Source organism: Alosa alosa, chromosome 7 (assembly GCF_017589495.1).
Source record: "Alosa alosa isolate M-15738 ecotype Scorff River chromosome 7, AALO_Geno_1.1, whole genome shotgun sequence".
Classification (NCBI taxonomy): domain Eukaryota; kingdom Metazoa; phylum Chordata; class Actinopteri; order Clupeiformes; family Clupeidae; genus Alosa; species Alosa alosa.
The window spans coordinates 26,832,735-26,976,913 of NC_063195.1; the positions used below are offsets into that span (position 1 = coordinate 26,832,735).

At 42.8% G+C, this 144,179-nt stretch overlaps 9 protein-coding genes and 1 long non-coding RNA gene across 13 annotated transcripts; 7 read left to right on the forward strand and 3 right to left on the reverse strand.

The window, feature by feature from the left end:
* Positions 1 to 3,279: 3,279 nt before the first annotated feature.
* Positions 3,280 to 22,958, forward strand: hap1 (huntingtin associated protein 1). Of its 4 annotated transcripts, XM_048249392.1 has the most exons (15): positions 3,280 to 3,772; positions 9,107 to 9,183; positions 9,393 to 9,509; positions 10,333 to 10,430; positions 11,419 to 11,530; positions 11,820 to 11,898; positions 12,210 to 12,340; positions 12,433 to 12,507; positions 13,312 to 13,523; positions 15,813 to 16,031; positions 16,398 to 16,723; positions 17,784 to 17,987; positions 18,738 to 18,843; positions 19,371 to 19,429; positions 20,737 to 20,870. In XM_048249392.1, exons 1-14 carry the CDS (start codon positions 3,625 to 3,627, stop codon positions 19,408 to 19,410), a joined length of 1,944 nt encoding a protein of 647 aa, XP_048105349.1. In that variant the 5' UTR covers positions 3,280 to 3,624; the 3' UTR covers positions 19,411 to 19,429; positions 20,737 to 20,870. The 4 variants fall into 4 exon arrangements, with proteins under 4 accessions (XP_048105349.1, XP_048105348.1, XP_048105350.1 ...); XM_048249391.1 differs by lacking the exon at positions 19,371 to 19,429 and having other exon boundaries at positions 20,737 to 22,958; XM_048249393.1 differs by lacking the exon at positions 18,738 to 18,843 and having other exon boundaries at positions 20,737 to 20,925.
* Positions 22,959 to 22,984: 26 nt separating this feature from the next.
* On the reverse strand, positions 22,985 to 27,877 carry LOC125298600 (gastrin/cholecystokinin-like peptide). Its single transcript, XM_048249395.1, has 3 exons — positions 27,799 to 27,877; positions 23,295 to 23,552; positions 22,985 to 23,207 (listed from the first exon to the last, which is right to left on the reverse strand). The coding sequence occupies exons 2-3, from the start codon at positions 23,548 to 23,550 to the stop codon at positions 23,128 to 23,130; spliced, it is 336 nt and encodes a 111-aa protein (XP_048105352.1). The 5' UTR covers positions 23,551 to 23,552; positions 27,799 to 27,877; the 3' UTR covers positions 22,985 to 23,127.
* A 1,779-nt stretch (positions 27,878 to 29,656) lies between these two features.
* Positions 29,657 to 38,251, forward strand: krt99 (keratin 99). Its single transcript, XM_048249403.1, has 9 exons — positions 29,657 to 30,186; positions 30,486 to 30,611; positions 30,799 to 30,881; positions 31,076 to 31,232; positions 31,590 to 31,751; positions 33,797 to 33,922; positions 35,285 to 35,502; positions 37,046 to 37,080; positions 37,666 to 38,251. The coding sequence occupies exons 1-9, from the start codon at positions 29,881 to 29,883 to the stop codon at positions 37,770 to 37,772; spliced, it is 1,320 nt and encodes a 439-aa protein (XP_048105360.1). The 5' UTR covers positions 29,657 to 29,880; the 3' UTR covers positions 37,773 to 38,251.
* A 19,495-nt stretch (positions 38,252 to 57,746) lies between these two features.
* Positions 57,747 to 60,943, forward strand: krt15 (keratin 15). The gene is made up of 7 exons (XM_048249399.1): positions 57,747 to 58,374; positions 58,599 to 58,681; positions 58,922 to 59,078; positions 59,353 to 59,514; positions 59,863 to 59,988; positions 60,303 to 60,523; positions 60,719 to 60,943. The coding sequence occupies exons 1-7, from the start codon at positions 57,844 to 57,846 to the stop codon at positions 60,828 to 60,830; spliced, it is 1,392 nt and encodes a 463-aa protein (XP_048105356.1). The 5' UTR covers positions 57,747 to 57,843; the 3' UTR covers positions 60,831 to 60,943.
* A 480-nt stretch (positions 60,944 to 61,423) lies between these two features.
* On the reverse strand, positions 61,424 to 90,990 carry krt98 (keratin 98). Its single transcript, XM_048249400.1, has 9 exons — positions 90,971 to 90,990; positions 68,037 to 68,550; positions 66,836 to 66,918; positions 66,183 to 66,339; positions 63,366 to 63,527; positions 63,012 to 63,137; positions 62,166 to 62,383; positions 61,974 to 61,984; positions 61,424 to 61,726 (listed from the first exon to the last, which is right to left on the reverse strand). Exons 1-9 carry the CDS (start codon positions 90,973 to 90,975, stop codon positions 61,623 to 61,625), a joined length of 1,380 nt encoding a protein of 459 aa, XP_048105357.1. The 5' UTR covers positions 90,976 to 90,990; the 3' UTR covers positions 61,424 to 61,622.
* Positions 90,991 to 91,123: 133 nt separating this feature from the next.
* On the forward strand, positions 91,124 to 97,362 carry krt94 (keratin 94). Its single transcript, XM_048249406.1, is given in 7 exon segments — positions 91,124 to 91,319; positions 91,321 to 91,590; positions 92,343 to 92,425; positions 92,582 to 92,738; positions 93,676 to 93,837; positions 94,396 to 94,525; positions 96,921 to 97,362. Coding segments are annotated over 7 exon segments (1,152 nt in total). The 5' UTR covers positions 91,124 to 91,199; the 3' UTR covers positions 97,151 to 97,362.
* A 7,302-nt stretch (positions 97,363 to 104,664) lies between these two features.
* LOC125298603 (neuropilin-2-like) lies at positions 104,665 to 119,449 on the forward strand. Its single transcript, XM_048249398.1, is given in 10 exon segments — positions 104,665 to 104,843; positions 105,679 to 105,891; positions 106,595 to 106,638; positions 106,640 to 106,760; positions 106,950 to 107,119; positions 109,715 to 109,876; positions 112,621 to 112,762; positions 116,030 to 116,379; positions 116,917 to 117,061; positions 118,747 to 119,449. Coding segments are annotated over 10 exon segments (1,554 nt in total). The 5' UTR covers positions 104,665 to 104,755; the 3' UTR covers positions 118,866 to 119,449.
* An 85-nt stretch (positions 119,450 to 119,534) lies between these two features.
* On the reverse strand, positions 119,535 to 127,900 carry LOC125298601 (NACHT, LRR and PYD domains-containing protein 3-like). The gene is made up of 10 exons (XM_048249396.1): positions 127,526 to 127,900; positions 125,914 to 125,999; positions 125,589 to 125,705; positions 125,140 to 125,256; positions 124,806 to 124,868; positions 122,781 to 124,628; positions 122,499 to 122,672; positions 122,227 to 122,400; positions 121,915 to 122,088; positions 119,535 to 120,691 (listed from the first exon to the last, which is right to left on the reverse strand). The coding sequence occupies exons 2-10, from the start codon at positions 125,976 to 125,978 to the stop codon at positions 120,679 to 120,681; spliced, it is 2,745 nt and encodes a 914-aa protein (XP_048105353.1). The 5' UTR covers positions 125,979 to 125,999; positions 127,526 to 127,900; the 3' UTR covers positions 119,535 to 120,678.
* Positions 127,901 to 128,014: 114 nt separating this feature from the next.
* On the forward strand, positions 128,015 to 128,406 carry LOC125298612. Its single transcript, XR_007194229.1, has 3 exons — positions 128,015 to 128,102; positions 128,191 to 128,241; positions 128,384 to 128,406. It is a non-coding gene; the product is annotated as an uncharacterized LOC125298612 (long non-coding RNA).
* A 1-nt stretch (position 128,407) lies between these two features.
* Positions 128,408 to 130,244, forward strand: LOC125298610. The gene is made up of 8 exons (XM_048249405.1): positions 128,408 to 128,429; positions 128,520 to 128,584; positions 128,671 to 128,776; positions 128,870 to 128,894; positions 128,989 to 129,074; positions 129,233 to 129,298; positions 129,547 to 129,606; positions 129,959 to 130,244. The coding sequence occupies exons 2-8, from the start codon at positions 128,526 to 128,528 to the stop codon at positions 130,223 to 130,225; spliced, it is 669 nt and encodes a 222-aa protein (XP_048105362.1). The 5' UTR covers positions 128,408 to 128,429; positions 128,520 to 128,525; the 3' UTR covers positions 130,226 to 130,244.
* The last annotated feature ends 13,935 nt before the right edge of the window (positions 130,245 to 144,179 follow it).

Consider the following 144,179-nt stretch of genomic DNA (forward strand, 5'->3'; position numbering starts at 1 on the left):
TACTGTTAGTATAAGTGCAAATTATTCAGTGGTGTTTGTGAAAAGCTTGTTTTATTTACGAACCTTTGGCAAATTTGGGATTTGCTCTACAGGTCTGTCTGGCCAAGAGACCATTGAAGTCCATTTCCAATGTCCCTAAAAATCGGGCACGCAAATACAATCTCTAATCTGGCATGGGTGTGTGTTTTTTTGGAATTGAGTAAACAACTGCATTTAAAACCTTCATTTACAAGATTGCTGCATTTCTAAAACGATTTATTTCAGAGTTCAATGCACAAAGTTTAAATTCACTGCTAGTTATGCCCCTGCTGGAAGTCTTAAGTCAATTAATCTTTGCCAGACCCACTCTCAATTAAGAAGGGTCTGGTGTCAACGAGGCTATAGAAACCCTACCATTAAAGCTAATAAATAGCTGTTGTAGCAATATTTAGTTACTCCAGATATCTTGGTTTATGTGCATGCATTTTTAATGAGCAATGCACAAATAATTGTGTTGCATAGATAGAAATTCACAAGTAATCTTAAGAACAGGACGTTGCTTCAATCCCTGACCTGGTTTGGAGTCTGTGTACTGCCTGTAGATAAACCCGTAGTAAAGGAAGCCAAACAGCTGATAAAATGGGGACAGTTTTGAGCTGGGTAGGCAGGTGTTAAAACAACCATGTGTGCCAAAAGCACCAGGCTGGTGGTGCTCTTTGCATTGCCAGAGATGAGATGTTGGACAGATCGCATCTGATCACATGGACAGATCGCAGAGCCTCTTACCCCGGATGTCCTTCGCCCGTAGCCGAAACACAGCTGTCTCTTTGGCACAACTCTCTCTTTCGCACGTTTTCCTTTTACCTTCCTCTCTCTTTTTGTCCTCTTTCATCCTCTCATCCTTTGTAAATGAAATGAAATGAAGGGAGAATGCCAAAACAGTTTGCTGTTGAATGAGTAGTGCCTGTGGCCCTATGGTGTGTGGTGGGTCAAGGCCCCTGCTGTTTCTAAGCTCCAAGCTATTTGAATCCCGGCTAGTATTGTCGTGGGGATAATCATGGAACAGCACCGACCTCGTTTAATTACTGACGTAAAATGGAAAATCGTACATAGAAGGAAAATCGGAAGGAGGAACTGTGCGTATTGTTATGATCTTCTTTTTTCTGGAGTGTCAAGTTAGGATCTGTATATTTACTATATCTATATATCTATATTTTATAAATATATATATTTACCCATTTATGTGTCATGACTCATACCACATAATAGACTAACAGCAAGAAACCCAGGAAAGATGAAAAGAGGGCAGACTCAATTTGAGGCCACTGTGTCCAGATTCAGGACAGACTGCCTTCAGACAGACACACCCATTTTAAAGCACTGCTCCACGATCAGACTTTCATTAACCCCCACCGTATCCCAACCCATCTCTAGACCCTGGGACAAGGCTAACCCAGGGTGCGTGTTCAAAGGCGGTCGTCTGGCTAGAAAACCAGCCGTGTGCCGCACATGACCTGGAATTGACCATCTAAGTTTGAAAAATTGATGGTGGTCGGGTTAAATATTTGATAGGAGGGACACTGAAGATTTGGGGCTGGCTTGGAACAGTGTACCAGATCACAGTACGACAGCCAGAACCAGACCAGAACAGATGCATCTGTGGAGAGTCTCATGGGAAGCCAGTCCGTGTATCTTCAATGTATCTTCATACATCTTCACCCAATCTTCACATATCCTAGTTAATGATCTAAATCTCCACAATGCATGCATTCACACAGAACTAGCTATGTTGTATGAATTCTACATTCATTAACACTATCTTAAAAGGTTAGTGTTTCAGTGCATTTAACCTTGCCATTTTCAACCTTTCCCCGTTGTTGTGGAGGCCTCTTTCTGCACACTTCCAACTAAGGCACTCGGCGTCAGTGTTACAGGAGCTAATGGTTTTCGGTGACTCATTTGCATTGCAGAGATTTAAGCCGTGTTTGAGACGTGCAGCACAACATGCAGTACCTGAGTGTTAGACTTGGCAGGGGGCCGACGCTCTCCACCCATAAAGACCAACAATAAGAGAAGTGAACTCCATGGTTAAGCCATTAGCCCAGATAGCTGCTGTTTCTTTGGCTTTGACCTTCCTCCATGTATTCCTCTTCCTCTTCCTCAACTTACTGGTGCACGTCAAGGTCTTTGTAGTGACTATTTAAATGAATAATAGTACAATGAACAATATTAGTGCAATGTCTTTTACAAAGAGCATAATAGTACAATGTATTTTACAAAGACATTGAACTGGTACACTGTCTTTTGGACCTGTAAGATGGCAATAGTGAAAAATGAAAAAGCTAAATCTAGCACCCCCATCTTACAAATGCACCTACATCGACAATAATCTGGACTTTTGTTGGCTTTCCATTCCCCTACGTTTCTGGAGACATACGGTTGTATGTTATTCTGAGAGACCTAAGACAATGTCATGAAGATGTCTTTGTTTAGAAATGTTTCATGCACAGTGAAGCATGCAATGGAAAAACACAGGCTGCAAGCATAGCTGTAACATTGATCACCACTCCCTATAACGTGATGATACCATCCGCTCTATTATGTGAGCGTGCACTTGCATGGGTTCACACCCATTAATTGAATTGGACCTCTCCCCTATAATAGATTAATGTTGCATGTCACAATATATCTTTTCAGAGGATGCCTACACAGAATGTACACACTCTCACACACACACACACACACACACACACACACACACACAAACACACACTTGTTCACACACGCACGCATGCACGCTCGCACATACACATACACACACACACACACACACACACACACGTATGCACGCACACACACACAGTTTGAGTGCCTCAGCATGCCTAGCCGAGGGGGGCAGTCTGAGTCTCTGCTGCAGCATTACGTCTCCAGTTACAACACGGCACTTTCAGAGCGTACCATCTGCCACAGCATCACAGGGGATCCTGGCATTTAATACCCTCTCCATCCTGCCTGCAGCAATGCTTCACCCTCTTCCTGGAAATGGTAATCAAACATCTTGGATGCAGTATTACTGACTGTGACTTGCTCAGTTATTGATTTTGCTGCGTGCTGAGGGATTTTGATTTGATTTGATCCACACACAACAACCCCCCAGTCCCTGAGCACTGTGGTGCAGTCCTGCCCCTCCATCTGCCCAGGTGAATACGAGCAGTAGAGCCGTATGGCGTCAGCATGGACAAACCCCTCCCACTCTTATCGGATTGGCCACCTAGCTCTGAGAGTGGCTGACCAGCATAACACAGAGTGGGGCACCAGCACACACACACGCACACACCAACTCTCTCTCTGTCTCTCTCTCTCTCTCACACACACACACATACACACACCCAAAAGGGGTGGGAAACGACCATGTTGCCAAGGCAGGCGGGCGTCAGACAATAGCAGCGCAGCCTCAAGGGTGGACGTACGTACGCGCCTGTGGTCAAGACCCATACGGATACCCACAAGGAGCCGTCCGGCTAGAGGATATAACCGCGACGCGTGCCGGCACGAGAACGGAGGAATTAGCCAGAGAGGGGGCAAGGAGAATAAAAAGCAGGAGGACGAGAGAGTCGTGGTCCAGCAGCAGCAGCAGCGGTCAGCATGGAGGTGTGGAGCTCGTCCTCGTTGGAGGAGGACAGCGAGAAGGAGAGCAGCAGCAGCAGCAGCCAGGACGAGGAAGAGGAGGAGGGGGAAGAGGAAGGGCAGCAGGGGCCGGAGGCTGAGGCTCTGTGCAGGGAGCTGATGCAAGGTAACACGGACGGAGGGATCAGAGAGAGAGAGAGAGAGAGAGAGAGAGAGAGAGAGAGAGAGAGAGAGAGAGAGAGGGAGAGGGAGATAGCAACAGAACAAAGGTGTGTGTGCAGAGAAACAGACTGGAGAAAAAGGAGGGAAAATCCAATGGAGTGTAGAGGAATGAAGGTGATGGACAGATGATGAGAGACAGAGAGAGAGAACGATAGAGAGAATATGGGGAAGAAAGACAATATGAAAGGCAATGATTGATAGATGGGAGAAAGGGAACAGAACAGGAGGTGCAGAGTGAAGGAAAGTCTTTGTTCCCTCTCTGAGGCGAACTAGGCAGTTACTAGGACACTATCACATGGGCAAACAACCATTCAGAAATATTAGGATATTGAATGCAGTAACGGCGTGTGGGTATGTGTCTGTTGCACATCGTTCGTCCTGTTCTCGTCCTCACACTTGCTCTTGTGAAGTGTGACCCTCTTTGCAGGAGCCTGGCTGGCATGCCCAGTTGTGTTGGTTCTCTGTGTTATAACGCACACAGAATCCCTCTGCAGGGGCTGCCACGGTGATTCATTCACAAGGAGCTGCAGCACTGACATCACACTCGTCTCCATGGAGAGTCTTCACTCTCAGCAGCACGTGGTGGAATAGCAGGAATATTCAAAAATATATATACTGGTTCTGTCGTCCATTTTAATAATACACAATTATAACCAAAGAGTTCGTACAAAGGAAAAAATAATAAAATAGGGGAGTAACAAGGGAGTGCTTTCTGCTATATTAATCTTATATTACTGTAATACTACTATTAGTATCAGCTAATAATGTTTGTGCTGTTTGTGTTGCGACTAGTTGTGTAGCTATATCAAGCATCTCCTTTTTCGATTGTCGATTGAACTCAAAGTCACCTGGCTACAGCTACATCTATGGCGTCAGCAGTAGACCGATATGGCTGTAGTCGGAGGTGAAGCTCGCGCTAAGCTGCTTATCGGCGCCCACAAACCAACTGGGCCTGCATGGCCGAGCCTGTGTTTGGGCTGCCTGGCTCAGGTGCGCCATGTTTGTGCACTGCTCTTAATCTATCGGACAGGGTCAGATAACCTCAGGGACACACACTAGCCACATTTGTTTCTGGTTAAATTGGACTCTCTCCTTTGTGTTTTTAATGGAGAATAGCACTTGTCTTTGTACCTTACGTTAAGTCAACAACACTGCTGGCAGTTTTGCATTTATGTGTGTTTACTTTTCGTTGTGAGGTTTGGACTCTTCTACTTTGCTTAACCATCTTCCCAGCAATAAGTTCAAGAAATATTGTGGAGGTGAAATTATCTCACTTTATATAACATAATATATGGTAGGCTTCTCATGCTGCTGTCATTATTTCTGGTCCAGTTGTTTTCATGGTGTTGTGAACCGTGCATATTTTGGTGTTACCGTTATATAACAAACACAGCAATTCTGTGCTAACATTCCCTCTGTCCAGATACACAAGCAAACAGCACCCCTTGGAACTCTATACCATACTTATAGATCATTACATTTTGGGACGGTTTTAATGTACAGGCAGTTCAGCAATGTATGTTTTGATCCCCTTTCTGTCAACTAGTTTGTCTTCTTAAAGCTGCTATTCCACATACACGCCTTTCATAGGCCAATATTCTTTCTGATTTTCAAAATTATTTCAATCATAAGGATAAGAGAATATATCATTATGTGCACTGTCTAACTTATTTTATCTGTTGAGCAAAAACAGTAGTAGATTTATTTTTCTAGATCTTTCTACAACCTGACTGTCATCCTCACTTCATCTCCTAACCAGCTTTGAAAAATCCCTGGTATCTGAGGTGATGACATTGATGAGATCTGTCGCTTTGTGAAAAGGAGAACGCTCATAATAAGAGAGAGAGAGAGAGAGACGTGTTCATCTCATCTCAGGTGGGGTTGTGTCCGCATCCTTCCCAGATCATGCCCAGCTATCACCAGGCTGAGTTGTTAAAGAGTGGCGCCAGGGTCATGTTCGGGAAAGCATGAATGGGAGCGCTTTAGTGAAGGAACCTGGAAGAGGCTTTAAGAAGGTGGCGGGAGGGTTAAGCCCAATTAAGCCCATCAGGTGCCCCACCGTGTGTGTGTGTGTGTGTGTGTGTGTGTGTGTGTGTGTGTGTGTGTGTGTGTGTGTGTATGTGTGTGTGGTGGTGGTGGTGGATGCAGGTTAAAAATAGACGTGCAGGATAAGTGAGCTAATGATTTCATGGCTGCGTAGCTCCATGAACATATTTGTTTTGGTTGGATGTTTTAGCTCTGAGCTAAGACTGGTGGGAACTGTTTGTACAGCGCCTCTCCCATTTTTGAGACGTGGTGTGAGGAATGTCGTAGTCATCCATTCAGTTAGACGTTGCACTGATGTACAGTATATGCTCTGTTTGTTTTATCAAGTAATATTCCTTGACCTTGAGCACTGAAAGTCAGGTTGTATAGTATGCTTTGGCCATGCTTTAGGGCCAGCATTTTCATCCAGACACATATCTTTCCTTCAGCTGATGATTTAAAGTAATAATCCTACACTTATGGACTCCTCTATGAACGGAGCAAGAGGAGGGTATGCTGGACAGCTGACATGGTCTTGGGTGTAGAGCTTTTGTTTCTGTTTGGACAAATTCTCTAGGAAAGGATTGTCTGATGGTCTGCTCATTTTCGTTCGCTCTGTGGACAACGCAGAGGCCATGTTGGGTTTTCTACACTAGTATTTGGAGTCATGGATAATGACTATCTGCTCTGCTAGTTGAAGCTGCCTTGAGTAGGGGTAGTTTTAAAGCCTGCGGAGACAACAACCTGCACATGGGGTAATCTCGTTACCCGAGACAGAAGGCTGGGTAGGGTGTCACAGCCATGGCCTCAGAAGCTCATATTGACAGCTCTGCTGTGGGGAGTCTTCAAAATGTTGTCTGGGTGAATTCAGGATGGTTTTACACTAATCAGTCATCCTGTGTATGTTTGATGGCATCAAGCTTTATTTTCAAAAATATATTTCCTATTTAGTGTGCTAAAAAGTGTCCTTTCTTTTTCACTTACAGTATATCATTTGTCTGACAAGACATTGATTTGTGCATTTGTGACTTTACCCTTTTTTCATCAAGTTTGATCCACGTGAAAATAGCTATAGCACATGTATCATATTCATATCATACTTTGGTAACACTTTATAATTACTGCACACTATTAAGGATTTATTAAGCATTTGTAAACTATTACTAAATGCTTTGTTCCTCATTTGTAAAGCATTGTTCCTACATTGATTTCCATCCGTAAAGCATTTGTACACACAGTTATAAATGGTTTGTTCAGAGTAAATACGCCTAAATCTAAAATATGTTTAATATATAAATGTTTTCTCTATATTTAATAAATGAGGAACAAAACATTTAGTAATAGTTTACAAATGCTTAATTAATGCTTAACAGTGTGTAATTATTATAAAGTATTACCCATATTCTTTATAACACTTCCATGTGATTCTGAATGGTTTGTAAATGGCAAGAGTGCATTTGTTAACAGAAGGCAGTCCGTTTTTAGGGTGTGCAAGGTACTTTAGCACTGACACATACACCAGCTGTCTACTTCTCCCTGAGGGACAGAACTATCATTTTTGTGCCTTTTCTCTCTCTCTCTCTCTCTCTCCCCTCTGTCTCCCTCTCTCTCACACACACACACACATACACACACACACACATACACGTACACTCACTCACTCACTCACTCACTCACTCACTCTCCTCTCTCTCTTTTCTCTCTCTCTCTCTCTCTCTCTCTCACACACACACACACACACACACACACACACACACACACACACACTCACTCACTCACTCACTCACTCACTCACTCACTCACTCACTCTCCTCTCTCTCTCTCTCTCCCTCTCTCTCTCACACACACACACACATACACACACTCTATCTCTCTCTCTCTCTCTCTCTGACCCTTTCTCTCTGTCCTGCATTGCAGATTAAACTCACCTCTAAAGGGTACACTGTGTTTGGCACACACTCAGGCCCTGTGATACACAGCACTGGACTGCTGGGGGGGTTCGTTCCATTTAATCACCAGTGTGTTGACTAATGGGTGTTGGTGGAGACTGCAGAAGGGCAAAATCACTCTCGTGCGCTGAAGCTTTCAGGCATAATGTGTATACTCAGTAAATACAGCCATCGATGTTCTCACAGACCACACTAAACAGCCCTGGACTGATGTCCTGCTGTGTTGGCTATGACTGAGACTACTTCTGCAATTCAATCGTAATAAAGAAAACTCATTAGTCCAATAGCTTGTACTGTATATACTTGTGAATCAAGAAATAACAGTCTTGTTATTTAATATGTTGTGTGTATGTCTTGTTAATGTGTCATATGTTGTTGTGGGAGTTCAAAATGCTCATACGACACACACACACACACATGCCTGCAAAGCAGCAGACTCATGAAATAATCTCTCTGATATATAGGCTGGACATAGGACAGGTGAATTGAAGTTTCTGCTGCTTTCTGCTGCTTTGTGGACAACATTGACAGACATATACAGTATGTCAAGTCCATTCTGAAGGGTCAGGTTCAGGAGAGCAAGACAGCGTACGTCGAGATGGATGACGTTTTGTTTTTAGGCCATGGATAAACAGAGTAACGGAGACCCGTAAACAAGCGTTTAATTGCATGGCGTATGTCTATAAATGGCATTAATCCCATTGATAGACACTCTTCATGACCTGCTTTTAACGCTTGCTGGAGTGATGGAGGGAGAGAGAGAGAGAGAGAGAGAGAGAGAGAGAGAGAGAGAGAGAGAGAGAGAGAGAGAGAGAGACTCAAAGGAATTATCCTCCTAATCTGGATCATGATAAGAGAGACTCAGTTCTTGGAGCAGTTCTATGTGCATTAAGAGTTAAGAAAACAATGGCATGTTTACAGCACACCTGACTTCCTCCTCTGTTATTGCTAAGATCAGGTTTGGACCGTAATGTAGTATAATGCAGTGTTGCCGTGTTGTGTAAAGACTGTTGTCCTCCATTAGTGTGAAGCCATGTGGTCTTTTGAACTCACTATGATAAACAGAGTTAGCTTCCCAAATTAGAACAGAAAATTATCTGGGAGACTGACTGAGTGGTCTGTTGTTTTTTTTTTTTTTTTTTTTTTTTTTTTTGGACTTACTACTGGACTCCATTCAGACTGATCTGATTTCATTTTGCTGTAAGTTTAAACACAAAACATCTCTCTCTCTCTCTCTCTCTCTTTCTTTCTTTCTTTCTTTCTTTCTCTCTCTCTCTCTCTCTCTCTCTATTTTCTCCCTACAGTGATCTGCTCAGAGAGAGTGGGTCAAGTCACCAAGACCTACCATGACATTGAGGCAGTAACACACTTGCTGGAGGAGGTAAGGCATTTTCAGGGACGGATGAGTATCCATATGACGTACGTTCAACGTCCATACTATTTGTGGGTGGTGTAAACATCCCTTGGCTATTGGATAACTGGTGCCACTTTCAATCTCCTTCGGATTTAGCCCTTAATAACCAGTTCATTAAGTGGTGCACTCTCATAGTCTGACTTAGTCCTGATTCACGTCTGGCTTCCGTTCAACAGAAAGAACGGGATCTTGAGTTGGCAGCGCGGATCGGCCAATCGCTGCTCAAGCAGAACCGGGAGCTTACGGAACGCAATGAGCTATTGGACGAACAACTGGAGATTGCCAAAGAAGAGGTAAGCTGCTTGGTTAAAAGACAAGCCTTTGACCCCTCCAAATATCCAAGCCCTGGGCCAGTATTGTACGGCAGTGTGCACAGCTGACTCAGGCCTTTTGTAGGTGAACTAGTCGAGTTAAACACTCACAAAACCCATATCAACTAAACCAGAGCACGGACATAATTTTATAACAAGTTCCTTGCCATCTGTCAGCATCTTTAAGGATTTACACAGTCAAACATTGCATGTAATCATCAGAGAATGTTGGACAGGAGACAACACATAGTAGCATTGTTAGGTCAGACTCCGTAGCTCATTCCAGGGTCTGCTATGTAATGTCGATGACCAGACAGGTGTGATGACCAGACATGTGTGATGACGTGGACCTGTATTTACCCACCAGGGGGCGCATTCCCCAAAACCATAGTTGCTAACCTGTTAGCAACTATGTTGGTTGGCAATAGGGAAATTGCTTTGCAACCAACAAAGTTATTAACTTAGTTATGGGAAACAACTGTGGTCATTTATGTTGTTGGAGATGCATCACCGTGAGTCAGGCGCACACACACACACACACACACACACACACACACACACACACACACACACACACACATAAACACACACACACATAAACACACACACACACACACACACACATACATAAACACACACACACACACACACACACACACACATAAACACACACACACACACACACATGCAATGTTTTGAGACAGGTGCATTTTGGGCAAGTTTATAGTGTTAACAAGGGGTATGATGGAGGGCATGTTGAGTTCTGTCCACTCACCCGTGTTTGTTCTGTCTGTGGCCCGTGCAGATCGCCCAGCTGCGCCATGAGCTGACCATGAGGGACGACCTGCTGCACTTCTATGCCAGCACGGAAGAGCTGGAATCGGCAGCCGAGGCCCGCACACCGTGAGTCGGACGCACACGCGCACACACACACACACACACACACACACACACATGGCTCATAACATCAGGTTTAGGACTACTAAGACATACTGCAGTGATGCTTGGGAAGGTGATGTTATGGATGGGATCAATATAATCTTTACAAGGCTAGCAGGACCCTTTCAATAGAGCCTGGTTAAGCCTGGTTAAGCTACTTCGTGCCCCAGAGAGGTGAACTCTTTCCAGACCAGTATTATACCCAATCCACTGGCATGGTTTCAGAATCGAAAGAGATGAATTATTAATGCTGCACACACAGCAAAATAAATAACGTCACATGTTTCTGTCATTAATGATTGACTAAGTGGAACAGGTATCTTAACATCATATCCAAATACCTATTTTGTCTCAAGTTTTTCTCAGAAATGCCAACACCCGACTGGCAAATGTAAATGTGTGGATGAAATCCCCCGTGGATGAAATTCCACAAACTTAGCATACCCCCAGAGGGTGTCAGGTTAATCATACACATTAAAGCACTAAAATATTCCATTTAAATTTTTTACCACGGGGGGCAAATCACAAATGAGTGGTTATGGGCTTGGTTGATAAGGGCCCTTGAGACCAACATACAATAAACACATTGCCACAGTCTACATTGTGAGCAGTTTATGCTTTGACTACCCCCATGCAAGCAAACCATATTACAAGTGTGATCTGTTACTTTACTTTTAGCCTTTGTAAACCATGCACTTTTAGAACGTTTAGTTTGTGAATACATCGGTGAGTCATTATTTTGGACAGAGTTCAATAATAGGCTATTGTAGCATTTTATCTTTAAATCGTCTTTATATAGAGAGGAGTGGGGCATTTTGAGCATAGTTGAATATTGGGCAGGGCATGTCCCCCTCAAAGTTTATTATGATTACAGCTTTGCCTTAATTCTAAGAGGACGATATTGTAAAGTCATGGGTTGAAGTCACACATGTGTAATGGCGTGTCTGTTCAGGTTGAAGAGAAACGATTCGTCGTCATCCTCACTCGGTCACCTCATCCAGTATGACTTCCTGCAGCAGAAACTCAAGGGCCTGGAGGAAGAGAACCTCAAACTACGCTCGGAGGTGAGTCAACACACACACACACACACACACACACACACACACACACACACACTACGCTCGGAGGTGAATCAGCACACACACACACACACACACACACACACACACACACACTACGCTCGGAGGTGAATCAGCGCACACACACCTATTACCTATGCAAACACATACAGTGAACACACACACACACACACACACACACACACACACATATACAAACACACACTAACACATGCCCTACATTATTATGAGAGTGCCCGTTGTGATGAAATGACCCCTGCCTCTCCCACCACAGGCTCACGACCTGACCTCCGAGACCACCGACTACGAGGAGAAGGAGCAGCAGCTGATGATGGTGTGTGTGGAGGAGCTGTGTAAGTCCATCCCTGCCTGCCCGACACCCTATCAGAACACTCATGCAAATCAGCCACATCCTCGCCAGCACACCTGGGATGTTCGATCGCCTTACTTACTGCCTCTTACAATAGCCAGAAGTCAAAAACTGACCAAACATGAGATTCATACTGCTTAATACGTATGCTGTAATAATACTCACCTTAGTGTAGGCAATATATTACTATAATGACATTATAGGATCATGACTTTGATATTGCTCACTGATATTTCTCTCTCTCTCTCCCTCTCTCTCCCTCTTTCTCTTTCTCTCTCTCTATCTCTACGATAGCTTCGGTAAATAGGCAGGTGGTGGATCTGTCTGACGAGCTGGCCCGTAAGGTGGAGGACTCGCTCCGACAGCAGGAGGAGATCAGCTCTCTGCTGGGTCAGATAGTCGACCTGCAGCAGCGCTGTAAAACAGTGAGTCTCACACACACACACACACACACACACACACACACTCACTCACTCACTGACTCACTGACTTACCCATTTCCCTCAATGTCTCTTAGCTCACCAATGAGAATGAAGAACTCAACCAGCACTTGAGTGCCTCCCGAGAATGCCAAACCCAGCTCAGTTCTGAGGTGAGAGTTGCCCTTGGCTGTTTAGCTTCCAAATGATTAAATAGCCCATCAAGTTTAAAGGAGAATTCCGGTGTGATATTGACCTAAAGTGTGTTGAAACATGATACCGAGTGTGAACGTATGTCTCATAGCTCACCTCGGCTTGTCCCCTGCACTCCGAAATCTGGCGCTAGTTAGCCAATGCTACCAACACAGTGTTTCGTTGTGGTGCCTCGGGCCAAGCCATGCAAATAAATCACTGTTTTACACCATTTACAAGGCTCAAAGTAGCTCCATACTTCATTGGTAGACTTCCGAGGGCCTTGACATTTAAAACGAGACATAGAGAACTTTGAAAAAGCACTGGTAGTTTATTTACAAGACGATTTATACAGACAGTACCTTAAGGAATTTTACCGTTCAACGCCATCTTGAATTTAGTCACGATAAGTCGAGCGACGAGTACGAATGAACAGGTATGATAAGGGATCAGATTCCAAAAATAATTCAGTGGAAATGCATGGATTCAGGTGCTTCCGTAGCAGCAACTGGAATCCATGCATTTTCACAGGATTATTTTTGGAATCTGATGAGACATACATTCACACTCGGTATCATGTTTCAACACACTTTAGGTCAAAATCACACCGGAATTATCCTTTAAAAGAAAACATAAATCTGATTTGTGGTTTATTTGTTTAATCGTGAAATGCTGTATGAGTGCCAATTTTACACCTCTGCCTTATTAAAGCAATATGAAGGACAGTTAGATAAGCAGGGCAGGGCAGGAGCGATAGACTGATCTATATCGCCCCCTTGTGGCAGCTTCGGGACATTCAAGAGAAGTACTCTGAATGTGGAGACATGCTACGGGAAGCCAGGGAGGACATTAAGAACCTGCGCAACAAGACCCTCCCAAACAGCACAGTGCAACGCTACAGTGCCCTGGAGACCGTGATTCCAATGGACTCTCTGGCTGCGGAGATCGAGGGGACCTTCCGGAAAGGCATAGACAGTCCTGCACCATCCGAATACAAGTGAGTTGGGTCTCTCTCTTTTGGGTCTCTCTCTTTCTCTCTTTGGGTCTCTCTCTTTTGGGTCTCTCTCTTTCTCTCTTTGGGTCTCTCTCTTTAGGTCTCTCTTTAGGTCTCTCTCGTTGGGCCTCTCTCTGTGATTCCATGTAAATATCTTTAAAAGAAATGGTTGATCTGAGTAGTATATCATCATCTCTTGCTTTGAGTAATACAGTGCAAACATTAGAAAGTTAACTACTTAGACCAACAAAAATAGCATACATTAGGCTCTTAGGATTTGGGATAGGTAGTTTAATATGTATTTCAAATGCAAAATGATATTTTGTAATTTGTATTTTATTGGATTGAAGAAAATGGCTGCATATTTTGTATTAAAGCAACACTAAAGAGTTTTTTGTACCTTAAAATATTGTTTCCAAAATCGTTTCAGTGGTTCATCAACTCGTAACAGGGTGAACGGCACTTCTGCATTCGCTTCGCGGCCCTCTATCGGCTATAACCGCACTATGCAAGTTTGCCAGATCGGGTAGCGGATCTGTAGTTCGATGGAATGAGACATAAGAAACTACAAATTTGATTTGCTTCTGATGTCGCAATACATCATACTTTCATAAAATCATGCAACCTACTCTACCTTGTCTGTAGACCTCGTTATTTCCAAAGCCAGTGCTGGATAAACAAATAGCGTGCGTGCAACAGGAAAAGTGCTTTGGTGTTGCTTTAAAATACTTTAAAGGTGTGTATATTTGTAGTTTAAAAATACTGCCAAATATTTTTGGTAATACCCATACTTTTGGTGATGTGATGACACCATAAAAGTGCAAAGCAATGAAGATAGCCTCTGACTGGTGCTGATTTAGTAGCCTCCTCTTTCACACCAACCCACTCACTCAACCACATGGTTACTTGCCCACACACACTTATGAGTTTGCCTGTTTTTGGTAGAACTTTGGGACAACTTTGACTGTGATGTGTATGTGTCCTCCAAACCAGTTGATACACAAGGCACCTTTCTGGGCAATGTTGTTGTGCAATGTTCCGGAGTAGGGCTTTTGTTGCTCTGACATGTTCTCTTTTAGCAATAAGCCCCGAGAGGCCGCTAAGGGCTAAGGGCGTTAAAGGCTACAACGCTATCAAAACGAATCTGCGGTCAAGGTGTATGTTTATGCTGCATTTTACGAACGCGGCATTGAACGCAATTCAGCCTATCACAATCAATGACTGAAACTATCAGTTTTAGAATTGATGTTTGCCAATCCCTTGCCTTATTTTTCTTGAGAACTTTAATCATCAGTAGGAAAATTGACATGATCATCCAGTCGGAACCCATGGTGGCGGTTATGTGGTTGTGCTGCTCAAATTGCCCCATGTGTCAGTGTACCATGAGTTTGATGTCTTTATTTTAAGACAGAGCTTAAGCTTTAAGCCCACATTCTGTGGCTCTCAGTATGTTCAGTGATTAGTTTGCACCACTTTCAGTGTAACTTCAGTTCAGTTGTGACTTTTTTAATACATCTCTGATACAGTATTTAGGCTGAGATGTAACAGGAAGGTCAGCATGGTTGATCTGTTGATTGTTTGCAGATTTATGGCATATCTCGTAGGCAGAGACAAGCTGTTGCTCTCAAACATTGTCCACTTATTGTAATCAACAGAGTCAGTGTACTGATGAAGGACTAGATTAAATATATTAAAACAGATGTGCAAAGTGATTTCATGCTCCCTTTAAGTATTTTATGTTGATACATGGTGTTGCTACAGTATTACAGTACACAGTTATTTTGATACGCTTAACATTAGGGTGTCGTTCTTTGGCATTTTCTTTTGAAATACATTGTGCTGTATTTTTGGCCATCCTTTCCCTAAGATCAATGTATGATGATGATGCATCACATTGGATTGAGTCATTGTCTTCTGATGCATGCAATCAATGAGTAAATATGAAGAGCTCTTTTTCAAAACGCTATATCCACCATTTTAATGCATATTAATAAATATTTTTTTTTTACATTTTGTTTTCCAAGTAATTTCAGTGGAACTTTGTTAGTTAATTTCCTTTCTTTAAGACTCTTTACTCAACCAAAACAACAAAACTGCACTTTGACTTGACTTATTAATGTTTTCAAAAATGGATTTACAGTGTTTTGGAAGAGAGCACTTCACTACATGTATGATCATGATTGGTGAACTAAATGTGGGATGTTACAGTGGCGAATAATTGATTGTTTGTGCGCTGGTTTTGGATATAGTAAAGTGACACGACGCGTGTTTTTGTTGTCGCCGCATCCTCAGGACGCACCCGCTGCGCGTGTTCGAGACGGTGAAGGTGGTGAACCAGGTGGCGCGCCTGCGCTCGCGGTGCCAGTCCCCTCAGGTGCCCGGCTCCAGTCCGGTGTCGGCACGCTCGAGCCACACCAGCACACCACGCACCAGTTACTATGGAGGCAGCGACGGAGCCAGCCTGCAGATGGACGACAAAGCCTCCACCAGTGGACACACCGAAGACCAGAGGTGAGGGTCAACTAATATCAATGATATGTTTTGGTCATTGTTAGCACAGCAATGTGCCATTGTTATTATACTGTTATGAAAGGTTAGTTAGTCTATTACTATTATTAGAATTTTCTATGTAAGCTATCTGACTTTATTTTGAACTGTTCATTTTTAATGATAATGTTGAGTATTGTATGTCACTTTGGACAAAAGTATTTGCCAAGAACCATAAACATAAACATAAAGGGATGATTGTATCTTCTTACTACTGCTGCTAAGGATCTGGAGCCTTGTCGGATTGGTTAACATGCTCTCTCTCTCTCTCTCTCTCTCTCTCTCTCTCTCTCTCTCTCTCTCTCTCTCTCTCTTTGTCTCATTCATTAGCTCCACCCCCAGCCAGCGTCTGATTGGCCAGCCGGGCACACCCGGGGGTCACGACCTGGAGGTGGCCCTGGCAAGCCTGTCGGCGCGGCAGGAGAGCCACTCGTCGGAGCGTCCCTTCTTCGAGGTGGAGCGTGAGCGCAAGCTGCGGGCGCTGGCCTGGCAGGGCGGCGAGGGCGAGGGCGAGACGTCCAGCGGCTTCCTCACGCCCTCGTCCACCTCCACGGGCACCAACTACTCGGGCACCTCGCGCCACTCCTCGGGCCTGTCCTCGTCCACCTCGCGCTCCTGCCTGCCCGACCGCCTGCAGATCGTCAAGCCACTGGAGGGTGAGTGGACTTGACGATGACGACGATAATATAATGATGAGGAAGATGTTGATGCTGAACACGACAAAGATGTTTACTTCTGTTATTTTATTTGAATAAGGAAGCTGTTTTCGTGTGATACTTTCTTAGGCCGCATTCGCAGAAGCTCAGTATACTGTAACATTTTTGCTTTTAGTTTTCTACGTAATGGTTTGTAGTGTAGACCTAAGTGAAGTGGAGAGATTTGTTTATTGTTCCCTTTGCCCCATATTGTCTCAGCTGCGTGTTCCCACATGTATAAGCACCCCCACACGGATTAGTCCTCCCCCATGTTCACTCAGCGACATAATAAGGGGTTTGGACTCTCCACTTCAGATGGTTCAGCAGCTTGGTCTTTGTTTGCTAAATATATCCTCTAAAATTGAGGATATTCTGTTATCACCTGTGCACTCTATTTTGGATTTGAATGCACCATGTCTCCCCACCCCTGACTGTGCCATTTGTGTAGTTTAAGTGGCTGCTGTCATGAGTGCTTGAAGTGAAAGAACAGAGCCCAAGTTCAGGAGTTCAGCTGTAGGGTGGTACTAAGACCTGCCAGTAGCATCTTGTAATCTAAAAGCTGAAAGATGCCGTGTCCTCTCTCTTTCTCTCCGAGCCGACTGTGTGTGAGAAAGATAAGTGTTTATTTACGGTCGGCTTCTCAGGTTTTTTCAGTGTTTGTTTTTGTGTGTGTGTGTGTTTATTTTTTGGGTGTGTGCTTGTCAGGCAGAAATCACCTGTAGGCTAGGCCAGCTGATTCTCCCACATGGTGTATTCAAAGTTACTTTAGAAAACTCATCCTGCTCAGATATATTGACCGATTCTCATCCATTTCAAAACAAAAGTTATATATTTCTATATTAACCCACCTCACCTCCTCTTCTCAGTCACTCTGCACCCCCCATCCATGAAAACTAAATATATCTACATTGTATATGTATGATAACTTGTATTAATTAATTCATTAATGAAAACTAAATATATCTACATTGTACATGTATGATAACTTGTATTAATCCCTCCCCCTCCCTGCCCCTCTCAGGTTCGGTCACTCTGCACCACTGGCAGCAGCTGGCTAAGCCCAACCTGGGGGGCATCCTGCACCCCCGGCCGGGCGTCCTCACCAAAGACTTCCGCGAGCTGGAGGTGGACCTGCAGCACGTCTACAGCCTCAACGACCTGGAGGAGGACGAGGACGACGACGCTCCCCTGGCCCGGCTCTCTTCCGGCCAGCACAGCAGTATGGGTAAGGACACCTCGCCTGGGTCAGACAGGAAGGGAGGGGCAAGATGGTGACCTAATGTCTTAAAGACAAATCTGATCGATATAGTTGTTACATACTCATGGGAGAGATTGACTACTCTGATCTGCAATCAGAATGATGGAAAGTTTGTATGAAAGTAATATACTGTATGTATACACACACACACACACACACACACACACACACACACACACACACACACACACACACACACACACACACATTCATTATCAAAATCATGACCTTCTACCACTGAACCATTTAGTTTAGATCCACTCCATTGTCATAATTCCATTGAACTCATCCCTCATGGTCATTGTAGTCAAGCTGGTTGTGTGATGCAAAACTATCCTTCCAAAATTAGTTACTATCAAATCAGTTGTGTTATAATTATCGTAATTACCTTAATTCAATTGAGGTATTTTATGAAGATTATTTGATTTTCATGTTCTTCTCTCTGAGAATTGGGTGTGATTTATACTGTAATTTGTAATTTATATTGGGTGTGATGAGGCTTTGGTGGACAATTCTCCTTTGATACTGAATTCAGCCTCTCTCTCAGCAGGTGTTGTGGGTAATACCTGAAACATATTTCATAGTTTAATTTTAAAAAAGGGTTTTGCAAAAAAACTGCCCTCCTTCATTGTGTGCACTGGTGTGTGTGTGTGTGTGTGTAGCTGTGTTGTGTGTTGTGTTGAGTTCAGTGTTGCATCTCTCCCTCCATGACCGCAGTCCCACCGTCCGGCCCCAACCTCCCTCAGACCTCCCCCACCTTCACCGTCACCAACTGTCGGATCCTGCACCACCCCTCCCTGTTCATCCCTGCCCTCTCCAACAGGTGAGACGTCCTCATGTGCTCCTGTGTCTCCATCTCATATCACACGTCTCCATTCTTCTCACCATGCTCTTAGTCGGCTGCTCGTACTGTAATTGTTCACAAGGATGAGGAAAATGGTGGTGCTTTTGGGTTTTCTTTTTTCAAGGTCCTCAAGGTCAAGGTCTTTTGATTTTGCGTTCATTAAACACTGTGTTAGGCTACTGCGTTGTATGTTTACCCCAGTTATTAATGTTTTGGTTTCTGTTAATACACTCTTTACAAGTGTGAAAAATGTTAAGTGTTCAATGTTTGCTTCTAAAAACGTATTTGTTACTTTTTTTTTTCCTGAGAAATTCTCATGACAAACCTGAAAAACAAAAAAAAAAAAAATAACAGGAAGGAAACCCCTTTCTCTCTTTTGTTGTATTGTGTTAATATTTCCCAGGGTCCGTTCTAAGAGTATGGCAAGGCAACAGCTGTTTTGATTGTTCCTTTCCTCACCCAATCCTTTGTTCCCTTCCTGCCCCTTCACATTTCCTCCCAAACAGTAGCAGGAAGCGCTGGAATAGGCTCTTTCTACACCTCTGACATGCCCTACCTCCGCAAAGTAAGCAACAGTGAGAGACGCCCAGGATCATCAAAGACACCTCTTACCTACTCATAATACCCACACTAATACTCATTTACATTTTTCCTCTAAGCCTAGTAACACCTACTAACCCCTGGCATGAAAGGTGTGGACTAATCTTCATTCAAGGTGTCTGCCAGAGCAAAGCTAGCTATTGAGCACTGCTGACCTCACCAGACAGACATATATAACCTCTGCAGGCCTTTCATTGCTAACTAACTGGATAATTGCTAGGTTTGTTGTCTTGTTGTCCAGACAAGAATCACATTTATCATCTAATGTTTGTCTGCTCATGGCTCAGACGAAGTAATTGTGAGAGAAGCAATTAAAGTCTGACCGACTGAGTTCAGGCCAAATAGCTCGTAATGGACGATCATTTGTTTGTGTTAATAAGAAAACAACTGCTGGGTTTGCCAAAGCCATATACAAGTACAAGAATGCCTACTATTTTAACCAGACATACATCCCAAAAGAAACCCTTACAGAAAATAACTGCACTACTTCAAGTGGCAAAGGAAAGTTCCTTTTGAAGGAAATCATTTACAGTTTGTATGCAAGGAAAAGGAAAAGCAATATTTTGAACATAAAAATATTATTGTATCGCACTCTTTCTTCAAAAAAACTAGTTATGTTTTGTAAGGGAAACTTTGCACACTCATCCCCACCATCAAAATTTGGCCTTTTCTAATGATTTAAAATTAATAATTATTTGGCCTTTTCTAATTATTTAAAATTAATAATTAATCTGACCTTTTCTAACGATTTAAAATGAATGATTAAGAAGCCATCATTTGCCCTTAAAATGATGTTGTGGTGAATGTGTTTCTATTGCTTTCCGGATTAAAGGTACTGTAAGCGATTCAAAATTACTTCTAACCCGTAGCACTTTCTGTCACATTCAACGAATATCTCCTCACGATCTGCTAGCTGTCTATTCTGAGTACACTGGAAAAAAAACCTGTTTCCCAAACCATTATAAACCTGTTCCTGCCAATCACTGAAAGGGCGGGAGGGGAGTGTTTTGTGGAGGGGAAGGGTGAGGCGCCAGTGGGTGTGGCTCAATCCAGAATCGCTTATTATACCTTTAATGCATTCTCTCTAACCTGTTAAATGTCTCCATTGCCCTCTAGTCCTTCAATAAGTTGTCATCATATCAATAATTCTGCATTTCTTTCTTGTTTCTTGTTGTCAATTGTATTAAACTGTGTTTGAATGTGCTCTAGGAGTAAGCTAACTTGTGCCGCATTTCTCATGGTCTCTTCTGTGTCCCTCTCCTGTGTCCTCAGCCTTTCCGCTCGCGTCGTGTCAACTGGTGGGAGCGGTGAGCATGTGACTCACGCCGCCGCCGCCTCCAGCCCCTACCTCCGCACCTCCCTCTCCAGCCCCTCCCTCTCCCTCAGCACCAGGACTCCTCCGGCTCCTCTGGGTCTCGTCCACATCCTCCAGAAAAAAGGGATCTCGGCCCGGACGTACCGGCCGACCGGCCCCAGCCCGCTGCCGGCCCCGTCCATCCCCCTCGCTGGCAGAGTGGCGAGGAGCTCGGGGGCCTTCGCCTCCGGCGGCGGGGTGGACGCGGGAGTGGAGGCGCATGGCGGCGCGGCGGACGCTGGGGCGCGGAGTGTTTTCAGCTTCAACCTGGTGGAGAAGCTGCTCAGCCTCGGGCTCCACCGCGTGGCGGCCAGAGGGATGGCCTCGGCCTCGGGCTCCGCCGAGCAGAGAGGATGGCCCTGGGTGGCCAGTCTGGGAACTTTCGGCCCCTGAAGAGGACCCCCCCCCCCCCTTTCTTTTTTTAAAGTCCAGCTACAAGGCCCCGGGTCATCCGGTGAGCCTCTCCGGGGATATTCACAGAGCCATAAAGACTGTTGCTGTAGTGAATTCTTGGTCTTTGTCTATAAAACACTGTACAGTAGATAGCTGAGTGCCATTGTATGATCAAGGCTTTGGCATCGCGTTGACATCTGGCTTTTTGGGCCACTTTGTTGTCAGGGTTGTCTTTTGTTTAATCAAAACCTATAGATAAATAATGAATGCTTTTTTACCATTTTATTTCCGGTGTCCTCAGGCACTATGAAAGGGAATAGCACTTTTTCTGTCTGTATTTAAAGAACCACCAAGTGTGTTGTAAATTCAAATGTAAACATGGTCTTGTAAACAATCCGTTTGCTGGATCCACATACGTTCACTGTTTCTTATATGTGTCATTATGGGAAAAACAAATTGTACTTCACAACAACAATGTAAACAGGTGCTATCGATTTGTTTAGATAGCGGTGATTGTTGTCCCATCCATGATGTAAACCATGCAGTTTAATCAAAGTACTGTACCAATTTTCACTGAAACACAATCTATTGTCCTTTAGAAATTAGCAAGGTAGTGGTTTTGAGAAGTCATTAAAACTCACTATTTCCTTAGTAGCAATACAGACATGAGACACACAAAATGACTGAATTGTATTTGACCTGCTGTACATAGAACTTGAAAGGCTTGTGATTTTAGAGCTTGCACAGTAACTGACTGATTATGTACTAGCACATTTCACACACTCTTCTCCCCGTAGTTCAGATAGCTAATTATGGGATGGACCCTGACTTTGCTGTCTGGAGATCAGCTGACGTGTCATGGTCCTAGACACACCTCTGCATGGCGTCACACTGAACCGTATGTGCTTACTGATGCTAGTGCCCACTGGGATGTACAGAAGCCATCACGCCATCTCTTATTATGTGTATGACATACAATCACGTCAGCTCTCACCAAATACACTGAAATTCATGTAATAATGTGTCTCATGTGGGTATCAGCAGTGGAACGGGGACTTCATGAAGACTTCATACTGGCGGACTGGGAGCCCAAGGGGCCAGCGTAGACTTTTTGAGATTTCGACTATAAGATTGATATCTTTCAGGGGACCCATCAGTTGTGGCTACATCCTTAGACTGATGGTTGGTTCCAACACCGTCCAGTTCAGGCAAAAAGAGAGAAAAAAGAAACCCACGCCTCAGCTATTGTCAGCTGTTGACTACTGACTTCACCTGCACTTCCAAAGCTTTCTCCTGACTGGCCAAAGTCAATCTGTGTGGCTCTCAGCGTGAATGATCACAGCCAGCCCTCTTGAGTGGCCAGTCCATGCATGGTTTCAAACGGAGGACGCAAACGCAAACGCATGCCAACTAGGAACTTTTATGTCATTAGCAGTGCATGCTTGCTTAAAACTACCCTCAGGCAAGATCGTCATTGGGAAACAATCAGTAGTTTATAAAGACATAGGATTTTGCTGATCGTTAAAAAAAAAAAAGGGAAAGCAGTGACCATAAATTGCATCGTCTTCCATGTGGACAGAAACGAGTCTCCATGCAGCTGTGTGTTTATTGTGTAGAAACCTGCTGAAATGGTCTTGTGCATTCTGTACTCCGCATCTCTCCAGTGTATCTGAGTGTTTAAGGTGTGCACTATTGTATAAATTATATTCCATGTGAATAAATGCTCAACCACAGAATTTCTGCTGAAGACTGCTGTACATTGTTTTTTTTTTTTAAAATGTATAGGCCCTTGAAAAAATAAGTCAAGCAATGCTTTTGTCGCTATGCCGTGGCATTTATTTCAAGTGAACAAGCAAATGCAATACACTTCTGGTTACTGATCCTTTACATAAACCTAGTAAACCTAAATGCAAAAATCAGTCGCTGCTTCGTTTCCCAAAGTCTACCCAGCCTTTGTAGTCCCGGTCTAAGAAGCATTCGTCTCGACTGATAATTTCTGTGAATCAAATAACAGTGGCATGAGATTTCAGCGCATTAACAGTATGCATTGGTCCTGCTTTGTCTCCATCTTAGTGACACACACCTGCAAGGGCCTGCATGATCTGCCGGTTCATGAACTCGCGCTGGTCGTCGGGAAGGGTGATCATCCGTTCCATCCGCGCATCACGAGACTGGACAGAGTTCTCCCGCCGCGTCAGGGCCTTGCCGAGGACGTCTCTCCTGGCGCGGAGCGCCGGCTCTGTCTTGCCGTCCGTCCCGGGTTGAAACAGAGGGGAGGCGAAGCACGAGACTCCGAACAGTGCAATGAGAGCAATCACGTAGAGACGTTGGAGAGCCATACCTGTACCGAGAAAAGACCAAGGACAAGAAAAACTGAATTGTTTTTTTGAGTAGAAATGGATGGATAAAATGACCACAAAGAGAATCATGTGAGAGAGGCCCGAATGGTTTGAAGCAATACCAACCAACCGAGCAGTCAACCAACCAACTAACCAACAAACAGGGGTGAAAACATAACCTCCTTGGCAGAGGTAAAGAATCTCCTGTGGTTTACTAATGTATAGTAAACTGTTAGTCTCTTGGAGCAGAAATTAGTCTAGGTGTTTGTATGATCTGCATGAATCTGCAGTGGTGAGCTGTATATTTTTTTTTTAAATGTTCAAAGAAAATAGAGTATCTTACCTGTGTCAAGGTGTGGAAAATAGACCAGTTAATAAGTGAAAGATAAATTAGTCAATGCTACTCTGATTTGAAATCTGTGCTCCTTATATAGGGAGGTGACATTGATGCTCTCAAATCAATAATCCAAATGTACTGTGCTATGAAAGAGATATAGGTCTTAGATGAAGTTGGTGCGTAAAAGGAAATGGTAAAATTGACTAAAACAGGAGGAATGAGCTTTTAAGGGAGTTTCCGCAGAGATTAACCTGAAATTAACTCTCCACTTTTACGAGTCCATTACTCCTCCACCTCATTCAAACCAGAGGGGCGGAAGTTGGTGAATCCATACACCTGCCTATTGATCCGCAACACATTAAATTGCAGGAGTAACGTCACCGCCATTGTCCTTATCTAAACCGAACCACTGAGTGCAGCCAAGAGCATCGGCTTAACGGAAGATTCTGGAAATATTGATGACCCGAGTGGACTGATGAATAGAGCGTCCTCTACCAAAATCAATCAACTGACTGCACTTTTATTTTTTGTTCAAAGTGATGCCATTAAAGAGCATTAACGACATTGGAGCTTATGCAGCACAGATATCTTACTTTGATACCTTTTCACCTATTCACAAATCTACCATGTGTACATGTGGGAAATGTCCAATTTTAAAAAAAGAGAGAAAGTAACAATTAACATCCAAAACATTTGTAGCAACGATGAAGTAAGTCTGCAGACTATCTAGCTCCACAACTATGGCAAATAGATACACTTTAAAATGTGTATAGCTTGTTTCGATGACATGGAAGCTTTAGCACAAGTTCTGCTAGGAAGATTACATTAAGTGCTTACATAATTGCAAAAGAGTTCTCCAATGTTTTCTCAGTTAGCCTTTTAAAATTATATTAGATTAAACAGAATGTGCTTCTGGAACATTGGATGAATGGTTGCTGATACTGGGCAATGTAGATATTGCATTAAAGATCAGCCATTTCAAAATAGTATTGTATTTTATTGGGTTGAAGAAAATGGCTTCAAAATACTTTATAGGTGTGTATTTTTGTAGTTCAAAAATACTGCCAAATATTTTTCTTGCTTTTAGTGCTGATTTAGTAATTTGCCCAGACTTGTTGTGATCAGAATATTGAGTTTCAGAAAGATGATCCTGTGCAAAATGAGTAACGTGTTTGCTCACGTACACAATGCACTCCCTCTCACACCAACCTCAAGTTTCTTGAGAACTTAAATCATCCACATGGAACATTTAACACATGGAACCGGTTATGTGGTAGCCCTAAAACATTTCTCAAGAATTTGTGCCAAAGCAACACAAGGATAAAAAATCATATTCATGCCCCTTGGCATCAAGCCAGTACCCAGTTAAATTAACTAAAAGGCTCATGACCCTACTTGATCAACAGCGTTACACAGTGCAATATCAAGCAATCTGGCCTGGAATTGACGCTTTCAGAAACTTGTCTCCACTTTGTACCACTTGACAAGTTCAGTTGTGACTTTTTGAGTACATCTCTGATACAGTATTTAGGCTATGAGATACAACAGGCAGGTCAGCATAGTTAGTCTGTTAACTGTTTGCAGGTTTATGGCAAGTCTCATAGGCAGAGAAAAGCTGTTGCTCTCAACAGAGTCAGTGTAGTGATGAAGGAATAGATTAAATAGACAGATATGGAAGGTTTGCAAAGTGATTTCATGATCACTTTAGAGCAGTGGTTCTCAAACTTTTTCTGTCATTCCCCATTTTGGAGGTGGGGAATGTTCAAGCCCCACCAGACCCCATCAATCCGTCAAAATGGCAACTTTAAAGTATTTTTTCCGCATGTTGGTTCCACATTACATTTCCCGTATCGATCTGCTGGATCAGATTTTATTCTAATTCATATGTCAGTCTGTTTATTACTCAATGTTTGTGTGTGGCTATTTTGTTTTGAATCTATGATCTTCCTTGTGAAAAAAAGAAAGGCATTATTAAAGATAGGTACAAAGAGACAAATTTCCTCCTGTACATCGCAACCCACCTGTCATGTCTCTATTCCCCATTAGTGGGGCCCGCCCCACACTTTGAGATGACTGCTTTAGACTATTTTTAGTATTTTCAAAATCAAAACTGCAGTATGATATTTTGATACATGACGTAGCTACTTTATTTTGTAGTTTATTTTGATACACTTAAAGGAACCATATGTAAGATTGTGGCCAAAACTGGCACTTTCTAATTACTGTAGAGTGGTGTATCCCCTCCCCCTCCCCCCTGACTCGAGGTTGCCAACCCGGATACCATAACACTACTGACTTTGTGATTAGTAGATAAGTGGAGGGTGGCGCATCAGGCCAAAACACAACATGACATTCCACAGAATCCTGGGTGGTGCTGGTGTATCGAGACAGGTGAACTTCTAACCACTTCAGTCGACTGCGAGGGGGACATTAATTACCAAGCATGTCAGTAGCTCACAAACCATTAAGCTGAAGGATAAATTATAGGGTTCAGCCTCTGTGCTCTGTAACTTGCCATCTGTCAGTGAACAGAATAAAATGCCACACAATCTACATAATTGTTTTTCTTTCTTTTAATCTCTGTTCACACAGTTCTGGAGAACAGACCAAACAGGTTGTGTTTGTCACAGAGGTGTGGAGTTGAATGTTGTCTAAAAAAACAAGGTAATTCCACGCAAAACTGTCACATCCATAACATTACATTACATTACATTACATTACATTTGGCTGACGCTTTCGCATGGATGGATTATGAACTTTTGGGTCCCTGAGCCCAGATGTATTAAGGGCCCCCCACTAATTGTCGCCTATGTGGGAAGGGGGGTTTGGGGGTCCTCCCCCAGAAATGTTTTCATTTGTTTGATGTGATTTCCTGTGTTTTGGTGCATTTTGGGGATGGCCAATACTTTAATTCAATTAGATTCATAGCCTACATCCTGATTTGATATTGAGGCAGTGATTACAGGCTTGGTAGGCCCATGCAGTAATCCATCCCTGCGCATGTGGGCAGATAGTTGAAGTACTAGAAAGTGGAAAGTGGAGAAGCTGCGTTTATCCATTATGCCCCCAAACTATGGAACACCCTGCCTCTCTACATCAAGCAGGCGAGTTCAGTAAATATTCTTAAAAAAGATCTGAAAACATACCTGTACAGGAAAGCTTTTAGTTAACTCATCTTATCCTGTAGACTACTTTTTCAGATTATTCTACATCTGCTGCTATTGGAGGGCGCAGCCAGCCAGAAGCAGATGGGCTCCCCCTATTAAGTCAGGTTCTGCTCAAGGTTTCTTCCTGGAATATGGGAGTTTTTCCTTGCCACAGTTGCCATATGGCGTGCTTGTGGGGGGTAAAGGGTTAAGGCTGCCAGTCTTACGACATGTTATTTTCTATATTTTTGATATGTTGCTGAGTGGATCATAAACGGCCCCAGCAATGAAGAAAAGTGATTGATAATGACTGACTGACTATTATTGTGTTACATGCTTCAAATGTAAAGCACTTTAAGCTGCATTCTGTGTATGAAAGGTGCTATACAAATAAAGCTTATTATTATTATTATTATTATAGATAAGTCATATGTGGGCAGATGGTTGGAGTACTAGGGATAAATCATAGGTGGGCAGATAGTTGGAGTACTAGAATAGAATATAGAATATCTTCATTTGTCATTGTAACAGATACAACACAATTAAGTGCAGTCCTTGTCAAGTGCATGAAGACATTGAGGTAGTATATTCATAAATAAATACATTGAAAAAGAAATGCTACTACTGCATACATATGGTTAATGCTAAAAACACATAGGAGACACACCCATACAGACATCCACTTTTAAAAATTGCACATAGCCCTATTGCCACAAGTGAGTGGTGGGAACTATATGCTTTAGTAGCACTATTCAATGCACTTACGGCTGTTGGATGAAAACTCTTTTGTAGTCTGTTTGTTCTTGTTTTCATGGACCTGTATCTCCTGCTTGACGCCAATAGTTTGAACAGTGTGTGACCGCCCAGGGTGTGATGAGTCCTGTAGGATGGTTTTGCCTTTTTGAGGCAGCAGGAGCTGTGAAGTTCTTCCAGAGAGGGGAGAGAACAGCTCATATTCTGTGCTGCCTTTGTAACCCCCTGGAGCTTTTCCTCGGTTCCACAGTGCAGCTTGAAAATCACACACAGAGACATATGACACAGGTGGACAGATAGTTGGAGTACTAGGGATAAGTCATATGTGGGCAGATAGTTGGAGTACTAGGGATAAGTCATATGTGGGCAGATAGTTGGAGTACTAGGGATAAGTCATTTTGAGCATAAAATAAGTCAGACCCAGCATGTCAGTATATGGTTTAGGCAGATGTCCTTACTCAAGATTAAATCAGTGGATACCATAGAAAGGAGAATTCTGACAACAGCGGATACTAGTCATAGGGACGAGACCGCATATGTTGAGATGAGCATTTTAAGGGTCAAGATACACATACATATACATACAAGACATACATCATGAAAGTTGAAGGTGTTGGATTTTGACACTTTTAATAGCAATAAACCAAAAACTGATTAATATTTTGAAAGAGGTACTTCTCTGGTGAATGTCAGCTGGATGAGAACTACGTTTACAACTCCTGACTATAGCAAAAATGAATTAAGGAAAATAAAGGGATGGCGAACAGTCGGTCTCAAACTTTTTTCCGTCATTCCCCGCTTTGAAAGTTGGGAATTTTCAAGCCCCACCTGACTCCATCACCCCAGCAAAATGGTAACGTTAAAATATTATTTTTAGATTTTGGTTCCACATTTTGATTGAAAAAGAAAGACATTAATAAAGATAGGCACAAAAAAAGACAAATTCCCTCCTGTTCATGGCACCCCACCTGTCATGTCTCCATCCTCCACGCGCCCACCCCACACTTTGAGAACCACTGTTATCAAGATAAAAAAAAGATGTGTAATTGCCCCATTTGAAGGACAGATTTTTGCCTCAGTTGGACTGAGTTACTGCCCCCCCACCCAACCTGCAGTTTATTCCCATGCTGAGGTTTTGTCTGTTGCAGAATCCTTGACTGACTGTTGACTTGAGGTGAAACAAAACAATTAAGCCTATTCCCTGTCTCTCAGCTTCTTAAGACTAACGTTGAATAACGATGTTCTAATCCTGTCACAAATGTACAACACAACAATAGATAGTAGGCCTGAATGGGAGGATCCCCTCACTAGTCTGCACGCAAGCAATGTCTGCAGTCACAACACGCATCGTCTTTGTTCACAGTAAATCCTTTTCATGGATGGACTTTTTTTTTTGCCAGAGTGTCCCTTCATAGAAAAGAGATGCATGTTTCTCTTTCAAAACAACTGATGCATTTTATTTGAACATTCTTAAGGTCTATATCTAAAGCCCGTGGACCGTGAAGAGAGCCGCTAAATGTTGTCACCTGAATAGATGTCTGCCATCACTGAAGGGGAGGATCACTCAGGCAACAGTTATTGCGTGACTAATGGCTTTGGTGACAGCTCTCTTTGGTAAAATAGTTTAGATAGCCACAGACAAGATTCAACAAATAGATTCTAGAATATTTAATGGATAAGCATTTCTCTGAAAATCTTCACCTGTTGATCAATTATCCCACTGATGACAACTATGCTGCAGGGCAATGTTCCTGCATTGGGTTTCTGGCCCATCCCCATTGACCCACATTATTTAACCTTAAATCAACAGTAGGCAAATGTTCATGATCATCCAATCAGAAGATCAGAAGAAACATACACAGGAATTTCCATGGAAGTGTTTTTGTTTGTTGTTGACTTGGCATTTTTGCAGTTTAACAATGGCAAATCGATGTAAAAAAAAAAACTCAGGTAATCGCCCACACAGGGATTACCTAGAAGTAGCTGCATTAAAAAGGTCGCTAGTAGCCACTATATAAAGAAGTGACTGGAAAGTGAGAGCATACTTTCAAAAGAAGAAAAGGACACGTCTGGATTACTTCGCTCGCAAGCATCATGTCTGTGAGAGTCAGCCGAAGCAGTAGCTACAGCAACAACAGCAGCAGCGGTGGAGTCTACGGTGGAACCGGCGCCTTCAGTTCCGCCCGCGTGGTGATTCTCGGCGGGATCGGCAGAGGTGGCTCTAGCGTCTCCATGCCATATGGAAGTGTATACGGAGGCGCGGGGGGATATGGCACGCGCATCTCCAGCTCTGTTTCCTCTGTTTCTATGGCAGCGCCAGGTGGCGACATTGTTGGTGTCGCCAGCGAGAAGCATACCATGCAAAATCTCAACGACCGCCTGGCGTCTTACCTCGAAAAGGTATAGGTACTCAAGATTGAAGAGGAGATCAAGATGAAACGCACAAAGTGGAGAAATTAAACAGCAACATCTCATCTCGGAAATTATGATCATTATTAATTCTCCCATATTGTGAAAGGGAAGTGTTCCCATATTTAAAGGGAACACTGATTAAACATAGCCGATCACTTTATCAATATGCAGTTTAGACTAGCCTAGGCTACTCAGTGGTTGATGTTTGCTCTATTGTCTAGACTACAGTGGCTGGGCAATATCTGGGGAAGAATAAAAAAATAATTTATCCGCACTTACCCCCGCAGGTAAGGTCACTGGAGTCAGCAAATCGGAAACTGGAGCTACAGATCAAAGAATTTTATCAGAAGCAAGCACCTGTACACAAGGATTTCACTGGCTTTCATGCCACAATCGAAGACATCTGCAAAAAGGTAGAGTGTTCATTAAGCCTACATGGCCAATGCAAATAATGGTTTATGTTGAATGTTTAATTTTAGTCTTAAAAACGTTGATCTTGACATAGTCCTCACATAGTCTAATCATACTATTATTTTTATATGTTGGTAGATTGTGTTTTTTTATATATATATTAATTCATCCATATATTTTCTTTAAAAGATTTTGGACAGGCTAATAGAAAATGCCAGGATAACTCTGCAGATTGACAATGCAAAACTTGCTGCTGAGGACTTCCAGCTGAAGTGAGTGAATAAGCTACAGTTTCATTTGTCTTTTAAAGCTTTAGGCTACAACCCGATGTGTCTCGTAAGTAGCCTATGGGTATGGTCTTATGGCCTACAAAAATATCAACAGAACCAATAATATTAATATGTAGAATTTTATTGTAATCAATTTAATATGTTTATATGCTTCTTATACCTTTGTGGCGTCACAGGCAAAAGAATGAGATGGGAATGCGCATGTCTGTGGAAGGAGACATGGCCAGCCTAAAGGCGGTCCTGTCGGAGCTGCAGATGGGCTGTGGAGACATGAAGATTCAGATCAAGGGGCTGAGTGAGGAGCTGGTCTGGCTCAAACGCAACCACGAGGAGGTAAGGGCACGCCACGCCACACCGCCCATCACGTGCATACATCTTTCAGGTGTTTTTAGTGACTTGACAAGATATGATGAAACCACAGGGACCTTGAAGCTCCTAAAATAATAGTCACTGAATGTATTTGCTGTCAATGAAAGACAATTAAAGGGGAGGCATGTCACACTAGCAGGGCTTTAGGGTTGAAGTTTATCTCTCTTGAGCAAGATTATTATCACCATAGGTTTCAAGCTCTCTCTTCCGCTTTCTTTCTTGCTCACACACACACACACACACACACACACACAATCTCTCTCTCTCTCTCTCTCTCTCTCTCTCTCTCTCTCTCTCTCTCTCTCTCTCTCTCTCTCTCAGGAAGTACAGGGGCTGAGAGCCCAGCATGGTGGTTCTGTCAACGTGGAGGTGGACTGTGCTCCTCCTGTGGATCTGGAGAAGGTGATCCAGGAGGTCAGGCAGCAGTATGAGTCCGCAATCCAGGAGAGCCGCCGCACCGCAGAAAAATGGTTCGAGAACAAGGTGAGGCGACTGGGTTCTGATAACGTTCTGATCAGGACAATGGTGTCCAGTGAAACAACAAGAGGAGACAGGGAAAGACATTATGGTCACATTTTTATGTCTATTGTTTTGGTAACACCAGTGTGTTCCAATTGGGATTATTCCCCTATTATAGCATTGATATACTTTGTACTGGTGACTATACATTATAGTGTATATAATGTATATATTATAGTGAAGTGCCCTTGGGCAAGGCACCTAACCCCTCAATGCTCCCCGAGCGCCGCCGTTGTAGCAGGCAGCTCACTGCGCCGGGATTAGTGTGTGCTTCACCTCACTCTGTGTGCTGTTTGTGTTTCACTAATTTACCGATTGGGTTAAATGCAGAGACCAAACAGGTGCGGTTAACTTTTGCCAATGGTGCAGCAAATTTGCAGCAATGTCATGCAAATTAGGTTTGTCACCAGAAGTTCACTGGAAGTTTGCTATTATTGGCTGGTGTGGTGTGGTGGCAATTCACTGGCGGACACATTTGCCACTAGAGGCAAACTTCTCATTGTTGCCAGAACTTTGCTGGAAGTTTGCCTCTAGTGGCCAACATGGGCAAGCTTCTGGCAATATGTTCTAGTGACCTCATTTGTTTCCCACAAATCACCCACAAGTTTGCAGCAAATCTGCCGCAAACATTTCATTTTTGTAAGGGTTAGCTTATTAGGCTTGTTGCTTACATAAACAGAGAACTAAGTGAAAGATCAGAACAGAGATGAAGTGATCAGGTTTGACCCTTCTCTATTCTCTGTCAAACTCTTCACCAGTTTGGATAAAGGATGTCAATTAGTCACAAACACACCCGCTTTAGTTGAGCGGTACTTTTCTACACATGTGCCGTGATTAGAACCCACTAACCAATAATACTCCTGGCACTTCACCTCACTGAACACCAGTTGTACACTACTGGTAACGTTAGGCCTGTGTCTGAGTGTATCCACGCATTGAATGAGTGGAGTGAACGCACATCTACAAAATTTAAACAGGTGCTGGGTATATGGCTTAGCCAATAATTGAAAAATAAAAAGATACCCGCACACTGTTCTATAAGCCCCCAGAGTGGTTTATTAACAACGTTTCGGCCAGAGGTCTTCGTCAGGTATCAAAGTATCCACGTATTGCTCACACATAGACATGCCCAGGAAGTCCCAGCACTTGCCTCCTTTTGTGAATGAACCCTTTCAAGAGAGTTCCATTATCAGCATCATAGTTGGCCCCACAAGACTTCCTTTTTAACATTCCATATGTTATCTTAATGTAGAGGAAGTAGACTGGGGCCCAAATACAATGTTCAAGCATTGTTTTTGTTTTTATTGTTGAAAGGGGAACTTTGGAAAATGATGTCATAATCCCTTTCATACCGCAGCATGAGCCAAAGATCTTGTATCAACAATCAAAGAACTACAATAGTTACCGGTAATCCACCTGGATTTCGTTTAAATGTCAGCAATTAATCATGTTTTTTGCATCATTCTGGTAATGACAACAGACAGTTGACTGGCATACCTGACGTTTACAGACCCACCCCACATAATAGGTGTATGTGTTCACTCAATGGAACATATTTGTCAATTGTCATGCACCTGGCACACTCTGACACCTACGTGTGACTGATATCTTAAGCTCTTTGAAACGATGTTGGTGTAATGTGGTAAAAAGATGCGACAGTGACAGTCAATCGGGTGTCACGCCCCCAAAACATGCCCGGGGTGGGTGACGTAGTTCCAGCTTGAAGAACTGCAATCAAAGCAGGAGGAACCCGCACACCAAACACTGCTGAAGTAATTATGTAGACTTATTTGATAAACAAATCGGTGAAAAAGTGCTTTCTAGTAATAAGTGCAAAATGCTCTCAGAACGTCGGCAGTATGGAAAATAATGTGACAGGGCATCAACACCAGCACACCAAGTGACGGTGGCTAGTGGACAATGGCAGGTGGCTCATTTCAGTATGTCCACCTTTATGATAACAGAATCATATCTCAGGGTTTTCCTTGTTCCCCGTGCGTGTTGTGCAGGTTGAAGTGCTACAGACCCAAATGTCCACCAGTGTCACCGAGGTCAAGACCTATCAGACAGAGATGAGCAACTTACAGAAAACCTTCCAGACTCTGGAGATCGAGCTGCAAGGACTCCAGTCACAGGTATGGTCAATCCACGCAAATACAATCAGTGTCCACTAACTATGAGCTAAATCATTGTCACTCTGTGCCTGGTTTCTGTTTGAAATGATTTGTCTCATCTCCTCTTCCTCTTTAGTATCACCAATCATACATCCCTGATATATATATATATACATACATGGATTTCTATGCAAAACATGCGTGCGCAACTAAGAGGCAGAAAGCACCATAGAACAGCATAGAGCAGTGCTCTCCATGAAAAGAATAAAATGGGTTTTTGTGCTGAAAACTGCACCAATTCGAAATCACGATGGTTAGAGAATGTTAAATATGTTCAATATCCCTAACGGAATGCATGTCTTCACCAAAAATGACAAAATACGATGTTATATTAATAATGGAAATGAACAGCAAACTTTGAAATATAGTCTGAAATGAGATGTTATTATCATTGAGACAACAGGGGTATACTGTACACAAAAATCCGATTGTAGCTTACAGCAGCCGACTATTTAAGTTAAGTTGATAACGTTGTGGATGGCCACCAAGCGTCTTCTGCCCCACGGCTGCGCGCGCATCTACCGGTAGTTTTGTTGGTAATCGGGAAACCCGTGTATATATATATATATATATATATATATATATATATATATATATAAACCTTTTACAGCTGCAGTTTCTTACTCATGTCCCTTACTTCTGATTCGTTTTCTGACTGTCCATAACCCCACATCGACACCCCCCCACACACACACACTGTCTGTCCATCTCTCTCTCTCTCTCTCTCTCTCTCTCTCTCTCTCTCTCTCTCTTTCTCTCTCTCTCCTCTCTCAGACATCATTCAAATCGACATACCTTTAGATGCATAGTTCCTTCCTCTTCCTCTCTGTAGTCTGACCTGACTCAATTCAATTCAAGAATGCTTTATTGGCATGAACGTTTCAGGAACATTATTGCCAAAGCTCAATTACATGTACACGTAAGAGGTTTAAAATAAATGTTGAACAGAATTGTAAAATTAACATATAAGAGGACATAAAAGTAGACATAGAACAACAATTCTAATAATAAAAACAAATATACAACATTGTAGGTGGTTGTTGCCTCACTGGCTGTCCCTCAGGTAATGGCAGGCTGCTTAATTTTGCAGCCAGAATGGCCACATCCTCGTTCTCTCTCTGACTCTCTCTCTTTCTCTCCTCTCTCTCTCTCCTCTCTCTTTCTCCTCCCTCACACATCCTTCAAACATACGACATTCGACATACGACATTCGACACTAGACATTAGATGCATAGTTCCTTCCGCTTCCTCTCAGTAGTCTGACCTGACTCTCTCTCTCTCTCTCTCTTTCTCTCTCTCTCTCTCTCTCTCTCTACCCTGCAGAGAGGTAACCTGGAGCGCCAGCTGTCGGAGGTGAGTGGGCGCTACGGTCTGCAGATGAGCCAGCTTCAGATGCAGATCGACAGCCTGGAGGCCGAGCTCAAGCAGCTCACCATCAGCATCGAGCAGCAGGGCACCGAGTACAAGCTGCTGCTGGACATCAAGATGAGGCTGGAGGGGGAGATCGCCGAGTACAGGAGACTGCTGGACGGGGACTACAGGTGAGAGAAGGAAGCAGACAGGAAGGAACCGTGGGAATAAACAAGGAAGTGGAGAACAGGAAGACACCGTGGGCATCTGTTGGTGCTCTTAACTGATGTAGACTTGTAGGCCCACTGTGGTCAAGTGGCCATGTTTTAATGACAGTTAATGTCAGTTACAGTAGACTAGTATAGCCAATATCCAGTAAAATGCTTTTTTGGTCTTGAATTCATTTTTCCAAGAAGACAGTAGGTGGGTTTACAGGACAGTTTTTTTGTCATTCTGATTAAGCTATTCCGAATGAAAAATCTGTGCTATCTGTTTACATAGTATAGAGTCTTTATTGTCCTATAAGGATATTCTTTTTCACACATATCATTGTTACATTCCATGCAGGATACATATAACATATAACATATAACCCCCCCCCCCCCAATTCCCTCCCTCCTCAACACCATACAAGCAAAAGGGTGGACAGTGCAGACAACATAAAACACATAAGAATAGGGAGAATGGGTAATTGCCACAGGAGTTTGTTTAGTGCAGTGATTGCTGAGGGTATAAAACTTTTCTTAAAGTGCACTTTTTTCCAGTCCAGGGCTCTGTATCTGCGGCCAGATGGGAGTAGGGTGAAGAACCGGTTCAGGGGATGGTCAGGGCTGCTTACTATGGTGTGTGCAAGGCGTGTGGTGGCTGTGTCATTTCGTCCAGTGAGGCTGGGGTGGGAAGCTGTATTATCTTGGATGCTAAGTGTGAGATTTTAATGAGTTTGTTCTTGCTGGTGACATTTAGTATGGTGAAGAAACAGGGGGAGCAGTAGAGTAGAAGGGGTTGGATGATGCTTTTGTAGAGTAGCAGAAGGAGATGGGGGGCAACATACAGTGATCTTAGTTTGCGTATTGCATACAGTCTCTGTTGTGCACGTTTCTGCGTAAGTTTCTTGATGAGTTGATGGCGCTGGATTGTATTGAATGCGGAGCTGAAGTCAACAAACAGAACTGAGGCAAAGTTATGGGGAGTCTGGAGGTGGTGAAGGAGGGAGTGGAGAAGGCATGCCACTGCGTCCTCTGTCCCCCTTTTCGGCCGGTATGCAAATTGGTATGGGTTCAGTTGTGTGCTGACAGCAGGTAAGATGAGTTGTAGTATGATTTTCTCCATGCATTTCATGATTATTGGGGTGAGTGCGACCGGACGGAAGTGGTTGGGCTCTGAGGGGCGTGGTTTCTTGGGTACAGGTGTAATGGGGTACGTTCCATTCCGATCAGGTGCTCTCAATCGCTTTAGAATCTTTGATTGGAATAGACGTTGCAGCTTTGCTTTTGCTTGAGAAGCTACAGTATTGCCTATATGCATGGCTGCTCAATCGGAATAACAGAATACAGAAAACAGAAAACAGAATACACCATCCCAGATTGGCAGTTTTATTCCGATTGGAGTAAATGGAGTAAAAGTGTCCATGCAAACCCACCGAGTGACAAACACATATTATGTAAGTGATGTTGTAATGTATAGGAATGTACATTAGGACCTTTTACAGCTACACTGACTTTGTCTCTCCAACAGTGTCTCAACGGTGCAGGTGGAGGAGGAGGAGGATGGTAGGTCTTTTCCCCATCAGTTTGAAATTATACATAATAATATGTTTATTATTATTATTATATTATTATCGCATAGCCCTCCATCTATTGGTTTGTCCAGACATATTTGTCTGTCCTTTGTTTATGGTTTACATCTACTGGTTAAAAGTGGTGAAAATCTACTTATGGTCTGTAGAAGATTGGTCAGAGGTATATCACTGTCAAATAAAAGCGTAAAATGTCTAGACTCCAGACAGGAAACTGTGGCGAAATGTGGACTGCATGTGATGGAATGGGAACCACAGATAATAACATTGGAGTGATTACAAGATTTATGACATTTCAAAACCAACTCAAAAGTCTCTTGGCGAAGGGTTTGAAAGAGGGTTAAAATTCTGTCTAAAAGCAGGAAAATGCCAGGGTTAAAGGTGGACCTTATAAGAAAAGTCAGCAGGCCTGGCCTTGTTAGTATCTCTTTGATACACTCCTAGGCCATTGAAGAGATGCGTGGAAAAACCCATAGGAATATTACATCTGTGATGAATCAGAGCTTGCATGTCCATTTTTCATACTAAAATGGCATGTTTCCATTTTCCCTCCTCTCAGAGCACAACCCACACAGACAGCGGAGGGTGAAGGTCATCGTGGAGGAGATGGTGGATGGAGTCGTGGTGTCATCCTCCGTGGATGAGAAACTCCAGGAGGTGGCCTAGGCTAGGATTCTGGGACACTGTGGACAAGGCTGTGCGTTTTTGTCAAGAAACATTTATTATGTGTGTGCGTGTGTGAGGACCTGGGTCATTTCCTGATCCCTTCCTTTCTCTTCTCTCTGTCACTATATCTTCACTCTCCTGTTGCATTAAAGGAGAAATCCGCCGAGTTTTCACATAGATCTCCGCTTCTCGAGGTCACAAAGTACTGTCAGTACAAAAAACAAACAAAAACAATTCTCCATCTGAGTCTTTTGTGTGAAGATTTGAGATCATTGCTGAGAAACGATCAAAAAGGTAAAAAATACATAAAATCACAGCCTTCACAGCTACAGCTTTACAACATGGAATTTTTTTAATAAATTATTCTTTGGTGCTACACATGTTATGATTATTGTGAATTTCCTGCATGTGCTGAGTACATTCCTATTCTAAAATGGTATTTTTGGAGGTGGTTATGCTGCAAATTAAAGTGTTCCTGTTAATTCCCTATTGATGTGTGTGTGTGTGTTTGATATTACCAGTAATAGCCACTAGATGTCAGGCTCCCCTTTGTCATACAGTTGTATAGTGCTGCGGTCGACAGTATGGAGACGTATGCTGTGGTGGTCACGCCGAAATCAAAAGATCCACTTAAACTCTCTCTCCTGTAATCTAGAGGCTATTTCTATAATTCCTATTGGTATAGGTAATAGGTATGCTTCTATAATTCCTATTGGTATAGGTAATAAGTATGCTTAAATTGTTCTTTTCAGGATTGCAGAATTTGTGCTTTAAAATGTGAATCTAAATTCTCGCAGCTAATAATAGCTAGTTGTACAACTATTGACAATGAACTATTAACAATTTTGATACCCTTTATTACCTAGCATAAAGTCTCTAGTGCCTGATCATATATCGTTTTTTCATTTCATTCAGTGTTGTTTGTTTTTACAATCTTGTACATTTTGTAAACGTTGTACAGTTGTACATTTTTGTAAAATAAGATCATCTTCATTCATTTACAAGTTTGAAGAGGTGGGTTTTGAGGGCCTGTTTGAAGGACGGTAGGGAGTTCGATTGTGTCATGTGGTCGGTCGGAAAGGGTGTTTCAGAGGGAGGGTGCATATGCATAAACATGTCTGTTACAAAACAATGAAATTGCAAAAAGAAGGCAAATCAAGGAAGAACTTGTTCATCTGTTTCACCTCTGTGACTCATCTGGATCTGACAGAGAATCGTCCTAATTAGTAGAGCTTTAGACAGACAGAGAGAAGAGAGAGTGCATGCATATAACAGACAGATTTACAGCAGTGAGATGGGTGTAAAGTGATCTGATAGGAGGAACATGCCTCTAAACTAGTGCAGCAAGGCTGAGTAGAGATGCGTTTAGGGACTGGAGGCTCTAACAGTGAGTGAAAGTTCATGCAAAAACACCATATTAATTATCACACAAGCCATTAAAGGGAATTAACAGATAAATCTTTAGATCCATCTGTCCAACTTGCCCCAACAAGGATACTGGCTGTCTTTCGCTCCGTAAAAGGTAATACTCTTGAGTGGGGTGTTGCCTTTGATTCGAATGGTGGGCGTGAAAAAGAAGCAGAGCTTTGAGGTACGCTAAGAGCACGGCAAACAGCCCGGCCCAGCTAAGATTACCTGAACAGAACACCCGTACGATACCTCTGAAAAGGAGGCACTCTGCACTGAAAGGAAGGGGGTTAAAAGCCCTTAGCACGCACTTGGCAAACACTGAGAACACTGAATCGGCCTTTCAGAAACAAAAACAATCTGATCATAGGATTACCTCCCTGCCTATAAGCTATATATATATATATATATATATATATATATATATATATATATATATGGCTATACTACAGTCAATTTCTATCACTTTTGAATGAATAGACTGTTTTAAATAGTTTTATAGGATCACTTTGTTGGTGAAATAAAGCAATCTGTCAGTATATGTATACACCAACAAACCGCTGCCACACCCAGGCGCGTAGCAAGCGTGGGGGATGTGGGTGTAACGTACACGAACTGGTAACTGGAACACGATTCTATCCCCCACCCTTTTTGTCAGATTAAAAGGAAAGTAAAATATGGAAATAAGCGCTCCCGTAAAGAGTTGGAACCGTATCTACCATAACGTACACACAGAGAGACACAAATAGGTCTGTTGATTTGATTGAACGGTCATCCAGCCAATCACATCAAGTTAGCCAGTGAAGAACCAGAGCCGCTCTGATCAAATTCAAAGTGTGCGTCTTTCAAGGCTGTGCTGCTGCTTGGGTGCATTATAACGTCTGCAGTGAGCAGATTTCAGGTAGAATTTAAATCATAATTGTTACCGCATTATGCTAATTTAGTAAACCAAAATTCACTGTCTGACTGACAGTTTTTGTCTCAATGTGGAAATGCAGGGAGTCAAAGTGAAAGCGGGAGTGCGCGCACCAAGGCACTTGTTTCTGCAGAAAGACCTTGGCTACTGTTCTCAGAGCATTATGCTTTCTCTGTCTATGATCTGCAGCTTTTCTCAAACTATGGGCCTCCTCAACAATTAACCTACTGGTCCACGTAGCCGCGAAATTAAGTTATGCCAGGTGCTTCACACGACTGATCATTTGCAGCAAGATTGAATGGTATGGAACCTCGGACTGAAAAAAAAGGCTAAACGTTTTCCCTATCAGAAATACTTATTAATTTAGTGTCATCAACCATATAGACATATAGCCCAGTCAGTACACATAGGTCTCCAATGCGCTTGGAAAAGATCTGAACAGCTTAATTACATCGCAGCCCAATTACATAACGTTCCATTTAGAACACCTTATTTGACCTGATCTTACAAACGTCGGCGGCATTTCACGGTCAATGTGTGTCGTAGTGCTACATCTACGGGAGATCTTAATGTCTTAAAAACGATCGCGTTCCATTTAGAACATCTTATTTTGATCTTACAAACGGCGGCGTCAAGACACATTTGAGTTCAACATCTGAGAACAAAGATTTCCAGCATGTAGAACTCAAATAGAACGCTTATGAGCGCTCGTGCAATGTGTGCGTCCCTGCAACAAGTAAAAATGGAGATAACGTGGGCTAGAAGCAACAATAGTTTAAACAACAACGTGGCTTCCTGTAACTGTCAATGAAAAAAGCATAGAAACTGCTCCCAAACTGCATTAAAATGGTGTGTTTAGCAATCAGATTGTTTCATTTTCCTATCCCACAACCCCCACACTTGATACGCCTCTGGCCACACCTAACCCCTGACAGGTAGCCTGTCTGTGCACGCCTGCAGGAGAGATGCGATGAGATGAGATGAGACGAGATGTGCTAGCTCCTTCACTTTCCATCTTACAGTTCCTTCAGTTCATTTTGTTAGAGTAAAGCTTTACATCGGCCTACACATTTGACTTTGTGAAGAGTAACATGCATTACAGTAAATTAGTGAAAGGTAAAATTAGATTAAATTAAATAAGTAAATTAGCCCAGTACACTTAGGGTCTCCTGAACTCGGGACAATTACAGTGCCCCCCCAACATTCTAAATCAATTGTATGCACTATATTCCTATGTAGCATACAAGGATACAAGGATACAAGGAAGTTTATTGTCACATGCATATAGTTACTGGAAGTAAGAAATGCAGTGAAATTATGTCTGGTGTCAGCCTATTTGTGCATTAATGGGGGGGGGGGGTGCAGTAGAAGAGGGGTTTAGTAGATTAAGTGGCAAGGGCTGCATAAAAAAGGTGGGGGAGGATGGGGGCAAGGAAAAACTCCCTTACCAAGGAAGAAACCTTGGGCAGATCCAATCCATTTACTATTGCAAGCAGAGTACTGTATGTATGATGTATGTGAATGATGAAAGTGAAGATGTGTGTGTGGGCGGGAGGGGAGTGGAGCAGTGACTGTGTGTGTGTGTGTGTGTGTGTGTGTGTGTGTGTGTGTAGTGTGTGTGTGGGCAGTGTGCTGTAAGTATGTTGGGGATGTGTGTTGGAGAAGCTTCCTGATGAAATAATGTGCTGTGTATGTAGGGGGCAGGGACTTACTATTGCAAGCAGAGTACTGTATGTATGATGTATGTGAGTGATGACAGTGAAGATGTGTGTGTGGGCGGGAGGGAAGTGGAGCAGTGACTGTGTGTGTGTGTGTGTGTGTGTGTGTGTGTGTGTGTGTGTGTGTGTAGTGTGTGTGTGTAGTGTGTAGGTGGGCGCAGTGTGCTGTAAGTATGTAGAGGATGTGTGTTGGAGAAGATCCTGAAGACAATGTGCTGTGTATGTAGGGGGTGTGCAGCAAGTATGTAGCTGAGCATAGTAATATTATGCACCATTTGAAAGCTTGGACTCTTGGGAATCCGTATATGACAACCTTGTTCATGTATAATCTGTATAGGGCTTTACATTGTCAGATTATTCATATTATGTCTCAATTAAATTGAATCAACAATGCCCTCGTCCCCCTTCCCTAGCTTCTAGGTGCAGTGTATATCCCTTAGCAATAAGTAGATGCAGCATATTGGGTGTTGAAATATTCACAGGATATATTCACATCCCAAGAAATTGAATATTCATGTTGTTTTATCCAACATTAGTTGTAGTGTATAGTCCCATCTTATACATATCCATTGAACCAACAAAGACAATGCAAAAACAGAGACTTTTGAGTAATGATTCCATTTTTTGTGTAATTATTCCATATCAGAACCCAACATTCCAAATAGTCTACAAGAAACTACAGAGTGTTACCTTTCATTTGAGACCAAGATTATGCTTCTACACCAAGAGGTTGCCACACAAGCCTTTTATTGTCAGTATGCATTTTAGGTAACCAAAAGTCCTATGGGGAGTTTCCATAGGGCATTTTACAAAACGCATGAGCATACTTTGGCAAATAATGGTCTATTCATATTGATACTCTACGGATTCACAAGACCTGGTAGTGGGCCTCAGTTGTTTTTCCAAGACAAAATAAATGACCAAGAGGGCAGAATGTGGTCATTTCCAGAGATGTACATAACCGCCTAAAAGAAAACTATCATTCTACCCTTTGCCACTCTCTAACAGTTCATCACACAGTCAATCTATTGGTACCAAAAAATTCTACAAGGCCTCGGCTTTCAAAAGAAACAGGGCCATTGTTAGTAGGCGGTGTGCAATTTCGAGCAAAAACTCAAAATTGGAGGGGGTGTAATGAGCTAGTGAAAGGGACATATGTTGGAGAGGAAGCTACAATTTCTTTTTGTTTACTATCCCGTTAAAGTTTTATATAAAAAATTACTATATCAAAACCACAATATTTTATTAGCATTGGCTGTCAGCGCACATCAGCAGCTTATAAGAACATTAAACACATGCCGTTCAACGTTTTTCTCCTGTTTTAACTTTGAACTATACCTTCTATACTGTATTTAAGGGCAAAGTTGATCAAGGTAATGTCAAAGCAAAACATTCTTATTACTCGAGCTGACCACAAAGGGAATCTGCTGATAAATCACATAGACACTGAGCATGATCAAACTCGGAGATGTAATGAAGAGTTGCACTGTAGTCTCGTAAGCAAGTTGGATCCATGAGAGAGCATGTATCACTAATCTAAGGGCCCACTTTTCTGATGAATCACAGAGTGACTCATGTGGGAAGGCCGGTTTTCCTGTGGGTGGCAGAAATTAGGTGCTATATGACACATATATAAGACGCTGCATGTTTACTCTACATTGACATTGAACTGTAAAGTTTTTTTTGCAAATACTATGCCATGAAATGATTTTGTGAAGATTCATTATCATAAAGTACTTTCATGGTCTACTTCTTCAGTGTTCTATTAGTTATCTTGAGATTCACCTGAAATACTTGTCTGGGCACAGATAAGAGGCTATATAATTATAAGGATAGATGTTTGTACTCTTTTATTTTCATGCAGTTATTGCCAATTATTAAGAGACTGTAGACACATTTGAACACATTTGTCATAACAAAACCCTTAATCTGACCATAAAAAAATGACACCTGACAATCATAGTCTATCATAGAATCATAGAATTAAGCAAGTGGGTAACACAGATGCTTTCTCATGTGTTGTAATGCTTTCTACCACATGGAGGCGCTCTAGAGCTCTAGAATGACAAAAGCAGGGTTTCATTGGTGCTATGGGCGTGCAGCTACAGCACTCTGAGCAGTAATCTCTTTAATAAGTTCCGTTGCTCTATTCGCCGTCTTTAGAGATGCTTAAGTACATGAATAAGATTTCCATCCTAACATTATAAAGATGACATCATTGTCAAAAATGCATGGATAATAAGGACAGTTCACAGAATTAGTTCCTGTGTGGATGTACAAACATGACACTCCCATCTTGCAATGGCCACTTATTATTTAATGTATGTTTATGCTTCTCGAGTGCTTTGAACATAAAGTCAAGTGGTAAGTGATAATTATATATCTATTAACAGCTCCCATTTACGACTAACATGGAACTGATAGCACCACGTGCCAGAGCTTCCATCAGCCAGAGTTAAGTAAATCATTGTGTTGTTACTCTCATCCAGTGCTATGCTCTAGCATAAAACTATGCTTGAAAATGTGCTGATATGTTACCATCAGTTTGTTTGCTATCCATTTTAAATCTCAAGAGAGTGAAGAATGTTGTGGTTAGACTCACCAGACAGACCCACCAAATTGCTATATGCATTTCAAGAATTGGTAAATGCAGTGTAGAAGCCTTTGCAAAACTCAAATGAACTATGGCAGATTTCTCATTGATGTTTTGAAATAAACAAGGTTCATCAATGTTTTATTAATATAAGTTACCTCCAGGCTTACACAATGTGTACATGCATTCTAATGCATGCACAATATTGGCCATTGATTACATTACAAGCCATCTGGACCGAAGCTTGTATTGTCATAGTGCTAAAAATATAGACGTGCATTACAGAATATGTAAGGATCATGACTTTGTGCAAACACATATTAAAAGAAAATATTTATGAAATGAAAATGTTGAATATCTGCCTCCATGTCACATATGTTTAAGACTGAAACGTTTAATCATCAAAGGGCCTAAGTGAGAAGGGCTGCCAAAATACATTAATCTTCTATCATGCACTAAGCACATTAACACTGTGGACGCCTCCAAAGCACAGAACTCTTGAGCAGGAACCAGGAACCAGAAACCAGTACAATCATCACTCTGACCGTAAACAGCCTCTGAGTCACCATCTCACGTTTTCAACGATGCATTAGAGAAACAATATCACAATACCAGCAGGTGAAGAAAACAACTCCATTTAATCTCTCAGCACATAGCGATTTGGTGCTCAAATCTTGGGTGTGGTTGCTTCTGGGGGCCTTGGATATTTGATTGTGTATCTTGACAAGGCAGGCATGGCAAAATGGCATAGCAACTAAAACATTCCATTGGTGGAGCATGACTTTAAAGGCAACATCCATTTGAGCGGCAGTGTTTCTCTTCCTCTCATTTTACATCTTTTATACATATTTTTTTAAACACTGTAAGTGCACTCCAAATGCACTTTTCCATCACAAGTGTGCAACATCACAAGGTCATCACAAGCAGAAACGGGTTATGATGATGAACATTTCCAAAGATGAATGTTTCCATTCCCTGTCATCACAGGAACCACCCTAGAATGTTGCCCTGAGGCGAGTATATGGCCTACTTTTAAAAGGTCTAAAGTCATCTTTTGAACTTACTGTTCAAAGTACTGTTTGAACTACCTGTTCTCGACTAAGTACCGAGGTGTCAAATTACCACTGAAAAAAGGAAGGAAAAAAAGGAAAGTGACCTAACCACACTACTCAAAAGAATTCCCCTTAACATATAAACCCTCTCAATCTGCTCTTTTTTTATTATTATTTTTGTTTATCCCAGAGTTAGCATAAGCTCAATATTGTTTTCTGTGGCACCGGAAACGCCTTAGGAATGCACGTTTGTTTATGTAGTTGAAATGGACTATACTGAGCAACCAGAATGTTAAAGCTCCAACTTACTATTGACTCATAGGTAAGATATCCACAGCTGTTCGTGTTCCTTACCAAAGAAACAGATAGTAACAAAGGTGTGGTGCCCTGTAGAGCTTAGGGGTCTTGAACAAGGACTACTGTAATTTGGAATAATTGCAGGTAGACTTGATAGATAAATTACACTGTACTGTATTTTTTCATTTGTAACAACTTACAGAAGGTGGCTATACACTGCAAAAAAATAAAATTGTTAAAAAGTGTTATATATTAACATCAAAAGATCTATTTGGTATTTTTAGTATGAAGAGACTTACTTAGCGATTTCTCGAAAGATCATTTTGACTTAATTAAAGAGCTTTACTTATAATAACAATAATAATAATAATAATAAGCTTTATTTGTATAGCACCTTTCATACACAGAATGCAGCTCAAAGTGACTTTGCAACTGTGGCAAGGAAAAACTCCCATATTCCAGGAAGAAACCTTGAGCAGAACCTGACTTAATAGGGGGAGCCCATCTGCTTCTGGCTGGCTGCGCCCTCCAATAGCAGCAGATGTAGAATAATCTGAAAAGTAGTCTACAGGATAAGATGAGTTAACTAAAAGCTTTCCTGTACAGGTATGTTTTCAGATCTTAAAAAAAAAATATTTACTGAACTCGCCTGCTTGATGTACAGAGGCAGGGTGTTCCATAGTTTGGGGGCATAATGGATAAAAGCAGCTTCTCCACTTTGTTTGTGGAGCACTTTGGGTACGATTAAAAGATTAGAATTGGATGATCTAAGTTTCCTTTGTGGTTGATAAGATATTAAAATCTCAGAGATATATGAAGGTGCTATGCCATTCAGAGCTTTGTAAGTAATTAACATAACCTTAAAATCAATTCTATAGGAAATAGGGAGCCAGTGCAGTTCAGCCAACACAGGGGTGATGTGTTCTCTCTTCTTAGTCTTAGTTAAAAGTCTAGCCGCAGAGTTCTGTATGAGTGCCAATTTCTTTAGATGTTTTTTGGGAAGACCAGTGAAAAGTGCATTGCAGTAGTCTAACCTGCTAGTGATAAAGGTGTGAATTAGTTTTTCTGCATCTTGTTGAGTTAAAAAGGGCCACACTTTGGCAATGTTTCTCAAGTGGAAATAGGCTGTCTGAGTAACTTTACTGATATGGGGCTTAAAACTTAACTCTGCATCTAAGATGACACCGAGGCTTGTTACTTTTGGTTTGACCTGGTGCGCCAAGTTCCCCAGATTACTAAGAATAATATCTCGCTTTAGTTTTGGTCCAACCAAAAGTACCTCTGTTTTGTCATTATTTAGTTTCAAAAAATGTTTGCTCATCCACTGATTAATGGAGGTTAGGCATGCAGTGAGGGAGCAAAGGCCATCTGGGTTAGTTGGCTCCACAGAAATATACAATTGGGTATCATCTGCGTAGCTGTGGAAGTGTACATTATGCATTATTATTTAGAGCATTATCAGAGAAACCCACCCACTTCGCAAGGCGGTGAATTAGGATGCTATGATCAATGGTGTCAAATGCCGCACTCAAATCCAGAAGAATAAGGATTGAGACTTTGTTTGAGTCAGTAGCTCAGTAGTTGAGATCATTGACTATTTTTACTAGAGCCGTTTCTGTGCTGTGATTTGATCTAAAACCTGATTGGAATTTTTCAAGGATACTGTTTTCGTTGAGGAAGGTATTTAACTGATTACAAACAACCTTTTCAAGTACTTTGCTCAAGAACGGTAGATTTGATATAGGCCTGTAGTTGCTCAGATTGGTATGGTCAAGATTTGACTTTTTAAGTAAAGGTTTCACAACAGCGGTTTTAAAAGCAGTTGGAAACCTGTTTCTAATGAGGTATTTATTACCTTGAGAATAAAGGGAGCTAAGCTATCATGTACTTTTTTGAGGAATCTAGTAGGGATTGGATCTAAAACACATGTTGAGGAGCCGGTTTGTTATAATTTTACCAAGCTCAGATTGAGTAATAGTGCTAAAGGACCTTAATTTTGGGGGGCTGTTTTTGGGTGTACAATCAAACATATTACTTGTGTTACCAATAGCCTCCCTTATAGAACTTGACTTTGTTTTTGAAGAAGTCTGCAAATTCTTTGCATCTTAGAGAGGATGCCTGACTGAGTGTATCAAAAGGTGTTTGATGCAATAGCCTATCAATGGTAGAGAACAACACCCTAGAGTTTCCACTGTTTTCAGCAATTACCTTAGAGAAGTGGTTCCTCCTCTCATTCCGAATAGCTCTATTATAATTTGCTATTTTTTCTTTTAGAATGGCACGGTGAACCTGTAACCAAGAGTCGCGATTTGATTGCAATTTCGGGATGAATTTTTGGAGTATGTAGTACTATATTAAAAGATACACAATGATGATCAGACATATGTATATCATTTACTGATAAGTCTGTGACTTCTATCCCTCTAGAAATGGCTAGATTGAGGGTGTTGCCAAGGTTGTGGGTGGGTCCTGTAACATGCTGCTTTAGCTCTAAACTGTCCAACACATTAAGGAACTTACTGGCTTTAGCATCAGTTGTCTTATTGACATGAATATTAAAGTCGCCATTTACAATTATCCGATCATAGCTAGTGATGATGAGCGACATAAGTTCAGAAAACTGGTCGAGAAAGCCAGTCCATAGTTTAGGAGGGCGGTATAAGGTTAATAGAAGTACAGCTGGGTCAGCCTTTCAGAGTGAGGCCAATATACTCAAAGGAAGCGAATTCGCCAAAGTTGACTCTAGTGCAACTATATTTGTTTGAGAGAATGGAGGCAATTCCACCACCTCGTTTGCCTTGTCTAATTGAGTGGAAGAAATTATAATTTGGGGGACAAGTTTCAACAAGAACAGCTTCGCTGTCTGAAGTCAGCCATAAGTCATGCTATTGCATGAAGCAGCTTGATCTATGGTAGTAGTATTGTATGTTACCCTGCAGGAAACATTCTCAGACCCATCCACATGTATAATGCCATTCGAATCAATACCTGGGGGGCGTGAATCTGTAATAATTTCTACAGAATGTCAATGCCTCAGTGTGGACGCTACGTTGTCAGAGAGTAGCCTGGCTCCATGTTGGTTTGGGTGGAGACCATCACGCTTCAGCATACTGGGCCTCTCCCAGAACAAGCCCCAGTTGTTGACATAGGGGATGCTTAGGGAAGCCCCAGTAGCGCTTTGAGCCAGGTGTGGAGATCGAACAGTCTGGACCATCTCTCAGCACCTTTTCTGTAGGTAGGAGAGGCCCAGAGATGACAAAGCTTTTCTGTGCCCATCAGAGTGGTGATGAGAGTTTTGTAGTTTTCCTGCAGTGCTACTGACTGCTTATCTCTGATGTCGCTTGTGCCCACGCATGCACGATGATGTTGTTGACCTTGGTGTGGCAGGCCAGGATGCTTGGGAGTTTCTGCTGGATGTCAAGGACACCAGGGAAGCAGTAGACCTTGGAGGGACCACTACATGATGGGGGAATGCAGAGGTCTCTAACCATGGAACCGCCGGCGACCAGGGTGGAGGCTGATGAGGTCCGGGGAGGAGGGGGCGGGGGCCGACTTTGAGGAGGGACCAGGATGGTTGTCTCGGGCAGGAGCGGCCCTCATCCCTCGGTCAGAATGGCATAGCGATTTTCCAGTCGCATAGGTTGGGCTGGGCCTGAGTGCCGTCCGACCATCTGCCGTGCTTGTGATGCTTGCTTCACGCCATGGCTCAGGCTGGTGTGGAGTGGAGCTGGCCAGCAGAGCAGGCTTGGTTCTCAGCAGAGGCCGGGAGAGGCAACAGGGACAGAAGTTGCATTAGTGCATGGCATGGTTAAAGCATTGGAGGACAGAGGAAATCAGGGCATCTGGCATCTGGTGTGTGTAAGAGAGGTAACGCTACCACGGAGAGAATGGCGCCGAGGAACTGTTCATCCTTCTCAATCTGATGGAGGGTCGCTATTCTGGCTTCGAAGTTCCACTATCTTTTCGCTGAGAAGGACGCATGAGTCGCAGCCTGGTGCACAGCTGAGGGGAGGCATCGTGATCGCGCAGGGCTCGCCGGTGTCAACTGTCTTTAAACGCTTGTTTGTTAGTTGGCTAGCAACAGCAATATCGTGCAGTTCCTTGATAACTCGAACACAGGTAGCGGGTAAGTAATCTGAGAAAATCTCACTTTTATATTGAGTCACTAGTTTTGAGAGACGTTAGAAGGAATTTGATGCTTTCTTCTTCCAGATAGCGTTTCCTTGGCCCGGTATTATTTGCAGCCCTTGATGCTGGCTTAACGTTTCATGTTAACGTTTGACAGAAAAGTTTGGCGATCAAGGTTATAGAGTCCGATAATCCAAAGCCTCGAGCAACAACAGTTTATGCAACAGTTTGTTCACAAGATATAATCGGTAGCCAGTACTTGACAGTATTGACATAAGAGTGACATAACACTGCCATGGACACATGACACTGTCATGACACATGAACCCTAACCCTAACCTCTAACCCTAACTCTAAACCTAACCCTAAACGTAACCCTAATCCTAACCCTAACTTGTTATGACAAAAACTGAATGTCACTTAATAACAGAAGCGTTATGTCATAAACGTTTATGACTTGTTTATGACACGTTCATGACAGTGTCATGTCACTCTTATGTCGACACTGTCAAGTAAAGTGTAACCATTTAAGAGGCCCTATGCAACAATTTTAGCAAAAAGGACCTTAATTATGCAGGTTGAGAGTCGTTCTGATGGTTCTACAACACTTTTTGGGTCGTTTGGTGGGTGCTTCATCTCCCCCTAGTGCTTCTCTGCGGAAAAAAATGAATATACAACTTTCTGGTCGCGGTCCAAACACATCCGGATGTAACTTGGCGGAAATACTCAAAAATGTAGTCATATTGTAGTTTCTAAGAATACTTGGCTTTGTTGCTGTTGAAATTGTAAGTAGCCTACCCTTGGGTTAACTTCGTTTTAGTGATTTGATAGTCTCTTGAACAATGTGTTTGCTCAATCGTTTTATTGTGAGCCCTATGTGTTTAGCTTGGTTTATTGATGGCTAGCTCGTTAGCTAGTGGGGGTTTAGCGTCGCAGTCACTTGCTACCGAAGCTGCAGGGGGAGCTATGTCGTGAAAAATGCAAGCCCAAATCAGGCGAAAAACCTAGAAACAGCGAAGGAATAACCAGACCTGCATAGGGCTTCTTTAAAGGTACTCTAAGCGATGTCATGCGTTTTTTAGGCTAAAACATTTTTTTGTCACTTACAGCAAACATCACCTCACCATCCGCTAGCTGTCTGTGTCCTGAATACAACTTGATCTCTGTGGGCCAAACTGGCCCATAAAAACAAGCAAATCAGCTTAATGAGAGTAAAAATATGACCAAACCAGGTTTAAATAGTGATTTTGAAAATGTCAGATATGGACTCGGCATCTCCAGTAACCCCTAAAAACATACTAACATCGCCCATTTTGGCCAAGCAGCTCCTATAATATGATCAATATTGGCGATTAGGCTAATTTATGCTAATTAGCGCAATTACACAAATTGCCCAACATATGCAAATTAGCATCCGGCAGTTTCTGCATGCTGGGAAACCATACTATATATTTCTATCATAAAACTTTGGTGTACTCAACATTTCCGGGTTCACCTTTCTGTCAACTGGACTAGAAGGAGATATCAATTATCAACAATGACAAGCCAGCTGGAACCTGCGGCTCCCTCTCGTGAATGCAGACACGTTCCCAATTAAATGGATCGCACGTTAACATTAGATCTGCTACAAAGGAGATAACTAAGAGTTAACTTAGTTTAACATGATGTTATCTCTATTTAACATGATGTTTTGACATTTACATTATAAACGTTCTCTAAGGAGAGTGAAAAGCAGTTTGCAGTAAAGCTACCAACGTCGTCTCTATCGCAGGAAAAAAATAGCGAGCAGCCTGATAACCAAATGAAATGCTTGGCGGGCCGGATGAACGTGCTTGGTGGGCCGGATCCGGCCCGCAGTTTGCCCACCCCTGCTTTAAAGTGCACTGATCTATAATTAATTATCTATAACTATAATATTCATTTGTTGCAAGGAAATGTATATAGTTTTAATTTTTGCTTGAAGAGTATTACTTTTGGTAAGTGAGTAGCCTAGTCAGTAACCCACTTGATACAAATGCATGCATATGAGAAAGGAAAACTTTTTACTTTATTATTTTATACTAGGAGTAGTGCATGGCCATGACCAGTTGGAAGTGATGGGGAGGGGCTTAATTTAATAAGGAAGCAATGAACTGGAGAAATCACAAACTAAAGTGAACTTGTTCAATTTAATCTGTATGAACTTGCAAACTGCATACCGGTAGCTAAATGTGTCACCAAAATGTATCAATGTGTGATCTAGCTAGCTTTCTATATCAGTGTATCAGTGTGTGATCTAGCTAGCTTTCTATCAGTATATCAATGTGTGATCTAGCTAGCTTTCTATATCAGTGTATCAGTGCGTGATCTAGCTAGCTTTTAATATCAGTGTATGTGTGTGATCTAGCTAGCTTTCTATATCAGTGTATCAATGTGTGATCTGGCTAGCTTTCAATATCGGTGTATCAGTGCGTGATCTAGCTAGCTTTCAATATCAGTGTATCAGTGTGTGATCTAGCTAGCTTTCTATATCAGTGTATCAATGTGTGATCTAACTAGCTTTCTATATCAGTGTATTAATGTGTGATCTAGCTAGCTTTCTATATCAGTGTATCAATGTGTGTTATAGCTAGCTTTCTGTTTCAGAGCCACTGTTGTTGTTTGCAAAAAAAGGCAATTTTGTTTGTTATTACCTTGCTAACTCACTAAAACTACACCAGCAATCCATAATAGGCTACTTGGGTGGTCAGTTCAGCACAGCATATCACAAGAACTGAGCTACCAGCCATCCATGACCATACAGCCAGCATTGCAGGAGGAAAGCAAGCCGGCTCCCCAGACCCCAGTCTCCCCAGCCACAGTCCTTTTCTTGCCCTCTGACAGGTGACACAAGAGCATTCGGACACGCACCAGCAGACAGACAGCTATGCACAAGCCATCGGGATGCTGAACTGTCATTAACATTTCCATATCCAGATACAGTTAAGAATATCACACACATCGCAATGACAGGAACCCCCACACACACACACACACACCTCTTAATTGTTTACCAATTTAAAGTGTTCTCTGCACTCCTTTACCAGTGGCCACTATCGTTTCTATTTTCTATATCTTACTTTTTTGGATTTCTGACTTGTAACCATTTTAATATTCCTAATAGGCATACTCTGTGAAGTTGAGTTGAATGGGAGTCTAAGAATTGTATCACTGGTAATGATGTTGCATCTTTATTGAGTAGTATATGACAATAAACAGGAAATTGGACACTTGAATTTGGATAGGCTAGAAACCTAACTTCCAAAGAGGAATAAACAATAAACAAGCTGACTATTGCTTCATTCATTGGCATATGGTGTCACAAGGGTTAGGTCTTGTTTTAATTATGTGTGGGGCCATACATCTTCTTCTTAACAGTTTGTGCAAGTCAGAAAGAAACCAAACACAGATGTGTTTGCACAGTTGCAGCAACAGCAAAATTGGTTTGCCAATACATATTTCACACACAGACACACACACACACACACACACACACACAGAGAGAGGGAGAGAGAACATCTGTCACACACAAACACATATACACACAATACTTTAATAGAGAAAGTTTCTTGTTTCTTCATTTTGTAGATTTTGAAATTAACATGACCAGGCCTAGCTGAGTCAAAGCAATTGCCCAACTGTGACACCCTTGCCGGTCACTGAATTTCTGTACCCTGTTTTTTTTTAACATCCTGTACAAAAGGGCCAGACAAACCAGTTCACGCAGAAATTACTGTCATGTACACGGGTTAGGTTTCAGGAGTCCAGCCGAAAGACAAAGAGGTCCTTGAATCACAGCAGAGCTGTCAGTAAACATTGTTGGTATGGGCCACTCGAAACTCTTACATTAGAGCTACTAAACAATGCACGCTACTGACATGACCGGAAAAAAAGGTGAAACTTTTTATATACCGGTAGTTATCTAAAGTTACAAGTATTGTAGTACTTTCTCTGACATTATACGCATGACATTGACTTTTTTTTTTAACCCAATACAACGGTTACAGTGGTAAACATGCACGAGGAATATGCCATGAGGTTTCCTGACTGAGTTTCCCAGACTTTCATACTAAAAATGTCAGTAGGAGTCAGGTGATTTTGAACTATGTCAAAATGTTCCTTGCTCTGACATCTTATGAGCAAGTGACAAAGCCTGCAATTTGGCATGAGACCAATGACAGTTATCGACAATACACATTATTCACATTTCACATAACTTCAACCAGCCACCAACCACTCAAATCTACAGCATTCAAATCTATACACCTTTAAGTTGACTGGTATATAGTAGGCTTACACACATTAATCCAAAGCGGCAGTGCTACACTTTGAGGGCATCTTTTATAATCATGCCCCTAGTGTAGTGTAGCACTGTAGCTGCCAATTTTTTCCCCAACCCCTTTTTGTTATGGTCAGAGAAATAGATCTCTTGTGTAGAGATCACAAAGAAGTATGTCTGCGAGACACCCACCAAATGCTGGAGAAGTGTTTCCCTCCATCAGGCATGGTGGAGGGAATGTGATGGTCTGGGGGTGTATTGGTGGTAGTAAAATGTGACATTTTGTCGCCATATTGAAATCATATTGTAATCAAAGTCAGTGGTTTGTTCTCTGCTGCTGCTATCAGTATTTTCCACTGCACGCTCTGTGCTATCTCTAACAGAAATTTCAGGTTTCTGGCGAAGTTGCCGCAAATTTCCGGCAATGTCATATTTTCACATACAAATTAGGTTTCTGGCAAATTAACTTTTGGAAATGTTGCAGCAATGTCATTACTGTAAGCAAATTAGGTTTCCAGTTAACACCAGAAGTTCACTGGAAGTTTGCCATTATTGGCTAAGTTTGCTGGCAAATCACTGGTGAACACATTTGCTATTAGATAGATAGATAGATAGATAGATAGATAGATAGATAGATAGATACTCTCAAGCGCAGCTCAGAAAAGAAACACTGATGCCTAGAGGGAGGTGTGTCGCGCTATTCATCTATAGGGGGAAGATTGAAACAATCAATTAGATCAATGCTGACGGAGCCGAAACAGAACTTGTGTAATCAAGATGCAGTTAGATAAAGCAAAAGCATGTGATTGGCCATAAGGTATGGTTATGAATAACAGTGCACACAGCTGTGTTTAATTGTGCCACGGCTCAGCTGATATTGTTTTTTGCAAGACCGTTACATATGGCAATAAATCACTCGTGAAGACAGAACTAGTGATTTTGATTGAAGGAGGGCAATGCCAGTTAAAGGGATATTCCACCATTTGGGGAAATACACTCATTTTCCACCTCCCCTTGAGTTAAACAATTGAGTTTTACCTTTCCTCAGTTCATCCAGCCGTTCTCTGAGTCTGACAGTAACACTTTTAGCTCCCGCTCATTGAATCAGATTAGACCGTTAGCTTATAGGAGAGATGCTAACGGTCTAATCTGATTCAATGACAGCATTTCAGTCCGTTCAGGTATACTTTTTCTGGTCTTTGCACAGTGACGGTCGCACAGGTTTGTGGGACATGTGCTCATGGTATTCTAGTGATTGCAGTGGTAGCATAGTGGCTAAGGAGCTGGGCTAGCATGCCGTAGCCTTAAAATGTGTGGGCTCAGTCCCTGGCTTCCACTGTTGTGCAAGGTGCGAAATGCTCTAATGGCCCTTGTAATATGATTGGCGTAAGTTGCTTTGGATAAATATGTCTGCTAAATGAATAAATGCAAATCTAAATGGTGATCACAGTTATCCTGCTAACACTCCTCCTGTTTTTTTGTTTTTTTTTTGGGGTTGCCTTTATTCATGTAGGACAGTGAAGATGGGATCGTGGGATCGGGAAATGACTGCAGGTCGGATTCCAACCTGGGTTCCCGTGGGCACTCGGACCCATATATGGTATGAGCGCTGTAGCCAGTTGTGCCACGGCACCCATCACTCCTCCTGTTTTAATGGTTATATATGGTATACTGTATATGGTAATATGTATTTAGCAAATCAAAGTCAAACCATGATGCATAACGTTAATGTCATGAATGGCCAAACACAAGAGGAAGTTAGCTCGCAGGACCGCGTACTAGCTCTGACTGTGCCATTTACAGGTAAATGAGTGAAATGCATTGTTTTTTTATGCACTATTGATGTGTGTCTGATTGTCAGTTTTTAAAAGTTCCCAGCTAGGGAGGCACTAACAAAACAAGCAACAGCATGTTGTTACTCTGAGCAAGCCATGAGCAATGGATCACTGGTATTTTGCATCCAGAGGCGCATATGTGGAAATTCACCTCTCGGCAAGAAGCCTGGCTTGCAAAAACAGAACCTGCAGGTTTGAGGCGACTTACTATCCCTCTGCAGTCTTTGCGTCCTTTGTTCTCTTCCTTTCCGCCAAAACAAAACACTCAGGGTTCATGATTTGTCTCTTAAATGTCTTGTGTTACACTCTTGAAACAAATGTGTTGGACATGACACAAACTGTGGTGTCCCATATCTGGACACCGAGATAGACAACACAAGTTGTGTTGTTTTCAACGCAAGTTGCATTATTTTCATCACATATTCTGTAATGAATAACAAAAACAAATGTGTTGGAATGAACACAAACTGTGTTGACCCCTATCTGGACACAGAGATGTGTTTTCAACACATTCGTTTTAAAAGTGTACCCTGACATTAACATGAAAGTTACAATCTGAAGTCTCATCAATGATGCACATTCCCAAAGTATAGGCAGGAAATGCATGTATGGTTCTGTTGATGACTTACTAGTCTACTAGAATTACGATTCTAACATGGATCACAGTGTACTCTCGAGAGTAACCTAACCTTATGTAATACTTATTTAAAGCAGCAAAAAGTTTACTACTGAAAAAGTTGCGATGGAAAAAGAACATGCTGCCTCTCCTTAGCCTTGAGACAAAGCAAGGTTTGTTCTGGTGGAGCTGGCATGCTGTCAATTTACTGAGAGCTTGTGCCCGAGTGTTTGAATTCACAGTTTATGAGTGTTGATTTAGTTCAGCTGGAAGTTGTCTTGGCAACACAACATGCATGAATTGAACTGTCAGTCAAGGTGTCGTTGACAATAGAAGACGCAAAGTTCACGCACTCTGCAATGTCAATATTAAGATACTGATATGAAGATGCAGTCTTACCTTGGGCAAGCTATAGTCACATATATGGGTTGCATTCACCCACTTATGTAAACTATGTTAGGAGTGTGCATACTTTCTTTTCATGCATTTGAACACACCTGTAGTATGCGTGGATATCGGTGTACTTTTGCCAGTATGTGCACATGTGTGTACATGCATGAAGAAAAGAGTTGAATGCAAATGTGCATTGAGTGTGCATTATTCGCTTTCGTGGTGCTGGGTGTAATTGCAAACATGTGTTTATCCCTTCAGTCATTTGGGAAAAAGCAACGAGCTGAGGGAAGAAAAAAAGCAGAGTTTGCACACACATGCACAGTGATTCATGCATGTACGCACACACACATAAACAAACACACACACACACACACACAGACACACACACACACACACACACACACACAGACACACACACACACCTCTGCACCTCTTTCCATCTTCACAGCACTTTCACCTCCTTGCATCGCTTCACCTGCCAGATATCTTTCCCCGCTGGGCACCAATGAGGGGCGGAGAAATGAATGATGTAATGCCCCCTTATTCTTTCTTCCACCCATCCGTACACTTCCCCTCATCACACCCTTTCTGCCCCCCCACACACACACACATACACACACACACACACCCACACACACATCCACCCATCCTCTATCTCCCCCCTCCCCCTCCTCTCCCCCTCCCCCTCCTCTCGAAGCATATAAGCCACCTGGTGCCCAGAACTCCGCTACTCCAGAGCTCCTCTGTCGCTCTCTCCGCTGCACACTCTTCTCTCTCCTCTCCTCTCCTCTCCTCTCCTCTGGTTTGACAGCAGCAGCCATGAGCTACAGCAGTCGCAGTTACGTCTCGTCCTCGGGCGGCTCCATGAGGGGTGGACCCCTCACCTCCTCCCGCGTCTCCATAGTGTCCAGCGGCATGGGTGGCATGGGCATGGGTGGTGGCATGGGCATGGGCATGGGTGGTGGCATGGGCATGGGTGGCGGCGGCGGGCGCCTCAGCTCCATGCGGGCCGGCAGCGTGTACGGGGGCGCGGGGGGCTCGGGCGTTCGCATCTCCACCGCCTCCTCCTTCGGCTCTGGCGGCGGCGGAGGCGGCGGCTTCGGTGGTGGCTACGGCTTCGGCGCCGGAGGCTGCATCGACCTCAGCCAGCAGCAGGTAGGCACCAACGAGAAGGCCACCATGCAGAACCTGAACGACCGCCTGGCCTCTTACCTGGACAAGGTGAAGACTCTGGAGAAGGCCAACGCCGAGCTGGAGGTGAAGATCCGTAAGTTCCTTGAGAGCAAGACCTCGCCCACAGCCCGAGACTACTCCGCCTTCCACGCCACCATCAGCGACCTGCAGGACAAGGTACCATTCTCGTTGCGTCTCATAGCTGCATGATACCGTCTGCTGTCTGACTGCTTTTTTTGTTGATACTTTGTTTCTTCTCTCTTAGTTCATTGTTTCTCTCAGTCCATTGTTTATTGTATAACTGTTGCGCAATATACTTAAGTCGCACAGTGTGCAGCAACACTGACCCCTGCTGAAAGCAAAAGGAAATAACAAGTGGTTCAATTCCTCAACACCTCTAGATTCAGGATGCCACCCGAGTCAATGGAGGGATTTACCTGAGCATCGACAACGCAAAGCTGGCAGCCGACGACTTCAGAACCAAGTAAGTCCTCAATGCATATCCTATTGCGTAGATTGTGGATATTTGTTAATGAATGAGACATAATTCATTCTGAGACAGAAGTCATTATTAAATGAAGACACATTTACAGTCTGAAATAGCACAACTAAGACAGGCGACAGTTTTGCCAAGAATAGTGAATCTAAGACCTGTCATTTCCAAAAAGCCAATAGTGAAGCAGTGGTGCTGGTACAGTTCTGAAAATGCTGTGAATGTGCTTAGGTATGAGAATGAACTGGCAATGCGTCAGTCCGTGGAATCAGACATCATGGGACTGAAGAAGCTCCTGGACGAGCTGACCATGACCCGGTCGGACCTGGAGATGCAGATCGAGGGCCTGAGGGAGGAGCTCATTTACCTCAAGAAGAACCATGAGGAGGTGAGAGACCAGTGCTGATCAGGGAGACTAAAATAGACCAATCTGCCTAGAGCATGCGCTGATTACAGCTAAATATTATATTCATCTTTCAATAGATAATCACTAGTTTTAATCAAGGCGTGGGAATAATATATTTATATGACACATTAACCTATACATTGATATACAGTACAGTATATTACCATTACAGTATATAACAATAAAACAAATTGAGTGGTAGTAGTGGATTGGTTGGGGTGACCTATTCTGCACGCTGTGTCTCTCTCCCCCACAGGAGCTTCTGGCCATGCGTGCTCAGATGACCGGCCAGGTGCACGTGGAGGTGGACGCCGCGCCGCAGGAGGACCTGTCCCGCGTCATGGCCGAGATCCGCGAGCAGTACGAGGCCGTCTCCGCCAAGAACCAACGCGAACTGGAGAACTGGTTCCAGACCAAGGTACAGCGGAACCACCATCATTTACAATGAAGTGTGATACACTGGCTGAAGTCAATTCACATGGCCTAATATAGACTTCCCTTTGACTTGGCCGAACAAGCACGCTCGATCGTGTTTTATGCCCCCAACGTCCTAATCCCACCTAATCCTAAACATAACCCTAACCCTAACCTTAACCCATGCCTATCCCTAGTGCCTTCCAGGCAGTGCTGCCTTGAAGACAACATTGGGGTCATAAAATACCAAGAAACTATAAGGACCCTTGTTATTAATATTGAGATATGCCATGTGCAGAATCATTTGCAAAGGTTTTCCTAATGCTGGTGATGTTTCTGTCCGTTTCCACAGTCAGAGTCACTGAACAAGGAAGTGGCGGTCAGCACAGAGACCCTGCAGTCGTCCAAATCCGAAATCAATGAGATCAGACGCACGCTCCAGGGTCTGGAGATCGAACTGCAGTCACAACTCAGCATGGTAAGAGACAGCCACTCCTGGTACTTTCACTCCTCAACTCTAAATCCTATTACACCAGTTAAGATCAATAGGTCAATAGGATGTAAATTAGCCCAAGGATAACTCAATGCATCAAATGGTCACATTTATGTTTTAATTGCACACTGTCCCTTACAAATAAAATTAAAATTGAATTAGATCTAAAATTATTGAAGCCATTTCTCTCCCATAGTTCTCCTCTATATATCTAGTGCTCTTATTAAAACCCAATGAACCACTTCCATTCATTATGTCCATCTCACGGAGCCCCTCTTCTTCCCTTGTGCCCCCGACAGAAAGCATCTCTGGAGGGCACGCTGGCGGACACGGAGGGACGCTACTCCATGCAGCTGTCCGGTCTGCAGGGTCAGGTGACCATGCTGGAGCAGCAGCTGATGCAGCTCAGGGCCGACATGGAGCGCCAGGGCCAGGAGTACAAGTTGCTGCTGGACATCAAGACCCGTCTGGAGATGGAGATCGCCGAGTACAGGAGACTGCTGGACGGAGAGGCCACCAGGTGGGTGGGAGATAGTGTGTGTGTGTCTGTGTGTGTGTGTGTGTGTCTGTGTGTGTGTGTTTGTGTCTGTCTGTGTGTGTGTGTGTGTGTGTGCACTGTAAATGACTTACTTGACTGTGATTTTCAACACATTTCTCTCAGTTTCTATTTGAAACCACTTTGTAATTTTAAACATGGTTTTCTTCTTCTCTTCAGCCTCATCTCCTCTGGGAGCAAGTCCAGCACCAGCACAGTGATGGTGAAGACCATCGTGGAGGAAGTGGTGGACGGAAAGGTGGTCTCGTCCTCGTCTTCCATCACCGAATGAGCAGTCTTGTCCTCTCCAGAACACTCTCCAAACATCAGGACAACCTAACTTTGCTCAAGACTGCATTGTCTGAGCCAGACAGTGAATAAACTTGACTACTCGCACACAACAAAGTGCTTGTCAATGTGTTCTTTTTTTTACACTGAAACTTATTTTATGTAAATGTTGTGCAAAATTTGTGCAAAATGATCAACAGATTTAGTTCAGTTGGTAAATTCTATGGTAGTGGTCAGTTTTTCTGAGGGTTGTCATAAGAGTATACCAACTGTGGGGAAATAAACTGGGACAGTATACACATTACCCTGCATCACCATAAATCAACAATGATATTCTTTCTTTTGAAATAAGACAACCCTAGTTCACCATTTTTAGCGATTTTACGTAAATGTTGTGTAAAATTTGTGCAAAATGATGAACAGATTTAGTTCAGTTGGTAAATTCTGGTAGTGGTCAGTTTTTCTGAGGGTTGTCATAAGAGTATACCAACTGTGGGGAAATAAACTGGGACAGTATACACATTACCCTATCAGCAGCATCACCATAAATCAACAATGATATTCTTTCTTTTGAAATAAGACAACCCTAGTTCACCATTTTTAGCAAATCCAAGCCCAAGATGTCATTCTGGACCTTTTTAATTTGTAAATCATCACACAGACACATGCATAGCTTTAACTCAGTCAGAGATAACAGAAGCTCTTCGCGCCTGAGAGGATAACATGTGAAGGGACAGAGGTGAACTCTTTTTAGACATTGAAGCAGAGTGACTTTATTCAGTCTTCTTGCTGATATCTAGTTATCATCATCGGAATGCACATCAATGTCAACAGTCTTGCTGGACTCCACAACTTGTCCGTCCAGAATGGTCTCCACCACAGTAATAGTCTTGGTCACAACTAGGGATAATAAAAGTATAACAATGGTCAGTCGATGTTAAGCAAAGGAACAATAGCAAACTCAAAACACATGTTGCATGCAAATATTTAACCTCATTGATTGCAAAACACACACTTTTTAGATACTCCAGCACACGTCTAACATTTGATATTTATGTAAAGAAGTTTTCATTTTTAGGTCCTGAATTTTCATGCAATCCCCAGATTGTAAAATTACCCATATGATAAGAAAATAAAAAGGACTTACTTTGAGTTTCACTGTGAATGAAAAAAAAAGACAACAGAAAAGTGTATTAGTCATTAATTTTATCATGGACATCATGGATGCACACACACACACACACACACACACACACATATATATATTCTAATCCTGTAATGCAACCTAATCTCTCAAAATGCACATCAGCTGAAAGAGGAAATATTCCCGGGGTCTCACCTCTCCTCTCCGTCCAGCAGTCTCCTGTACTCAGCGATCTCCCTCTCCAGCCGGGTCTTGAGGTCCAGCAGCTGGTCGTACTCCTGTCGGGTGTGGGCGATGTCGGCGTGGAGCTGGCTGAGCTGCGTCTCCAGTCCGCTCACGTTGGCCTGCAGGCTGGCCAGCTGGGCGGCGTAGCGCTGCTGAGTCTCTGCCAGCGTGCACTCCAGCGAGCTTTTCTGTCGGTAGCAAACGAGTAGGCAAGCAGTGAGGGGGCTTTAATTGAGGGGTCAGCCTTTGGCTTAATTAAATGCCACCCGCTAATAATGTGGAACATGGCACCAGTGCACCACCCAGTGGCTGAATCACCTCAGTGTCCAGCGGCTTTCATCAGTTACAGTAATCAGTTCAGTGTGGACTTGTAAAAGGGCCTTAAACGCAGTGGAACGCAGACTGTGTGACGCACAGGGCCTGGGCCATGTTCCGCAGTCGAAACAGACTCGCTCTTGTTTTCGAGTTTGCTGCAGGGTTTTTTTGTTTGGCAAAACGTCTGGAAGTTTCCCTGCATCTCGTCCAAGACACAATAAGCTGGCATGGTGTTCGGTTCCATGCCACTTTGCTAAAACCTTCTTTTTTTTTTCAATCAAAACTTCCAGCCTCATGCCTCCTCATGCTAATGATAGGCCTTTTTGTGTTCTCAAACTGAGCCCTGAAGCTTTCAATTCATATGTAATTTGGCTTGAATGAGTCAGACAGCGATGACTCAGTTGGTTTTTATGTATGAATAAATGCCCAACAGAACAGAACAGTGTGTGTGTGTGTGTGTGTGTTTATGTAATCAGGTTTTGCCTGGCATAGTTGGCCTACCATGCTGTGGTGGGACTGCAGTTCAATCTGCAGCCTTTGGAAGGTGCTCTTGAGCTCCTTGAGCTTGGTGCGGGACAGACTCAGGCCCTCATTCTGGGTGAGCACCTCCTGCTCCACTGTGACGACCTGCAAGAAGATTAACATGATTAACATTAACATAACATCTATGCAGTATAGTGTTGTATTAATGCGTTATGTGCCTTGAAATCGGAGCCTGGGATCTTGATGTCACTTTGCTCTACATATTGATCTTCATGGAGAGCACACCTGATCTTGTAGAGTTAAACTAATCTAGACTGTGGTGATTGTGTTGGGTTAAACTAATCTAGACTGTGGTGATTGTGTTGGGTTTACCTTGCTCTGGTACCAGGCCTCCAGCTCGCGTTGGTTCTTGGCCGTGACAGCCTCGTAGTGCTCCCTGATCTCCTGCATGGTCTGGTTGAGGTCCATGGACGGTGCCGCGTCCACCTCCACACTGACCTGCCCGCCGACCTGGCTCCGCACAACGGCCAGCTCCTGCAGGGGTCAAATAGGTCACCATGGTTACACATGTCATACGGACACTCACACAGGACTACCAGAGCACAGAGAGTTAAATAGTACAGCAGTTTTGCTGGCAGAGAACCCCGCATGATTATGCAGCTATGCTTGCTGGCCTTGATTGCTTCTGCTTTGGACATAAGGTCAATGTGTCTTCTTAACTGTGTCTCAACAAGGCGGCGTTAATTTGTAAGGGAGAGTCCAGTAACAGTAGTTGTAACCATTATTACAGTAACATGGCTCTGGCTAGCCGGTCTCCAGCTCTGGTGAGTCACACAAGAGATACTATGACATATGCTGCAGGAATGCAGAGAGAGCATGACTTTAATTCATAACAGGCTGTCTTAATTAGATTATATTTGACAACGGGGTTTTAGTGTCCAAGTTCATTTGAGGGTCGTTTTGTGTGTGTGTGTGTGTGTGTGTGTGTGTGTCTGTGTGTGTGTGACTGTGTGTGTGTGTGTGTGTGAGTGTGGTCATGTAAAAGACCTCCTTTGCATAGGGTTTAAAGGGTAAACATGAGCTCATGCATATACGAGCTTGCTCCTCCTCCAGAGAATAGAAAGGAAGGATGGAGCAGGGCAGCAGGAGAGGAGAGGAGAGGAGAGGAGAGGGGGAGGTCACCGTGGACACACACACACACACACACAGTTGTTTTTCACATTTTAGCCTCCAGAATGGAAAAATGTGCGCACAGAGGAACGAATAAGAATAGCCTCCCCCCTGTGCCAACCCCCCCCTCATCCACACACACACACACACACACACACACACACACACACACACACACACACACACACACACACATACACTCGGACCAAGCAGGGAAAGTTTGTGGCCTGCTGTGTAAGCTCTTTCACCACAGGGTCAGAGAGATTCAGGAGCTTTAGCGTCCTCACCATATTTGGAGATGCATTGGGACCACTTTCACTAAAAAAAAAAAAAAAAAAAAAACATTCCATGGTGGGCATGGTCTCATCAATCAACCTCCGCTAAAATATTATGCACTTGAGCAGCCATAGTTTATCTGAAATTGTCTGTTCCCCAGCTTATGTGAGCTTGCCTAAAATACACTACAATGGGTGTGAGTCATGTCAGTTGAGTACCCTGCAGGGCATGACAGAACATTGAACGATAGATGCGCTCTAGTGCCCCTCTTGCTTAATCCATCCATAGAGAGAGAGAGAGAGAGAGAGAGAGAGAGAGAGAGAGAGAGAGAGAGAGAGAGGCGCACGCATACTTCTAATCTGTGCAAAAGAAGCGCACTTCTTATCTGTGCTAAAGAAGCGCACTTCTTATCTCTGCTAAAGAAGCGCACGCATACTTATTATCTGTGCTAAAGAACGTACTTCTTATCTCTGCTAAAGAAGCGCACTTCTTATCTCTGCTAAAGAAGCGCACGCATACTTATTATCTGTGCTAAAGAACGTACTTCTTATCTCTGCTAAAGAAGCGCCGATACTTATTACTCGATACTTCTTATCTCTGCTAAAGAAAAGCCGCATACTTCTTATCTGTGCTAAAGAAGAGCACTTCTTATCTCTGCTAAAGAAGCGCATACTTCTTATCTCTGCTAAAGAAGCTTATCTCTGCTAAAGAAGCATTCTTATCTCTACTAAAAAGACGATACTTCTTATCTCAGCTAAAGAAGCGCACTTCTTATCTCTCAGCAAAGAAGCGACGATACTTAATCTTCTGCTAAAGAAGCCGCAAAGCATACGCATACTCTTATCTCTGCTAAAGAAGCGCACGCATACTTCTTATCTCTGCTAAAGAAGCGCACTTCTTATCTCTGCTAAAGAAGCGCACGCATACTTATTATCTGTGCTAAAGAAGCGCACTTCTTATCTCTGCTAAAGAAGCGCACGCATACTTCTTATCTCTGCTAAAGAAGCGCACTTCTTATCTCTGCTAAAGAAGCGCACGCATACTTTATCCTGCTAAAGAAGCGCACGATAATTTTATCTCTGCTAAAGAAGCCGACGATTTATCTCTGTTAAAGAAGCGACTTTATCTCTGCAAAAGAAGCGACCCAAAGAAGCGACGATACTTATTATCTGTGCTAAAGAAGAGCACTTATTATCTGTGCTAAAGAACGCTTCTTATCTCTGCTAAAGAAGCACACTTCTTATCTGTGCTAAGACAGGTAGGGCGGGCGATAGGAGGTGTCGGTTATGTGTTTTGTTTGGCATGACAAAACCTATTCTGCTCATGGACATGATATAGGCTTGAGAGTTGTCCTACCTACCACTGCTTTTAAAAGATGGTTGCTGTGGTAGTAAGCTAGATGCAGATGACTGAGTTATTGATATATAATGATATATAATGAGGGATGTTTTATTTGCTTGTGAGATGATTCATATAACACTAGGCCAACATGATCATGCCAAATAAACCAAATGTGTTATTTTTGCTCAAAAAGGAAGCTATTCATTATGTCAGCAGGTTGTGTCAGTATTAAGATGTCTGCAAAACATTCAAAATTACCTCTGGAACTAGATAGATAGATAGATAGATAGATAGATAGATAGATAGATAGATACTTTATTGATCCCCAGGGGAAATTCAAGGGGAACTCTATCTCTCCAACCAGTGCGTGTATGTGTGTGTGTGATGGGTGGAGGGGCTTACCTCCTGATGGTTCCTCTTCATGAAGACCAGTTCCTCTTTCAGGCCCTCGTACTGCATCTCCAGGTCTGAGCGCATGAGACTCAGCTCATCTAGAACCTTCTTTAGGCTGGCGATATCAGCTTCGACAGACTGACGTATGGCCAACTCATTCTCATACCTATTTCAATCAGAATCAGAAAGGTGTTCATACAAACTGTGGGCAGCCGTGGCCCACTGGTTAGCACTCTGGACTTGTAACCGGAGGGTTGCCGGTTCGAGCCCTGACCAGTGGGCCACGGCTGAAGTGCCCTTGAACAAGGCACCTTACCCCTCACTGCTCCCCGAGCGCCGCCGTTGTAGCAGGCAGCTCACTGCGCCAGGATTAGTGTGTGCTTTACCTCACTGTGCTGTTTGTGTTTCACTAATTCACCGATTGGGTTAAATGCAGAGACCAAATTTCCCTCACGGGATCAAAAAAGTATATATACTATACTACTATACAAACAGGTCACTAATATTGTGTTGCACTTCCTAGAGCACAAACCAGCTGACAGAAACTCAAATTTGATTACCTTCCCACACACAAACACATACACTAATGAACTGAAAATGTCATGATCTGACACTCACACACATATCATACATGCATACAAAAGAGATAACGAATTACTCACTTCACTCTGAAGTCATCTGCAGCCAGCTTGGAATTGTCAATGGACAGCAGAAGCAGAGAGTTGCCCTTGTAGGCAGCACGGATCTGAGAGCAGGCAAAAGACCAGAACCAAGTTTCAGTTGATACCAGAACATTTATAACTGCACCATGTTCAATGCCACTGGTTGCATTCACTCCCTAATACATTACAATATTAATAATACATTAATACACTATTAAAGGAGAATTCCAGTGTGATATTGACCTAAAGTGTATTGAAACATGATACCGAGTGTGAACGTATGTCTCATGGCCCATCTCGACTTGTCCCCTGCACTCCAAAATCTGGCGCTAGTTAGCCGATGCTACCAACAGCTTTTTCAGTAGTGGTGCTTCGGCATCGGGCTAGCCATGCAAATAAATCACTGTTTTACACCCATTTACGAGGCTCAATGTACTTTGAAAAAGCACTGGTAGTTTACTTACAAGACGATTTATACAGACAGTATCTTCACGAAGTTTAACGTTTGCAGCCATCTTGAATTTAGTCACGATAAGTCGAGCAACAACACATTATACTAATAATTGTGGGACATTATCTCTGACAGCCCAGTGAGATATTATAAGACAAACCAGTGAGATATTATAAACAGCTCTGAATAATGTTTATAGTAGACAAAAGCCAACATTCAAGCCGAGAATAGTTTTCCTTGTTGACTTGATCTCATGAGTCTTTTTTTTGTCTCAACGTAAGAATGTTTTCTGTCTTTTCCACTTCCAAGCCCACACACAGTGCTGGAATCTGACACCTCATATAAACATACTTCTATTCAACTGCCCAGCGAGCATTTGACATGCATTGGCAGGCACTTAGCTAACATGAGTCCCTGCCGTTTCTACAAAATCATTAAAGCAGTTCCACCCCAAAGGTTTTTCTAGCCGTCAGCCGATAAATAGATTACCTACAGGCAATTTCCTTTCTCCGCCACCAGAGGTCATTTAGAGGTCAACTGTAATTGCCAGTTTTCTCTCAACTCTCTGTCTATCTAGTTATCCAAATGATGTGCATTGATAGTGTATTTACTGAACTTCGGGTCAACCGAACCTATGTAAACATGTTTAAACTTCCATTTGCCTGTCTATCTACCCCACATTGTCTAACTAACCAGCCGACACACACACACACACACACACACACACGTTGTGTCCACCCCGCCCCTCACCTGGTCACGCAGGTCATCGACCTTGGCCAGGTGGGCCGAGTGGTCGTGGCTGACCACGGTGTGCTGCTCGAGCCATAGGTGGATCTTGCGCTCCAGCTCCGTATTCTCCTTCTCCAGCGTGCGCACGCGCTCCAAGTAGGACGCCAGCCGGTCGTTGAGGTTCTGCAGCGTGGACTTCTCGTTGGCGCCCACATGCAGGTCCAAGCCGGAAGTGGAACTTGGCAGGCCGTTGGCCAAGTTGAAGCTGCCGCCGGACATCGCCGAGCCGTAGAGACGCGGGCCGACGCTGGCGGTGGAGATTCGGGTGCCCTGGCCACCAGCGCCACCGTAGACGCTCATCGTTCTGGGGCTGTAGGATCTGGAGATGAAGGACATGGTGCTCGTAGTTTGGCTGGCTGGCTGGCTGGCTGGGATCGAAGAGGTTTGGAGGCTGAAGGCTGCTGGAGTCTCAGCGAGGTGAGTGAGGAGAGACACAGCCCTGGTCTCCCTTTTATCTACCTGTCCCTGTGTCAACCTGGAAGGGGGCGGGGAAGGACATAATAGCCTTACCTGTTGCGGACAACAGGTAAGCCCTCATCCACTCCGCTGTGTGTGTGGGTGGAGGGGTGGGCCCAGAGAGGTAGGGGACATTATAGGGGTAGGGGGTGGTGCAAGTGTGCCGGCAGGGGAGGAATGCCCCTGACCTGCACAACCTGCAAAACAGCATTTTTAATGTTTCCTTGTTTCTTTTTCTGAAAAATGTTAATGTGAGTGTGTGTGTGTGTGTGTGTGTGTGTGTGTGTGTGTTGTGTGTGTGTTTGTTGGATTTAGTTATTGTGCACTTTTTTACATTTATATTGGATTTTATGGTACTGTGGTGTTTTTTCAAATGTTCAAATGTTCAAAACTAATGCACAGTATATATATGCAACTGCAGTATTGCATTGTCAAAATGTTGTATTTATATAAACTGTGGGTGAACTTAAACTGTATGGCTATGCGGTGGTTCCTGTAGGCTTTGCGTGCGGTGGTGGGGGGGCCTCCATGTCCATTTTGCTTGGGAACCCCAAATTCCTTGAAATGGCCCTGCCCTCGTCTGAGGTTAAGATCCACTTCTCACTAAATCGGAGTGCTCCAGACTTTCTGCCGTAGTCATATCCCTACATATATAGCCTATGCATATTCACGAATTGCAGTGATTTTAAGTTGGTATTGCACGATTGTTGCTCTTCTAGTGTGGTGCTGTGCTTATTCTGTGTTTGGAGATACTGGCGGCCTTCTCTTTGTTTGTGTGAGTGTTGTGCCGGTGCGTGCGAGTGATTGACAGGTGGCCTGCTGTGGAGACGTCACTGCCTGGTGTGAGACAGACTTGTGTTAGAGGAACCTCTTATGGACTGTGGCTCCTAGCTATGAACTTCAAGTGGACTTTTGAATCTGTTTGTCTGATGTCTAGCTTTTAAGCTTGAGCAAGTGTGTGTGTGCTTGGTGTACCCCTTTTTATTATTGTAATCAGAGATTGTAATAAATATATTTTTATACTAAAATCGTTGTCTGGGTAAATCTGTTGTGTTGCTTCCACCAAACTAAAGAACTTGTAAGTAAAAGAAAGTTATATTATTGAATAGAGTCCCCAGCTCTCCAATTGGGTGGCGTAGTCGAGCTACTTTGCTTGTATCACATTTGCCTACTGTAGATTGGGCACTCCTGTATGCCAGGTGCATTGTGAGTCGGTTTTACACATTTCAGAGTGATTTTTTGGCACTAGGAGAGTAAATTGACACATTTAGCGCATTTGATACAATTTGATACAAAAATTACAGCGACTGGGTAATTTTTGTATGTGTCGAATGGAATTTAAATCACACATCGAAACGTTGTACTAAGAGACAATCCCTGAGCTTTTTCTAGCCTAGGCATTCATTCACATACCATTTACATGATCACATGCCATAGTAGCTCACATGCCATTGTTAGAAGAAATAGTGTGAGGAAAAAAACAACTAAATTGTTTGAGTTTTGAATGCCTTAGATTGCAAGTCCTTTGAATGTGGCCAGGCAATTCCCTGTATTGTTGTTGTTTACACACGGATACAACACAGAAGAAATTCACACTTTACTTGACGAGTGAGTTCATAACACATTCATAGCAGCTGTCATAAACTGCACATAAAGCATTCATGACTGTTTCATGAGACATGACTCAACATTCATACCAAACCTTTCATGAATGTGGAAGACAGAACGATGACAACTTGTCAAAATAAGTCCAACAATCGCAAAGCAACATTGCCGTTTGTAAATATTTCATGAATATATGTCTATAATATAGAATATAAAGTCTAGGCCTACATCGAATGTCACTTTACTATACAAGTTGTGTAATCACTGAGTTTAACACTGGGAGGTAAACTAGCCTACAGTACATTCAGCTGACCCGTATTTGTGTAACCTGGAACGGTTGAACATTCCCAGTAGCAAAAGATGCATGCTTTCATTCTTCACAAGAGAACACACGTTATCACACATGTTGCATTCTCGCATGCAAGATCTGAAATCTTTTGCAGATTATGCAATTTGCAGATTCAGTTGCAGATATGTGGGTACAGGTACGATTCGTTCTTGTACTGTGTGTTTCAGACTGACAGCCCTGGCCTCAATGTACATTTTTCAACACTCCGTTGTCTTCGAATGGATAAGAAGATAAGCCAGATTTAGATCACAGTCACGGTCCTTCTATACAATGAGAAGGTGACAGAGAAGATGGGTTCAGAAGATTCTCCTTTGACTAAGATGGAGGTGTTTACTAAAGATAGAGTTGACGTTGGGAGTATACGGAAACAGAGCCTAAGCTATCTTGCCCAACTTGTTTAGTGGTACATAGACCCTTTCAATATGTTCCTAGAGGGTTTCCTGTTGAAATGTTCAAAACCAACGCAGATACTTTGAAATGAAAATGAATCATGACTTTAGAGTGATGCTCTACAAAATATCCACTTTAAAACTTAATTTTGAAATGTTTATTTGTCCCCAAGTTACCATTTGCTCAATGCCGTTAAGTAGTTGTTAAGCCGCCAGAACTGCCCTAGGAACGCACCTGTTTGTTTATGCAGGGTCTGTTGCATCAAAGAACCAAACACACTAAACATGACCATCACACCAGCAGCTCTCCTCCAGGCCTGAAGGGGGCAGAGAACCCAACCGCATTGGTGGACCTAATTTCAGCCAGTGCACCTGCCAGATAGGCATGGGTTTAAAATGTATGGGGTTAGCTTAGTCACCCTTTTGCTTGGATTCCTCAGCCTGCAAACCATAGATATAAGAAAGCTAGCTATCGCATTGGGCCCCAGAACGTACGTAAATAGCCCTGCCATCATGGTGGGGGCAACAATCACTGGAGGCCAATGGAGAAACCGGTGTCTCTGATTGGAAATCAGACAGGTGTCTCTGATTGCCGGCAAGTGTTGCCCATAGAAAATAAGGTGTTGCCCCCAGCTATATGGCGGCACGTTCACATATGCTACCTAATAGAACTCAACGGACAATGTGGCATCTAGCTTTCTATATCTATGCTGCAAACAAGTCAAACACACAGCTCATTGTTCAATTATAAAGACACAACTGTTTAAACATCTCCTTTATTTAAAGCCATGAATATTGTTTACTGTGTAAAGTAATGCATGCTTATTTTCTGTTTATCTTTAAGGTTATCAACCTATTCCCTATTTAATTAAATTCCTTTAAATCACTTTATTCCATTCAACCATTCAACTGTTCCAACATCAACCAATGCCATCAAAATCCTTCTAGAAGAAAAATAAAAACATCAAAAAGGAATTGAGTTGTCCCTTTGCATCCTTAATGTGTTGAACAAGCCGTTTTCAAGTTTGGACAGAGCTGAACTCATTTTAACACCTAGACAACTTGACAGTATTCCTGCATATATCTCTGCTTTAGCTGCAAATACTAGATCTAGCAATACAATTTTATAAGGAGACACAAGATGACATCAAGCTTCACTCTATTGAATTTGACTGTATACTACTTCTGTTTTCTGTTGGGTTCCTTCATCTAAGGCCAAGCCATATTTTGGAACAAGTCCCAAAATATCTGGAGCCACAAATATTTCTAAAATGTCTTTGGGGTTCCTCTGGGAGCATTGTCTGTTGGCTGTGAGATGACCCGTGCCATCGGATCTGACAGACCTCAGACAGAAGGCCATTCATAATCTCCAACAACCTTCTGACACATAGTTTTGGAGATCAAGCATTTTCCAGTCAGCATCCACTGGGCTGGAACCCTTATTCATGTAAAGCTTTCAAAGACTTCTGCAAAGAAGCCAACATTTCCTGTCGATTTTCTGGAAAATCAGTTAGGTTATTAACTATTCAACTACCTGGAGTTATTAAACTATTCAACTATGACTATGTCTACTGTTGAAATACCTTTAACACCCGTTATCAAGAGCTTGCTTTCTGTTTATGGTATCAACAAACCATAGAGAAAAGCAAGCTTCATATTTCAGTTAGCAGTTGAAAAACAAATACAATGGGAACGTGTGACTCAGTACAGGCAAGCTGAAATCATGGCTCAGATCCAAACAGTGCATTCCTCAGCTATCTCCTGCCTGATGCATCAAAGTAAAAAGACTGGCAGTGTCACAGAGGGGGATGAGACCAACCATCTATCACAGCTTCAGCAAGTCCTGGCCCATGATAATGAGGCATCCTTACAGCTATGGGAAGAATTCAAGAAATTGGACTGCTCTTCTCACGAGGCATGCAGGAGAAGACATACACTGAATGCAGGGGAGTATTTTCTAGTGTGCAACCTGCCCTGCAAGATGTTATATGATGTTTATGAAGGCTGATTTGATAGCTTGAGAATACGCAGCTTATCCCCCTTTTTCTCTTGGATTCTGAAGTCTTCGCTCAACCAAGAAAGATCGTGCTATTTTCTTGTTGTAGCTGATTTACCTGATTTACAGTAGAGTGCTATCTTTTTCCTTTCCATCCTCTCTTTCTGACATTGTGTGAATTTGATGAACACAACACCACTATTTTTTTGTGATATTCACAAACTTTTAACTGAGGTATCTCGGTTGTCTTATATGGACGTAATACAACTCACAGTAAATTGGGGTGGACATGATACTGCTCATTAGTGGCATTGCTAACATTGTGTTCTGCCAATAGGCTTAAAACTCTTCTCATAATAATATTAATATCATCTAGTCGAGTGCCGTTGCTAATGTGGTAGGAATGCTCTGTTCATTACCCCAATTCACTGACATGTTTGACACCACCACCACTCTGCTTCATCTGAACAGATACTAGGGGCATGTCTCATCTCCACAACCATGATATCAAATACCTGCAACCACACCCGTTTTTTTTCCCCCACAATGGCAAATTATAATTTCCTGTAACTTGAGAGGGAGGCACAAATAACATCCATTCTATGTGATAATGTGTATTCGGTCCACCCCTATAGGTTCAGCCCAAGGTCAGGTCTGCAGTAGACTGATAATCAAGAGTTTTAATCAAGAGCTCAGCCTCCTGAGAGCCACTGACCAGATACACCCCCAAAAAAAAAAAAAAAATTGCCAAATCCATCTTTGGGGGAAATAAAGTAAAATTATAAAATATCTATTTGGTGCCTCCTAGTGGTCTGTTTTAAGAAAAGCATAGGTAACCTGTCATGCCACCTGCCATGGGTGAGATACTGTTTTCTGGTAGTCTGTCTAAGCATGCATCCATGTGTGGTTCTGTCTTATATGCCAGAATCAATATCTTTGATCTTCATCAAATATGGCACAGTTCATAACTGAACTGTGAACTGATTAAGTACTCAAAGTTGCAGGGTCAAAGGTTAGGGTCACATGTTTGTGTCTCCTACCCATGTTCACAGTTTCTCATTGACACCTTTACACATCATAAACTCTACATAACCTGATTGGGTATAGGTCATGGGGTCAAAGGTCAAGGTCAACTTCTGTCTAAGACACACAGATTACGGCTGGCGGGGGCATACTAATCAATGCTTTGCATAGAGTTTGATTTGATTTACAAACCTAGTTTTCACTGTTCATGGGAAAGCACAGCATTTGACACATCATTATGTCAAAAAGCAGAATGAAGATCCTGTGATCACCTTCTGAGTGATCAACTTCTGTTTATGTACATACGTTTGCATGCCAAGGTTTTGAGTCTGAGTTATAGGTCTGCACTCCCGCAGTAGACCCGCGGGTCCCGACGCAAAAGAGTGCGGCGCGGGACAACTTTTGAAAGCTCTTTGCGGGAGCGGGCGGGATGAGAGAGGTGCGTTCGCGGGTGCGGGACAAACCGATGATTCATTGCACTCCCGCAAATTAAATATGTGCGTAAAATTAAATATGGAAATGATTAAAGTACTGGTCATACTGTAACTATAGTTCAGCTGGATGTTCTGTTACGCAGCATTAAAAAACGGGGTTTAAGCATAACTGACGGATAGCGGGCCTATAGCCTATATTGTCGTTTACGTGGGTTCAATTTGTTCCTGCTGCTCATTGTCAAAACTCGAAATCGAAAGCATGACAGAGGAAGAGGGCACCAGACTAGGCCTACTTCAGTTGTTAGCCTACATTCAGAACCAAGAAACTGACATCTGGAGTGTGCTCCTTTTGTGAGACAGAAAGAAAAGCTGAATAGGCTATCCCTCCTGCATGCGGGCTTTAGCGGGCGGGAGCGGGACATCATGTTACAGATGCGGGCGGGAGTGGGACTAAAAATGACACATTAATGCGGGAGCGGGCGGAAGCGGGACAGAATATTGCGGGAGCGGGCGGGGCAGACCTCTAGTCTGAATTGTCTCAGTAAAACCATCAAAAGCACAACATCCATCCTTCCTCCTGTCCTAACCCCTCCTTCTAATTAATTTTGTGAAGGAAACAAAGAAGGAAAGATAGGATGGAGGAATGAAGGAGAGGCAGATATGAGAAATGAGATGTCCTGCTCACCTCACTTTTAAGAGACGTCAATTACTGATGATGTGGCGAAGCGTCACCTCTAAGGCTAGAATAAACCGACCATTGTCATGCACAAATTGCATAAAATATGAACTTATATAGTCTATATGGACTTCTACCACTTATTGACCCTGATAATGACGTAATCTTTTGAAACCGAAAGGTGACAGGCGTGAGAGGGAACTTTTCACCTTGGCAGCTCAGACTAATGATCACACAATTCCGACTGGAAACGTTTCCACCACATTTCCTCGCATATAAGCCTTTTCTCCTCTCTCCTCTTACCTCCTCTGGTTGCAATTAGACTAATGAGACATCGATTACACTTTAATTGACAGTGTCGATATAAGAGTGACATGACACTGTCATGAATGTGTCATAAACACTTCATAAACGTTCTGTTTTCATTCGTGTCATTCGGTTTTTGTCATAACAGGATAAGGGTTAGGTTTAGGGTTAGGGTTCATGTGTCATGACAGTGTCATGTGTTTATGACAGTGTCATGTCACTCTTATGTCGACAAGGTCAAGTAAAGTGTTACCGAGACATCCTTGATGACTGTGGACAGAGGAGAGGAGGAGAGGAGCCACATAGAGCTTGGGAGGCACCCACTGAGTGCCTTTTTAAATCCCAGCTTTGGTGAAGTCAATGGGTGTGTTCTCTACCTGCCACCAGAGGTTGCTGTGTCACCACACACAGGAAACTACTGCACCTGCTACTGCAAACTGGCAATAGGGTGGGGCCGGAACAAGCACAGACACACATATACACATACACACACACGCACACACACACACACACACACACACACACACACACACACATGCACGCGCAACAGGGTGGGGCCGGAAACAAGCACAGACACACATACACACACGCACGCGCACACACATGCACATGCACATGAACGCACACAAACACACACACAAACACACACACACATGCACGCACAAACACCTGCCCAAAGTCACAGTGTGAGATAGTGAAATAGCAGGTGTAAATCTGCTAATAAATGAGTGACAGAAGTGGCAGTGATTCATCCCCTTTGTCAACTAGACTTGACAACAATGGCATTGCAGATTTACAAATTTAGGACACATGTGATAATCTAAAAAAATAAGATCATGCTTTACCAAACCAGAAGGTATAGAGGCCCTGAAGGGACATTTCATGTAAGCACGAGAAACTGTCCGGTGCACATCGGAAACATACAAAAAATGTTTTTTTTCTTTACCTATGTCCTCTTATTGGCTTCACATTTTTAGTGAGAATGAACAAGTTCTGGTGTGCACACAAAAGTTTCTGGTGCGCACCAGCAACTCAATTTTTTATTTAAATTTTTTCCACATGTCCCTTTAGGAGTTCCGTCATATAATAAGTGTGGATAGTTTTTGTGTTTTTCATCCTCCGTCGTTCTTGTGCTGGAGGAAGCCAAGAATTCATGATCACTATGTGCTCATAAACATCTTGGGCAACTCATGAGAATGTGCAGGTATCTCATTTCGCAATGTAGAAAAATACGCAGATGATAATGCCTCCATTATAGAAGGGACAGGGACACATCAAACGGTTGACAGCATGGGAACGTGGTGTGCTATGATTTAATGTCTGGCATGGTGCTACAGTTTCTTCACAACCAGCAAAAGTGTGACAGAGGGACAGTGCGTCCATCGCCTGGAATCCCGCACGGCCAGTCCAGAACAATGGGCCGTATCCGAGCGCTATGGAGGCAGAGACAGGAAATCACACCCTCCACAACATCCCAGGGTCAGTCCCAGCTGCCACCATGTTGCGTTGCCATGGCAAAACGCTCAGGGTAAATAAACACAGGCAGCGTGCGGAATCAGTGAGTCATGTAAGAGGAGAGGAGAGTGAAAGAGGGAAGGGAAGCAAAAAAACACTCATAAAGTTCCGATGTTTCTGGTTGATATGGTTTCCCTAGTCACGACTAGATTGTTATCTGTTCATTTAACATGCTTGAGCAATCTAAAGCGTAATTCCTTTAATTTCACGTGGACAAAATAAGCAGTAGGCCTATGCTGAGTGTACATTAACAGCACCCTTGTTTCAGATGGTGAAATATACTGCTCAAAACAATTAAGGGAACACTTCAATCATACACTGGATCGGTACTCTGACACTGTTTGGTTCTGAGCACTGTATAATTCGATCAAATACAGATCACACAATCAGATGCTATCTGTCTCCGTGTGACAAACAAATAGGCCTCCTGTATCTATGTCTGCAAATATTGTTTGCCACATAGAAACAGATCATCAACGTTCCCAGGCTGCGGGGCCTCTTTGGCAATAGTGACATCACTGCATTCACTCATCAGACACCTGGGGAAACAGGTATTTTTCTCCGCTGACGAAGCCACCATGTCGCTCATGGCAGGATGAGACTGGATGTATTCATCGGTGACATCTCCATCAAACAGCCACTGGGTCAAATAATGTTAGTTTACACACACACACAAGTGTACAGTAGTTGATGTGCATTAGATTTGCATTATGTGCATTAGATGTGTGAGTAGATTAGTGTAGTTGATGTGTATTAGATTAGTGATGTGTATTATATGTATTACATTAGTTGATATGCATTAGATGTGCATTAGATTAGTTGATGTGCATTACATTAGTTGATGTGCATTAGATGGGTATTAGATGTGCATTATGTGCATTAGATGTTCATTAGATTAGTGTATTATTAACCTTATCAAGTGCTGGCTGTATGCATTTCATGTGTAGATGACAGTGATGTTTTGTGTTATAATCCCCAGCACTATGTTTACTACTGTGGCCTGCACTTAAAGCCTACTTTGGCCTAGCCTTAGATATATCTCCATCACGATAATCTTTTTAAGAAAGATACATACTTATTAGTCAGCACCTTTACTGTTCAGTTTGAACAAACACATGAGTTCTTATTACTCCTCGAAAACGGCTTTGTTTGAACAGTCTGTTTGAACTAGTGTTGTTTGCTGCAGGGCAGCATGTGGCCTTGGCAGTGAGTGGCACAGTCCAGTTCAGCGCAGGCCCTGTTGGGGGAACATCAGTTCAATGGTTGGGAAATTACTTTCATGGGAAAAGACCCCTTACACGAGGACAAGTCTATCAGGACTCTCTCTCTCTCTCTTTTCTCTTTCTCTCTCTCTCCCTCTCCGTTTCTCTTTTGTAACTCTGTTACTCTATCATGTTGAGCCTGTTTAAATAAACTGAAGTGGGCAAGGGAGAAAGGGCGTAGTGGTGTTTTTGCAGTGACTCATAACTGTTGGCCAACACTCCTGTGTCCAGTGGACACACTGAATATCTGGAAGTAGAAGTTAACAAAAAATTCCTCTGCTAAACTTTACTCTCACTGTTTGTTCTGACTTAGGACCTTCTGACTAACTGTGGTGTGCGGGGGAATTACTTGTCTAAACGTCTATAATTGGAGAACCTCAAGACTGAATTGCGAGAAAAACTGAGTGCATTGCACAAGCTATAGCCATTGTGAGATTTACATGAGCTGAAAACACATCCTTATGACGTCTTTTACATATTACCTTCATGTATTAAACAATAGGCCAAAGCTAAACAAACACATATTTCTTGGCTACAGCGATATGTTTCTGTTGTCATGGTAATTCTAATCGCAGAAGCTCAGAAGTCAATCACAGGAAATCCAGACGAGGTTAACTGCAGTTGAGGATGTCAGAAAGACAATGTACACAAAGGACAAGACTCCTGCAGGTGGTCTGGAGCTTGGGATGTTCTAGATTGTTCCTGTCTCTCGGGACTTACAGACTTATTTGTACATTTCTGCGCTAGCAAACCAGTGTGCACTGGCCCAAGCAGTTGGCCACTGACTCCATTTCATGGCTCCATGGAAATACCTCATCACCATCGGTCAATCAAGAAATGTGAAGCTTCTGAAGAGAAAGCGACTGAGACCCTGAAACATGCATGGCTGGAAGTCACACGGAGTAGCTCTGGGGAATCCCTCACCTAAGAGAACATTAAAACAATCATGCCTAACATTCCGTAGAGGATTATATCCTTACCTTGTAAAAACTATGCATACAACACTTTGTATAGGTAACTAGGCTAATTTGTGCAGGGGAAGGGACACATAAGTGACCTCACGATTGGATTAATTCTCCACTCCACTCCTCTCTTCTGTATTACAACTCTGTGATATGTCTGGGCTTCTCTGTGTCACTATGTGCAATTCAAAACACTAACGTCTGAACATTTCAGTTAATTTCTTCGCTTTTGCTTCAATGTGATTAGAATCCACCTAAGGTTTGGGAACTGCCTGAGGCTTCAGTGAAAATATGACATCACCAATGTTGCACCCTAATATCCTTCACTCACCTGACACAGGTGTCAGGGCTCAGACAACTGCAACGTTCACACAGAACAACACTCCGCTATGAGGGAGTGTCGGCTGAGCAGACCCTGAGGAATGTTTACACAAGCCCAGAAGGAGCTCTTAGACTAGCAAACAGCTGGATGGCTGCCTGCCTGCTAGCCATTCCTCACTGTCAAAAACCCTACGGTGTCACACAAGTGCAAGGACTGTTGAGACTCAGCTGAGAGTTAGTCACCAACAGGAAACTGTTGTAGCAGACCTGTGCCAAGAGTATCAGGTACAGGATTAGGCTACTAATAGAGTTTACTGTAGATCACTATGTATGAGGAGGATTTGCAATCCAACTACTACTAAGAAGGCATGCACAAACCTTAGAAAGACCAACTCACAGTTATTTATCAATTTTAGATCATTTAGCAGTTTACACTTCGGGTGTCCCGCAGGCAGGACAATTGCAGTGCCCCCACCTCCCCCCAACATTCTAAATCAATTGTATGCACCATATTGCTATAGCATAGTAATATTATACACCATTTAAAAGCCTGAACTCTTGGGAATCCATATATGACAGCATTTTTCATGTACAATCTGTATAGTGCTTTACATTGTCAGATTAATCTTACTATGTCTCAATTAACCTTTGTTACCTTTCATTTGAGACCAGGATTATGCTTCTACACCAAGAGGTTGCCACACAGTAAGCATTTTATTGTCATTATGCATCTTGGGTAGCCAAAAGTCCTATGGGGAGTTTCCATAGGGCATTTTGCAAATCATCATTCTAACCTTTGCCACTCTCTGACAGTTCATCACACAGTCAATCTGGTACCAAAACAATCTACTAGGCCTCTGCTTCCAAAAGAGGTCAATCACTTGAATATAAGTCAAAGTATGTGGAAACAGGGCCATTGTTAGTAGGCAGTGTGCAATTTCGGGCAAAAACCCCAAATAGGGGGGGATAAGTGTAATGATTTAGCTTGCTTTTAGAGTGTGGAATGCATGTGTGTATGCTTGTGCCGAACCACAAATGAAGTTCCCTCACAGGAAAAATAAAGTTTTCTTGGCTTGACTTGAATAGGCTTCATGTATTTTAGTTATATAGTTGGTGATGGGCTCTGAAAGCTTTTACATTTTGGGTCCGACCCAGACCATAGCACTTCTATAGCCTGCATAGACTGGACGGCGGGTTAGAATGACAGGTGTGTTCGAATGTGAAAATAATACTTGTACTTGCTTATACAAACAACTGTCAAATAGTAGCAAATTGTTGATTGCTGTCTATTTAAAGTGGCTAAAATCAACAGAAGTGATACATACAAGTAAAAAAAGTGGTTGACTGAAGAGTATGTGATCAATAGCATTTCAAACAGCTGTGATTTATTTGGACCAATATAAAAAAAAAAAAAGTTACAGGTAATCAATCGTCTGATGCTCTGCCAAATCTCCTTGAGATCACCAAGAGCACATCTAACTTGCATATAGACCCTTTCAACAATAAAAACAAAAACAATGCTTGAACGTTCTATTTGGGTCCCAATCTACTTCCTCTGCATTAAGATAACATATGGAATGTTGAAACGGAAGTCTTGTGGGGCCAACTATGATGCTGATAATGGAACTCTCTTGAAAGGGTCCATATAGACCCTTTCAACAATAAAAACAAAAACAATGCTTGAACGTTCTATTTGGGCCCCAATCTACTTCCTCTGCATTAAGATAACATATGGAATGTTAAAACGGAAGTCTTGTGGGGCCAACTATGATGCTGATAATGGAACTCTCTTGAAAGGTTCTATAGACCCTTTCAACAAGGTAAACACAAACAATGCTTGAACGTTCTATTTGGGCCCCAATCTACTTCCTCTACATTAAGATAACATATGGAATGTTCAAAAGGAAGTCTTGTGGGGCCAACTATGATGCTGATAATGGAACTCTCTTGAAAGGGTCCATAGATGTACTTGCAGAGATAAACACACTGCCTCTGCCTGGGAGAAGATTAAAATAGCAAATCATTTTTTATTTGCAGAGAGGAGAGAGATTTGCAGAGGCTTGGGAGGCACCTCTCTCCCTCTTATGAAATGGGGCCAACAGCTTCTTGATGAAGGAGATCATTCCAGGCATCTAAGAGTGACTCAACGTCTACAAGCAAAAACAGGCTTGCTGACATCCTTATGCGATGCAAACCCACTACTGTCTCTGCTGTCAGGTTGTGTGTGTGTGTGTGTGTGTGTGTGTGTGTGTGGTGTGTGTGTGTGTGTGTGTGTGTGTGTGTGTGTGGTGGGGAGTTGGGACGTGGGGCTTTAGTGTCTGGAGACAGCATTGTGTTTGATGACCAGCATTGTTTAAAGTAGATGTCTGGGGGTGACTCAAACACGCCACCTGTGCGGTCGTCAACTCCGCCACACCCCACCCACAGCCCCGGACCAAACTTCATCCCTCCCAAGACTCCTTCAACTCAGGCCACACCCTGGTACTCTGCTCTGTCGGACCTCCTTTGAACTGGCGCATACCTGCTTCGACAGGCTCGGCGCTAGCGGTGGTCAGGCCACGGGCCAAAAGGGCGTTTGGTGCAGCCTGGACAAACACAGTCCAGCTCCCTCAGTCTCTCTCCACTCACACGCTATGACTTATTGCACTTGAGTGCTAGCTTGGCATGAAGGCTCAACCAGTGTGGGTGGAAGATGTGCTTATTTGGGGAGAGCTTTCTCTCACTCTCTCTCTCCCTCATACTCACTCTGTCTCTCTCTCCCTCATACTCACTCTATCTGTCTCTCTCTCAACCTCTGCTCTGTAGGCTTTGGAGCCCAAGTGTGTTATTCTGCTTAATTCCATGCAGATTCAGGTTGTGCTTTCATTTCGGGTTAGAATCATTTCTGCATGATTCACCCGTGAAAGTATTAATACAATGATTGCTTAATGATTTCTGATTTTTACAAGAGCTGATCCCATTGATTATCTGTAACAGACATAATAAAAAAAAACGGTTTACTAAACTAAGCTGTGTAATGTTTACGGTAACTCAGCAACATCTCAAGACACAGGACAATTACCGTGAAACATTCCCGTCATTGTGATACTGACATGTCTCCATGTGAGTTGTCTGCCAGAGACAGGGTGAGGTAGGTGATGTCCTGTCATGAACAGACAAAGGAGCCCTGTGCACATGTATGTGTGTGTGTGTCTGACCGAGCTTTCGCTCCACACCCGCAGGACGAGCTCGGACACGGCACAGGATGCCTAACTGATGCGCTACATCGCATGCAGTCGCTGGTGGTGCAATAAGTGAACATCCTTCACCCTGATGAAAATAAGTAGCAATGAAGTAGTGGTAGTAGTAGTAGTTGTAGTAGTAGTAGTAGTGGTAGTTGTAGTGGTAGTTGTAGTAGTAGTAGTAGTAGTAGTAGTAGTAGTGGTAGTAGTAGTAGTAGTAAGACGCAACCCACCCAAAGAAATATAAGTAAAAGCAACAATCAGATAAAGCCTAGTAAAAAAAGTAATGTCTAGAGTAAAATATAAAATGTATTGCAAGTAAGATCTATCAAGTATAATGTAATTATTAAAGGATAATTCCGGTGTGATTTTGACCTAAAGTGGCTTGAAACATGATACCAAGTGTGAACGTATGTCTCATAGCTCACCTCAGCTTGTCCCCTGCACTCAGAAATCTGGCGCTAGTTAGCCAATGCTACCAACAGGGTTTCGTTGTGGTGCCTCGGGCATCGGCCTAGCCATGCAAATAAATCACTGTTTTACACCATTTACGAGGCTCAAAGTAGCTCCATACTTCATTGGTAGACTTCAGAGGGCCTTGACATTTAAAACGAGACATGGAGAACTTTGAAAAAGCACTAGTAGACTATTTACAAGACGATTTATACAGACAGTACCTTAAGGAATTTTACCGTTAGACGCCATCTTGAATTTAGTCACGATAAGTAGAGCGACGAGTACGAACAAACAGGTATGATAAGGGGTCAGATTCCAAAACTAATTCCGTGGAAATGCATGGATTCAGTTGCTTCTAGTAGCAGCAACTGGAATCCATGCATTTCCACTGAATTATTATTTACAACACTAGCCTCGGGTAGCATAACCAGAATGATGTCAGTAAATCTGTATATGTTTGTGTTATGCACTGTTTGCCATCTGTCGGTCATCAGTCCAAAGAAAATAACCAACCTACCCACAACCTACCCAAAACACTCAAATCAACCGTCCCATACAACACTGTGTTGATGTGTGACAGGGCAATTAGCCACCGTCACGGCAGCATAGCGCTGCCTTCATTTAAAACACTGCATGTATGTCTGCTTCAATGTATATGTTTGTTGAATGTGTCTGTTTTCGGTTTACACTTATACCGTCTATATTCATCAGTCAAACATGTCATTCATCATACCTTTCCCCCGATGCTCCCGTAGTTGTTATATATAGGCCTATAGTTAAAAAACAAACACTACGGGCGAAGCTATCGCTAAAACTACACACAACACCACAACTCCCTACAGTTTAAAACATTCACCATTCAATCACGGTACGTCTGTTAAAATAATCACACTATGTCATGTCTTAAATGTTCCGTTTATTTAGCTTTAGTCATTACATAGAATGTCATTATCACGCCGTTACATGTTTGTCCTACTGGTGTCCACTGTCACGTCTTCTTCTGTTTGTAAAGGAGTGAATGCCGCGTTTACACCAAAGATTCTATAATTAAGTATAGTTAACAACCGTCTCTGTTTACACTGTTTAAAAACATATTGTGACTTCCTGGGAACCGGAAGTTCACCCGTGTTGTAATTAAAATGTAATAAAATATTATTTAGCTGTTGGGTACTGTTTGGTTATGCCAAACATTAGCAATTAAGTTTAAATGTATTAATTTATTTTCTAGTTAGTTAGAATGTGTTATTTTGTGCGGTTTTTAGCTTAGTTATATTTTGGCCTGTAAACACCCCTGATGCTTTTTATTATATTGGTTTGGCCCAATTGTAAGGGAATGTTCAGGCCTGTTTATCATGGGGGATTCAGTCTATTGGGGGAGGAATGGTGAAGAGACGTAAGTCTAGTGCTCAAACTGTTATTGACTGCAATTAGTCTATTGTCGACAAAATTTGGTATTGAATTATTGTTTTTGACTATCGTGTCAGTTTGCTTTGTTTATTAAAAGTATTTTTTTTTCATTATTATTTTGTTTTTGTTAAACCTTTTCTTAATTATTTTTTGCCCATCGGGCCTTAATTGGGAAAAATAAATACCCATCTTGCTACCTCTCTACATCTCTGAGTGCTTTAACATCCACCTCACAACGCCCACATCTACCACATCTACCCGTAACATGATGGATGGAATGCATGTCTAGATCTCAATCTGGTCTAATATCTCTAAGGCTTTGAATTATTGCACTTGTAACTATTGTAGCTGGTTATTTAGTTAGTTAGGTAGGTAGGTAGGCAGGCAGGCAGGCAAGGAGGTTGAATTGCATTCTGTTCTGTTTTTGTAGAAGTCCACACCAAAATTCCGTGTTTCAATTACCTGTGCTGTGCAGACAGCACACCAAATCCAACCCCAGCACAAAAGCCAGTTCTGGACGCCACGAGCAATACCCCAAGAGCAATACCCCAAGAGCAATACCCCAAGAGCAATACCCCACGAGCAATACCCCACGAGCAATACCCCAAGAGCCGCTTCCCATGTGTTTCTCATCTATTGTGTTGGCCGGCACTCGGGTATTACGAAAACAGCAAAAACTCCCCTCCATTAACCAACTCCCTTTATGCTCTCTCTCTCTCTCTCTCTCTGTCTAGCTGGGTGGGAGTGGTGTGGATGGATGGACCCCTGGTGCCATTGAAGGATGAATGTGTTTAGAGTGGTGGGCCCCTTGGGTTGGGCAAGTAGACCTCCACCAAAATGGCAGATTGTGAAAGAATACAACCCCAACAAAAAACAGACACCTGTGTGTCTGTGTCAAATTTTCTCCTCTTACTATAGAGTAGTGATAAGCTGGGTTTTGCTGTTTGTGTGTGTGTGTGTGTGTGTGTGTGTGTGTGTGTGTGTGTGTGTGTGTGTGTTTGTATGCGTGTGCGTTTCTGTGTGTGTGTGTGTGTGTGTGTGTGTGTGTGTTGTCTGTGTGTGTGTGTGTGTGTGTGCGTTTCTGTGTGTGAGTGTGTGCGTTTCTGTGTGTGTGTGTGTGTGTGTGTGTGTGTGTGGGTGTGCGTTTCTGTGTGTGGGTGTGCGTTTCTGTGTGTGTTTCTGTGTGTGTGTGTGTGTGTGTGTGTGTTTGTGTGTGTGTGTGCGTTTCTGTGTGTGTGTGTGTGTGTGTGTGTGTGTGTGTGTGTGTGTGTGCGTTTCTGTGTGTGTGTGTGTGGGTGTGCGTTTCTGTGTGTGTGTGTGGGTGTGCGTTTCTGTGTGTGTGTGTGTGTGTGTGCGCTCCCCCACAGCTGTGCCTCATTCCCTGTGACCGTTTCTCTCCCTTCATCCCAAATGCATTAGAACACGCTGTTCTCTGACGTGACACAGTAGAGCAGCTCTGCACAGCCCGGTCCACTTAGAACAGCTCCTCAGCGGCTGACATTCATGCGTGGTGTTTTTATAGGAGTCCTTTTTCATGGCCAGTGTAGAAAAGCTCTAAGGGAAGTGAAGGCTTGGCTGGTCCTGTATTGTATCTCCTTATCAGTGCTGTTGTTCTGAAACAGGAAGCACATGAGCCCCCAACACAAAGAGAAAGGGAGAGAGAGAGATCAGGGTGAAAGAGAGGAAGAGGCAGGGAAAGGGGAGAGGGTTAAAGGGACAGAGAGTGGGAGGGAGGGAGAAGGGGAGGAAAAGAGGAACAGAAAAAAGGGAAGGAGGTACTAAGGGGAAGGCAGAGGGACAGATAGAGAGAGAGAAAGAGGGAGAGAGAGAGAGAGAGAGAAGGAGAAATGGTGATCATAGCAGGCTAACTTTCTCACAATTACCACAGTTTTTACTTTGCCCTTTCCCTCCCATCTCTCTCTCTCTCCTCTTCCTCAGGGGAGTATCTGAGGCGATACTGGACTCCAGATGTGCGGCGTGGTCTGATGGGGTGGTGGAGGAGGAGTAGGGGCTGGGAGGAGGTGGCTGGGGTCCAAGCCTTATCTCACCACCCCTCTCCTCTCCCTCCCGTTGTCTGGCTCCAATAACAACAGCCCTGAGGGGGTCTCCCCCCCCTTTAACCCTCACCAGGTCAGAGAACCCCCCTAAGAGGCCGTTTACACGACACCGCCGGGTGGATTTTCTCTTACCGCTTTCACACCTTTAACGACTCCGGCAAGAAAAAACCTTGCGTGTACACACAGAGGTGTAACCGGCTAAATGTGCTGTAGTGCATATGCCAGACCAGTCGATGGCGCCGCTGTGCAGAAGCTTCACGATAAATTCGCGTGAATCGCGTAGAAGAAAACATTGTTGAAACAGTTTGTTAAGCCAGAGAATGTCTAATAAGTGCTCTGGTTAAGCAGTCGCATGAAATAAGGAGACTACAGACAATTCGGTTTTCAATTCAACTGTTAAACTAATAAAGTTCATTTTCAAGGTATGTGACTGCTATGTGAAATTTCAAATGCTTAGCCTACGCATTGCATTAGGTCTGAGCACCACTGGAGAAAACACTAACATGCAGTAAGCTAATGTTTAACTAAGTTAAGCTAACGTGTGCTTCCAACTTAGCCACTAAAGGCTGATAGGCTACATTGTGCACATAAATCATGACAGGGGAAAGAAAAACATTTTAATATGATAAATAAATGGTTTGGTTTGTTTTGACAAGCAACATGTCAGGTCGAGTGCCGTGGCTGAGTTGAGAGGTGGGGCTATGTCGTCATAAAGTTGCTGGCTTCGCACCTACAGGCGTCTACACAGCGAAAGTTAGCCAGGGGTTTCAAAAGTTCCCACTTCGGAAGCCGGTGTCAAAAGCTGTCGGTTTCAGTCTCCTAAACTGCCGGCGTCGTGTACATGCAAGACGTGACCGTTAACAAAACCTCACCGGTTTCACAAAAACCGGCGTTGTGTGCACGGCCCCTAAAACCACCACCTCCACTCCCCTCTCCTCCTACATACACAGTTTAAAGGAGGGGCCGCACAATGGCCCACTGACTGACTGACATAACCACCAGGATACTCACTAACCCAGACGAGTCATCCGTGTTTGCATAGCAACTGTAGTTGGGTTTACTCTGCACAGGGATTAGAGAGTCTCCAGTGCTTGGCTCCACCTCAGACTATGACCTCATCAAAACCAGGGCCCACCACACACTCATAGGCTCTGTTCAAAACAACGGTTGCCTTTTAAAAAACGATTTGTCCTGCTTTCTGCCTTTGAGATATCTTAAAATTACCCCAATAATGGTTGTTTGTAAGGCAGCATCAATGTATCCTTCAAGCTCCCTACTACCCATAAACCTTTGCGGCAACGTCTGAAACAGCTGGGAAAAGAAAACAAAGATGGCGGAAGACACTGGTAGCAGCTGCTGAATCTGTGGAAATGTGAAATGTTTGGAATTGTTTTGCTTAGATTTGTCAAAATCTAGCGAGAAATAAACACTGAACTATCCGTTGCTGTAACCATTGATATAGCATCTGGTCGGATGCTAGTTTAGTTTATCACCCGAAGAGAAGAAATACTCTTTTCTGATTGGCTGGTGGGGTGGCTATTAATTCTGAATAACAAGACACCTATGAAGTAGATCTGTAAAAAAAAGTTTAATCACCGTTCCATATCAATGCTTATGAATGGTAACTATAAAACGTAGGACGATGGTTGAGCCTGAAAGCAAGCTTCGCAACAATGGAATCAACTGTAAACAAGCTAACTGTCCGTACAATCGCTGTTACAGGGCCAAAGAAAGTTGTAGGCCCTCAACAAACTGTACAAGTCGGCTTCTTTTTAAACGTAACCACTTGTTTCCTTTGCGTGTTAAAGGCATGACTTTAGTGGCAACCGGGTGATAAGTGGGATAACGGCCTTCAAGGTGTCCTGTTATACGGAATTAATGGACTTGGGCAGGGGCAACTCCTTTTCTTTGCCTCTCACCCTCGTCCATTAATTACGTATAACAGGACACCTCGGCGGCCGTTCTCCCTTACTTAACGCTCCTGTGGTTGCTAACATCATAGTGTAGTGTCAAGCAAAGATTCTAGAGTGCTATGCTCATTCTTAAAAGATGCATTCTATCCATGTATAGTCAAGTCATGTCTAGAGAGACAACTCTATATCAAGGCAACAAACTGCTGCATTCCGTTTCAACCAGAGCCATAGTATCCTCCCTGCTGGAATTTTATTATATTATGAATTACTATGTTTTTATCATTCTTGTAAAGGTTATAAGATCTTATAATGGTTATTGTATCTTTATAGGTGTAATGAAACCGGTCAATTCAATATAAATTGAGGCGAAACACTCTGGTATTGTAGAAAGATTGATTCACTTGCTCCAAGGTGTGTCTGCTCTGAATCTGTGATAATAATACCCGCAACAAAATTTGGGTGGGGGGGGGGGGGGGGTCTCCCAAAAGCAAACCAAACTAATGACCCAAACCCAGAGAAGTACCTTATTATCCGCATTAGAGAGATTTCTATGAAGGGAGGCATGGAGATAGCCCTCAATTAAAACCAATCTATCCACAAACAGAGTCCTTCGTAAGAGTAGAGCAGCCTGCCAACCGTATCACCCCCTGAACATGGCCGAGGGCACGCCTTGAGGAACCTGGAACAGTGTCTGCGCAACACATAATTTGGATCCAAAATCATTCCATTGTGCAAACTCTCTTTTCAACTTGCCTTTTTGACATTCCTTAAACTTTCAACTGCAAGTTAAATATTGACCTAAGGGGCATGGTGTGGTTCTTCATGCTTCAAGCTTATGCTTGACAATGGCATGTATCATTTTATATGTTTGTATTTCATTTATCAATGGCCAAAAGTCAATACAGGTGCAAAATCGTAATATCGCAATACGAGTTGCCTCAAACAGCCACACACACACACAGACACACACACAAACAGAGAGAGAGAGAGACAGAGAGAGACATCCTCGTAAATCTCAATTATGTAAATGCATACACACTATGATACATACACACATAGAGACAGACACCCACCCAAGCATAAGTAGACATGCACACAAATATTTTGGCTGTATGAGTACCAACGTGTGGGTTCTTGCCTCAGGCACAAATAACCTGAGATTACAGTCTCATTCCCATTCACTCATTGAGACACTGCTCCCCCCCCCTCTCTCTCTTTCTCTCTCTCACACACACACACACACACACATATCTTCACAAAACTATACATGCACAGTCATAAACATACCAATGCAGGGCATGGGCATGGGCATGGGCATGGGCATGGGCATGGGCATGGGCATGGGCATGGGCATGGGCATGGGCATGGGCATGGGCATGGGCATGGGCATGGGCATGGGCATGGGCATGGGCATGGGCATGGGCATGGGCATGGGCATGGGCATGGGCATGGGCATGGGCATGGGCATGGGCATGGGCATGGGCATGGGTGGCGGCGGCGGCGGAGGTGGCTGCAGCGCATCTCCTCCTCGTCCATGCGCACTCTCTCCTCAGGCTACGGTGGCGGCATGGGCATGGGCATGGGCATGGGCATGGGCATGGGCATGGGCATGGGCATGGGCATGGGCATGGGCATGGGCATGGGCATGGGCATGGGCATGGGCATGGGCATGGGCATGGGCATGGGCATGGGCATGGGCATGGGCATGGGCATGGGCATGGGCATGGGCATGGGCATGGGCATGGGCATGGGCATGGGCATGGGTGGCGGCGGCGGCGGAGGTGGCTGCAGCGCATCTCCTCCTCGTCCATGCGCACTCTCTCCTCAGGCTACGGTGGCGGCATGGGCATGGGCATGGGCATGGGCATGGGCATGGGCATGGGCATGGGCATGGGCATGGGCATGGGCATGGGCATGGGCATGGGCATGGGCATGGGCATGGGCATGGGCATGGGCATGGGCATGGGCATGGGCATGGGCATGGGCATGGGCATGGGCATGGGCATGGGCATGGGCATGGGCATGGGCATGGGCATGGGCATGGGCATGGGCATGGGCATGGGCATGGGTGGCGGCGGCGGCGGAGGTGGCTGCAGCGCATCTCCTCCTCGTCCATGCGCACTCTCTCCTCAGGCTACGGTGGCGGCATGGGCATGGGCATGGGCATGGGCATGGGCATGGGCATGGGCATGGGCATGGGCATGGGCATGGGCATGGGCATGGGCATGGGCATGGGCATGGGCATGGGCATGGGCATGGGCATGGGCATGGGCATGGGCATGGGCATGGGCATGAAACACACACACATTCTTCTGTGCTTCCTTCATGTGTGTGTGAAGTGAGCTGGGCCTTTAAGGCAAACACAGCGGTATCTGTGTGTGCCAGGCTCTGGTCGTAAAGTGTGGGAGGGAAAAACTCTCTCTCTCTCTCTCATTTTTTCTGTTTCTTTTCTGTCTGTCTTTCTGGCACACACACACACACACACACACACATAAACACACACACACACACACACACACACACCTCCAACGTCCCCTCCCCACTCACCCCATAGGGCCCGCCCCCAAGGCTTGGCCAGGACTATATGAGGCCCGTCCAGCCTTGGATGCAGTTGCAGACTTCCAGGAGAGACTCCCAATCCTGTCCAGTCCTATCCACCTCTCTCTCTCTCTCGTCCAGCACCCTCAGACTCAGCAGCATGTACAGCTACCAGCGGTCCAGCGGCCCCGCCTACAGCGGCGGCTCCACCATCATCTCCCAGCGTCGCGTGGGCACCATGTCGTCCGCGCCCAAGGCCTTCAGCGTCTACGGCGGCGGCGCCGGAGGTGGCACGCGCATCTCCTCCTCGTCCATGCGCACTCTCTCCTCAGGCTACGGTGGCGGCATGGGCATGGGCATGGGCATGGGCATGGGTGGCGGCGGCGGCGGCGGGCGGCGGCTTTAACCTGTCCAGCGCCCTGGACTCGGACAGAGTCCACGTGAACGAGAAGGCCACCATGCAGAACCTGAACGACCGCCTGGCCAACTACCTGGACAAGGTGCGCTCGCTGGAGAAGGCCAACGCCGAGCTGGAGGTGAAGATCAGGGAGTACTATGAGCAGAAGGGCCCGGCCGCCGAGCGGGACTACAGCAACTACTGGGCCATCATCAACGACCTGAAGGACAAGGTGAGCTGGCATGGGTTTAAGGAGGACATTTTATAGAATGGAATTGAATAGAGCAAAAATGAACAGAGGAAAATGACATAGACTAAAATAGAAGAAAAAAATAGCTGGAATAGAATGGAATAGAATAGAACAGAACAGAGTGTAGAACAGTTGCATGTTGCCAAGGGCCACACCCCACTGTTCCCCCAGTGTAATGGTCAACTGTGAATTGCACTGAAACAGTGACTCCGTTTCATTGCCTCACTCTTTTTAGATCACAAGGCAGGTTAGGAATGAGACTGAGAGCCGCTTCCTGCTTTGAATTACAAATGTGGCGTGTGCATGTTATGGCTCCCCAGACACGGCTCATATTACTGCCCATTAGGAGTTAGAAACACACACACACACACACACACACACACACACACAATGAAACCTGCAATGGAGTTTGATTCTTGACAGAAGAACCTAGCACATCATAATTCAAATAATAAAACAATAATTGTGATAAATATGAAATGTATATGTGATTTGTGGCAGAAACAAGTTCAAGCACAATCAATTTCAAAGCCGAAAGTTTTCCAGTTTATCGCTAATAGAGTTTCAAGAATATCGCTAGTAGAGTTGAGAATGTAGCTGTCTCTGATGGGTTTACAGATTGTTTCTGTATTGTTTCATGCACCTTTCAGCACCCTTATCAAGGTGTTAAGCCTGGGTTAATGTGTTGCAACCAGGCTGTGTAAACATTTGCACCACGCCCTCTCTCTCGCTAGATCAACGGTGCTACCATCGACAACGCCAACATCCTGCTGCAGATCGACAACGCAAAACTGGCTGCTGACGACTTCAAGACGAAGTGAGTCTATAAAAACCTCCCTCATAAAACACAAATATGACCGAAACCTTTTGTCCTGATCCATTTCCAGTTCACTCCACCTGTTTAGTTGTATGATCAGCATTTTGCCTGAGGTCACATTCTCACCTGTACCTGTGTGTACGTCACCTGTGGCAGGTTTGACCATGAGCTGATGATGCGCCAGTCTGTGGAGGCGGACATTGGCAACCTGCGTCGCCTGCTGGACCAGACCACCCTGACCAAGGCTGACCTGGAGATGCAGATCGAGAGCCTGCAGGACGAGCTTGCCTTCCTCAGGAAGAACCACCAGGAGGTACAAAATACACCCCAGGAACAGTTTTCTACGGAACCCTGGAGGTGTTATTGCAAGATATTTTTTTATGTATATCTAGAAAACGTGCGCTCATTTTACTAAATTGTGCTCTCAATTTACTAGATTGTGCTCTCAATTTACGAAAATGAGCACATAATTTACTTAAACGTGCACACATTTTATTGAATAGTGCACTCATGTGACTAAATTGTGGTCTCATTTTAATTTTTGTAAAAAAAATGATTTAGTAAATTGTGCATAATCTAGTAAAATGAGCACACAATTGAGTAAAATGAGTGCACATTCTCTCTATATCTTGCAATGACACCTCCTGGGTTTTCTGGGCTTTTTTCCTCTTTCTTTCTTTCTTTCTTTCTTTCTTTCCTTCATCCTTCCATCTTTTCTGCCTTCTATCTATGGCATAGCACAGTGCTAAACCACAGCCATGTACAGCTTCATATATTTAATCTTTAGTTTTCAGCCACCTGCTTAGCAAGGGAGCGGTAATGCAATATGATACAGGTGTGTGCACACACACGCAAAGGTGCACACATTTCACACGACCTGTTAAAATGGTTGCCTTAAAAAAAACAGAGCATGACTCATCCTAGGTTGTGCATTTTAAGTAAGTGGTTTTGGTGTCAAACACAGTAGGTTAACCCAGAGGAAGTGGTAAGCCTTCTAATAAAGGAGCCCTGTGGCTTCATTCTCCTGACAAAACACAGCCAACAAGCTCTTCCTTCAGAAGGTTCATTACTTACTGAGAGTTAACTTATCCATAATCATCTTAACTTATCCATTATCACTAAACCACCTCCATGTCCCCCTGTACACAAGGTGTTTCCTCAAGAGTTTGCACACTGTTTGATAATGATATAACACATCAAACATCACTGACATGACATCATCCATCGTCCTTTTCGTCTGCCCTTTGTAGGAGCTCGCTGCCCTCCGCTCCCAGATCACCCACAACGTGAACGTGGAGGTGGACGCCGCACCCCAGCAGGACCTCAACAGGGTTCTGGACGAGGTCCGCAGTCAGTACGAGGGCATGATCGACAAACACCGCCGCGACCAAGAGGCCTGGTTCAACGACAAGGTGGGTCAGACAGAGACAAGGTCTGTAGATGGACAGATATATAGACAGCTGCACCGACTGTCACAAACAAGCACTGCACAAAGACACTTTTAGGTGAAATTGTGATTGATGGTAACTTGAATAAACTTGTTTGAAACATGAAACGGCAAAGCTAATAATAATGAGATGTAATGAAACGAATAATAGTTTCTCTATTTTTTTACTATTCTTGCCAAACTTTTCTGGCAATGAAGCCATATCCATTTCTGGCAGAAGAATGCAACTTCCTAGCATCAAGGATAATTAAACCTCACCAATAATGAAGCAAATCGGTCAATTATAGTGTCGCAATTTAACTAACATGTTACAGCTCGACATCAGAAGCAGTCAAACTCAATTCAAACACAATTCTGCCATTGAAATACAGGGATGATGTTTGCAGACATTAAGGATGTCTCGACACAGAAGGATGATTCTACTGAATGTATCCATTGTTTCTTCACTGTGGTAAATTGGACAGAAAAGTGATTCTCTCTTTTTTTCTCTCTCTCTCTCTGTGTGTGTGTGTGTGTGTTACAGTCCAGTGCCCTGAGCAAGGAGGTGGCCATGAGCACAGAGACCATCCAGACGACCAAGACAGAGATCAACGACCTTAGGCGCACAATGCAGGGCCTGGAGATCGAGCTCCAGTCTCAACAGAGCATGGTGAGTCTGGGAGCGCTCAGGATAGGACTACATGGCTTGACACACGCAACGTTACTGAGAGCAAATTACCGAGTTTCAGATTTAACTTAGTTTTGCAGTGAAAATATTACACTACTTATAAACCAATGCAATGTAAATATGGACACATTATCACTACTGAGAAGCCAAGTGTAATACTTTGTAGGACATGTAGTTGTAAATGCGTTTAAGTTCATTTATAAACACTCTAATTATGTAATGTATATACTCACAATCATTACTGAAAAATCCAGTTTTAATACTCATAGTCAAGTAAATAATTTGAAACATACCGGTGCTAGTATTATGTAAATTATATCATTTAGGGATTGTTCATATGAAGCATAACAGGATAGACTTTGGTGTGAGGAAAGTGAAGTGAAGTACCTTGTTCAAGTACATAGTTAAAAAGGAAGAGCCTGGTCAGAGCCAGTGGTCTTACGTAAGGCCAGGATAGAGTGTGTCATGCATGTGCAGGAAATGGAGGGAGATGGGAGATGTTATGAGAGGGTTGAGGGGGAGAGCTGCCGCCGCTCCGCTGGAGAAAGCTAAACACCAGCATGATGATGCAAGAGGGGGAGCAGATAGAATCAAACAGACCCAAAACACTGCCAAACACGCACAACGGTGATTTATGAGCAGTATCAAAATGGGCTTAGAGCAGGGTATTCTTTCCAGAAGCTGAATTCTTTCCTGTGACTTCTCTAATGGGCTTTTGGTATGAATATAGTCTAATATGGTCATATTATACTTTACAGTCCAATGACCTGCATAAAAGCCTTCACTCAAAACATGAAAATACCCCTTTCTCTGAGTCCATTCCTCCATTCCCCGGTTTGCTGTAATATGAGACCTTGGCTGGAGACGCCGCTCACTTTTTCCTAACTGAGGCATGAGGCCAAAGGAATTCAGGGGTAGCGGTCATGGGGTGGAACGCTGTTAAGACTTTTAGGGCTTATCGTCCTAAAATGTGGAATGACACTTCCTCACTCCTCTCCTGCACGCCGACTGTTAGTGTCAAAGTCAGCTTCTTATGTAAGCACCGGAGGCCAAAATATATTTGTAAATACAGTATATTACTGTAACATCAATCTCTTTCCAAAAAAGACATAATTATTTTTAGCCTTTATGGAATGGTTAAGTGCATGGAGCAGTTTTGCCGTAGACAGGGGTTTATACAAGATGTAGGCAAACTGGCCACAGCACTGTTGCATCAGGTGACGCCCAGTTATAAACTTCATAGAATATTTAATGTTATTACTGTCATAATCTGCTAAATACAAATGAATTGTGTTGTGCTTACAGCAAAAAGAGGCCATAGCATCCACGGTGACCTCATTTAACAGTAATGAAGCTTTGCTGATGAGCCTCATGTAATGAATACAATCTTTGTTATAAAATGGACAAATTCCTTCTCATTGGCACAAATTATATCCTGTCCACTGACACATGATCGTCCCTTCAATGAAAGCTTTAGCTAAATCAACAGCAAATAACCAACCAACCAACCAAACAAACCAACACAAAATAACAGACATGAAGAAACGTTCTAAACCAGTGGTTCTCAACCTTTTTTCAGTGATGTACCCCATGTGAAATATTTTTTTAGCCAAGTACCCGCGCAACTAGCGCAACGCATTTTTAGTTGAGAAAAAATACTTATAACAGAGCACTGTGCCATCAGTGTCTAATTTATTATGACCGCCACGCAGCGAAGCAGCGGTCATATAGGTTTAGTCAGATTTTTTATTTTTTTATTTTTCGCATGTCCAAATTTCCGTCAAGGATTCCCCGGACACTGTAAGACCGGGGTACATGAAACTTGGTGGGCATGTAACCCCACATGGATAGCATGGAACCTCCTTTTTTCGTTTTGATCTGTAGCCCCCAGCTGGACTGGACCCCGAAAGGAGGGTAGGGCGAACACAGTTTTCTGTGAATATCTTGAGAACCGTGCTGGACTGGACCCCCATTCCATAACCACTCATTTCATGTATAGCCACCTAGTTAAACACAAAAAGTAAAATGGTTGTAATCGCGGGTATCTGTGAGTTTTCTGGAATATCTTGAGAACCGTGGGGGCCACACAATAGGATGACCAATTTTTTTTTTGTATGTTGGTCTCCAGGGGCATGTCAACCCATTCCATATGCACATGTTAAAAACCAAAAGATACATCACAATATCTCTGGCTGACATGGTCAAAACTGCACAAAACATTCATCAGTAATCCCCCGTATGACACATACTTTCTGTGACATCAGTAGGGCCTATATACGCGTGCATGCACATGCACCACACACAGGTGTTCCGAACCTCACCACATTTGTTCTGCAACTCTCACACAGTGCAGAAATAGCATGCATGCACATAGAACACAGGTGTTCCGACCTCACAGTTCTGCAACTCTAAGCCTTTGCAGAAAGCACAGCCACATGCCTATGCTGGCTACCAGAACCAGATCAACATGCTGGAGCAGGAACTGTCGCACATGCGCTCCAGCATCGAGCAGCAGGGCAGCGAGTACAAGATGCTGCTGGACATCAAGAGCCGCCTGGAGCAGGAGATCGCCGTCTACAGGGGACTCCTGGAGAAGGAGGAATCCCGGTAGTCACCTGCTACCTGTAGCCGAGGGAAGGCATTTGTGTTGCCATGGTTATGCGGGGGGGGTTGATAGTGACAGAGGATTGCTTTAGAGAAGAAGTTGTTGTTGACATGGCAGTAAAATGCCGTGAAGAAGTCTGCCATGCGTTTTTGTTTTCTTGTTACAAGTGCCCTTTGTCATGGACAGGTCATGAATAAATCCCTCTTTTTGGCAATTAAGAATGTCTTGAACTTCTTATTACTAAGTTTCACTCAGCTGTGCTGTTTAAATACAGAGGTGATCAAAAAGACTGATAAACATTTCAGTGGAATTCTAAACACCTGTTAAAGACCTGAACCCACACAATTTCAGCTGAAACAGGTAGTGACTTGTCTCACTCTCATTCTAATCTCTCTCCCCATGTCCCTCCAGACCCCCTGGCTCAGATTGATATCAAACTTTAAACAACTGTGATACATCTCTCTTTGGAATGTGAATTTAGTTGGCAAATTCTGAGGGTCTAACACCATCGTATGGGCCACCAAATGTAACAGACCTTCTGCACTACAAAATGCATCAAATCATTAACACATTACAATGCTTTTGTCAACCAAATTAATTATTACCATTACTAAAATGACCATTGTGGTTGGCCAAGTTGACCCAAAACATCCAACACTTCACACTCACTTACTTTAATGTGTTAACTAGGTGATGAAGTGCTGGATGAACTGGGGTCTATACTCTGCTGTACAGATCTGAGTCTGATATTTTCAAACACCAGTGACCCTCCAGACTCTGGTGGTATTAATCTTTGGACAGATTCTACATCGTATCTCCTGAATTTACGTTGACCTTTATACTGTAATGAGTGACGATATAAAACATTTACAACATCAGACTATTTTTAAGAGAACTCACCAACTACTCAAAGTACATTTGTTTTATATCCTTGTGGCCAATTGAATTCCGTTAACGGGAAGAAAACAGTATTCTCTTTTTCCCCAAACCACAGTGTGAAATGAGAGAATGTGATCATGTCTATTTAATTGACACACCTTTCTGGTTAAAACCACAAACCTCATAACCACAGTGTGAAATGAGAGAATGTGATCATGTCTATTTAATTGACACACCTTTCTGGTTGGCTAATCATTGTCTGAGAGGACTTTTATCTTGGAACAAAATTACACCACACAGAGGATTACAACCCACACAACCCTCAACTTGTGCTCAAAGTCACCGTTGCCAGAACACCACAGAAACACAGTGACTAATCTTGAAAGAGTAAATGAAAGAGTCTTTGTCAGTCATTATCAGGAGCCACACTGCCCCCCTGCAGTATTTAAGACTGTGGGCACTGGGACATGACTGGATTTGGGACTGAATACTGGTCAGTTAACAAGTTTGCCCTGGGGCATGCAGGCGGGCATCTGTGTGTGTGTGTGTGTGTGTGTGTGTGTGTGTGTGTGTCTGTGTGTGTGTGTGTGTGTGTGAGTGAGTGAGTGAGTGAGAGAGAGAGAGAGAGAGAGAGAGAGAGAGTGAGTTGGTGTACATGTGTGTTAATATGTGACACTCAGTCATAAAGTTTGTAAAAGTGTTTTAAAAGGTCAGATGGAGGAGAAAAGCTGTTAAAAACAGACATCAAAAGTGGGATTCTGAGTAAGCAGATATATGCATTCACTGTAAAGAGAAAGCATGAATCATGAATCTGACATAAAACTATCAAGATTGGAGGTGAGAAATTATTGAACTATAATGTTAACTGGGTAATTAAAGACACCATATTCAATAGATTAATAGATCAAATTTAATGGAACATTAATAAAATGAAATGTTAATGCTAGTTTAAAGCCATGCAGAGAAATAAGAAATACACTGTGCCCTAAGAAATGGATTATCAGCTTGTAGGCCAAGGGCTTGGCTGAAGAAGCCGACTACAAAACTGATTTGAGGAATGTACAGTTGGTCAAAGTGTGACACAACGGTTGGACACAACACTGCGGTTTTAAAATGGCCCCATGATAATGACCTGGGCCTAGCAATCCTGTTGTTTTGGGCCGCTGCCAAGATGTATTTGGCCTCATTCCTGTCTAAGTCTTTTGGCAAGGCATCTGTCCAGCGAGTCCACCCTGTGTTTGATTCACACATAACTTATTCTGTCCACTCATGAAACAATCTAAGTGCCGAATTTTAATGGATGTCGTACATGGTATTGTTTATTAATGAACTCAGTCTGAGGTCTGTGGGGAATTTGGAGGTTTGGGAATTTGGAACTGTAGCTAAGGGTACTGCTTAACATAATAGTGGTTTGTATTTAAGTGTATGTAGTCACTACAGATGCCTACTACCTTATGTGAAAATGGTGTTGACATGAAGTGCAATATTGTTACCTTTACCTAACTGGGTTACACTTTACTTGACGGGTGAGTTCATAACACATTCATAGCAGCTGTCATAAACTCCACATAAAGCATTCATGATTGTTTCATGAGACATGACTTAACATTCATACCAAACCTTTCAGGAATGTGGAAGACAGAATGACAACAACTTGTCAAAATAAAAGTCCAACAAGTCCATCGCAAAGCAGCATTGCCGTTTTTGTTCCAAACCTCTTACCTGATCACATCACATCTGAGTCAACAGGCTACTCCAGTGCCAAAAAGTCAGAACATGGTCAAGCAAATAATTTTTGTTTCATAAAAATGTATTTGTTTTATGATGTAACCTTTGCAGATGATTTCTCATTTTTTGCTACTGGGAATGTCCAACCGCTCCAGGTTACACAAATACGGGCCAGCTGAATGTAGGCTAGTTTACCTCCCAGTGTTAAACTCTGTGATTACGAATACTTCAAAACTTGTATAGTAAAGTGACATTTGATGTAGACTTCATAAGATATTCATTTACAAAGGCTGGAGTGATTAAATTAATGGTATCCAGGTTACACAAATACATTGACTCAGATGTGACGTGATCAGGTAAAAGGTTTGGAACAAAAACGGCAATGCTGCCTTGCAATTGTTGGACTTTTATTTTGACAAGTTGTCGTCGTTCTGTCTTCCACATTCATGAAAGGTTTGGTATGAATGTTGAGTCATGTCTCATGAAACAGTCATGAATGCTTTATGTGCAGTTTATGACAGCTGCTATGAATGTGTTATGAACTCACCCGTCAAGTAAAGTGTTACCAATAACTGCATACTGATGACTCTGACTGACCATTGTGTTCATATTGTTTTTTTTTTTACTGGACCTTTATTGCAGAGTGATATTATTATGGTAAGTCAAGAAAGACTATCTCACCCACCTAAAACCCCCAGCTCAGAGTATTTGTGCCAAGAAGGTTGATGGACCAGTCCTGAGCTTCACACCGAGCTGATAAGAACATCAGCCCAGGTTCAGATCAGACCATCTAAGGGCAGGCATGCTCAGTCATTCCCATAGGAATATTCAAGTGAGAAGTATGTTGGGCAGTAGTAGCTGAACTGTGTCTATTGTCTGCCGGCGCAACTGTGCCATGTTTCCAGGCGAAGAGTCATGACTTAGGCAATCAAGAGAGTTTTATGATCCATATGAAGTTATGTGAACGAGACACATAAATCATTACTGTATTGGGTGTGTGTGTGTGGGGGTGGGATGGGTGGGGGGTGCAACAATCCAACATCGACAACAGGGTCAGAAGGGTGTGCCCTATCTGGAGACTGCTGTGGGAAGTTGACGAGTAGTGCTAAATCATGATGCATTCCAGCAGACTATCAACATTCTATATATGTATTTGGTTGATACTCTTACCGCTCCTACAGTACACACACTTGCGTTCCGTCAACGCATGCCAGTGGGTGTTCCCGACCTATATGCAAATGACTTGAAGTATAACCGTAATTTGATTGGTTGGTGCTGTCAGTCGATTGGCTTGATTGGCCGGTGCCGTCAGCTGTTGCAGTCAGCAACAGCTGAACTTCTCAACGCGAGCGACGGGAGAAGCGCGACGCAACGGACCCACAATTCAGTTCGGCAACGGGGGACGTGAGCCCATGTAAAGTGAATGGGATGCGTCTCCAGCACTGCAACGCACACAACTGTGTGTAGGAGCTGTTATTCAGAGCAGCATGCATAGAATACTAATGACAGGGACGGTCCCCCGGGAGGTTATGTGCTTTGTTCAGGGACTCAGCTTTCTAACATTACACTTCCAAGCCCAGATACACTCTTAAAATGAGATGTGATGTGATGAAAATAACACAACTTGTGTTTTTTTTTGTTTGTTTTTTTTACATATTAATATGTCCATAAAGGGACAACACCGTTTGTGTTGTTTTCTAGAGTGTACCTAACAGCTAGACAACCACCTCTCTCATAATAATAATAATTTCAAAATGAATGCCAGACATATTACTGGCAACATCTGATAGGCTGATAGTAAATAAACTAAATCATTAAAATAATCATGTGTATACGATTGTTAGCCACGAAGCAGTGTGGTACATACGTAATTGTAATTTAGGTAAGCCTTGGTTTGTTACTTTCAAATCACTTCTTAACATTTGTGATAGTGTCCCCTTGCGATAACATTTTGAGATGCATCCACCAAAGCCACAGTTTGCTTAACCAAGACTGCCACTTAGAGGATAAAACAACAAACTACAATCAAATGCCATTAAAAATGTCACTGAAAACAATTTAAAAAACCAAGCTCTTCTTAACCAGGACATTTTGGAAAGTAAGTTTCCCACCTAGTAAAATAGCCATGTATTCCCTGGTCTCACCATGGTGTGACCTCTCACTGTGGTTTACAGCCTTTATCTTCAGTGGCCTGGTCAGGTCAAAAGTGCAAGTATGACTGAACACCCCACTGTGAGGTTTATGGCTTTGCTTTTCTTTTTAGCAGTGTGTATCTAGTTCTGGACAGCTTCATCAAAAGGCCCCATACTATACGATCTCTAGCTGAATAAATGTCTGACTATTGGCTTGCTTTCCTGCATTCCTACAAGTCAAGACCATCTACAGCTTGTTTTGCTGCCATCCAGGCCAGAGGAGCTCCAATAACAATCCCAGTGCAATTCATTTCAAGGCAGCATACAAGTGCCTGATTCTCAAGCACCAGGTAAGGTAAAGGAACTGTCTGCTCAGGACACCTCCAAGCCTCCTCATCAGTGGTACGTTTTGCAAACAGTGATGTTGCTCCTGAGGAAAGAATAACTGAGGAAGAATTTAAAAACTGCAGGCCTGGAGGGGTTATCAGAAACATGCAGGCAGCTGTAAATTACATCACCAGCTTTGTTGCAAAGAAGTTAGGGGGAAACTATCCTGCTTAATTTGCGCACAAGCACTGACAACTTAGGGGCCCAATTTATCCCTTTATAGCCCTGAAGGACAGGAGTGGTCTTTGCAAAACATCACCAGGCATTGCTTCAGTGTGCGAGACCACAGCAACAAATGGTCAGCCTCCACAAGGATCTGCCATTGTCAATGAAGTTCTAGCAGCCAGCTCAGACAAGAACCTGTTCCCACAACTGCACAGTCACATGTTTGACTCTACTGTTGAATGCAACCATCTTCACTCGCTAATGAAAATGGCATCCTCTTTGTACTGCAAGACATGTATGCATCACCAAGCAAGAACATTAAAGGAACAGCTATTAGAAGACAATATGCCAAACTTATTTAATTCCATAACCAGAGAGGTGACTTCCCATTACAACTCGAATGCTGAAAAAGTTGGGACGTTGTGTAAAATGTTAATAAAACAGAATGCAATGATTTACAAATCTCATAAATGCATGTTTTATTCACAATAGAACACAGACAACATATCAAATGTAAAAAGTGAAATATGAGCTCTTTTTTAATTTAATGCCAGCAACATGTCTCAAAAAAGTTGGGACAGGGCAACTAATTAGGTTAATTGGCAACAGGTCAGTAACATGACTGGGTATAAAAAAAGAACACCTGATAGAAGCAAAGTCTCTCAGAAGTAAAACTGGGTAGAGGTTCACCAATCTGCAAGAAACTACGACAGCAAACGGAACAATTTCAAAATAAAGTTCCTCAATATAAAATTGTGAAGAGTTTGAGTATATCATCATCATCAATGGTATTGTCATGAGCATTCTCTCTCCCTGGTAACAACCTTAATTGATTCAATTCTCTGCCACTCTGCTCACTCTCTCTCTACTCTGCCTAACGAGCTCCGCCCTGCTCTGCTCTTGTTACCTGGCCAGCTGCGCTGCATTTCCCAGTCACCATCCTCACCTTGCCCCACTCTGCTCTAATTACTCTGCCAGCTGCACTGCATTTCTCCACTAACCTCTCCCAGTATATAAAGCCCTGTTTTTCAGCCAAGCGCTGTCAGATCGTCTTCAAACCTGGACCAGTAACCTGCCTGCCTGTCTACTCTCTGACTCCTACCTGTGATTCGGATCCTTTCTTGACTTCCTGTGCTACTGCCCCGGTTATCCCGACCCGCCTTCCGGATCTTCTCGATTACTCTCCGATCTTCAGCCCCCCCGGTAACTCAAATCTGCCTTCTGTCTCTCCTGCACGTTTAGTGCCTAGCCCTGGTCTGTACTACTGCCTGCTGTTCACCTTGCTGTTGTGTGTGTGTGATTCCCCAGGCCTCCGACCACCAGGCGAAGCCCGAGCCCGGCGCGTCACCACCCTCAGCCGAGGCGCCGCTCGATCACTGGGGGACACACTCAGCACCTTGGACTGGAACCCCCCGGAGACTTGGAAAACCCCAGAGCCCCGAGAACCCCTGGAACCCCTGACACCCCTGGCACCCCTGGAACCGGAACCTCCAAGACCTCACGTTTCTCTCACTCCTCTTCCCCCCTGAACCCTTCAATAAAAGACTCTGAATTTGAACTTGCGCTCTTGGGTCGTCTTCTGTCCCTGACAGGTATAACATCATTAAAAGATTTCGAGAGTCTGGAGAAATCTGTGTGTGCAAGGGACAAGGCTGTAAAGCAGTATTGGATGCCTGTGATCTTCATGCCCTCAAGTGGCACTGCATTAAAACAGGCATGATTCTGTACTTGGCACCACTGTATGGGCTCAGGTATATTGTTTGATTTTTCATACAGGCCTAATTACAGTAGTACTGTATATGCTTACAAAACAGCTGTGTCTCATTTGACATTGTTATTTGTACACGTACTGTGTACATAACTATACAGCATATAAATAGGACAATATGGAGTTCTTTGGTCACTATTGGTGTAGGCTATTGGAACCGTCCACTTTGAGAAACCTGTGCTAAGCTAGGCTAGTGGTGGGTGCGTCAGACAGAGTAACTACATGCACGGAGATGAGAGGGTATGTATCGACTTAGCTATATAACTCTGGGGAATATGGTTAAAAAGCTAAAGTCCCAAAGACCACAAAAATGTTCCATGTCTAAAAATAGCTTATATTTGACCACAGATGCACTGTTACAATGGCATAGGCCCAAAAAGGGAGGTCATTGGCTGAGATCTGATGTGGGAGGGTCATCAGAGAACAAACAACAAGTCAGAGCTTTTGTTGGTTGTTTTGTGACCTACTTCCACCAAAGAGAGAAACTGTGATTAACTGTGATTGTGGTCAGCGACTTGAGATTTAACCTCCCCTGCTTCACTTATTGTGAAAATGGTCTGCCGCAATTGTGTGGTTTTAACTTTGCTTTTTATCATTAATGTAAATGTGGTCTTTAGCCAGACCACTGTTCCCGCAGCAAGTAAGTAACGTCACTTCATTCTCTTTCTCCTCCCCTCTTTCACCCTGTGCTCATGTCAAGTCTTGCTTTTTCCATCGTCCACAGAAAGACATTTTCTCATTCAGTCCCCTATTTTACTGGCTTCTCTCTCCCTCTCTCTGTACGTTCTGTCTCATCTTACATTGTCTCTGCATTCTGTGTGTCCATATTCTCTCTTCTCTTTCATCTTATATTGTCTCTGCATTCTGTGTGTCCATATTCTCTCTTCTCTTTCATCTTATATTGTCTCTGCATTCTGTGTGTCCATATTCTCTCTTCTCTTTCATCTTATATTGTCTCTGCATTCTGTGTGTCCATATTCTCTCTTCTCTTTCATCTTATATTGTCTCTGCATTCTGTGTGTCCATATTCTCTCTTCTCTTTCATCTTATTATCCTTCACCCTTTCATCTTCTCTTTCATCTTCTCTTGTGTTTTACTGCATCACCGTCTTGCCTCGTCTTCTCTTTTCATCTCTTGTCTCTTCATCTAACTCAGCACCATATGTGTGTTTTTGTGTGCATATACATATGTGTGTGTGAGTGTGTGTGTGTGTTTTTGTGTGTGTGTTTATGTGCATATAGGTGTGTGTGTGTGTGTGTGCAGGTCAGTGATCCAAGCATATTCCCTTTAAGCAGCGCTACACACTGCATACAGATTCAAACCTTCATGAATAAACACAGCACCTTGGTTCTCAGGGTCTGTGTGTGTGTGTGTGTTTTGTGTGTGCATGCATGTGTGTGTGTGCACGTATGCTTGTGTGTGTGTGTGTTTACGTCATGACTAAACTCTGCACCTTCCCTCTGTCTGCTTCTCAGGGTCTGACTGCTCGCATAACTTCACCAGCCTGTCGGGCGTGATTGAGTCACCTGGCTTCCCGGACAAGTACCCGCACAACCTGGAGTGCAACTTCATCATCACCGTGCCGTCGCACATGGACGTCACACTGATCTTCCTGACCTTTGACCTGCAGGGGGCAGAGGGCGAGTGCAAGTACGACTGGCTGGACATATACGACGGCCTGCCACAAGGTGAGGGCATAACACACACTCACACACAGGCACACATACACACACACACAAACACACACACATACACACACACACACCTGCTGCAAGCTGAGAGGATAACATATGCACAGACAGACAAAACCACAGATATGTACATATAGACAGCTAGACCAAATATATGATATTTCTGTACTCAGTTTATGATATGACCTAGTTGTAAAGCAGGACAGCATTAAACCAGGACGGCAAAGTGTGCAGTACATCCATCATCAATGTCAGTCTTCCATCACCACCGTTGTGCCTTCAGGCCAGTGCATCCCTACTGGTCTCATGCCTGCTGGATGCCAGGTCTTGCCCCTCCCTCCCCTAGCTCTCCCACTTACTTCCACGTGTATGTCCCCCATGTCAACATGTCTGCCATGAAGATGAAAACATGAAGATGAGAGAGATTGAACTGTAACAAGGTGATGAAGAGGAAAAGAGAAACATCTCAAGAGACTCAACAGGCTATTTAGACTTTACTATCAGAACATCACATAACAAAGCCACATTCTACTGGGATCAAGTTCCATGGCTCTCCTGGCACTGAAGCCGTTCATGTGGAGTTCAAGTTTACCATTCTCGGCTTTCTTTGCTGTGTGTGTGTGTGTGTGTGTGTGTGTGTGTGTGTGTGTGTGTGTGTGTGTGTGTGTGTGTGTGTGTCTGTGTATCTGTGTATCTGCAGTGGGCCCGCTGATTGGTCGTCACTGTGGCACCAAGATCCCCTCCAGTTCCCCTCAAGATCCAGTCGTCCACGGGCATCTTGTCTCTGTCCTTCCGCACGGACGGGGCTGTGGCCAAAGATGGCTTCTCCGTCCGCTACAACATGACTGACAAAGAATTCAAAAAGCGTGAGTACTACCCCAATACATCAGCACTGGTCAGGGTATCTATATGTGTGTGTGTGTGTGTGTGTGTGTGTGAGTGAGAGAGAGAGAGAATGGATTGTGGATGTTGCCTATGTATGTGTTTGTCTGTCTAGGTGTGTTGGGGGCTTTGATTTGCTTCTTTTTGTCTTTCTTTCAAAATGCGACCCCCAGACTTCCATTGTAGTTATGTTCTTGGCATGGAGTCCGGTCTTATCTCTGATGACCAGATAATGGCCTCGTCCGTCTTCGCTGATGGCCACTGGAACGCCCAACAGGCCCGTCTCTACAACGAAGACCATGCTTGGATGCCCAGCACCGACAGCCAGAAGGAATACATCCAGGTGACATGACCTTTCCCCTCTGACCTCTGTGGATCACCAGAAATTACAACATTCTTTAGTAGCTACCAGAGAGAGAGAGAGAGAGAGAGAGAGAATTCAATCCACTAGTCAGCTGTGTGGTCAGTTAGTGATGGTGGTTGTTCAGTGACGCTTGATGAAGACGGGCTTTGGAACCTAACCTGATGTGGTGGTAGCAAAGTCCTTTTAGGCAAGTCCCTCCACTCGGCGGCCATATTGCAATGCTTTTTAGGAACTCATAGGGCATCGATTTCGGCAGAAATGCGCGTGTGCAAGGCTTCACGACACCAATCTTGCTCCAGCGGCGAGATCACAACACATGATTGGCATGTTGTCTTCACAACACACACACCACATTATTGGCTCAATATATTCACAACCAGTGTTGGGGAAGTTACTTTTAAAAAGTAGTGTTTGCTCGTTACTCGTTACTTCTCAAAAAAGTAACCTGTTACTTTACTTAGTTACCCTCTATGGAAAGTAACTTTTTATGTTACTCGTTACTTTTACGTTACTTTTACGTTGCTCGACTTTGGGCAGAACCCAATATCTGTTCCTAAATGTGTAGGCCTACATAAAGTTCTACTATGGAGAACATAACAGGTATTTCTTTTGTGCTCTTTATTATAAAAAATGCCACAAACAGAGCACTTGACAAGAAAACATTGGGCTTATAGGCTTCAACACCACCACTAAAGCCCTATGAAACAATATCAAATAAAATAGCCTCGCTACATCTTGGGCATATAGGTGAACACAAAATATATGAGGGCTTATTTTATAGCCTTATACTCTTTCATTAAACAGGCGCTCCTCCGAAATTTGGTGCAAAGCTAGTGCAAATCGTATCAATAGGCTGGCAGTTGAGTTAACGGCAGTAGACAAATCAGGGGACAGTGTAGGCTAGGCTACAACTAACACTCACATTCCTCCCCTTAGTTTCAACGAGTTAGAAGTAATGTGAATAGGCTACCTCCATCCCTCAGAAGTTAGCGTTGGCTGCGTCTCGCTTGCTATGATTGCTCTTCATTGCCACCAGCCTCTGTCACGTACCGTGTGGAGCTATGATTGCACTTCATGCTACCAGCCTCTGTCACATAGGCTGTCGTGTGGAGCTCGTGCTTATTGCGCAAGCGTGCAGCTGAGAAAGCAGCGTCGCTGTCAAATCTGTCCCTGGGAAAAGTAACGTTGCGCCGATATGAAAAAGGAACTACGTTACGTTACCAAATTTTCAGTAGTAACACGTTACACTACTTTTTACTCGAAAAAGTAGTTACGTTACTGTAACTCGTTACTTTGTAACGGTTAACACACAACACTGTTCACAACACACAACATGATTGGCTCAATGTATTCACATGTTGACGTTTTGCCGCGGAAGGGGTGTGATATGCGTAGACAACTGCCATATTGGCGTTACAAACTAACCCCATGCATTTCTATGGAGGATTTTTTGAGTGCTGTGTCTCCTCATTAGAAAGTCTCTGGTGGTAGTCTGGCTATATGGAACTGGGCTAACATGCAGCAGCAAGACAAGTTAAAATCAAGGCTGTCACCGTTGTGCCCTTAAGCAAGGCACTTTACGTTGAGATGCTTTGGGGAGACTGGCCCTTGTAATAATTGACATATGTAAGTCGCTTTAGATAAAAGTGTCAGTCAAAATGAGTGTATACGTATGAATGAATTTGTTTCCCTGAAAATGAAGTACATTTTCATACAATAAGATCACACTTTCTTACAATAAGACCACACTTTAATAGTGATTGGTGTAAACCAGGATATTTTAGCACCCCGACAGGGTTTTGTCAGGAATCGGGACAAGCAACTCAAAATCGGGACTGTCCCAGTTAAACCAGGACGTCACATTCTGTGTGAGTTGAATAACTTGCCTTTTCAGATTAAATGTCCATACTGGTTAAGACAGACATGTGAACAGTCTCTAAAATAAGGGTAGATTCCTTAGTATGTGTTATTGAAAGTTCACACATGCTTTTAGCTTTTTTTCTTTAATTCTCGGAGGTATAGTCTCCCGAGAATTTGCTCTGCTGCCGGCTTGTGCCTCCACATCGCCCAAAATGCTTGATTTGCATTACATTCTCCACATTTCTAGCTACATTTTCATGTACCACATCAGCCTTTTTGTTTAGTGAATCTTTTGTAAATGATGTCGCTTTGGACAAAAGCGTCTGCTAAATACTATAACTATATTTATACTGTCCCTTGTCTTATGGCATTCGGTGATGTGTTTTTGGCGGCAAAACCTGCTGTGTCCCTGCTGTCCAATAAGACTACCATTATTTCTTGTTCTCCTAGATTTCAGAACCCTGGGATTAGGCTTGTAAGCCTGTCAAAGTAGGAGCTCCGTATATTTGTGAAGAACACAGTGAAGAAGAAAGTGCACTCACCTGTTATGCAGTGACCACATATTCTTTGCTCATTTGGCAACCAGGACCTTCTTAGTCTGCCTTTTTTTGAATGGCTAGACTGTGGTCACTGAGTCTGAATTCTCTCTCTCTCTCTCTCTCTCTCTCTCTCTCTCTTTCTCACCTCTCTATCACTTTCTCTCTCCTCCACCAGGTGGACCTGCAGTTTGTGAAGCTGCTGGCGGGCATTGCCACCCAGGGGGAGGTGTCCAAGCAGACCCAGAAGCAGTACTACGTCACCATGTTCAAGCTGGAGCTCAGCACCAACGGAGAGGACTGGATGGTCTACCGCAAAAGCAACGGCAAGAGCCACATGGTCGGAGATTGCTTTATGTGCACTGCACACGTACATACACATGCACATAGACAGACACACACACACACACACACACACACACACACACAGAGAGTGTTTTATGTGCAATGCACACGTATACACATGCACATAGACATAATGCACACACACACACACACACACACACACAGAGGGAGGGGTATACATACTGTATATATATATATATATATATATATATGCACAATATACACATATCTACAAAAGCCTACAGTATAGTACAGTGCCTACAGTACATTTACACATGCACAGAAGTTACGTATGTAAAACAAATGCTGTGTGTGTGTCTGTGTGAAATGTTGTTGCTGGTGATGGGGGATCGTAAGGACCAGTAAGAGTGACCTAACCAACTGTCAGTGCCGGTGGCTTAGCTCTGCGAGTTCCATCTTGCACCAAAACTGGTGATCTTTGTCCCTGATGGAGTGTTGGAAAATCTATGATTGTTTGTTTTCCCATATGTGAGATGAAGCATGCATGGGGACGTGTGTGTGTGTGTGTGTGTGTGTGTGTGTGTGTGTGTGTGTGTGTGTGTGTGTGTGTGGTACTCTGTGTTTACATCTGGGTGTGTTCATGCCAACCCTTCCTAACATGTCTATACATTTCTCTAATTATGACCGCCGCGAAGCGATTATTATTATTTTTTTTTTTTTTTTTTGTCCAAATTTCCGTCCAAGGATTCCCCGGACACTGAAAGACCGGGGTACCGCGAAACTTGGTGGGCATGTAACCCCACATGGATAGCATGGAACCATCGTTTTTCGTTGATCTGTAGCCCCCCCGCTGGACTGGACCCCCCGAAAGGAGGGTAGGGCAGACACAGTTTTCTGTGAATATCTCGAGAACCGTAGGGTTTAGGAGGACCATTCTTTTTTTGTATGTTGATCTCAAGGGGCCATGTCAACCCATTCCATAACCACTCATTTCATGTATAGCGCCACCTAGTTAAACACAAAAAAGTAAAAATGAGGTGTTGTAACCGCGGGTATCTGTGACCTAATATAGTCAAAACTGCACGAAATTGGAAGTGTAGGATCATTATGACACCCTCTGAATGCACGCCAAGTTTCGTGGAATTCCGTTCATGGGGGGCCACACAATAAATTAATTTATGTTACTATACACCAACTGGCCTGTAGGTGGCCGGAGACAGTTTTCTGTGAATATCTCGAGAACCGTAGGGCCTAGGAGGTCCACCTTTTTTTTGTATGTTGGTCTTAAGGGGGCATGTCAACCCATCCCGTTACCACTTATTTCATGTATAGCGCCACCTAGTTAAAAATTAAACAGCAAAAAAATAGGTGTTTTCATCACAATATCTCTGGCTGACATGGTCAAAACTGCACGAAATTGAAAGTGTAGGATCATTATGACACCTTCCGAATGCATGCCAAGTTTTGTGAACTTTCGTTCATGGGGGCCTTTTACAATAAAATTATTTATGTGTACATTTAGTGACCGTACACCAACAAGGATTCCTGGGACACTGAAAGACCGGGTACCGCGAAACTTGGTGGGCATGTAACCCTACATGGATAGCATGGAACCATCATTTTGATCTGTAGCCCCCTGCTGGACTGGACCCCCGAAAGGAGAGTAGGGCAGACACAGTTTTCTGTGAATATCTTGAGAACCGTAGGGCCTAGGATGACCAATTTTTTTTTCTGTATGTTTGCCTCCAGGGGTCATGTTAACCCATTCCATAACCACTCATTTCATGTATGGCGCCACCCTAGTTAAACACAAAAAGTAAAAATGAGGTGTTTAACCGCTGGTATCTAGTGACCTAATATAGTCAAAACTGCTGAAATTGAAGGTGTAGGATCATTATGACACCAGGATCATTATGACACCTTCCGAATGCATGCCAAGTTTTGTGAACTTTCGTTCATGGGGGGCCTTACAATAAAATTATTTATGTGTACATTTAGTGACCGTACACCAACAAGGATTCCTGGGACACTGAAAGACCGGGGTACACGAAACTTGGTGGGCATGTAACCCTACATGGATAGCATGGAACCATCATTTTGATCTGTAGCCCCCCCGCTGGACTGGACCCCCCGAAAGGAGAGTAGGGCAGACACAGTTTTCTGTGAATATCTTGAGAACCGTAGGGCCTAGGATGACCAATTTTTTCTGTATGTTTGCCTCCAGGGGTCATGTTAACCCATTCCATGTGCACACATAAACAGATACACACGCACACACATACATTCACAGTAATCATACGTATGACACATACTCACACAGTAGACATATGTACGCATGCATGCACATGCACAAACACACATCTTGAACAAACACACAAGCACGCACACACACACACACACACACACACACACACACATAAACATAAACGTGTGCACGCACACATGCACACAATTCAAGAATTTCTCAGAATTATGAACAGGCAAGATGGGGGTGGGTTTGTATAAAATGAATTTTACATGTGAAATCTATGAACTAATCATGTTTTGGTACTTGTTGTCTAGCAGATACCAGTGAGAATTGAGTGTGGATAATGCAATTTAGTGAGACAGTTAGAATCATATAGGCCTTTCAGCGTGATTTATTTTTGTGGAAAAAATGTGCTGGACTGGGCGGCGGTCATATTTTGTACCGCTCTGCGGTACATCTAGTTATTAGCTTGTTTAGCGTTCTCTGTTGACGTTGTCTGTCTCTCTCTTTCTCTGTCTCGTTCTATGCAGTTCGATGCCAACTACAACCCCACAGAGCCAGTTCTGAGTCGCATTCCTCAGCCGGTTCTTGCACGGTTTGTCCGGATCCGACCATGGACCTGGAAGAATGGCATTGCCCTGCGCTTTGAGTTGTATGGATGCCAGATCACAGGTACACACAAGCACACATACACAAGCACACATACACACACACGCACACACACACGCACACACAAACACACTCGCGCACACGCAACAACTTCACATAACTGTTTCATCCTCTTCTAATACAACATATAATGTAATGGTGATTTAATCCAAAATATTCAAAATATGTTACTCACTTTGAATGATCTGAATGAGTAATCCATCGGAATATGTTACAAAATACACGTTAGGGCATGTATTCCATAACCTATAGTGGATTACATTTTAAAAGTAACCTTCCCAATGCTGCAAACACAGACAGAAAGACAGACACAGACAGACAAACAGAGATGGGTAGATTTTTCAGATATTTTTACTTTACTTTACTATTTATTTTTGAGGCGACTTTTTACTTTTACTCCTTACATTTTAACACGAATATCGGTAATTTCTACTCCTTACATTTTACAAATCTGACTTGTTACTTTAGTTTCAAATAATTTCAGCCTACCATTATTATTTTTTGCCTTATCAATAGCGGATTGGAATAAAGGCTACGTTGCACGCATCACTACAAGATGACTCGATTTGGGTGGCATTCATTCGCGGCAAATCATTGCAGCTTGATGGCAGTAACATTAACGTTAGCACGTAGTAGTATGTCTCAATTAAATTTAGTCAATAGCCTAATGCCCTCCTCTCCTCGCCTTTGGTGCTTCCCTAACTTCTAGCTGCAGTGTAGCCTATATCCTTAGCAATAAGTAGTCTAGATGCAGCCTTGGGTCTTGAACAGGGATGTAGGCTAGTGGAGGCCGTTAAACGCAAGCAGGCTAAACACAGTTTACCCACCACTGAAATTTCAGAAATTTTCAGAAATTAAGTTTATCCACCTCTTAAAAGAGTTTATTCACCAATTACAACTGTTAGCATTTAAAAATCACACTGTATTATCCACAATAACAATATGTACACTCATCAACACTCTATAAACCACTAATGCACTTGTATTGTTATAAACATTTGACAATAACTGCACCATCATCAAACATGTTCTGAATGCCTTTTCATAAAATCCACCTTTACTGGTCTTGAAATATTCACAGAATTCATAGTTTTAAATCCACCTCTTGTTTTATCCACTACATTCCTGGTCTTGAAATATTCACCCATGAATCCAAAGGAAATTAAATATTCATGTTGTTTTTTGTGTCAATATTAGTTGTGCAGATGTATAGTCCATCTTATACACAGGGCTAGTCTAGCAACTGAAGCCAACAAAATCAAAAATGCAAAAATAGAGCCTTTTTAACATAATTTTTCCATTTTGTATAGTCATTCTATATCAAAACCTGACACACAATCAAATAGTCTACAAGAAACCTCAGAAAGTGCAGACTTTTATTGTCAGTATGCATATTGGGTAACCAAAAGTCCTATGAGGAGTTTCCATAAGGCATTACAAAACGCATGAGCATACCTTGGCAAATAATGGTCTAAAATACTTTTCCTTTTATATTGATCTACTTTTGCACACAGCTTCGCAATACCTGATGCTAGGGCTCAATTGTGTTTCTAAAATCATATCAAGTCACCTAGAGGGCTGAAATGTAGTCAGTTCAGAGATGCTTGTTATCTCACAGAAAGAAAAAACAATATTCTAGGCTCTGTAATTCTGTGCCAGTGCTTCCTAAGAAACTACAGGATCTTAGCTTTCTACAGATGTCCAGCATTTGATGGTAGGCCAAAAGAACACACTGCCCTCTGAAGTAGGCAGTGCAATGTTGGGGGAGAAAGCCAATAAATGGCCAAACAGGTTATGGGAAGATTTAAAAAAAGAGACTGGCACTCTTGCACTCTGGTAACATTTGTGTGGTCCAGGTGCTGTTGCATAAAAAATGGTTGTCATTCACAAGACTAGTTTTACTTTTATACTTTAAGTAAATTTCCAAGCCTGTACTTTGTTACTTTTACTTGAATAAAGAAGTTAAACCAGTACTTCTACTTTTACCAGAGTATTTTTTAACACAAGTATTTGTACTTCTACTTGAGTATGGAAAGTGAGTACTTTTGCCACCTCTGCAGACAGACACAGACAGACAGACACAGACACACACACACACACACACACACACACACACACACACACACACACACACACACACACACACATTTAAACAGTTGTGTATATATTATGTACTAAGTGACATAACTGCATGAAAGATTGATCTTCTTCAGCTTTAAGCCGTCAATTCTCCTCACTCCCCTTTCTCCCTCACTCCTCCACCTTCTGCTCCTCCACCCAATGCCCCTCCCCTCTCTTCATGTGCTCCTCCCCTCTCTTTCTGTGCTCTTCCCCTCTCTTCCTGTGCTACTCCAGTCTTCCTCTGCCCCTCCCCTCTCTCCCTCAGTCCTCCTCCATCTAGCCCCCTCCTTCCTCCACATCAATTTGTTTTTCAACTCTTGCTTTCTCTCCTCTCTTCTTCTGTCCTCTCTTTTCTGCCTCTCTTTTCTTCTCCTCTCGTCTCTTCTCTCCTCTCCTTTCCCTCGCTTATTGCCCATCTTTCTAAAACAGTAAAACAGTACAACGTGGTTTTAATAACTGGGTCTGATATATGACCGATAAAAGACGTCCAGTTTCTCAAACATAAATTAAGGACTAGGTTGACCTAGAACCAGGATAAATTAAGGACTAGGTTGATCTAGAACTAGGCTAAATATTAAGGACTAGGCTGATCTAGAACTAGGATAAATTAAGGACTAGGCTGATCTAGAACTAGGATGAATAAAGGACTAGGCTGATCTAGAACTAGGATGAAACTAGGCTGAGCCACAGACTAGCCATCTTCAGAGATGTAGATTAACGTGTGTGTGTCTGCATGTGTGTGTGTCTCTGAGAAAAACAGCTTGTGTTTTACAGATGTTTTACCTGGTGCGTGAACTCCAAAAGTTGAGTATTACAGTAGAAAAAACAGAGGCGCACTCAAGGGCTTTTGGCCTTTTCTCAAGGGACATTGATAATGGGCTTAGCCCGAAACGTCTTGTCTAAGGACAAGAACTAGGAAACAAACGTTTCGCTTAGCCCATTATCAATGTCTCCAATAATGGGCTAAGCCCGAAATATTTGTTTCCTAGTTCTTGTCCTTAGACTCATTGTTAAAACCTCGGCTCTCAATACAAATTGTATTAGTATCAAGCCCTTGAGTGCGCCTCTGTTTTTTCTACTTGCAGGTGATGCAGGTGAAACATGTCTGTGTGTGTGTTTGTGTGTGTGTGTGTGTGTGTGTCCACACAGACCAGTCGTGTTCGGAGATGCAGGGCATGCTCTCGGGGCTGCTGCCCGACTCCCAGATCTCGGCCTCCTCCAGGCGTGACCTCCACGCCCCCATGGGCGTAGCCCGACTGGTGGCCAGTCGCTCAGGCTGGTTCCCCAGCCCTGCCCAGCCCGTGGCAGGTGAGGAGTGGCTCCAGGTGGACCTGGGTGCTGCCAAGGCCGTGCGGGGCATCATCACGCAGGGCGCACGTGGCATGGGGGGTGGGTCCAGCAAAGACAGCCACGCCTACGTCCAGAGGTACCGCCTGGCGCACAGTCTCACGGGCCGCGACTGGACCTTCATCATGGACACCAAGACCAACCTGCCAAAGGTGATGCCGTACAAACACACACACACACACACACACACACACACACACACACACAGATGTTGGCAGATGTTTAAGTAGTCCTGTTTGGATGTTCTTACAGATGTTGACAGATGTTTCCTTCTGTGCAGACAGTGTTATCCCTGAAAAGGCTGTTAAGGTCTTGACCCGAATAGCAAGCCATGGGGGACAAGAGCACTCAGGGTATTGCTGTACAGGAAAAGACGGGCATTTAGAGAGGGGGACATTTCAGAGCCAGAAAAAGTGAAATATGAAACTGCAAGAGCAAAGCGGCACAATAAAGAAGGCAGTAACACACATGCCAAAATTGTATTTGCTGATTTCTTATCAGCTTTTAACCCTATTCAACCACACATTTTAGTTGATAAGACACACACACACACACACACACACCACAACACAGCACACCACACCTCACACACATAGACACAGTATTCAGCGTTGCATTGTTGTCCACACTAGATCATCTTGTGGTGATCTTCTTTCTCTCCTCCTCCTCTTTCTCCTGGTGGTGTGCAGATCTTCGAGGGGAACACAAACTTCGACACTCCCGAGATCCGGCGCTTCACTGAGACGGTGGCCCAGTTCGTCCGCCTCTACCCCGAGCACTGGTCCCCCGCTGGCATTGGCATGAGGATGGAGGTGCTGGGCTGTGACCTGCCAGGTAGGACTGATACTCACACACACACACACACACACACACACACACACACACACACACACACACACACACACACAGACCCTGATCAGAGAGACCTCACACACACACATTTCCATCCCTAATGCACACACCCACTAAAACTCCCTCTCTCTCACACACACACACACACACACACACACACACACACACACACACACACACACACACACACACACACGCACACAATCTAGTCTTTTGGGCCCCCACCGTCGACTTCAAGCAGTGCTGCCTGGAAGGCGCTAGGGTGAGTCAAGGGATATGGTTAGGGTTAGGGTTAAGATTAGGGTTAGGTGCCTTGAAGTCGATGGTGGGGGCCCAAAAGACCATCAAGCCAGACATATACACACACATTTATTTCCCTTGCTATTTCTGTGCCTGTAAACATTCTTATTGCTTATACGGGTATTGCAGTGTAGTTCTGTAGAAAGCTCCGGAAAGCCTCTTTTTGCCTGTTATCTCTTCTCTGCCCCACTTCATTGTCTCTGCATCTGACATAAATGTTCTATTTTCTGCGGTCGCTCTCCAGGATAGCCTTGCTCTTTTTTTCCCTCTCTCTCTTTCTGTTTCTTTCACTCTTTCTTCCTCTCTCGCACGCACTGAGACCAGGCCACCTTATCCAGTGGCTCATCAGGACCAGACACCTGCCTGCGCACACCGGCACGGCTACTGCCCCCTGCTGGAACATAGAAAGCACTGATAGAGAAGGGCAGGCCTGGTGCACGTCCAACCTGTCTCTTGAGCTATTCAAGATGGGGGAATGATGATGTATGTTTGTTTAAATACAGGATAAAGCTGTTTATCTAGGCCTAGTGTGTCTTCCACATCCTCTCACTGTGCCAAGCTTCCAGCTTGTTGTCCAGTGCACCGTTGTCCAGCTTGCAGTGTGTGACGTGTCTAAGCACTAACAGCCCTCACACACACACACTGATATGGGCGCTTTTACTGTGTGCCACCCCCCGTGCCACCCACACCGCTGCCCACTGTACCAGCCTGACCTGGAGAAGGTCGTGTGCCACAGAGACGCAGTCCCCTGTCTGATCAGGAAACCAACCGATTATTGATTATTATTATTGATTACAGATGTGTCATAGAGATTATAGATCTCTATAGACATTTATGAGGCATTATTTGAGGATTGTGGGGTTTGGAGGTGTATAAGGCGTATTCAGTGAAACTCTGCCACCATCCACCCAAAAAACTCTCACCAAGTTCCACGCCTGTCATGCATCTGCTGTCCTGGTGAATCTATGAGACGTCCCTGGCTGCAGCGCGCAGAGTGCAGTGTGGCTGGCCTCAATGTGGCACAGTCTATTTACCTGCTTTCCATACGCTACGCTGGAGTCAAATATTTCTCAACCAAATCTCAAGGAAGAGGGCTTAACTCAACAAAAGTATCCTCCTCGGATTTCTTCAAGAGGACAAAAACATAGAAATTATTAGACTTGCACTATCAGTTACTATGCACTGTAGGCTAGTTTACGTAGGATACTGCATGTGAAGCCTATTTATTATGCATGCCAGACCAGTTAGTTTATGTTTTTTTTTTATTTTTAATGACTGTAAACTGATCATTTCTATATTAGGCCTACTGTAATGTTATCTATCGATATTGTCACTTGTTTCTTGTTTCTTGCTTATTGTTTTGTAAGAAAAAAGCCAGGAGAAAAAAGGCAGATATGACCTGCGAAAAACAATCAAAGCAGCAAAACGGGACTATAGGCATAAAATTGAAGAACAACTGGAAGGCAAAGATTCAGGAAGCATGTAGTCTACACATGATCTCAGATCTTAAAGAACAGAAAAGCAAGATCCAAGTCTCTCATCCTTCAAGGTGAGCTAAATCACTTTATCATTGTTCCAGCGCTGAAGAAAAGCAAAATTACCACCTCTGCACTACACTACTTTTATTTTTTTTCTTTCCACACACACCACACAACATACTATTTATTTATTATTTATTTTTTGAGGAGCAACAAAACCCAAGAATTTTACTGTCTTATACATGTATAATGAGACGTAATAAAGACAATCTTGAATTGAATCTTGAACAGGAAATGTACTCATCATGTGTCTTTTTGCAGGTGAAGCTGCATAATATAACCTTTGGTCAACAACCTCCTGAAAGGTCATGCCAAGAGTAGAAGACATGCTGTTGGCCTACTAATACCTGAGGCTCATTGATTAAGTGCATGCTAAGATGACTTATTTGTCTGCCTGAACAACACTCAAAGTTGTTGAGAAGGTATTTTGTATAAAGTATGTTAATGAAATGGAACAGTGTGTCCTGGAGACAGCCATGGCTATGCAGGGTTTCACCACTATCATTAAACCCCATTAACCTTTAACAATTTATCCATTTTGTTGGCTAATTTTGTCTGATAATGATGATTCTTCCTGTGGCCATTTATGATCCCATCAGCAACTATACAGTACAAAACAAAACACCAACCCTTGATGAGGGCACATTTTTTGGCCATTCCTCTTCTTTGCTCCTGCTGTTTATGATCCAATCAGCACCATAACTCGACCAAACATAAGCCCTTGATAAAGGCACCCACAAATACCTACATTCCTCATTGTTGCTGTGGCCGATCTGATCAGCAATATACCCAGCCAAAACGCAAGCCATGGATGCAGGCACTCCAGCTACAACTAACACAGCGGCAATATTTCACACTCTCCCACACAAAATATCTTGGTACCCGTGTACAGTGCCTAATTTGCTTCCTTAAGGTGGAAAAATATGTTTGTTTTTTTTGTGAGGTCAAAGTAATATTGACCTTTGACCACTCAAATTCAGGGGCCTATCATGCACCTGGCGCAAGGTGGCGCAAAGCCTGATATCTCTTCGCATTTAACACTGGTTGAATAAAAATAAATGGACAGAACCCTTTTGACTGTCAATGCTTTTAATGTCTGCTTGACAGACAGACAAAAAGCTCCTTCCATCTCTTCCAACACTTTTATCCAAAGTGTCTCACAACATCGAATAACAATCAAGATCACATTCGCATGATTAGACTAATAAAAATAACAATGACACATAATAGCATAAAAACTTAACAAACAGACATAACAACAACAAAAAAACGTAACAAAAACCATAGACATTTGATAATACATTTTTGTTTAAAAGTGCTTTTCCCACGTCCCAAGGTTTGCTTTACATAAACGGTAAATGAATTGCATTTATATGGTGCTTTTCCACTCTTCGGAGCACTAAAAGCGCTTTACAATTTTTTGCCTCGCATTCACTCATTCACACACACACACACTCATACACTCATCCATTGATGGCAGAGGCTGCCATGCAAGGCACCCACGTGCACATCAGGAGGTTCAGTGTCTTGCTCCAGGACACCTCAACAGGGTCAGGAGGAATTGGGCACAATCGGAACTTGTTTGCTGATAAGATCCAGCAAGCTTGCTTGTTAAGGGTGTGATGCAGAGAAACTTCAAACTGTGCCCTCCCACTCGGAAATAAACGTTTGCCTATGGATCTAGGCCAGACTCTCTGCGAAGTCAGAAAGTCTGGTATACAGGCTACTGAATCATGCCAGGAAATGTTGAAGAGTTGGTGATCAATACTTCCATCTGTCAAAAAAAGAAAAGCACATGGCATTTAAGTAACACCACAAAAGGAGACAAATGGGTAACACTTTACTTAAGATTTCTATGTAAGAGTTACATGTCATAACTCTAACATTAACCCTATAGCCTAGAAATCTAGACGCGCCCCTAGCGGAAGCAAATTATATTTGCTGCCAGGGCTAGTCTAGCAACTCTCCGTTGGCTTGTGACCTCCAGAAATCGAAACTTAATCAGGCCAATGAAATCGTGTATAGAGTCGTTAGGTGGGCTTAACATAATAATTGATGGCAGAGTTGCAATGGTTTGGCTTGAATTCCCTGCTACTTGAAAACAAATAAGATGGATGTTGCTGCTAGCAAACAGTGTGACACGAGTTAAGCTTTTATTAAGTTGGCAAACGTTTGAACTAGCCAACTAGCTCTGCTGGTGGGAAACACATGGGACTCATAGCTGCCGCTGTCCCTGTGCATGCAGAGGAAATTTGAAAGACAACTGATTATCCCGCCCCTCGGACTGAGCACTGCGAACGGTGAGTTTCCAGACCCTACATTTTAATGTGGGTCTGGCTAGTCAGGCTATTAACCCTAACTTGTCATGACAAAAAACAAATGACATGTGACAGAAGCATTATGTCATAATCATATATGACTTGTTTATACTGTTTATGACACATTCATGACAGTGTCATGTCACTCTTATGTAGATACCTTCAAGTAAAGTGTAACCAACAAATGTGTGGCTATAAAATTTGATGCTGAGGATTTATTCTTCAATGTTGAAGACATTATTAAAGATTAACATACAAACAACTTCAATCTAGTTTAGTGGCGAATCAAATAAGACTTTCCACAGGTTCACCATCTGAAGTGAGTAGCAACTCTGATCGTGTAGGAAAAAGAGAAGCCAGTTTTTCAAAATGTATCTTGAGTCCAAATTGTCTGGCTTGCCAATCACCTTCATCAGAGTCAACAGTGATTTCATCTCATCTTATAACCTAGTGACAAAAATTACTCTTTTCTGAGAGGTTGGCTGGTGTGCCAATATTTCTGCAAATAAGGATCTTTTTGTTCTAGTGATCAAAATATGAAAATTATATTCGCAAATTAAAACTTGACAACAAATCTATTGAAGGCAGCAAACAGATGCATCAAGATGGAAGTTGTGCAGAACTAGAAGATATATACAGAATAATTACTCAGAACTAGATGACAATAATAATTGCTCACCGTAGTGTCTTCAATTTACAGTTTGGGTTCTTCTCCAGAGCAGATAGCAGCTCAACATCTGATGCCCTCAGTTTATTATACCGCAGGTTCAGCACAGTGAGGCTTGAGGAGTTTGAGCTGAGGGCTGAGGCCAAGCAGGCACAGCTGTCCTGTGTGAGCTTTGAGTTAAAAAGCCTGAGGAAAATAATGGCACCTTCAGTTATACAAATTCAATTCCTAGATTTTAGTAAACACTTGCTCACTTACACAACCACACACACAGGCACAGAAACACATACACGCATGCACATACCACCATCTGGGAATACTTACCATAGCGTCTCCAGTTTGCAGTTTGGATTACAAAGGGCTGTGCATAGATGTTTCACTCCTGAATCCAGCAGGTCATTGCCACTCAGGTTCAGCTCCCTCAGACTTGAGGAACTGGAGGTGAGGGCTGAGGCCATATAAGAACAGCTTCTCTCGGATAACTTACAGCCAATAAGCCTGAGAGAAACGTGATCAATTTGAGTACTCAAGCCTCATTACTCTGTCACACACACATACACACACACACACACACACACACAATGTGAGATACTCACTCTAGTTTCACCAGTTTGCAGTTCTGATGACTAAGTGCAGAACACAGAACTTTCAGTCCTGAGTCCTTCAGCTCATTGCCATTCAGCTTTAGTTCTTTGAGGTCTGAAGATTCCGATCTTAAAGCTGATGCCAGAGATGCACAGCTTTTCTCTGAGAGCTTGGAGTTAACGAGGCTGAGGAAATAACGGCATTTCAATATCATCATACTATATTCACACAACACAGATACACAGGGCAATCTTTCTCTAGTCGACCGAGAGATCTTAAAGTTATATACTTACTCCGCTGACATTGATGCTGTGACCAATGGAAGCAGCCTCTGAAGCACCTCGTCCGGACTCAGAAATTCCGTCAAATCTTTCTCTGGTGACTTTATGTACTTCTGCAGGTCAAAATCATCCAGCTCCTCTTCTGACACCTTAAAGACAAACTTCCTTGTGTTCCATTCCCCCGATAAAAGCATCACTACAGTGACTGTTCCTGACCCTGAGGCCTTGTCAATGAACTCCACCACAGCGTGATGATTCAGCTCATTCAGAGAGTAGAAGAGATTGATCATTCGTACGGAAGAACTCCTGGAGTACTTAGAGTTCTCTAGCAGTGCAGATGGATTCTTCCTGATCTGCTGTTTGATGTACTGGACGGTTTGATCCGACTTGTGATACTGACCCCATGTCTCTGGAAGAAAGTTTTGTAAAAGAGCCCGATTGAAATCCAGTGAGAGGCCCAACAGGAAACGGAGGAAAAGGTCCAGATGACCATTCTCATTCTGCATAGCCAGATCCACAGTAGCCTTGTGCAGGTCGAAAAGAGTTGGAGCTTGGAAGAGTGCTAAAAGCTGGGAAGGCTGGAGTTTGGCAGGTATGTTTCTGCCGAAGCAGAGAAGCACATACAAAGCGGCAAGGTACTCCTGAATGCTCAGATGCACAAAGCAGAACACCTTTCCGTAATGCAGGCTCAATTCTTCTCTGAAGATCTGAGTGCACAGTCCTGAATACACTGATGCCTCTGTAACATCCATGCCACACTCCTTTAGGTCTGCCTCATAGAAGATGAGATTGCCCTTCTCCAACTGCTCAAAAGCCAGTTTCCCGAGTTTGAAAATCATGTCATCATCCTTGTCTTTCTCTGTGTATTTCTCTTTTTTGATGTCTATCTGAATGCTCAGGAACCGTGTGTATATTTGTGTCAAAGTCCTGGGGGCCTCTCCATTCTCTATGTTACTCAACATTCTTTCCAGAACAGTGGCTGTGAGACAACACAGGACTGGAATGTGGCACATAATGTAGAGGCTTCTGGATGACCTCAGGTGAGTGATTGTTCTGTGGGCCAGGTTCTCGTCACTGATTCTCTTCCTGAAGTACTCCTCCCTCTGAGGGCCAGTGAAACCTCGGACTTCCGTCAGTTGGTCGATGCATTCTGAGGGGATTTGACTGCTGGCTGCTGGCCGGGAAGTGGCCCAGAGAAGAGCTGAGGGAAGCAGATTCCCCTTGATCAAGTTTGTCAGTAGCACATCCACTGACGTTGGCTCCGTCACATCGTGACAGATCTTGTTGTTCTGGAAATCTAGAGAGAGACGATACTCATCCAGACCGTCAAAAATGAACAGGACTTTGTGATCATCATTGCCAAGTAGAGTTGTTGCAGTCAAGTGTCTTGTCTCAGTGAAAAGCTGATGAATTAGATCCATCAGACTGAGATTTCTCTGGGACATCAAGTTCAACACCCGAAATGGAATCGGGAATATGAAATGAATATCTTCATTAGCTTTTCCTTCAGCCCAGTCGAGAATAAACTTTTGGACGGAAACGGTTTTTCCAATGCCAGCCACTCCCTTTGTCAACACTGTCCTTATTTGTTTGCTTCGCTCATCAGAGTGTTTGAAGATATCATTGCATTTGATTGGTTTGCCTTGTGGTGCATCTTTCCAGGATTTTCTCTCAATCCATCTGACTTCATGTTCATCATTGACCTCCCCTGTTCCCCCTTTTGTGATGTAGAGCTCAGTATAGATCTCATTGAGGACCCTGGGGGTTCTCTGCTGTGAGATTCCCTCAATCAGACACCGACATTTGACTTCCAGATATTTTTTATGGGCAAACTGGACTCTTTGCTCCTCCAGTGTGAGCCTACAAATAATTGCAAAAGTGGAAAGTCACATTAAATATTTTGTTTTTGAAAGTTATTTAGATTAATTTAAAACATTTGATTGAATTCAGTCACCTGATACCTGATTCAGACACCTAATGCTTTAGAAATGGCAAACTGTAAGACATCTCATGAGTAATGAATTGCCTCACACTGACCTTTGACCCAAAGTTTGTTGTGCTGTACTGTCTGTCCTCGTGGACTGCTGGTCTGCTTGCAACCTGTGAACAATAGTCCAAGAACATCATCATTATTTCTGAATGTTTTGCTATATTATGTGTTTGCTGGCTAGCAAACAGCCTAATGTGGGTTCCTGGAGGTTATCAAACAGTAGTCAGCCCTATGAGCCCACAGCCCTATGTTCCCACATTTTTAAGAATTTTTTTTCAGTGAAAATTAGGTCCCATGTTACCACATTTCATTTCACATCTCATGATGAGAATGTAGCAGAATTACTGACAACTGTTTCCATCACTCTCAAAATCTTCTCACCTCTCTTCATCGTGAAAGGTTCCCTGTCCAAAGCTAATTGGATCATTCTTTGACCAATCACTCTTCATAGAAACACCGCTGGGTACCGGTGAGGGTGCCCGCCTGTGTTGCATGGAGCTGCAGCACACACACACACACACACACACAACACACACACACACACACACACACACACACAATCAGGATAGAAATATTATTCAATTAGTACATATTTCACCACTCTCTATATAGGTCAATGGCCATTTGAGACTAGGTTTGACAACAATCATATTTTAACAATTAATTACAGTAGCTACTGTATCTATCTATCTATCTATCTAAATGCTTGTGTCTTTCATTTAATTCCTCTCCTGCTTTATCAGTTACGTCATCTTGCAACTATATCCAGAACTCCCAACATGGAGCCCACATTCTAGATAAGTACTGTTAATTGCAGAAATGCTTCTCACCTCTCTTCATCGTGAAAGGTTCCCTGTCCGAAGTTGATTGGATCATTCTTTGACCAATCACTCTTCATAGAAACACCGCTGGGTACAGGTGAGGGTGCCCGCTTCTGCTGCTTAGGGCTGCAGTGTCCGCACGCACACACACACACAGTGTTATTATGAATGGGTAGATGTGCCTGTCTATTGTTGTGCTAGGCGGTCTCCCATCTGTTGCCTCATATAAATCATTCGATTAAGACAGTCCAATCAAAATTCAGCAAATTCTTTATCTCTGACTGGGGTATTACTTTCAAACTTCTTAATGACATAACCACACAAACATTCTCACCTTAAAGCTTCATATTTAGCACCTTGATCCTCAGAGACACATGTGCCTGAGAAAGGATCTTCCATATTATGGAAAGATGTAGTAGCCTACAAGCAGAGGAGAACCATCAGAACAATCTATTCACTGTTGCCTGTTAACAGGACACAACAACAAAAAAACGAAAACCTTGGGCTCATACCACTATCCCCTAATTCTACTAAATTAACAAATATTTCCTAATCTGGAAAATGTTTAGTTTATTTTTCTTTCGTCCGCGGTTCCATGATACCATTCAAGTGTGCCGCAAATTATCCGCGGACCAGCAGTCTCCTCGTCGAGGAGGCCCTATCCTTGCAGATCATAGACAGAGAAAGCATGCTCTGGGAACAGAACACAGTTGCATGCCCAGTGTAGCCATGGATTAGCCTAGGAATCTAGACGCACCCTGATAAATATCAACACCAATATAGTTCGTTTGGATCAAAAAAAAACATGGTGCAGACTGCAGAGTTAAACTTTTTGGTCTGTGACGTTAAGTTTGTGTCTAAGAATACGATGTCCCAAATCCTTAATTAACAATTAACAAAGAAAATCAACAAATCAAAGACCATCTAATATGATAGGCAATATTATGACTATAATATAATCAAGTCCATCTGCGCAAAATGGTGGGAGAACAGGGGGGTTTTCACAAAACCTAGATAAGGGATTTTTTTGGTTCTCCTGGATGAATTTAGCCTAAAAAAGATGGCACATAAATTTCCATGGGGATTTATTCTCTGCACCTAGCCTAACAGCCAAGCTAAGTTAATTCTTGTAATAATTATTTTGTCTTATTGGATCAGCTAGCTGGCATTCCAATCAGACCTCCGTGCTCATTTTTAAGAAGTTTATTCAATTTAAATATACTATTTGTTAAATGTATTTGCTCGCAAAACAAAACAGATTGTCTGCCTACTACCATATGGTTATTATTTATAATTGTGATAGCCTTATAATTATTAGCAGGCCTACAGTAGGTACTGATTGTTTGCGAAGGTGTTTTCAACTATGATATAAAGGTTTATCATTTGTGCATCTTTGTGGCAAGCGCTTTCTTATTGACGTTGCGTGCCGAGACAAGGAAGCACTCACACGTGGATGCATACGTACATTTGCATTCAACTGGTCTACCACGCCTACTCCTGCTGTTTTACAGAAATAGCCATGATTTCCCATTTCAAAAAGAACAACTTTACTTCATTGTTAGTCTATATCAAAAGCAGTTGTTCACTTTGTGTGAATGACGCTATTTCCCGTGTCTTTTTTATTCCAACCGTGAGTTCTTTGGGGCAGAAATGAGAACGCGAATCTGGCTTGACATAGTTGCTCCTCATCTTGGATTGGCGTTAGTGAAACGAGTTTAGCTAATATGACCAGACAACGCTATGTCAAACCATTGTATCACTTTTCTTGGATGTCTTAATTCTGTCTTACCCCTCTGGTAGGCTACAATTAAAGGATGTGAAAGCTACCATAAATTCAAAGTAAGTTACGTGGGCTTCATTTACATACACTTGTGAGAAACCGTCTGTTTTAATTAGCACACTATCAGGACCACACATTTGAAATTATTATTTATTTGTCTACTTACAAAGCGTTTAAGCTACTCTCCGTCGACGCACTCAAAATGGAGCCCAGCCGGAACAGAAACTTTCGATTTCTGCAATATCATTTTTAACTTTGTTGTGCTGCATTCATGTGCTCCTTGGAAGGTCCGTTTCTAACTTCTCCAACTTCGAGGTGGTCATCATGTGCTTGAAATGAGGAATTCAGTAGGGCGCAGATCATTTGTCTTTTTGCCAATCCTCCCTTCCTTCTTTCCTCCTGCCCTAACCCCCTCCTTCTAATTATTTTTGTGAAGAAAACGAGAAAGGACTGATAGGAGGATGGAGGAATGAATGAGACAGATATGGGAAGAAGTCCTGCACACTCGCATCACTTTTGAAAGAATATACGAACTTATGCCAAAGCCTAATATCATATAAACATGGACTCTTCCCACTTATTGACCCTGATAATGAGGTAATGTTTCAAGAGCACCTGGCTGCAGACCTATGGGGAGTGGAGCTCCACTCCAGAACGGAAATACGTCACCTCCACTGTCTATGACGCACCTCCACTCCGCCCCTACAGTGGTGGCTGCCTGACAGACAGGGCTGGACATTGAGGTGATAACAGTTAAGAATTAGTGCATATGTAATTAGGAAACAACATAATTACTAAAATTATTCATTGCGCATGTTCTTCATGTTACAGGGCCTCCCACAGCAACATTTTGGTGTTGACTGTGGAATTTTCATGATCATGGTGAGTTGCTAAGCTTGCATTTAGTAACACACCATGCCCATTAGGCACACTAACAGTGTAACAGAGAACACTGTTTTTAAGCTTAATGCAAGCACATTTACACCTGAAACATGGAGCCATTAATATTTCTTTGTATTGACAGTATGCTTGGTACATAAGCCCTGGAGACACCATTTGATTTCTCCATAGTAAGTGCTATCTAACAAATGTGGTAAATTTAATTTCATTGAATCATTATATTAGCCTTTTCCATGCATTGTAACTTTTTTCTTCTTTAGCATGACATGCCCTACCTGAGGAGGTGGTGGTGCACAGTGTTAATGGAGAATCTGGAGATCGAGGGGTATAATTTGTGAATAATCCTGTATTAATAACTATTCAATCGAAATGAGAAATGCAAGGACAAAACATGTATTTGTTCAATTACAGGCATGGAAGAAGATTCGCACATTTCACAGAGGAGGGCAGAAAGACGGCAGACGGTAGTGTGGCACCTGTTTTCCGTGTGCCACGAAAAAGGAAGCTGGACACTATGGTACTATGATGTGGAATTGTGCAGAGATAGTAGCATAAAACTGCTATGACAAACAGTACACATTACACATTTTTTTTTTGTTGGTCATTTTAGGATGGTAATGGGCAGGTAATAGTTGGTAAGTGTCTTGCCTCAATTCGACAGTTTAAGTAATGTTAACTGCAGCATTCTCAGTTTTTTTACCTTACATCTTTTCATTACTGTGATAACAGGGCCACCAGCAGCAACATCAGCAGCTCCTACAGCCCCAACAGCAGCTCCAACAGTCCAGTGTGACAGCTGTGTCTCCATTGAACAGGTGTTTATTTCTTCACTAACCATACAATCTGGATGACAATAACCCAAACAAAGTTGTTGTCTATTCTATTTTTTTTCATTGTAATTCTAAGTTGTGTCTCAACTCAAGTGTTAATGTGAACTCGCATCTCTTATGAACAATGTTTGTCTCAATCTTAGAGAGAAGAGAGTTTCAGTGAATTAGAGGACTTCAATGAAGAATGTGAGGACACAAGTTGTGAGGAAGTAAGGGGTTATATATTGCACATCAAACATTAATCAGGACCCCCACCCACCCGCCACCACACATCCAGTCACTCTCTTAGACACACACATTAGATCTATGATGTTTGAACCACCCAATCTGGATGACAATGACCCTAACAATGTTGATTTCTATTTAATTTGTATTCTATGTTGTATCTCAACTAACCTCAAATATGAATGTGAACTCACTTTAGGACTCTTATGAACAATGTCTGTCTTTGTATTAGAGAGAAGAGCGTTTGCGTGAGATACAGGAGCTCAGCAAAGACTACCAGAACACTAAATGGGTAAGGGATTATATATTGCACATTAAACATCAGGTCAATGCAGATCCTTAATTACTGAGACCGCTAAAACACAGAACCCCCCTCCACACACACACACACCACCACCACCACCACAAACACAGGCTCTTGCATAGACACGCATTCGATCTATGATGTTTTAACACTGTTTTATGCATTATCATCTATTGACCTCCCCACATAGACCTACAGTACACAAGTGTCCATTGCTGCACACAGGAGGGCATCAAGCAAGGTGAGAGCATGGTAGGCGTAGGCCTGGCATGGTAGTGCAATGTCCCTTCCACTAAAAAAAATTAATTGACTGAACTGCCTTTTAATGTTTGTTGCTCAGCTCTTCGAAGAGGCAAAAAAGGCAGCAGACTGGTTGAATGAAAACAGTGGGCTGATAAAAAATAAATATTGGCTGCCACGGGTGTTGGACATGGAGGCGGAAGAGCAGGAGGAGGTGCTGGCCAGACAGTTTGAAAACATGAATTTGTTCACATTTCAATTTACCACCGTCCAAGATCACGAAACATTTTCTATTCATGTACGGGACGAACTTCACATTCGGGCAATGACATCCTTTGTCCAAAGATCGTTTCCAAATGAAAAATAAAAAACTCAAATAACATTGATTCTGATTCCAGTTCTACTTATCAATTCTGGTTCCTATTGATTCTTCATTTCAATTTCAAAATGTAAACTTTTGTTTTTAGATCTGTTCAAGTGTACTGTATTGCTTGTACTGTATGCTACACATCTCTCTCTCTCACACACACGCTAGGCTACTGTATTGCTTGTAGCCTACTGTATTCCTATACATGTGCCATCTGTTCTGGTCCTGCTGTTGCCAGTGACTTTATAGGCTACTTACACCATTTACTTTTATCTACATTGTGTACATGCTCTTCGAACAACAACAGAACTACAACACACAACAGTACAATAAATCATTGCTTTTGGTATCTTTATTAAAACTACCTCAAAAGCCTAGTGGAGGAGCATGATCTTAAACAATGTTAATACGTAACGCTAATTCGTTTTCTGCATTAGTTACGATCGGTCGATGTTCAGAGGAAAAACGTAAAATTACCTAAGTTAACGGAATATCACAATACCTAATGTTCATTTGTATACAATTAATTTAATTATATATATATATCAAATACACAAATAACACAAACCTGAGGTCTCACGTTGTTTCAGCGACTACTTCCTTATTCAAGTGGAGGTGACGTATTTCCGTTATTGAGTGGAGCTCCACTAATAGAATTCCCCCAGAGGTCTGCAGCCAGGATCCTGGACTAGCAATAGGGGTTCGACGGTGTAGTTTTGGCGCCAGGTTTTGCTGGCGCATTCAGAGTTCGTGGCGAGAGGTGGCAAGCGGGTTGTTTGGAGGGCGTCGGAAGCGATGAGTGCTTCCGGGAATGCGAAAAAGCCGCCAGACCCATTGGAAATGGCGTTTGGTGGACTGGGATGTGATCATGGATTGTTAAGCATGGATAAGTTTGAAACTAGATCTAATGATTTGGAGGAGTTGTCAGGGGAGCATGATAGTGAGAGTACTATAAGCGAAGGTGACGAAGGTGAATGGAATTTAATTCAAAGAGCATCGAAGAAAAGAAAAGGAAATACTAAACTAGATGAAACGAAAAGAGTTAGGACTGAGGTTAAAGTAGTGATTCGATTTCAAACCCCCTGTGTATTAAACCCATTAAAAGTCAGTGAAGCAATTTATAAGCAAATAGGAGAAGTTCGCTCCGTCAGAACGCTAAGAGATGGTAACCTGTTAGTGGTTTGTCAAGACAGTGATCAGAGAATGGGATTGATGAAACTTAAAACGTTACTGGGGAAAAGTGTTAAAGCCCAAGACTGGGAAGAAAGGGGTAAAATAATGGCGGTGATATCTGGAGTATCGACAGACTTGTCAGAAGAAGACATTAAAAGCAATGTTAAACGAGTTCGAGTCAGCAAAGTCAAGCGTTTGCAAGTACTTAGGAATGGAAGTAAAGGACCAAGTTTGTCTGTCTTGTTAGTGTTGGATGAGATTAAGATGCCTGAACGAATCATGATTGGGTATGTAAGTTATATGACGAGGACTTACATCCCCCCACCAACTAGATGCTTTAAATGTCAGCGATATGGACATATTTCTTCTGCGTGCAAATCAAAACCCAGATGTGCTAAATGTGGAGGCGAACATGAATATGGTAAATGTGCGGAAGGAACGAAAATCAAGTGCTGTAATTGCGGAGGTGAACATAGTGCGGCCTACAAAGGGTGCGAAATGCATAAAAGAGCAGTTCAAGTGCAAAATGTTAAGGTAAAAGAGATCATTACTTATGCTGAAGCCATTAAAAAGGTTGACAAAGAAAACCAAGCAAAATCAAGGGTTAAAGTAGGTATGGCCCCTTTAGATTTAACCCCTAGTCAAGCTCAAACGACCCAGAAATGTTGTAAGGTAACTGAAGATACTTTAATTGTGGATAAGAAAAGTTTCATTGCTTTTATGGTGGAAGTGGTTAACTGTTCAGCCCAAGTGGCAAGTAGAAGTGATAGAATTAAAATAATTAAAAGAGCAGCAGAAAAGTATCTAGAGATTCATGATTTGTCAGTTGACTCTATTCATAACATGGTATTAGGAATTTCTGATAGCCAGGTACCAGGTGGCAGTTAAGTAATGAGTCTATCAATTTTACAGTGGAACGCCAGAAGTTTAATTGCTAATGGTCAGGAACTTAAAAACTTTATTGAGGAATTAGATATTAAACCCAACATTATCTGTATACAGGAAACCTGGTTAAAATCATCACTTGATTTCATAATATATGGATATACAGCAGTGCGTAAAGACAGGGATACTGCAGGAGGTGGAGTGGCCACATTTATTCAGCAGGGGATTAATTACAGAGCTTTAAATGCAGATAAAGAGGTTGAAACAGTCCTGGTTGAGATCTGGGTAGGTAAAACTAAGATTAAAATCGTCAACTTTTATAACCCTTGTAAAAGAATCCTGAGAGAAATGCTAGACAATATGTGTGAGGAGGGAAATGGGAAGCTAGTATTATGTGGAGATTTTAATGCACATAACACTCTGTGGGGAGGTACTAAGGTGGATGAAAATGGGAGCACTATTGAGGAGTTTATGGATGATTATAAGTTGGTTTGTTTAAATGACGGAAGGAATACTAGGTATGATCGTCTCATGGAACAGGATCAGCAATAGATCTTACATTAGTATCTGATCAGATAGCAGGGGTAAGTGAATGGGAGGTTAGTGAAAATTCTCTTGGCAGTGATCACTATATTATTTGGTTAGGTATTAGAAATCAAAATGTGTGCCTTGAAGAGAATTGGTTTCCAAGATGGAGAATGAAAGAAGCAAACTGGGGGTTATATAGCATGAAGGCAAGTGGCAGGCTAATGGGAATAATGTCAGAAATGAGTAATGATGTTGATGAGTTAAATTCAACAATTACAAATATTTTATGTGAGTCAGCGGAGGAGGTTCTTGGCAAATCTTCTGGGATGAGGAAAAGAAGAATGGTACCTTGGTGGTCAGATGATTGTAAGGAAGCAATTAAAGCCAGACATAAAGCTTTCAAAATTGTTAAATCAAATCATTCCTATACCAACTTAATGGAATATAAAAAATTACACTCAAGGGTTAAAAGAGTCATAAAAGAAGCTAAAAGGACATATTGGCGTGACTTTTGTGGTAAAATAGGAGCAGAAGTCAAAGTGGGTGATGTTTGGAGCATGATTAAAAAGATGGGAGGCATTAGAAGGGAATTTTCTCTACCTGTAATTAAAAATAATGATAAAGAGGCAGTAACTAATCAAGAGAAAGCAGAGATGCTTGATGAGGAATTGTCTTGGAGAGTTAAAGTTATGGATGAGAGTAAAGGGCTACTGGGGAAACATGTAATAAACGAGAGTGTACTAGATAAGGAATTTACGTTATTTGAACTTAGGAGAGCGTTAAATGGGGTTAGGAATACTTCACCGGGGAAGGATGGTGTATGTTATAAAATGATTAATGAAGTCGATGATATGGCTAAAATGATAATTTTAAGTCTTTACAATAAGGTTTGGGAGCAAGGAAGATTGCCTTTGGGCTGGAAACATTCTGTAGTGGTTCCTATTGGGAAACCAGGGAAAGATAAGACTGAAGTTAAAAGTTACAGGCCAATAGCATTAACATCTAACTTATGTAAGCTTATGGAGAAAATGATCACTAGAAGACTAATGTATGAAATTGAAAAAAGAGGTCTTGTCTCCCCACACCAGAGTGGGTTCCGTAATGGACGTACTACGATGGACCCTGTTGTATGTCTAGAAAATGAAGTAAGGAAAGCGCAAGTCAGTAAAGAATCAGTCTTAGCAACATTCTTTGATATAGAGAAAGCGTATGATATGCTATGGAAGGAGGGACTGTTAATTAAGCTGAATAGAATGGGTATTAGTGGTAAGATGTTTAACTGGATTAGAGACTTTTTAAAGGATAGAACAATAGAAGTGAGAGTTGGGGTTAATTTTTCTAACATCTATTCAATAGAAAACGGAACACCTCAGGGTAGTGTATGCAGTCCAGTGCTGTTCAACATCATGATTAATGATGTTTTCAATACAATAGACGACATTAGAATTAATAGAGCATTATATGCGGATGATGGAGCTTTGTGGGTAAAAGGGCCTTAATATTGATAATATTACAACCAAAATGCAACTGGCTATTAACAAGGTAGAAAAATGGGCATGTGAGTGGGGTTTTCATTTGTCTATAGAGAAGACTCAATTTATTTGTTTTTCAAAGAAAAGAATAAATCCCACACTAGAACTTAAGTTATATAATCAATCATTAAAACAAGTTAACGTTATTAGGTACCTGGGAGTGTGGTTTGATGTCAAGTTAACATTTAAGGAACACATACAGAAAATAAATGAGAGGTGCAAAAAGGGCATTAATGTTTTGAAATGTTTGTCAGGGTACAACTGGGGAGCGTCAGGGATGTCCCTTAAAAGAATTTATATTGCACTGATAAGATCAGTGTTAGACTATGGATGTATTGTGTATCGTTCAGCATCTAAGACATTGATTGGTGAAATCAATAGAATGCAGGCTAAAAGTCTGAGGATATGTTGTGGTGCATTTAGAACATCTTCAATACCAGCATTACAAATAGAAACAGGAGAAATGCCCTTAAGCCTTAGGCATTATTAAGTTGAGTATGGCTTACTGGATTAATTTAAAGGAACATGATGTATCACACCCCACTAAGAAAGTTCTTAACGAGTGTTGGGAATATGGTAGATCCCAGATTTGTAGCTTTGGTTGGGATGGTAATAAAATAGCAAACCAACTGGAAATAGATGGTATCAATTGTAGTAAGACTGTGCCCCTGGTAGGAACTCCACCTTGGTTGTTTTGTTCTCCTATGGTAATTATGGAAACCAAAGAGATAGCTAAATCTGGAGGAGTGTATCAGAACGTAGAGCAATATCTAGGAAGTATGTATTATGATACAACACAGGTCTATACAGATGCATCTAAAGATTCAGAGGGTAAAACAGGTATTGCAGCATATATCCCTGATCACAAAATCTCTATTAAAAAGAGAACATCAGACCATCTGTCCATATTTGCAGCTGAAATGACAGCTATTATTATTGCATTACAGTGGATAGAAGAAGCTAGGCCCCCTAAAGCAGTTATTTGTTCTGATTCAATGTCATCTCTCACATCTATACAAAATGGAGAATCATCATGCCGACAGGATTTATTGAATGAAATTAATAATATCATATTTGCAATCAGTCAACAGGGAATATCAATCCAGTTTGTATGGGTACCTGCTCATAAAGGAGTTGGTGGTAATGAGGAAGCAGACAAGCTGGCAAAAGAGGCAACTAAGGAAGAGGAAGTTCAGTTAAACATTCCTCTCAGCAGATCAGAAGTTAAGGTAATCATCAAACACAAAGTTAACTTAATATGGCAAGCTGAATGGGATAAGGAGAAGAAAGGTAGACATTTATATAATATACAAAAGAATATCCTAAATAACAAACCTATGTACCCAAACAGACAAGAGGAGGTTTGGTTTACAAGGATGAGAATAGGCCATACTGGTTTGAATAATAGCTTACATGTTGTAAATAAACATCCAACTGGAAAATGTGAGTTTTGTGGAATGAGAGAGGATGTAGATCATGTTCTTTTAAAATGCTTAAGATTCTCCAGACAAAGAGAAAAGCTAAAGAGGGAAGTGAACGCAGCCAAGAAAGCCTTCTCTTTAGACACCTTATTAGGTGAGCCTAGATCAGGAAACATCACTAGTGCTGTCATCACATTTATCAAAGAAACACAATTAGCAAATAGGATTTAGTTGGTTGTTTTGTGTTTTTTTTTTTTTTTATTTTTTTTTTTATTTATTTATTTATTTATTTGTTTATTTTATTTTTTTATTTTTATTTTATTTTTTTTTTGATTTTCCTTGAAATAACATCCAATTGATTGCATCTCAGTCCAGTAGATGGCGGTAATACACTTTGCCTGTAAACTGCCATAAAACCTGACAGAAGAAGAAGAATGAATGAGTTGCATAGCAACGGCAATGTTTCATAGCACCAGAGCCGGCTGTACGACCTAGGTTGTTAATACATTCTGAAAATGTTACTGTTCTGATCAAGGTCATGCAAAATAAAGCTATCGACTCAATAAGAATCTGCCTCTGATTCCTAGTCTGCTTATCATTATCTGTTTTTCGTGAAAAAAACAAATTCTCCTCTCGTCATGTCTTTAGTGTCTTTGTCGGCGATTTCTTTCTTTTTCAAATATCTCAATATCAGCCAACAAACTCTCAGCACAGTCAAGCCAAAGTTAAGTCGTGTTGAAAAGAGGCTGAACCTTAGCCTGACGAGCCAGACCCACATTAAAATGCAGTCTGAGGGGCGGGATAATCGGTTGTCTTTCAAATTCCCTCTGCACGCAATAGGACAGCTATGAGTCCCATGCGTTTCCCACCAGCGGAGCTAGTTGGCTAGTTCAAACTTTTGCCAACTTAATTAAAGCTTAACTCGTGGCACACTGTTCGCCAACAGCAACATTATCTTATTTGTTTTCAAGTAGCAGGGAATTCAAGCCAAACCGTTGCAACACTGCCATCAATCGTTATGTTAAGCCCCCTAACGACTCTATACACGATTTGATTGGCCTGATAGAAGTTTAATTTGCTGCTGCTAGGGTGCGTCTAGATTTCTAGGCTACTATTCTCATGTAACATAAATTGTAATGTAATTGTAATGTAAATTGCATTTCTGGCCCTCCCAAACTGTGTTAAAGGGACACCAGGCAGCGTTTTCGTGTTAATTAATCATCTTCGTAAGTCGGTATATGGTAAATGACTCATTACAGGGCGAATGAAGACTCTCTGGCCTGCCCCTACTGCCTGTAGGAAGAATATCCCGCTTGCAAGTTCGGTGTATCCTACCGGCGACCTTCAGTCTCACAAAGTCTCAGTTTACATCCTGCATCCCCAGCACAGAGGCAGGCTAACGAAACCTGGCTAGCGATTGTTGCAACTGTGTATAATTGCAGAGCCGGCGAAGAAGCAGCGAAAACCCTTGACGGAAGATGCAAAGAAAAGACCGAGCGAGGGCTCGCACACGTATAGACACGTACAGACGCTAAGGGGAGTTTCGTAGAGAAAAAGCACTCAGGCTTGCCTGGTGTCCCTTTAAAATTATGTGTTTAGCAGCCAGAATTTACATTTTTTCCTGTGAGAGAAACCTTCGGAGCCACGCTAATATTGTATGGACATGTAGCATATTGTATATCTGTATATCTGTATTTTGTATATCTGTTTATCATAGGCTATTAACTAATAGCAAAATGTATCCTCTTAATTTCTATCAAACTGAAAATGAGAGAAATAAATCGTCATGAGAAAAAGACACAGGCTGAACACACACAAGTCACTTCAGCAGCCACAAGCCTAAAGACACATACAACCGGACAGGAAGCCAATCAGGCCACAAGGGGGAGCCAGAGCTTAATAAATCAGCACACTCCTACTCATTGCAACATTTCACCACTTTGAGTTACTACATCCAGCTTGATCTTACCCCTGTACCTTACCTGTTGCCCTATGTGAACGGCCCCTACTCGCTGGGTCACTTAGTTCTGAGGAAGATATAATCCTGCAGGTCTTTCCTTAGGGGTATTCCAAGGATGTGAAGTAGTGACAACCCTTAGTTAACTCAGCATAAGTGGTAAATCTTCTCAAAGAGCCCTGTGCCTTTATTTTTCTGGAAGAATGAGGCCATGGCACTCATCTGTCTCAGATTACCACTTACCGAGTCAGGCTTGTCACATTCACCATCACTTTCCAAGAAAGGCTTGTAATGTTTTTGAACCATTCTGTTAAAACTGCTGAAAAGGTTTGTTCACTACTAATTTGAGTGACATCTGCTGGTCATGGTAGAGTATTGCAGTTAATAACCATGAGTGTTTATGTGTATGTTGGCCGTCCTATGGACCCTTTTACTGTTTATAAACAGTGATGGATGCGTGCTCAGCATGGAGCCGGAAGTTAGTTAGTTTGTCAAGCTACGCAAAGGGATTAACCACAAAAGATCACGAAAACCACCTGTACACGCAACAACTGGACATTTTGATGCTAGACTCCTCTTCCTCGTCTGAATCGGTCTAAACAGAGTCTGTTTACGGAGAGAAAACTTTTTTGCTATTTTACATGGTGGGCTGGTGGCCAAGTCTCCGGTCTGAATGATTGGGGTAGCACATCACTTTCGGCTCCAGTATGCACGCGCAAAAATGTTGATGATGAGAGAGTAAAAGGGTCAATTAGGACTTGACTTTACAATTTCTAAAGTCTATGTTGATGCATAAGTATCCCTAAATAATTCTAGCAGCTTCAGGTAGATGAATCTTTTAGTTATTTGGCCCATGGGTCCTTTGGGGTTTATCAATATTAGTCAACATTTAAATACAGTCAAGATTGATTTATGTTTAATCAACCCTAGCCTTCCTTTGTTTGTTGCTCAGACTGTTTTGGAGGTGACCACCTCGACATGTTCTGAAATATGTTGATCGCAAGCTTATTAATGAATAGAGACAAATCATCCTGTTTCTTTTGGAATCTCAAGCATAGAACCTTAATGTTCACATGATCCATTCCCTAAATCAACTAAGGCAGAGGTTCTGCTTTGGGACCCACAATTTCCCATGTTCATTTAGTATTTGTTTTAGCGTTCAAGCCAACAGACACAGTGAACCAGTCCATGGTAATGACTGACATAACGTCTATAAAAATATAGGTCAGATATTAGATCTGATAAATTTGCACGTAAAATGGGCAATTTATTTATTTATTTTTTTTTTTAACCCATAAGCTCCGCAACCCACCTAGAACGGTTCCCTTTTAGGGTCCCAACCTACCATTTAAGGAACACTGAACTAAGGGCTTATTTGAAATTGCAAATTCAGCAAGATGATACATGTTTGGGGTCTTTTGTAAATGTCTTTCATGTGAAGTGTCTTTGTGTAACCGGCAGACTAACTGCTGTACCAAGTTTGTCCTCCTGTTCTCACTGTAGCTCCTCTCCTATCGGTCACGCCCTCCAGTTAGCTTGCAGCTGGCTATCAAGGGGGCAGGCGAATTCCCGGAAGTAGAAGAATCGACGTAGGCTGGAGGGACCACCTCTCTGCTAACTCCCATAGAAGTCCATTCATTCTAGGATTTTTTTTAAATACCATAACTTCATATAACATATATCCTGTGCCGATATTGTAGCTTCTGTGTAATCCACATAAACACTACAAAGGCAAAACAGACTCCACTACCTCGTCCGTAACGTTGGTTACCCGTAAGAAGAATGGTTAGCTTGTTCGGTTGGAGGAAGCTAGCTTTGGCGTAATCTCTCTTTTCGCGCCGTGGGAGATAACCGTATTGTTTGGATAAGAAGCTCAGTCCACCTTACTGTCTATGACGGTAACTCATAAGCAAAACCTAGCATACACGACCGTATGTTAAGGTAAAGCCAAAGATCCTTGATTACTAGCTCCGCTTTAACCCTCTCTGGTAAAGCATTACACAGAGGCAACCTAATAATAATAAAAAGTAAACCTAATTTTTTTAAAACGGCACTAATCATTACAGAGGTTTTGACGGATTGACCGTAGGTCGGAAAAGTGGAAAGAAGATTAGCTTCAAGGCTATAACTTTTTTGTTTTGTTGACTGTTTTTGAAGATGATCATGTATGGTAGCTTCAACATTAACACGACTTGGTGAGGATGATATTAATAATAATACATAAATACATGTTTAACTTTGATGACTTTGAAGGCGAAGGAAGTGTGAGAAGAATTTCTGTGTATCTATCATATGAGTTACAAGATTCAGTTCGATGGCTAACGTCACAAAGTTAAGTGTGAGTCTGCGCAGTACTGGGGGGACCAACTGAAAAATCGTTCTATTTGACTCAGTGCCCTCCCATTGAAAACGACGGAGTCTGTTCGTCCATTTCTTTTACTGTCTATGGTGGCTATACGTTAGACCGGCACATCCGGGAACTTGACTCGTGACAAACGTTCCCGCCCCTTTCGGGGGGAAAACAAACAACCCCTCTCATTAACTCCAACGCAAATTAGGGTCAATAAACGTAATTGTACAGAAATCGCAGGGAGTAAATAATAACAAAAAAATACCACAAATCAATATGACCACTCAATACATAACCACTTTGCGGGTCGTTGACCGTGAAAGATACCTACAAAAGCTTAATTCAATTAATATAAAAACATGTCCCTTCAGTCTCCCGAGTACAAAGTGGTGCAACAACCCCACTCAGTGACCAGAAGTGTCATACGGTCTTCTCTTCTTATGGCTTGTAGCCATAATTTTCTTCTGTCAGGATTTTTTTGAGGACATGGTAGGCAAAAAGAAACTCAGGGAGGGTTCTTAGCTGTGTGGTTGGTGCATGTCTACCGGTTCACTCTGGCTTGTTCTGAGGGAATGTTTTCCCCTCAAAAGGGGCATGGCGCAAACAACCTGCTCTGTGTGACGCGGGTCAGGTTGTAAGTATGTACTCATTAGCGTCAATGGCACTTTCTATAAGACCGGCACCGGAGGTGGGCTAGTAAGTGATCCCTAGGCTCCGTACGTCCTCCCTACACTGTGTTCCCTGTGCTGTCACCTATGAAAGGTATGTGCCAATGCTCCTTTTTCACTGCAAACATGTTATTTTAGCCAGCTGTTTTTAAAGTGCAACTGTTTGACAACAGGTATTTGGCTGTGTACCAGACGCTTCCGGGTAGTGTTTTGTTGATCTACCGAAGGTATTTACAAGCACTCTACACCGTAGATGATTGAACTGTATGGTCCTTTTGTAAATGCCTTCACGCACATTCACAGCATTGTCTTTAACGTAGGTCTTGACTGAAAAGACGCCGTGTACGCGCAGGTTGCACTGTCTATTGGGAGATGCGTTAAGGTAACATTGGCTGTATAGCTCAGTAAGGTTTGCCATGTAATATATATGTGTGTGTGTGGGTGTGGGTGTGTGTCTGTGCATGTGTACATATGTATGTTTATATGCATGTTTACAGTAACTGGATCTACTATAAGGTGTCATGTTTCGCTGTAAGTCCTTGTGATTTAACTAGCCAATAACCTTTTATTATGTTGTATGTGAGCTATGCTTGTGTGTGTGATTTTATGTAGGTTTGCGTACTGGAGAGATACCAGGGAGTCCCATTTCCATTCATGTTGAGTGGTGTATTCCTAGAGGTAAAAGGAAACCTTGTTGTATTGTATCTGTATTGGTTTAGGCTGTATTTACCATAAACAATGGATTTTAACTGTGTTTGTTTACTCCTTTAGAAAGATTGCCACTGCTGCTTTGCCTCCTATAGATTTAAGTAATTGTAGCTCTTGCCTCATTTTGTTTTCTTTATTTTGTTTTGTTTGTCCGATTGATTTGGCCTAAACATAGGCGTGGCTGGTTTCATTTATCTGCCCTCCGTCGTGGTGTGTCGGCAACAGGTGTGGTATTGGCTGCCCCAGTATTTTGCTGTGGTAATGTGTGATGGTAGTAATGCTAACATCTAGCTTTCTTGACCCAGCCAGTTATTGCCAATAGCAGCCATATCTTCCCTTCTCCCCTCCAGAGAAACAGTGTTGCAGCTGTTCCACGGGGCAGGTCGCCGGATCTGAGTCCTCCTCTTCGTGTACTTCACACAGTATTTGTAGGTAACGTGCACCTCACTATTTGCAGTGATCACTCTTTGTAGTACCTGTGCCTATGCGAGCGTGTGTGTGTGTGTCTGTGAATAGGCAACAGAATCCGCGGCACGGGTGGTGTGTCGGTCTCACTCCTCTTCCAGGACAGGTAACCTCTCCCGAACAGCTGATCAAATTAACCCTACTTGATTACATGTAATATTCCTGGTGGCAGCCACTACCTTCCTCTTGCTGGCCTATTGGGCCTAATATGTACTGCACTCCATCCTGAGAATCAAACCCAAGACTGACTTTTTACTGAATTGCTTGTGAATAAATTTTGTATATTTTTTTATTGAAATACCACGTCTCTGTCATTACTTGCTCATCTGTGTGCGAGAGCCCTCTTGTCTAAATCAAGGTGTTGGAGGTCTAGCTAAAATACATCTTGGTGTGAAAGGCCCCAAGTGGCGTAGTCGAGCACTCTAGAGTCAAGACTCTTGTCATCTGACACCCGTGGTCACAATCGTAAGCTTTGCTCCTCACGTTCACGCTCACGTTGCCTCCCCCTGCTCTTTGGCCCTTTAGATCACCCTCTTTTACTCAGTGTCATTATCATGTCAGCAGAGATAACCTATCACCACAACCTTAAATGCAGTCCTGAGAGCATGGTCAAGGTTCCTTGTTTAATCTCACCATCAGAGCCGGACAGTAACAGAGTACATTTACTTGAGTACAGTACTTGAGTAAAATGTTGAGGGATCTGTACTTTACTCGAGTATCATTTTTGGGGAGTACTCATGACTTGACTCAAGTACATTTGAGGGGCAAATATTGTACTCTTTACTCCACTACATTTTTATCCATAACCGTGAGTACCCGTTACTACTTCTAAAAAAAAAGAGAAATCTCAGAAACCCTCAATTTGTTGTTTCCCTCTCAAACGTGATTGGATTGTGCAGGCGCCACTGATTGGGACAGCCTATCAGCAATCACCTTCAGCTTTCCGCCAAAGTCAACTCCATGGTCAGATTTAGATAAGATGAAACCATGGACGAAACAATTGATGAAGACGCAGAAGGTTACTGGATGCCGGGAATGTGCCAACCCGTGGCCCCACCTCGCCAGACTATTTTAATTTGCTGAACAAGTTAATGATAGTTTTCGCTTCAAGTGTTTAAATTATAAAATAGTGTTTTGTATTTTAAGTACATGTATTATAAATACTGCCCATCTCTGGCAACATGGTAAAAAGATGAAAATGACTCGATTTTACTTTCAATTCCTTTTACATTCTCCACATTAACATTTTTGATAACTCCATATAGGACGTTTCTGTACATAAATGTAAGCACTGTGGCAGTAGTAATGCAATATTTAGAAAATGTACTCTTGTACTCTTGATACTCAAGTACTTTTAAAAACAAGTACTTCAGTACTTTTACTTAAGTAGACATCTGACTGTTGTACTTGTACTTGAGTAAAATTTAGCAAGGGGTATCTACTTTTACTCAAGTAATGAAGCTGTGTACTCGGCGTGCTCCGTATGTAACTACCTAAACTTCCAAACTTATCTATCTTAAATCTCCTTGTTACCATCTACTTTCTACGGATTTACTGGCTACCGATTATATCTCAGAACAAACTCTTGCATAAACTGTTGTTGCTCGAGGCTTTGGATTATCGGACTCTATAACCTTGATCGCCAAACTTGTCTGTCAAACGTTAACGTTAACGCTAAGCCAGTATCAAGGGCTGCAAATAATACCGGCCAAGGAAACGATATCTGGAAGAAGAAAGCATCAAATTCCTTCTAACGCCTCTCAAAACTAGTGACTCAATATAAAAGTGAGATCTTCTCAGATTACTTACCCGCTACCTGTGTTCGAAGTTATCAAGGAACTGCACGATATCGCTGTTGCTAGCCAACTAGCAAACAAACGTTTAAAAACAGTTGACACCGGGCGAGCCCTCGCCACACACGATGCCTCCCCTCAGCTGTGCACCAGGCTGCGACTTGCGCCCTTCTCAGCGAAAAAGATAGTGGAACTCGGCCAGAATAGCGACCCTTCATCAGATTGAGAAGGATGAACAGTTCCTCGACACCATTCTCTCCGTAAAGTAACGCTACCTCTCTTACACACAAAATGCCAGATGCCCTGATTTCACTCTGTCCTCCAATACTTTAACCATGCCATGCACTAATGCAACTTCTGTCCCTGTTGCCTCTCCCCGCCTCTGCTGAGAACCAAGCCTGCTCTGCTGGCCAGCTCCACTCCACACGAGGCCTGAGCCATGGCGTGAAGCAAGCATCACAAGCACGGCAGACG

Coding starts and splice junctions, on each gene's coding strand:
- hap1 (XM_048249391.1), top strand. CDS start 3,625: ATGGAGGTGTGGAGCTCGTCCTCGTTGGAGGAGGACAGCGAGAAGGAG. Junction 11,899..12,209: donor GGTGTGTGTGGAGGAGCTGT/GTAAGTCCATCC, acceptor TCTCTACGATAG/CTTCGGTAAATAGGCAGGTG. Junction 13,524..15,812: donor CCTGCACCATCCGAATACAA/GTGAGTTGGGTC, acceptor CCGCATCCTCAG/GACGCACCCGCTGCGCGTGT.
- LOC125298600 (XM_048249395.1), bottom strand. CDS start 23,550: ATGGCTCTCCAACGTCTCTACGTGATTGCTCTCATTGCACTGTTCGGA. Junction 23,208..23,294: donor GATCATGCAGGCCCTTGCAG/GTGTGTGTCACT, acceptor TTTGATTCACAG/AAATTATCAGTCGAGACGAA.
- krt99 (XM_048249403.1), top strand. CDS start 29,881: ATGTCTGTGAGAGTCAGCCGAAGCAGTAGCTACAGCAACAACAGCAGC. Junction 31,233..31,589: donor TCAAACGCAACCACGAGGAG/GTAAGGGCACGC, acceptor TCTCTCTCTCAG/GAAGTACAGGGGCTGAGAGC. Junction 31,752..33,796: donor AAAAATGGTTCGAGAACAAG/GTGAGGCGACTG, acceptor CGTGTTGTGCAG/GTTGAAGTGCTACAGACCCA.
- krt15 (XM_048249399.1), top strand. CDS start 57,844: ATGAGCTACAGCAGTCGCAGTTACGTCTCGTCCTCGGGCGGCTCCATG. Junction 59,079..59,352: donor TCAAGAAGAACCATGAGGAG/GTGAGAGACCAG, acceptor TCTCCCCCACAG/GAGCTTCTGGCCATGCGTGC. Junction 59,989..60,302: donor TGCAGTCACAACTCAGCATG/GTAAGAGACAGC, acceptor TGCCCCCGACAG/AAAGCATCTCTGGAGGGCAC.
- krt98 (XM_048249400.1), bottom strand. Junction 63,528..66,182: donor TGAAGAGGAACCATCAGGAG/GTAAGCCCCTCC, acceptor TGACCCCTGCAG/GAGCTGGCCGTTGTGCGGAG. Junction 63,138..63,365: donor AGGCCTGGTACCAGAGCAAG/GTAAACCCAACA, acceptor ATCTTCTTGCAG/GTCGTCACAGTGGAGCAGGA.
- LOC125298601 (XM_048249396.1), bottom strand. CDS start 125,978: ATGGAAGATCCTTTCTCAGGCACATGTGTCTCTGAGGATCAAGGTGCT. Junction 124,629..124,805: donor CAACAAACTTTGGGTCAAAG/GTCAGTGTGAGG, acceptor AATTATTTGTAG/GCTCACACTGGAGGAGCAAA. Junction 122,401..122,498: donor TGCAAACTGGTGAAACTAGA/GTGAGTATCTCA, acceptor CGTTTCTCTCAG/GCTTATTGGCTGTAAGTTAT.
- LOC125298610 (XM_048249405.1), top strand. CDS start 128,526: ATGCCCTACCTGAGGAGGTGGTGGTGCACAGTGTTAATGGAGAATCTG. Junction 128,585..128,670: donor GAGAATCTGGAGATCGAGGG/GTATAATTTGTG, acceptor GTTCAATTACAG/GCATGGAAGAAGATTCGCAC. Junction 129,075..129,232: donor GCTGTGTCTCCATTGAACAG/GTGTTTATTTCT, acceptor TCTCAATCTTAG/AGAGAAGAGAGTTTCAGTGA.